Below are 138,635 nucleotides of genomic sequence, written 5' to 3'. Positions count from 1 at the left end.
CGTGGTGATGGGGAAGCGCACGCTGCCATCCGCCAGCCAGCCTCCGTCGCATTGGTCTAGCCCGGAGAACTTCCAGGCTGCATAGAGGTGCCCGACCTTGGCCACCACGGCCCCGCGCCGCCGGCACGCCGCGTGAGCTTCAGACAGCGTCAGCCGCCCCGGCACGAAGAACACTTGGCCTGGGGACCGAAGCGGGTCACCGACTGATCCAGAGAAGGGCCAGCCGGGGCGCAGCGGGATTCAGACTCCCAGGGAGCAGAGTCGGGGGGGCAGGTGTGGTCGGGTGGGTCCGAGCTTGGGTAGGAGGAGTGGGAGTAACGAGACTAGGGGTGCGGGTGAGGTTGCGGGAGACAGGCTGGAGCCTGGGTGGGCGGAGGGGCGAGGCCTTCAAGAGACCACGGAGCTGGCCCGGGATCTCAAGCCACTTGCCTTCTACCTTCCCCGCCCCATCCTTCAGGTCCGGGTCCTGGCCCCGCTCGCCCCGCCCCGCCTCATTCACAGGCTAAATCCTCCTCCTTCGCAGCCGGTCAGGCCCCGCCCCCTCCGGTGCTGAGGCTGGCTCGCCCCGCCCCCTTACCTGACAGCTCAGAGGTAAAGCAGAAGGCGTCGTAGCGGTCGCGCTTCCTGTCGCGGGGCCCGTAGCTGCGGATCCCGGGCCGACCTGGGCCACCGCACGGAGCGCGCGCCGTGAGCACAGGGTAGCGCACGGAACCCTCGAGCAGCCAGCCCGCGTTACACCAGTCCAGACCCTCGGTCCACGCTGGGGGGAGAATGGCGGGGGGTGGGGAGGGGGTGTCGGGCGATTAGAGGCGTCACAGGCGGGAGCAGACCCGGAGTTCGCCTCCCCTGGGGTCCACGTGACAGCCCGGAGGGCGCCTGGGCGGTGCCCGTGTTCGGCCGCTCACCCTGGTACAGCTGGGCGTAGGTGGCCAGCCGTCCGTCTTGCTCCTCGCACGCCTGCTTCGCCTCGTAGTAATTGAACTGGTACCTGCCCCGGCTGGGCTGGTACGGAAATACCACACCTGGGGGGGGGGGTGGCAGACAGCCTGGGGAGGGCCGGCAGAAGGAGAGGGGGAAGGAAGGGCGGTGCAGCCTAGGAAAAAGGGCTAGGGGGACCCCGGGAGCAGACGGGGGAGAGGCTGGGGAGGAGCCCTGGGAGGCCTAAGATGAGACAGCCGAACCACCCCTGGAGAGGAGCGGGGCAGTAACCGAAGGGCCTCACCCTCCAGGCGAAGGGTCAGCGCCACACTCTCGTCCTCGATGCCATTGATGAGCTCACAGCGGTACCGGCCCTCGTCCTCCAGGCGCACGCCCGCGATGACCAGGGAGGCGTCCAGCCGATGCCCCCTTCGCATCCTGGCACGCCCCCCCAGGGGCCCGTAACCCCGGGCGTGCAGTCCGTTGGTGATGAGGATGGGCGTTTCCTGGAGTTCCCCCGGCTCCACTTTGCTCCAGCGCACCTTGTAGCTGGGAGGCGGGGCGCCCAGGACGCAGGGCAGCGTGGTCGTGGCCCCACGACGAGAGTGAATGACCTCGTGGATGGGGGGCAGGAGGTAGTGGGGGCCAGGGTGGGGCGCTGAGCAGAGGGGTCCACAGTGGCAGGAACCCCCGACCCTCAATGCCCCAAGTGCCTACCCATATCCCTGTACCCCAGGCTCCCCCAACCCTCTCCTCCATTGCTCACTCAGCAATGACTCTCAGCCCCAGAGTATCTCCAACAGCTGCCCTTTCTACTTTCCCCACCAGTGTTCCCCAGGTTCTGGGCAGAGCTAAGGTCTTACCTGAGTCCCCCAGGGCTCTGTGGAAGGTGGTGAAGGCCCAAGGGAGAAGGAAGTGGCAGAGAGTGGGGAGACTGATCCTGCCTTGCATGATGGGGAGTCAGCCCAGCACAGTCTGCAGGGCACAAAGGGTGGGCATTCCTTAGGACTAAGGGAATGGGGTGGAGGGAACAGGGTAGATCTCCCATCAGGGATTCCTGAGAGGGGACTGTCCAGCTGGAAGCCATGAGGGCAGAAAAAGGAGCTGAAGTTGTTAGCAAAAGGAAGGTAATGGGGGAGGGGCAGTAACTAACTCCACTCCCTGCCAGGCCTCCTGAGCCCATCCCTCCTCCTCTCTCACATCCCTTCAGTCAGCAGGTCCTAATTTAGCACCTCCTCCACCTATCCATTCTCAGCACAAGTTGTACTTCCCAAGTCTTGCCTTCTGGATTGCCAGCTGTGGTCTCTGTCCTCTCCCAATACCCATTCTTCATCTGAAGCCAGACTAAATATGGTCTTGTCACTCTCCTGCTTAAAACAGTGACTCCCCATTGCCGTGAGGATCAAATCCAGTGTCCGAACCCAACTTCCAAGGCTCTCTGTGATCCAGACTCTCCCAGCACCACCAACATTGCCCCCCTACCCTACTCCTCACTACTTGTGCCCTCTGCACTGTGCTCCAGACATGTTCTGGCTCCAACACAGTCCAAGTTCACCCTCACCTTCTTCTTAAAGGCAATCAGTTTGGGCCTCACCTCCTCTGGGAAACCTTTCCTCTTCCCCCCACTTCATCACGCTGTAGTGCACTGTGATCTACTCCTCTGGTTTCCCTACTGCCTTGGACTGGGGACTTTTTTTCTTAGAAGTATTTCTATTAGCAGCTAAATTAGCAGTGTGGATCTGAAAGTAATACATATGCATATGTAGACTATGTCAGTGAGCTTTCCAGTAATTATAAAGTAAAAAATTATAAGGCTATTAAAAATGATTTCAGACACAATTGTCTATTTCAGTAGTTGATTTCCCCCCCTTCTTTATTCTATTCTTTATTCTTTATCACCTTGGCCATTTTTTTTTTAATTAGACTAAAGACCCCTTAACCTAGTTTTATTCCTTTTTGAGATCTGATTCCTCCACTTCCTAATCGCATGACTTTGAACAAGTTGCTTAACCTCTCTCTGCCTCAATGTCCTCATCAGTAAAATGTGGTGAATAGTAGCACACCTACCTCACTGAGCAGCTCTGAGGATTAGAAGAATATATGTAAAATGCTTAAATAGGTCCTGATATCTAGTAAGGGCTATGTACATGTTAGTTGTTATCTGCAGCTCCCGGCATAGTTTCTGGCACACAGTAGGTGCTAACTAAATATGTGTGTTAATGAATGAGCTCACATTAAGGACTTCTGGGAAGGAGAACAGGGACATGGCAAGAGGAAGGCAAGACTGAGGAGGAGTCGGAAAGCTAAGGAGCTGGACTCCATCTTCTTGCAGGTGAAGGCCAGAGCTGAGCATGCAGCAGAAAAGACAGGGTTTAGGTGCAGAAAGGACTTCCCAATGGTTTAAAAGGAAAGCAACTGGGACTGGGACCTGAGCGAGAGAACACATCTCCTGTACAGGAGAACCTGGTAAGCACAGTGATAGAGGGAAATGAGACCGATTGAGGGACCCATAGTAATGACAGCCAGCAGCAACATGTTTAAAGTTTAACGTGCCTGAAACTGCTCTAGGCACTTTACATGTACACTTTTATATCTACTCCCCTTAGCAGTCCTATGAGGTAGGAACAACTATGGATCCCATTTATATATGCTCAAAGGTGCTCACATGTCAAGATACTTGAGTGAGGTCACACAGCTAGTAAGAGGAGGGGTTTGCTGGGACTTGAATCCAGACTTGATATGAAGTTCAAGCTCTTAGTCACTGATCTGTCTTTCTGTTTCTCAAAGCAGGCGCACACATATCTTCTTCATACCCCTTACAGAGAATGAGAGAGCGGCCAACAGCTCCAGTGCCTCCCCCCACCATTTTTTTTTCCACTTATAAAGTTTTATTTAAGAGAAATATTCATAATTTTTATGGGACACTTTTAGGTATAGAATAAAATTATTTCACTGATAATTATTTTATGAACATTCTGATCAACAGTACCGTGTAAGATATTTTGACACTGACCTGTTAGAAGTGAGCCTCTTCACAGAGATGGAGGGAGCAGTGACTGGCAGCTTTTTGTCCTGCTGGAGGAAGAGGTTCCAGGCGAAGGAGTTGCAGGGCCCCTGGGAGGTCCAAGCATCTAAGAGCCCCAGGACTTGGGCCCCTGATCATCGTGCTCTCTCCTTTCACACCTTTGAGGAAAGGCTTGTGCCCTGAGTTCAAAGAAGTCAAGGTACCAAAAACTCCCCCACTCATCACTCCACTAAGCCAGCCTAAGTGACTAGGGTCCAGCTCTGTGGCCGGGCACTGTGTCTGTGGCACTCACTGTCCTGGGCCCAGGGGAAGATACGGCTTAGGAAGAGGCATGGGAACCCATGAAGAAGGATGGAGTAAAGGAGGCAACCCAGGAATAATTACCTGGAATATTGTGGAGAATGGGGTTCCTCGTTTCTTCTAGATGCTCTTAGACCAGAGAAAGGATGGATTAATGGGTGGGTATAAGGATGTTGGACTGATGGGCATGGAGGGAACTACAAATGAGGCTCAAAGATCCATAAGTGTCAAGTTCCAGCTGCCTCCACTTTTCCATACGGGCCTACTCTGCGCAGCACCACTCCACCTCCCCCAACAAAGCCCTCACCTCTGCCCTCCGGTGCCTGGGTGCGCATTGCCTATGGGAAGAGGCTCTCAAGGTGGGAATCAGACTTCCAGGACCTCCAGTTGCTTCAAAAAACCTGACCCCTTCTGTCCAGATCCCCTGTCTGTCATCTGTCTGTCCTTTCCTTCTCTGTCCCCACCCCATCGGAAGCACAATTTCCCATTGTCTCCTTCTTTTCCCCTATTGTTGAATAACAGGGGCCCTTTCTTTATCCTGTGGGTAATGGCAACGAAATGTCAACAGCTGGGGATGTGGGATGCAGGACCGGCTGGCACACGCCACCGGAAAAAGGGCCTGGGTGGAGGCGGGCTCAGAACAGGAACTGACATCCCCAAGGAGGAGAAAATGGGGAGAGGGAGAGAGAGAAGTTTTGTGAGAAGGTTGAAATGAGGTCCCCCTCAATATTCAAGCTTCACGGCTCTAAAGAGATTTTGCGTAAGGCCGGGGAAACGGCTGAACTCCACGAAGAGCAGAGTGAGCAGTCAGCATCGCACGGGGAGAGATGGAAATTAGAAAGCACAGAGGATTTTTCTGTCTCTGGGAAGGACATGGGAATTTCTGAGGGTGGAAGGATTTTGGAAAGTTCTCCGAGAGAGGGCATCTTATTTGTTCCCTAGTTCCCCATCGCCTCCTTCAGCAGATGGATAATCTTAAAGTTCTCAAGAGAAGGGGGATCCTTAACCTCCCCGAGTGAAGATTCACTTCTCTAAAATCCCTCTTATTAGGAAGTTCTTTTGGAAGTCTAAACTCCTACTGGAGTTTAAGCTCATTTTTTAAACCTTTCTATTGAGATAGAATTTATGGACAACAAAGCGCAGATCCTAAGGGTACAGCTCAATAAATTTTGACATGTGTACACACCCTGTAACTACCCAGCCCCAGATTAAGATATAGAACGTTTCCAACACCCAGAATAAGCACATTTCTTTTTTGTCTGCTGTCAATGCAAAGGGAGCACTCCCTCCGTAAATAGCCATTTGGAAATGTTTCGAGCTTCAAATCGCCTCTTGCCCCTCTTTTCTCTCTGCAACCCAACATCAGTGGCTTCACGTTACTAAATCCTACACTTTCAGGATCCTTAGCTTCCTCATTTACCAGAGGGAAGGGAAAGTGACTTGTCCAAGACCACACAGAATGCAGTTGTTGAGTCAAGCCTAGAACGTTCTGCTTTTCCGGCTAATCCCTCTTGCACTCCTCTCCTCGACCCTCCGAATCAGCCCCGGAGCTGCAGGGTCTTCACTGGGGCCACATTTTTGACAGCATGGAGCCCACTCCAACGGTGCTCTTTAAGGATTGGATTGACTGTCTTTTCCTGTCCACTCCATCCTTTCCTAAACCGTTCCCTCTTCCTCCCAGAGAGAAGGACAAACAAGAACAAATAGCCGCCTGTCTCCTCTGCCAGGCAGGACACCCTGATCCCGCGCATCTGATTGGCTTCCGCCCAATACAAACAAACAGTCTTACGCGGAGGGGGAGGTATAAAGCCTCCATGGCCTGACCGGTCACACCCTGATTCCCAGGCTCAGCCCTCGCTGCTCCTTTCTCCCCAGACCACTTCTGAGTTGCGGTTCGGTAGTCTCTGGTGTGTAAATCCGTAAAAGGCTGAGTTTGGCAGGGAGGAAGGCCTAGAACTATGCGATAGATGCAAAGAGAACCCCTTGAGGATGGAATGAGAAAGGAACAGACCAAGAATAAATACAGCGTGAATAACCAAACTGTTCAGTCTGCTCAGGTCACGTTCATTCTCAGTTCTTCCCGAAGACACTACGAGACAGGAATGAGGTAAGACTGCTCAAGCTTGAGTTGGCATCTTTTCTGGCATCTTCTGAGGAGAGGGCTTTGCTACTCCTGCTGCCTACCAACCAGGGTGAGGTGGAATCATCTAGGAGGAGCATGGAGTCCTGACACCTCTGACTCATCAGCCTCCACCCTCCAGGCACGTTCAGCAGACATTTTCTGGATCTTTGGTGACGGCAAGCGTGGGCCCAGTTTACTACGGGATTGTTGCACGAAGGACTGGAAAGTCGGCAAAATGGTACTTTAGGGCGCATAGCAGGGAAGGGCCAGGTGTGCCGGGGTGGGGTGGGGGTGGGGCTTCCCTCTCCTTCCAGTGAAATTTGCGTTCACACCCAGCTGCCTCGGCCGCCGCAGAGTCTCCAGCAAACGCTGCAGGGCTGTCTCTCGCTCCTCCTCTGCTGGGTCTCACCTTTCTCCTCCTCCCTGGGAGGCCCCAGGCTTCCTCTTTCTTCTAACACAGGCTCAGGCCTTTTGTGGGGCTGCATCCTGGCTGCTCTGCAGGACCATGTGCGGGGTGAGCCTGGGGGAGTCAGCCTTGTGGAAAGACATGTTTTCCGCTCAGGATGCCTCACTGTACCCTGAACAGCCTTTGTCCTGTAGACAGAGTCAAGGGTGGGAAGGAAGGGGAAGATGTGGCCCATGCCCTTGGGTGGGGGGTGGGCTGCCAGTCTGGAGGGGGCATGAGGCCACATGGGCTAATGGGAAGGACACTGGACCATGAATCAGGAATCCCGTTCTAGCCAGATGCTGACTTCCTATGAGACTCTATACCAACCTCCTGGAGCTTCAGTCTCTCTAATTATCGAATGGGCACCACACCTGCCCAATGGGACTGGCTGGTGTGAGGGTGATGGAGCAACCTTCTACCCAGTGAAAAGCACACTGTGAATGAGGTTCATTGTTATAATCGTTAGTTCAAATTGGAAAACTGCTAGAGAAGGGGAGAATGAGATGGGAAAGAGCTGAGACCCGTTAGACACCCCATCCTTGAGCATCCTTGAACTAGCCACACCCTCCAAGAACAGTGGGGGCCCCTCATGGGGCTGGGGTCTCTTTCTTAACAGTGAGGGTGTCCCTCTCTGTATTTCCATTTTACTCTATTTCTATCTCTGTGGAGAACAGGAGGATGTCACCACCATGCCTAAGATGCCAGGTGGAGCCCTGACCCTGCCCCATCTCAAGCTGCCCCGCCCAGCCCAGGAGTCCTGACAGAACTCAGTTCCCTGTTCGTCACTCCCGCCCCTTGATTTGGGGCTCTTGAGAAGTGGGACCCACAGTGCCCACTTCAGTACTGATCAGAACCTAGAAACTAGAAGCAAAGATATCCAGAGGGAAGAGCTGGCTGCCTCTATGGGCAGCCTCTTCCTGGCTCTGAAAGGTCTTGAAAGACAACAGTGGGGATATCTGGTTGTCCTCATCTCAACCTGGCAAATGTTCAGGTTCCTCAACCATCTCTATCCTGAGGGCGTGGTGGCTGAGGGGTGTGGCCAGGGTAGTGCTTTTTCTGAAGTCCCCCTTTTCTGAAGGGCCTCAGGGTGTAGACAACTGTGTGAGCAATGCAATAAATGAACTTGAAGTTCTTGACCTTATGAAGTGCTCAGGCTAGTGAGATAACACCTGTCCTATCGCAGAGGTAGATGAGGGTAAAATAAAATGTTGGAAAGTGCAGAGAACAGTAAAAGACAAAAGTCTAGAAGTTGTTTTCATGGTTACTAAGATTTAACAATTATATTTTACATATTACTAATCATGTCTCTGTTTGTCACAGTCGGTTCATGGCTATATTCAAGTGGGCCATTTAAATTGTACTTTTGGGGTGCAGCTACTATGGAAAACAGTATGGACGTTCCTCAAAAAACTAAAAATAGGGTTGCCATATGATCCAGCAATCCCACTTCTGGACAAATATCTGGAGGAAACTATAATTTGAAAAGATACCTGCACTCCTATGTTCATAACAGCACCATTCGCAATAGCCAAGACATGGAAGCAACCTAAATGTCCATTGACAGATGAATGGATAAAGATGTGGTACATATATGCAATGGAATACTACTCAGCCATAAAAAAGAATGAAATAATGCCATTTGCAGCAACATGGATGGACCTAGAGATTATCATACTAAGTGAAGTCAGTCAGACAGAGAAAGACAAATACCATACGATAGCACTTATATGTGGCATCTAAAACATGACACAAATGAACTTATCTATGAAACAGAAACAGACTCACAGACATAGAAAACAGACTTGTGATTGCCAAGGTGGAGGATGGCTGGGGAGAGAAGGATTGGGAGTGTAGGATTAGCAGATGCAAACTATTATATATAGGATGGATAAACAGCAAGGTCCTACTGTATAGCACAGGGAACTATATTCAATATCCTGTGATAAACCATATAAAAATATGAAAAAGAATGCATATATATGTATAACTGAATCACTTTGCTGTACAGCAGAAACTAACACAGCACGGCAAATCAACAATAAAATCAATTAAAAAAAATAAAATTGTGTTTTTGTTCATCTACCTCTGCAAATACCTTGAGATTCCCGAGTCCTCATTTTATCAGCCCTTCTCACACTCCCAGGCCTCAAGGCTTGCTCTCTCAAATCCCTGCTTCTGTTCTCGTTCAAGGCAGTCTAAGTTGGATCTGACTTTACTTTGTACAGACTCTCACTCCCAGTCTCACATTAGTCAAACTTAAGCCCAGAAGTAAGAAGATTTGCAAGTATTAATTAACCAGTTTCAGGCCAGAATGTGAATAATTTTAAAAAGTGAGCCCTAACTTATAGCTCTACATTCTCTCACATGGGAAACATAAATACTCTCACAGTGTTAACATTCCCATTTTATGGACAAAGAAACTGATGTCTAGAGAAAGATAGTTAATTGTTAGTGAGTAACCCAGGGAGCTCATCTCCAAAGCTAGATGAGTTCTTCCCTTCTGTGGAAGAATAATTCCTCCAAACTTAGAAAAGGTAAAATGAGAATTGCTTTTTTTGTTGGTTGTTGGGTGTTTTGTTTTGGGGGGAGGGGGGTTTTGGTTTGGTTTGGTTTGATGTCGCTCTAGAGCATTGTCTAAAAGCTTGCTTGACACTCAACTGACTCTCCTGGAGAATGTAACTTTGTTGTTATAGTATATTTGATAAATAATCTACAACCAAAAAAAGATGAAACATTTACAGTCTGTATGGTTAGTGGTTAACTTGGAGAAGTTGATAAAATGATAGGGTTTTATTGCCCAACAGAGAATTTAACCACAAAGGTGTTTCGGTTTTATTGTCCTGGAAACTTGACAAATCATATCTAAATTAGCAATCTTTTTTTTTTTTTTTTTTTCAGTACGCGGGCCTCTCACGTTGTGGAGCACAGGCTCCGGACGTGCAGGCCCAGCGGCCATGGCTCATGGGCCCAGCCGCTCCGCGGCATGTGGGATGCCCCCGGGCCGGGGCATGAACCCGTGTCCCCTGCATCGGCAGGCGGACTCTCAACCACTGCGCCACCAGGGAAGCCCTAAATTAGCAATCTCATTTTGGCATTCTTTTTTTTACTGACTATATAAATCTCTGTTTCTCAAATGCTCTTCAAAGCAGCTCTTTTGTCTTCTTCCTAGTTCTGCCATTAATGAGTTAAATAAATCTTTGACGTGAGTTAAAAAATAACTTTGAGAATTGTTTTTCCACTTCTCAACTTCCCTATATTGAAAGCAACATCCTAGTGCTTTCTGCTTCCCTGGAATAGCAGATCCACTTGTAGAACTAACACATGAGTGCCCTGAGAGACTGAAACTCCTTGAGGGGAGGATACTTTGTATCTCCAGCCTGCAGAGGACCAGCAATGGCACTAGAAGGAAGTGGCCATTCTCAGCAAGAGTCCTCTACAGTGCCTTCTTGTAGTTAAGGCTACGAAGGCTGCTGCTCCAATGGGCCACCATTTTTACAGCAACTCAATTTCATTAGCTACATCAGAGACTTTAAATTGCATCCATTGTTCTTCCTCCAGGAAGCCTCCCAAGAAACAATTTAACAGTTTTCTCACCTGGCATATACTAGCATTCAGAAAATGTTTACTGAATAAATAAATAAATTTGACGTTTTCTTTCTTTCTTTAATTTCTGCAAGCTTAACCAAAGGGCAGGGCATAATGGTTAAGTTCCACAGGTTCTGGAATTTGAGTGTCTGGAGATAAATCTCAGGCAAACTACTAACTGGATAACATTAGGCAACCTTCTCTTTACTTCATTGGTTTCCTCTGAAAATGAGGATAATGGCATCAATAATTAGAACTGTGCCTGACTCATAGAATGCACTCAATATATTTTAGCCCTTACTGTTGGTGAGGGGAAGAAGTGTCAAAGGGAACAGAATCAATCAAAACACAGATATTGACTGATTGATCCTAAGGGATCACGTGATTTTTACTGATGTATCTAGAAATATTTCATTTAAAAAAATATCGATTGATAGATTGGCTGTATGAGGTCTTAGTTGTGGCACGCGGGCTCTTTCATTGTGGCACGCGGGCTCTTCATTGCGGTGCACGGGCTTCTCTAGTTGTGGCACGAGGGCTCCACAGCACGTGGGCTCTGTAGTTGGTTCATGTGGGCTCTCTAGTTGCGGCGCCCGACTTAGTTGCCCCGCGGCATGTGGAATCTTAGTTCCCCCACCAGGGGTGGAACCGGCGTCCCCTGCGTTGCAAGACCGATTCTTAACCACTGGACCACCAGGGAAGTCCCTGGAAGTATTTTATTTTTAAAAATATAAAAAACAAGCCAAGTGGAAATGTCTGCTGCCTTGAAAACTGCACTTCTCTAGGCTGACTCTAGAAGTAGCAGCAAGAACTACAGAAGAAAGAGGGCCCCTTTTGCAGTTCCCTCCCTCATCCATTCTCACCACTCCACCACCACAACCAGCATGTACACACACTGGGGTTTCCAAGCCCCTTCACAGAAGGAGACACTGAGGCCAGGGAAAGACAGAGACAAGAACTAGAGGGACAGTGATGCAGAACTCAGAGACAGGTCTTGACCCAAATTGGAGAGAAGCGTGGTACCAAGGAGCAGATGGCAATGATTCTTCAAAGAGAAATAAATGTTTGTTAAGCAGAAACCCACACCAGATTGCATCAAAGAACAGCCGTCTAGGGCTTCCTTGGTGGCGCAGTGGTTGAGAGTCCGCCTGCCGATGCAGGGGACACGGGTTCGTGCCCCAGTCCGGGAAGATCCCACATGCCGCGGAGCGGCTGGGCCCGCGAGCAATGGCCGCTGAGCCTGCGCGTCCGGAGCCTGTGCTCCGCAACGGGAGAGGCCACAACGGTGAGAGGCCCGCGTACCGCAAAAAAAAAAAAAAGTTAAAAAAAAGAGTTGGTCATCTTAGGGCCACATTCACCTCCTCGTGAAGGTCTCCCTGTTGCCAATCATATTTCTCCTCATTTCTTTTTTTTTTTTTTTTTTTTTTTTTTGGTGGTACGCGGGCCTCTCACTGTTGTGGCCTCCCCCGTTGCGGAGCACAGGTTCCGGAAGCGCAGGCTCAGCAGCCATGGCTCACGGGCCCAGCCGCTCCGCGGCATGTGGGATCTTCCCGGACCGGGGCACGAACCCGTGTCCCCTGCATCGGCAGGCGGACTCTCAACCACTGCGCCACCAGGGAAGCCCTCTCCTCATTTCTGCACCAAGTTCCTCAGCACTGAGGAACTCTGATTTGTATTTATTTGCTGTTTTAAAGTTATTTTTCCTGATAAAATATGTTAATTGTAGAAAAAACTAAAATTCAGAGAAAATATATAAAGAAGGGTATGCACTTACTCATAATTCCTTCATCTCAGAATGACTGCCTGTAACGTGTTAGTGTTCTTCTCTTGTTCTTTTACTGTGCTTGTGGTTTTTTGGTGTTTTGGGTTTTTTTGAGATATAATTCACATACCATAAAATTCACCCCTTTAAAGTGTACAATTCAGTGGGTATTAGTATGTTCACAAGTTTAACCAACACCACTGATTCCAGAACATGTCATCAACCCGAAAAGAAACCCTCCACCCACCCATTAGTAGCCACTCTCCATTTTCCTCTTCCCAACTGACCTATGTCAATGGATTTGCCTACTCTGGACATTGCACGTAAATGGAATCATACAGTATGTGGCCTTTTGTGTCTGGTTTCTTTCACTTAACATATTTTCAAAGTTTATCCATGTTGTAGAATGTATCAATACCACATTTCCTCTGATGACCTAATCATATTCCATTGTGGATCTACCATGTTTTGTTTATCCATTCATTAGCTGATGGACACTTGGATTGTTTCCACTTTTTAGCTATTACTATAGATAGTGCTTCTATGAAATTTTGTGTACAAGTTTTTGTATAGACATATATTTTCAATTCTCTTGGGTATATACCTAGGAGTGGGATTGTTGGGTCATACATTCTATACTTAACTTTTTGAGGAATTTTTCAAACTGTTTTCCAAGGCAGCCGCACTATTTTACCTTCCCACCAGCAATGTATGAGGGTTCTCATTTCTCCGCATCCTCACCAACACTTGTTATTGCTCATTTTTTAAATAATAGTTATCCTAGAAGGTGTGAAATGATATTGTATTGTGGTTTTCACTTGCAATTCCCTGATGACTAATGATGTTCGGCATGTTTTCATGTGCTTATTAGCCATTTGTATATCTTCTTTGGAGAAATGTCAATCCAAATCTTTTTTTTTTTTTTTTTTTTTGCGGTATGCGGGCCTCTCACTGTTGTGGCCTCTCCCGTTGCGGAGCACAGGCTCCGGATGCGCAGGCCCAGCGGCCATGGCTCACGGGCCCAGCCGCTCCGCGGCATATGGGATCCTCCCAGACCGGGGCACGAACCCGTATCCCCTGCATCGGCAGGCGGACTCTCAACCACTGCGCCACCAGGGAGGCCCAAATCTTTTACCCATTTTAAAATTGTGTTGTCTTTTTATTATTGAGTTGTAAGTGTTCTTTTTTTTAATTAATTAATTAATTAATTTGTTTTTGGCTGCATTGGGTCTTTGTTGCTGTACAAGGGCTTTCTCTAGTTGCGGTGAACGGGGGCTACTCTTCGTTGCAGTGCGTGGGCTTCTCATTGTGGTGGCTTTTGCTGTGGAGCACGGGCTCTAGGTACACAGGCTTCAGTAGTTGTGGCACGCGGGTTCAGTAGTTGTGGCTCACAGGCTCTAGAGCGCAGGCTCAGCAGTTGTGGCGCATGGGCTTAGTTGCTCCGCGGCATGTGGGATCTTCCCGTACCAGGGATTGAACCCGTGTCCCCTACATTGGCAGGCGGATTCTTAACCACTGCACCACCAGGGAAGTCCCTGTAAGAGTTCTTTATGTATTTTTTGGATATTAGAACCTTATCATAAATATGATTGCAAGTATTTTCTTCCATTCTCTAATTGTCTTTTTACTTCTTTTTTTGTTTGTTTTTTGTTTTGTTTTTGTTTTTTTGCGGTACGCAGGCCTCTCACTGTTGTGGCCTCTCCCGTTGCGGAGCACAGGCTCCGGACGCGCAGGCTCAGCGGCCATGGCCCACGGGCCCAGCCGCTCCGCGGCATGTGGGATCTTCCCGGACCGGGGCACAAACCCGTGTCCCCTGCATCGGCAGGCGGACTCTCAACCACTGCACCACCAGGGAAGCCCCGTCTTTTTACTTCTTGATGGTGTCCTTTGGAGCACAAACGTTTTAATTTTGATGAAGCCCAATTTATGTTTTTTTCCTTTGGTTGCTTGTACATTTGGACTCATAGCTAATAAACTATTGTTTAATCCAAGGTTTTGAAAGTTTACATCTATGTTTTCTTTTAAGAGCTTTAGAGGTTTTGCTCTTACACTTAGGTTTTTGATTCATCTTGAGTTAATTTTTGCATATGATGTGAGGTAGGGGTCCAACTTCATTTTTTTTTTTTTTTTGCATGTAGCTATCCAGTTGTCTTAGCATAATTTGTTGAAAAGACTATTCTCTCCTCATTGAATTGTCTTGGCATTCTTGTTGAAAATTAATTGCCCATAAATGTATGGGTTTATTTCTGGACTCTCATTTCTATTCTATTGATTTTGTATCTAGCCTATGCCAGAACCACAGTCTTGATTACTACAGCTTTGTGGTAAGTTTGGAAATTGAGAAGTGTTAGTCGTTCAACTTTGTTCTTTTTCGAGAAAAAGGACTCCTTGCATTACCATTTGAATTTCCAAATCAGCTTGTCAACTTATGCAAAAAAAGCCAGCTAGGATTTTGATAGAGGTTGTGTTGAATCTGTAGACCAATTTGGAGAATATTGTGATCTTCTTAAGTCTTCCAACCCATGAACAGATGTATCTTTCCACTTACATAGCTCTTTTTTAGTTTTTTTCAATGACATGTTGTGATTTTCAGTGTGCAACTCTTGCTCTTCTTCTGTTATATTGTGTTAAATTCCTACGTGCTTTATTCCTTTTGGTGCCATTGCCTATGAATTTTTAACATAGATGAGCTCTTACTATGCAGGAACCAGTTTGTACCTGCTTTTTTCATTTCAGTCATATCATAGACATTTCCCCCAAGTTATTAAGACTCCTTTTAAAGCTACATATTAGTGCATTTTACGGTTACACTATAATTTATTTAGCAATTCTCCTGTTGTGGGATATTTAAATTCTTTACAATTTTTCCATTTTATAAATATTCCCGTAATAAATATTTCCATTGATCTTGCTATGTCTGCATTTTAGGTTATTTCCTTATAAGTAGTCATGGCCCCTTCCACCACGAGAGAACACAGCAAGAAAGTGCCGGATATGAATCAGGAAGAGGGACCTCACCAGAAGGTGATCGTCCCAGTCCCTTGATCTTGGACTTCCCAGCATGCAGAACTGAGAGCAGCCAAGATGGCAGCATAGAAAGACCCTAAGCTCACTTTATAATAGCCACGTATTCTTGTTCTCTTACAATGGCTTTTATTACTCACAACTCTTGTGAGGAGTGTGAGACCCCATGAAACACGGAACTCCTGGAGGCCCATTTCTTCTTTTGCAGTCCCACATAGCCCCCAGGGACAGGCTTACAGGCTGGGAGAGGCTCCTTCAGGAAGCCCTCAGGGGCCCTGGCTTCTCCTCTTACCCCTGTGGCACTGTGTCCTGACCTTGCCACAGCTCTCATCACTCACTCATATAAATGCCTGGTAACTTGTTACACTCCCACAAGACGGTGAGGTCCAACAGGACAATTATTAGCCCTTGGCCTACAGAAGACCCTTAATAAATGTTTATCAAATGAGTGAGTCAGGCAGAACAGGAGTTCAAGGTCCTAGGCCAGAGGAAGAATCTTGAGTCAAGGAATTATGGCCATTAGGTTTTTGGAGTGGCTGGCAAAGTATGCCACACAGAAATTGTGGGCTGGAAAGGGCCCTTGAGGTTGCCCTATTCAGGAGCTTTCAAACCTCTTTTATGCCCACAGTATAATATATGAGATAGATAGGTAGATAGATAGATAGGGGAGATGGAGTGGGAAAATGGTGGAAACTGAAGACCTATCTGTGGAATTCTCTCTCTCTCTCTCTCTCTCTCTCTCTCTCTCTCTCTTTTTTTTTTCCACTCTGCTCTGGCTTGCTGCATCTTAGTTCCTCGACCAGGGATCGAACCCGACCCCTGGCAGTGAAAGCGCGGAGTCCTAACCGCTGGACCGCCAGGGAATTCCTCCTTTATTTTTCCCTCCCAGGTAGCATATTTTAAAAGTAAAATTAATTTTATGTAAAAAAAGAAATCCTATGGGGATGAGGGAGTATGACATACTGAGCAATTATGACAAAACTTTACTATGAAACGGCACTTTTTCTTTTTGAAGTTCCTTAGGGGTAGGGGTGGGGGTGGGGGTGGGTCAGGCTCTAAGTTACCGTAAATACTGATACAGGGACGCAAACAAGGGTTTTTTTTTTTTTTTTTTTTTTTCAGGTTTTAGTTCTTGGGTGGCTCAGTGAAGCCTAGGAACAGTTTGTGGGGATGAGAGCACGTGCAGCCTCTCTTGTTGATTTGTTTGCAATATGTTCTTTCCCTCCCCTGCTCAATGGACCCTAATACTTAAAAGGCAAGTCCAAACTCCTCAACCTGGCATGGATTCCGGGATCCTCCCTCTCTCTCCAGTCCCACTCGAGGTCCCGATTTTCCCTGGGCTAGACTAGGTGCACCCCGAAGTCAGGGCTCTCTCTTATGCATCTTTGTATCACCAGTACCAAAAGGGGCAGGTCTTGGCACAGAGTGGTGAGTCAGAAAGTGTTTGATGGGCTTCCCTGGTGGCGCAGTGGTTGAGAGTCCGCCTGCCGATGCAGGGGACGCGGGTTCGTGCCCCGGTCCGGGAAGATCCCACATGCCGCGGAGCGGCTGGGCCCGTGAGCCATGGCTGCTGAGCCTGCGCATCCGGAGCCTGTGCTTCGCAACGGGAGAGGCCACAACAGTAAGAGGCCCGCGTACCGCCAAAAAAAAAAAAAAAAAAAAAAGTGTTTGATGGACCTACTGAAATCTCTCATCTCTAGGATTTTATAAATAACTGTCCCTGCAGGCTGAGTATTCATCCCCGCAAATCACCTCAGAGGTGCCACCTCCTTCTCTGCCTCCACGAATCTCTCATGCCACTCTCGATGGTTTCCCCTAAAGTTTTCCTTCCTCATATTTGTGCCTGGAACTAGTCAGTGTCGGACCCAAACCTGTTCTCAGCATCCCAATAGAGCCGGATAGGACTTAAGTCCCACGGATGTTCAGACCTGCAGGGAGGAAGTAAACAGAACACTTTCCGGATCTTCTGTAACGTGCACAACACAGTTCCTCCGGGGACTACCGAGAGTTCGGTTCCGGCGTGCGTCTCTATGGTTTCGACAGCCTAGAACGACCGAAACGGCACTTCCGGGAAGATGGCGGCGCACAGAGCACATCTGGCACATGTTTCTGCGGAGGGGACCTTGCACTAATGGTAAGAGCCTACAGTCCCCCGAACGGTGGCTGTCAGAGCCCGGGCTCAGGAGCAAATGTGAGAGCAGGAGAGTAGTTTTACTCAAGTGAAACTGCGGGAGGAGGGCTGGAGTTTAGACCTCAAGAGGAAGGAGGCCTAGGGAAAGGGTTGCCGGTTCTTTGGAATCGCTGTAAGAAAGGTGGCCCTGGGCCCCTTATCCAGAAAACTCAGGTTGACTGGAAAGAAAACAGTTCCTGAAAGTGTGCTAGAAGCCTTCACAAAGACTGCGGCGCACAGCCTGGGATCTAGTTGCTTCTGTCCAGTTATCCATTCTAGGTCGGTTAAAGCAATTACCATCTATGTCACTCAGTTCAACGAATGACGCTAAACGCATTCTCGATTCTTGGAGTTGCATTAAGTACACCGGGGTTGGGTAATAAAACCAGGGCGTATAGTTTCGAATTACTGCGACAAGGGACAGGCAGTGGTAGTTTTTTACAGCGTAAAGTACAAACGTCAATGAGACTGAGCAATGTAGTGAGTAAGAACACCAGTTCTGGAATGCCTGAGATCCTGGATCCGCTACTTGCCAGCTGTTTGATTTGGACAAGTAACTAAACTTCTCAGCGCCATTTGTCAATTACAAAAAAAAAAAAAAAAAAACCTCCTAATAGGATTGTTGGGAGGATTAAATGAGATAATGTGTGTGCAGCAATTAGCAGCAGGCTGGCATTGAGTAAATGCATGTGTTGGTTCTTGTTGTTATTGAAATCTGGGGGCTAGTAGATTAGAAATAACTTCTGAGAAGAAGCAGAGGTTTGAGGTGGCCTCAGAGGCCTCAGTGTTTGAATTTTACTTCTCTTGCATTATCAAGAAGCAAGATAGGGCCATTTCTTCACTCAGTGCTTTTCTGTTGGGACTCTCAAGGTGTCAATTAGGTTTTCAAGTAATCATCCTTCACAGTAGAAATGTGAACAGAAATGTGATTCATCCTAAATTTACTACTCTTCATACCTAACCAGACAGGTCATCGTTGTTCAGCCTAATATGTAATGTTTAGGAGGGGTGACTTGATGTGTCTGACTTTTTTTTTTTTATTAGCATACTCACTAGACATTCTTAAACACAACTGAAAGTTTTAGCCTTTGGAGTTGTCCCTTGGGGAGGCCAGAGGGTTACTCCAGGAGTGCCATTAATCAGCTTTTAAAATGGTCTGCAATGCCTGTAATAAATTATCTTAGTACAAGTTAACTTTAGTGACTCAAGTCAGCAGTGATAGTCTTAGTTTTGAATGTCTTGTGTAATAAGCCATCTTAACTGTTTCAGAGGCAAATTTGGTATATAAGTTGGACAGTGCCATTGTGGAGTCCAAAATGAGGAACACCTGAACGACTCTAAACAAATGCAACTACAGTTGACAAACAACACAGATTTGAACTGCATGGGTCCACTTACATGTGGATTTTTTCAGTAAATATTACAGTACTACATAATCAGTGGTTAGTTGAATCCTGGGATGCGGAAGGCTAAGTATGGGACTTGAGCATCCATGGGTTTTGCTATCCACGGCAGGTCCTGGAACAAATCCCCCGCTGATACTGATGGATGACTGTAGTTGGGAACGTGATAGAAAGTGGGCCACTCTGGAGTCAGGCAAGCTGAGCTCATATTCCAGCTCCATCTCTTACCAGCTGTGTAACCCCAGGCAAAAAACCCTTTGTGAAATAAGGATACGGTGTATCTCACAGGACTGTCAGGATTAAATGAGACAGTATAGCAATATGTGTAACCCCTCTGTTACGCTTTAAATGGTCAATAAGAGCGCCCTTCCTAAGCTGGAGAGTTTCAAAAGGGGTGCTCCAACAGAACTGAAAGACAGTGGGGAAGAGGCATGTAGCCTTCACATTGAGAGGAAAGTGTAAATGCTGGGGCACAGGTATAGGATATGGGCTCTGTTAAGTACTGTTGTCTTATAACTCAGGTTAACAAGCACCTCCTTGCTTTGTTGTTACGTGGTAATAAATCGTGGGAGATGTTATCAGGTAGTGGTAAAGAGTGGGGACTCTGCAGACAAGCTGCCTGGGTTTGAGTTCTACATGTATCAGCTGTGTGACCTTGAGCAAGTCACCTAACCTCTTTAGGCTTTAGTTTCCTCATTTGTAAAACAGAGATGTAAGACTTTCCTGAATGTAAAGTTCAGGAAATCTTCCCGGGCTGGGAAGAGTACGCGAAATGATCCATGTAAAATCTTAGCACAGCCTGGCGTGTAGGGAGTTCTCCATACATTTGGGTGTTATTATTAATACCAGGTCTCCTTGGCTTTCAGCATGTTGACATTGACCTCTCAGTGGTCAGACAGGGAGCTCCCCAAGGACCAGGCCTCTTTCCTCTGTCTCTGCTCCAGCTTCAAGAAAGAATTCTTACAAGAGCAGTCAGGATGGATTTGATGGATGATTTGGGCACTTTCTTTTTTTCCTCTTGAAGGGAAGATAGTGACCTCTTCTCTTCTCTGGTGAGGGCCTGAGGACAGTGACTCTTTTCTCACCATGAGTGTCACCCCAGAGGTCAAGAGTCGTGGGATGAAGTTTGCTGAGGAGCAGCTGCTAAAGCATGGATGGACTCGAGGTGATTCCCATGGGGCCCCTTTCACATCCCCCCAGCTCCCTCACTACCCTCTGCCCAGGGAAGAGGCATCATCCTGGATTAACCCCTATGTAGTCCATTCAACTGGAGGAGGAAAGTTAGTTTAAAGGGAAATTTGCAGAAGAAAATTGCTGACATTTCCAGAAAAGGGAAGAAGGGAAGAAATATGATGGTGGATAGTGAGAAAGAAGTGTTTCGGAGGACTGGGAGGGGGAGGAAGAGACACGACTTCTGTCCTGAGAGAATTATGAAGGAAAGATAATTTGGTCTCAAAGATGGGAGGACTGCATGGAGAGGTGCTAGAAAGAGTGCAACTGGGAGGGCTTCCAAGATGGACGGAGCATGCCCGAAGTTAGGTATGTGGAATGGCAAGGAGTGGCATGTGCTGGGGGTGTCTTGTGAGGGCTTGGGGCAGGAGTGGAATAAGCCAAATCATTCACTGTGTTTGCAGGCAAAGGCCTGGGCCGGAAGGAGAATGGCATCACCCAGGCCCTCAGGGTAACGCTGAAGCAGGACACTCATGGGGTAAGACTGGGCAGGCTGAGGGAGGTCAGTGTGGATGGGAGAGGGGGGCCTTGAGGTTAGGGGGAGGGAGGGGAATTACAGGTCCTGAGTTCATACTTCTTCCTCTGACAGGTGGGACATGACCCTGCTAAAGAGTTCACAAACTACTGGTGGAATGATCTCTTCAACAAGACTGCAGCCAGCTTGGTAGTGAAAACTGGGCAGGTATAAGCTCTAATAGTAGGCACATGAACCATGAGGGCCTGGGACATGTGGGGGTGAAGGAGACATGGCATGTCACCCACTCACGGATACTCCCCCACAGGATGGCGTACAGATAAGGTGCCTGTCTAAGGAGACCACCCGTCATGATCATGCCAAGCCCAACTTGCTGTATCAGAAGTTTGTGAAGGTATTAGAGGCTGGGGGTGCGAGGGCCCATCCTTTTTTTCCTTCCCTGGTCTCCCCTGGGGCCTGAACAATTGCCTTGTACGCCCTACCTATTCTCAGGACTGTCCTAACAGTGGGATCCTGTGACCAACCTTGCTGTTGCTTACCTAGACTGCCCAGACCCTCAGCAAGAATTGAAATCTTCAGGTTGAACGGATCCCTGCCATCTGCTGAGGGGGCAGCAACAGGGAGTGGGGGGTGGGGCACAGTCAGGGGCTGTCAGAGCAGGGCAGGGAGGGGATGTCTAATTCAGAGGACTTACAAGTCAGAGGAGACCTGCGGGATCATCTGACCCATTGTCTTTATTTTGCAGATGTGGCCCAAAGGGGGGAAAGTGGCTCGCTGAGGAGCCCACAGTTGGCTAGTAATGGCAGACAGGACTAGAACCCAGGTGTTCAGACTCCCCTTTTCTAGCCCGCCAATAGAAGGGAGCTAACATTTAACAATCCTCTATTATGTCCTTAAGGGCTCTATGTATTATCTAGCAAATCCTTCCCATTCATCTCTGTGGCCATCTTCTGCCCCAGTTCAGACCATCATCCTCTCTTGCCTCATTTCTTTCACAGCCTCATAACTAGGCTCCTCGCTCTAGTCTCAGTCCCCACCGCGATTAGTTCATCCTCCACAAAGCATCCAGTGTTCTCTGGAAAACACAGATTTCATTCTGTCACTGGCTTCTCCTTGACCTAGGATGACACAGTCCAGATGTGTCAGACTGGCTCACATGGCCCTTCATGCCTTGTCCCTGCCTTCTTTCTTAGCCTGTTTCTCGCCACCTCTCAGGACCTCTACACTTTAGCCAGATGGACTCTGAATCTTTTCAAGGTACCATGTTTTTTCACTTTCAAGTTTTTGCACATGCTATTCCCTCTGCCTGGGACATTCTGCTTCCTTTGCCCCTTTACCTGCTGACCTTTTTCTTGTCTTCCAGGGCTCAGCTCCTTGTAGAAACTATTCCCCAAACCCTGAAGCCTGAGTCAGGTACCCTTCCTCTAGCACAGACAACACTTTAATCATCATTTTCTATGTTCTGCCATATTCCTTTACCCCTCAACCATGTAGATTCCATCTGGGCTGGAACCATCTCGTCCTTATTCCACTCTATCCCCAACCTCTTAGCCCAAAGTAGGTTCTTAACCTGGTTAAAGTACTGTGCATAGGTATGGGGGGGGCATGAAAAGTAGCATCTTTATTGTCCGTTACTGGCACCATGGGATGACCGCCAGGGGGCACTTGTCCCACTGTGAAGACCTGATGACCCAGAGCACTTCTTCCTCCCTTCCTGTTCTGCCCACTAGCTGGCTGTGAGCCAGGGAGGCCAGGACTGCCCCCACCCCACCCGCCCCCAACCGCAGCCCATCTCCTGCCCAAGTTGATGTATGCAGTTTGGCACATCTCTTGTGTGGGGCTGCAAGGAGCGATGTTGGGGGCTGACAAATTTGTGCCAGTGGCTGTTCAGGGTGGCAGTGGCACCACTGCTCTTCCCTTTCCAGGAGGGAAGAGCAATGGTGGTGGTGCTGAGTGGGCCTTGTCCACCCCCATGATTCCTCCTTCTAGACGGCCACACTGACTTCAAGTGGGGAGAAGCCAGACAAGGACTTGGAAAGCTGCAGTGATGACGACAGCCAGGGGTCCAAGCCTCCAAAGATGTGAGACTTCTTTTTAGTCCCAGGGGCATGTGGGAGATGCCTTCCAATCTCAAAAGAAAGGACCAAGTGTAATGCTTGACTGTGGGCTTCTTCAGGGTGGAAATGTGTTGTACTCATCCTTGTATCCCCTACACCTAGAAAAGTGCCAGGTCCTGAATAGGAACTCAGTGCTGAAGGAATGTTTTAGAGGGGAGGAGAGGTCAAGCCTTTCCACCAGATCTGTTTGTTAATTCCTGATTCCTACCCTTCCCCAACAGTCTGACTGATGAGATGATGCTCCAAGCCTGTGAGGGGCGAACAGCACACAAGTAAGTAGCAGTTAGCTTCTTGGGCTCCCTTCTTTTCTCCCCATCACAAGCCCACCCCTGTGCCACTCTTTTCACCCCAGAGAAAGTGATTCCTATTCTCTGCCTATTTCTGAAGCTGCCTGAAAATAGGCAGCTCCTCCCTTACGAACTTTCCCTGCAGTCTCAGAGATTAGGCCTATTTTCCCCAATACCGTCCCTCTGACTTGGGCCCCATCTATTTCAGGGCTGCCCGTCTTGGGATCACGATGAAGGCTAAGCTTGCTCGGTTAGAGGCCCAGGAGCAGGCCTTCCTGGCTTGTCTCAAAGGCCAGGACCCTGGGGTCCCTCAACTGCAGTCTGAGAGCAAGCCCCCACAAAAAAAGAAAAAGAAAAGGAAGCAGAAAGAGGAGGAAGAGACCACGGCAACTGAAAGGAATGCAGAAGAGTACCCAGAACACACTGACCAGAGTGTCAGGAAAAGCAAGAAGAAGAAAAGGCGGCATCAAGAAGAAAGTGTCACAGATGAGAGAGAGGGAACAGCTGTAAGGAATAAGGAAGAAGAGACCACAGCAACAAGTGGTCTTGGGGAATTGAAAAACAGAGAACAAACTGATCAGTCCCTCAGGAAAAGGAAGAAGAGGAGGCATCATGAGGAAGAAGACTTGAACATGGAGGAGGCTGTTGTAGATGGTGGGACCAGAGAAGCAGAAAGCAGATCATGCAGTGATCAGAAAAGTCGGAGAAGCAAGAAGAAAAGACAGCGGCGTCAGGAGGAGGAGGAGGTCTTGCATGTAAGGGATGAAGGGGAGGAGGAAGATGGCAGGACTAGGACAGCAGAGAGCAAGGCATACACGGGCTCAAGTGGCAGAGGTAAGAAGCAGCAGAAGCAACCAGAGGAGGAAAGACCTGGAGTCCACACTGACCAGAGAGCAAAAAAGAAGAAACAGAAGAAGAGAAACTGAAGCCCAGGTCAAGATGCAGCCCAATCGATTCCTCTTCAGGAGTTGAAGCCTCAGGGACCTGAGTTGGTGCAGGTCTTGTGTACCCTCTCAGTGAGGAGTCCCTCCCAAGGAGGAAACAGCTCTGGAACAGTAGTCCGCTGAGAGGAGAGCAGTAGTGCCGTGTCTGACTTGAGGGAGCAGGCACATTCCCCCTTACAGCATCTAACCCAGAGATGGTGAACTCAAGCACCTGCAGGGCCCGGGCAGCTAAGGGACAAGGATGCTGGGGGCTGTGGGAACAGGAATGCAGACAGCCTCTGAAGGGGCATCTTGGCTAAAAGAAGCTGAAAATGTAGACCTATGGGAAATGTACTGATTTTTTAATTTCGTGAAGGCTAAGAAAGACATGCAAATTTAGCCCATAGGTTGCCAGTTTCTAACTATACCAAATTGAATAAACATCAGCTTGGTCTCCTAGCCTATATGTAAGTCCTGACCATCATCTCCATTCTCAGCCTGAGAAGGTCCTGAATACAAGTTAGCTTCCTTGGAGGCCTCTGAAGAAATTCCTTCTGTTAACTTCCTGTAGTCTTGCTATGCTGTTAAGTGGAAGGAGAAAGTTTAGAGAACCTCACCCAGCTCCCTGTCTGCATCCCTGGTAAGAATTGTGTGTGTGTAAAGGACAGCACACCTCACTTGGGAGCCTTTTTTAGCATCTGAAAGTGAATTGTCATTGCCCCCAAATGTCATAGCAACCCCTCTTGCCTATTGTTCCCCCAGAGAGAGGGCACCACATCTCCAGTGTTGCTCTCTGGCTCCGGCCATCTCTTAACCTTTATTGCCAGAAGAGCTCCCAGGACTCCACAGTTCTGGGAGAGAGGAACTAAATCTACTGGGAAGAACGCCCGCCCGCCTTCCCTCACTGCAGACGATAGACACACTCGGTGTCAGGGTAGGGTGGCAGGTTCAGCTGGTACTTCTTTTCCAGAGCAGGAGGCACGAAACGACCCCCCAGGTAGTGGTAGCGACCAGTAAACTGGCTTGCAGACTTTTTGGGTGCTGTCAGGGAGATGAGCAAGTCTGGCTGGATCCCTCCAGAGTTTCCCTTCTCCACATCCCATCCTGAAAAGAAGGTGGTATTCAGAAACAGCGGAAGAGACCAGATGTCCAGTCCCCGTCCACACCTTGCTCTAGTCTAGTCCTAAAAGAGTGGGAAGCCCCCTGGGTCCCCACCTGAGGAAATCGTGTTCATGTACTCCCGGGCTGTGGTCTCTTGACGGTCACTGTAAAGGGCATTCCTGAACTCTTTGCTCCCCAGCCCTACTTTGGCTGTGGTATGCGCCTCTACACTTGGTCTGAACCTTGAGTCAGGAACCAGGACTCCTAGTACCTACCCCAAGGCAGGGCAGGGCCCCAATCCCCCCAACCTCCTTGGTCCCAGCACCTGAGGGAATGTCGATGCTGGCAATAGGCACAGTGAGTCCATTCAGGACACTCAGGATGCTGCGGAATGGCTCCCGAACATCACCCTTGAAGCTGAAGCCAAAGATGGCATCCACCACCAGCTCGTATAGTTCATCAATCAGCAGGGGCTGTGGTAGAGCAGAAGAAGGAACGGGTGTCAGAGCCGGCAGCTGCACAAAGAACCCTTAACAGGAGAGGGCTGTCCTTTGGACCCACAGGCCATTCACACGGGCACGAATACAGTTGTATCTCATTCAGAGGCGCTCTGAGGCCTAGGGTGAAGTGCAAGTGGGTCACCGGCTGAGGCCAAGCTGAGTCCAGTCACAGTTTCTGTTCTGAGCGCCTGCCAGCCATTGGGGAGGCTACAGTGCAGGACAGCCTGAGACTTGGAGCCAGGAGGGACAGGTTCTGGCCTTGGCTCTGCCGTGATCTGGTTCTGTGACTTTGGACAAATCACTTCCCTTCTCTTGCATCTCAGTCTCTTCATCTGTAAAATGTATTAAGGAATTTTAAAAAGAAGTTCTCAAGTTTCCCACTCCTAAATGCAAGATCTGAAGCATCTGAAGAAAGGGTTTAGGATGAGGCAGTCACTTCAGCTCCCAAGAGATGCAGATGATGTGTTTACTGCAAGCTAGGCGAAGAGGAACTGGCTGCAGAGTTACAGGAGTGGGGCTTCCCTGGTGGCGCAGTGGTTAAGAATCCGCCTGCCAATGTAGGGGACACGGGTTCGAGCCCTGGTCCGGGAAGATCCCACATGCCGTGGAGCAACTAAGCCCGTGCGCCACAACTACTGAGCCTGCGCTCTAGAGTCCACGAGCCACAACTACTGAAGCCCACGCGCCTAGAACCCGTGCTCTGCAACGAGAAGCCCGCTCACCGCAACGCAGAGGAGCCCCCGCTCGCCGCAACTAGAGAAAGCCCGCGCACGGCAACGAAGACCCAATGCAGCAATAAATAAATAAAAAAAAATTTTTTTAAGTGACCAGGGGAAATTAAGGGGAAATGAAGCTGAAGAGAAGGTAGTGTTGGGAACTCATGGAGCACGCCTTATGGAGAAGGCTCTTACACCACTTCCATTCAGATAGCATGCTTTAGGCATCTTCTGTGTCAGGCACTATCCCTGCCCTCTAAGAGTTAATCCTCTAGAGAGGAAGATAAGCAAATGAGCTCAGTCTGGAAAGGTGAGGGAAGAGCACAACACAGCAGTACTGAGGAGGGCAGTGAACTGGAACCACCTACCTCTAGGGGCATTTCATCAAGGAAAGGGATGTCCATTTTCTGGCACTGGGTCACCAGTGCAGTGAAGAGTGGCTTGTTAGGCCTTTTAGGATAATAGATGGTTGGCTGGTAGCCCTATGAGGAAAGGAAAGGGGTGATTCAAGCCCAGGTCCTGGAAACCTCACTCTCCCCGACAGCCCTTCCCCACATACTCACAAAGAGTTTGAGGTGTCGAGCACAGACCAGGCCATCTCCTCCATTATTCCCGGGGCCACAGATGACCAGGACAGTAGGGGGGCTCCTGGACAAGGACGTGGGGGGATATGCCTGAAGGCAGAGTCAAAGGGGATTCAGAAGGGCTTTGGACAGTGACAGCCCAGTCTCGGTCTGGCCGTCCCTCCCACTTCATTGTGCCTGGGCCAGGTGGCTTGCACAGGGACTGCCCCTTAGGTGGAGAGTTGTGCCACTGACCTTGGCAATGGCTGTGGCACAGCTCAGCCCGGCCAGCTCCATAAGTTGGTCCACGCTGAACTGGTACTCGTTAAACAGCTCCTGGTCCACGGCCTGGGCCTCCTCCTGGCTGAGGAAACCCACAGCCTGAGTCCCCGCCCCTCAGGTGTTCCGTCGCGCAGGCGGCGCGGCCCAGGTCCCGCCCCTGGGGGGGGGCTTCCACCCAAGTCCCGCGTGCCCGCCCGGAGAGCACGTGCCCGTCCAACCTCAGGTACTTCACTGCTGAGCTCGCCATGACCTCTGAGTCCCCGCGGCCACCCGAGATCAGCCGCTGCGGCCCCCACCAGGTGGCTCCCGCGCGACAGGCGCCGGCCTGGGCTCTGAGGAGCGATAGGCGCGAGCCCGCAACCAGCAGCCCGAGCCCCAGGAGCGCCCGCAGCCCGGACATTCAGCTCTCAGAGCGCGCGCCCCCGGCCCGCCCCGCCCCACCCCACCCGGCGCATGCGCGGCCCCTCGTCCCGCCCCCGAGAGGCCGGGGCCGCGCGCACCTCTGACGGAATTGGTCCTGGGGCTGGCGGGACCGGTAGTGGGACTCCACAGCTCCTCCGCGCGTTGGTGTGCGCGCCAGCGCCCCGGTTGCCCTCGCGCCCCGGTTGCCCTCCCGCCCCGGCCCCACCTCGTCTGGGCGCCTTGTCTAGATGCCAGCCCTTCGCGGGAGCATTTTCATATTGCCTCACAGATTACCCGAAGTGCTTTGCTTCCAACCGCCCTTTGATAATAATTCTTGTTTTTCGTAGCTCTTTCAGGAAGCTGTATAGCATAGCAGTTAGCCCGGGTTCCTCCCCTACCACTTAGTGGCTGAGTGAACTTGGCTCTCCAGGTTTCAGTCTCCTGTCTATAAAGTGGGGATACGAGTACATACTTCATCGGGTGGTAATCCATGCAAAGCTGTCGACAGCGCCTGGTACATAGGGCTCAATAAATTAATGTTCTTATTCACACTGCTAAGCATTTCATATAACTTAGGACCCCTCTCCCCACCAAATTAGCTTCCCCTATCTCTGTTTACCAGGAGAGCACGCTGTACTTCCCTAATCATACATAATACTTATCCCTCTTTATCGGGTAATAGCTGTGGAAATAGAAAATTATAAACCTTAAATAGGTTGAGTATGCCAAGATTAAAAATGTAGTTGAAACCCTAGACTCCAGGTCACAATAATATTTCAAGAAAAACCTGGAGAGGAAGACTAAACTTGTAACCCAAGAGCTTTTAAGAATGCAAACACACTCCTGCCGGCTTAAGAGAGAAGTATGGGGAATAACAGACCAGTTACATTAAGGCACTAAGATAAAGATAATTATCCAGGTGGAATGAAGGTCTTGGGTTTTTGTGTTTGGTTTTTTTTTTTCCGTTTTCCATTATGGTTTATTACAGGATTGAAGGTCTTGTTTTTATGCTAGTATATTCTTTTTCTGTATCGTAAATTCCATTCCCGGCTAGTTCACTGAGAAAACAAGAACCCCTCCTGCTTTTAACTACTCCTCTGATAGTCTCCTTTTTAATTATAAGAGGTTTAACATCTCCAATGGGTTGTACCCTTGGCCTTCATCTATGTTTGTTTTACATGTTTGTTGTGGAAAATTGAATGTATCAGCCTGTGATTGCGGTGGAAAATTGTTTTTGTTAGACTTTGTGGTTTACTCATAGAGTTTACTCATCTAGATTGAAATGTAGGGTTTACATTACAATTGGATAATCTTATCCAAGACCTCATTAACTTTGTTTTATAACTTCACCGGTATATAAGTAGTTTCACTTTTATATATTAGTCAGGACTCCCTACAGGCCTACTTGAGAAAATTAATTTGGTAATTCTGAAGATTCATTTCTAAAACACAATGCATGCTTCTTTGACATAGATAACATTTTGAGTTTATGTACCCAGTGCTGACATGAATCATCTCATTTCATCCTCACAACTCTGTTATTATCCCCATTTTACAGATGAGAAAACTGAGGCTCAAAGATGTTGAATGACATGTCCAATGCTACAGTGATAGGTGTCAGTGGAGCTAGGATCCAAGCAGCTTGACCTAGAGTATGTAGTCTTTTTTTTTTTTTTTTCGGTACACGGGCCTCTCACTGTTGTGGCCTCTCCTGTTGCGAAGCACAGGCTCCGGACGCACAGGCTCAGCGGCCATGGCTCACGGGCCCAGCCGCTCCGCGGCATGTGGGATCTTCCCGGACTGGGGCACGAACCCGCATCCCCTGCATCGGCAGGCGGACTCTCAACCACTGCACCACCAGGGAAGTCCTGTAGTCTTTTTTTTTTTTTTTTTTTTTTTTTTTTTAAGGGCTGCTGTGTATGCAGTGCTCTTCAGTGTTTTTATTTTTATTTATTTTTTTAATTAATGAACTTATTTATTTTTGGCTGCGTTGGGTCTTCGTTGCTGTGCGTGGGCTTTCTCTAGTTGCAGCGAGCGGGGACTACTCTTAGTTGCGGTGCACGGGCTTCTCACTGCATTGGTGTCTCTCGTTGCAGAGCATGTGCTCTAGGGGCACGGGCTTCAGTAGTTGTGGTGCATGGACTCAGTAGTTGTGGCTCGTGGGCTCTAGAGCACAGGCTCAGTAGTTGTGGCGCACAGGCTTAGTTGTTCCGCGGCAGGCATGTGGGATCTTCCCGGGCCAGGGCTCGAACCCGTGTCTTCTGCATTGGCAGGAGGATTCTTAACCACTGCGCCACCAGGGAAGCCCCTAGAGTATGTAGTCTTAAGCATTATTCTATGCTGAAATGCCTCTCCAAATGCAGAACTATGTAACTAAAGGGTTGTCAATTGCTGACTTCATTCTGATGAGACGTAACTATAAAATTATGACACACACACTCACAATTTATAAAACAGCCAAATGAGGGCTATCCTCAGGAAGGCAGTGCCCAAGTGCCCTAGTCCACCTTGCTGCCTTTCAGATTCTGGAGTTTTCTTTGGGAAATGCCTTCAAAACCAGTTCAAGAAGGGCAGGTGGATTGAGCACCTGCTGAGTTCCAGATGCTTTACATATATTATCTAACTTAATCCTGTCCATCCTATGATGTATTTTTATCCTCATGTTAGAGATGAGAAATTGAGTAGCAGAGAGAAGTCAAGTAATTTTCCTAAGATAATATAGCTATGAAATGGTAGAGCCAATGATGGGTGACATTGGGTTGGCCTGACCCAGTAGCAATACTCTCGTGTGGCAGATGCTGCTACTTGTCCCTCAAAATCCATTCTTCTCTATTTAAAGGCAAAGTTATATTGCTTTTTGTTACAGTCAGTGAATCTGCATCCCAATCAAGACATCCTGAATGCCTGACAAGATAATAAGCTCCATTTAGATAAGGAAGATTAACAGCTATGTCCCCTGCACCTAGTTCTGTGCCTGGAACATAGTAGGTCCTCTACAAACATTTTAATGCATCCTCAAAATTTCATTGTGAAGTAATTCACAGTACAGTACACGCTCTTATCTGACATGACTGGGAGTAGATGATCTTATTTCAAATTAAAACAAAAAATACAGGGAATTCACCAGTGGTCCAGTGGTTAGGACTCCACGCTTTCCCTGCCGAGGGCCAGGGTTCAATCCCTGGTGGGGGAACTAAGATCCCACAAGCCGCATGGCACGGCCAAAAAAAACCCATTCATTTGCCATCTGTCAAGGTGTGACCAGGGTCTTGTCTTTGAGGATAGGGCCAAAGATTGTAGGTCTCCATCTTCTTTGTAAACTTCACCACTTACATACCACCTGCAATTTGAAGTTTGTGTCCTTAAGGTGGAAAAAAATTAATCGTATATTTGAAGCAAACTGAGTGCAAAATTAATCTAGATTTTTGTGATTTTCCCCCAATTTGTAATAGTCTCCCTGCTTACATCTAATTCAACAGCAGTTTTTAAGGTGACTCACCTGAATCACGTCTTCTAAGGATTCAATTTAGTTTTCATAGAAACTGCTTGTTTTCACACTCTTAGTTTATCAATTTAATTAAATTACATATTACAATAACACAACTGGAATAAACACATTTGGTATCAAACACAACCAACTCGGTAAGCAATGGCTTAACTGGGGGAGTAGAACTGACTGCACAGCATTCTAGAAGGTACTCACTGCCTAGGTTTGAATCGCAGCTTCACTTACTAGTTGTGTGACCTGGGTGGCAAACCAGTTAACTTTTGTGCCTTGTTTTCCTCATCTGTGAAAGAGGATTCTTCTGCTGTGAGGATTAAAGAAGACACTTGTGAAGCACTTAGAACAGTGTGTGGCATGTGCTAAGTGATCAGTGTTACATAATACTGTTGTTACAGCTGCTGGCAGCAGTTTTGCTACAGGCCTGAGGGGACTGCATCCAGGATCTGCTATGTTTCTTGGAGGAAGAGGAATGCATCCATTGGTTGGTTAACGCGTATCTTCTGTAGCATTAGGTCACCATTTCCCATGTGAGAAAATGGAGTCAGTGACTCCAAAGCCTCTTAACCAAGATGTCATAGTTTTAAGAACTGGCAAGGGCCTTAGCAATTGTGAGGTTTGAATCCAGAAGGAAAGGGGGGAAATTCACCACCCGTTTTCCATTTTTCTTTTGCTTATTGAGTCCAAAAATCCCAACGAGGAGCACACAGACTGCCTCAGTGCTGAGACGGCAAAGCCCTTGTCCAGCCTGCTCCGGAGCCACTTTCTGACATTGTATTCTATGTCCATACAGTGCTCACTGGGAATGACTGGGAAGGGGCTCAGCCCCAGAAGCCCCTGAAGTGCGTATGTTGAGGAGGTACTGCAGGGGCCATGCTGTGGCCAGCAGGGGAGGGTCACATGACCATGCAGAAGCCAGACTCAGTGGATCTCCTCTGAGGGTTCCTACTGGGGATTTCCCTGGGCTGTTTGGATGACCTGAAGGAAGCAGAGAAGGGCTTGCCAATGGGAGTGACTAGGGAGCGAACAGAAGGCAGCTTGCCCTGGCTCCCGTTTCTGTTACCCTCTCTGACCCTTACCTCTGCTCGTAGGCTCCAGGGAAGGAGGGAGTAGACTTAAGCCGCCTGTCCCCCAGTTCAGCAGGGCTCTCCCTTTCACTGAGGCCTACACTTAGGCTGTGCAGGAGGCAGGGGACACTCTGGGCCTCCAGAGCCGGGTGAGGGTTGTTCAGATTGCTAAAGCGCAAAGACAAAGAGGCTCAAAGCACCATATCCCTAAGCACCAGACCACATCTTCCCCCAACTTTAACAGTGATCATGTTCCATTAAAGTCATCCAAAGCCACACCCTCTCCTACTTCTTTTATCCATTCTCCAGGCCTCTTTCCTTCCCCCAGGGACCCACCTCTTGCTGTGGGGGCCGTTGGTGACCAGAAGGGCAGGGTTCTCCATTCTGAGGGGGCCTTGGCCTCCAAATGAGAGATGGGTCCCGGGTCTTGGACCTGAATGGAGAGGACCAAACACATTCATCACAGGCCTCTCTGCACCAAGAACCATCATGGTGGAAACGAGACATCTTTGGGAGAAGAACAAGGAGGGTGGGTATCAGGGGACGTATTGGTCACTGTACACAGAGGAGACACCTGTACAGGGCAGGTGCTTGGCAAACCTGGGCCAACTAAAGTTGGGGATGATTCACCAGTGTCACTGATGCCTGGAAGAAAACACGCTGAAAAGAAGACATCAGTGAATTCAAGTCACCAAGTAGCAAGGAACTCTGTCCTCAGAGTGCCAAGCCTTTGGGGGAAGAGACTAGTAAACAGTAAGCTAAGGTAAGAAAAGCATCCAGTGCCTGGCATGTAGTAGGTGTGAAAGCCTTGGTGCCCTAAGATACAAAGTTCTAGATGTTAGGAAAGCCTCGGAAGCAGGGAGGAAGAGGCAACTCAGGAAAGAGTTTAGGGAAAATGGACCAGGGCCTTGAGAGACAAGCAGAAAGTGGGGAGGGCTGGTCCTGGGGTTGGGAATATAATGTGTGTGGGGTGCGGCCTCAGTATCAGACCTGAGGCAGGGAAATGACAAAGTGGGGCGTGGGGATAAAGGAAATGAGAGTCTCCCATTTGGGGGAAGGCGATGCACAGCTGGAAACAGCCTACTTAGACTCACGCTCCAGTCTTGGTGCCCAAGGCGTCGTGAGAACATTCGCCGACTCTTCCTCTTTCCCCTCGTGGCCCTCCTCTAACTCATCTTCCCACCTATCGGAAGATCTGTAGGGGCAGGGAACAGGGGGAAGAGTGGCACTCCGGCCAGATCCCCTCCTCCCCAGATCCCACCGGCCACTGCCAGGCTATGACACCTCCCAACACCCTCCAGAGGCCATACCCACACCTGAAGCTCTGTTCCTACCTGCCCTACTCACTCACCTGTGCCGCACTCCTGCTGTGCCTTTTCCCACCCTGGCTGGGGTCCCCACCACGGGGCAGGCCCCACCTGGAGCCTGGGGCCCCCCTGGAGCTGAGGTCTGGGAATGAAGGGGAGTAAAGGGAATCAGTTTGAGAAAAATGGCCATCCCAGCTGTGGTTGTGGTATGCATGTATGTTCTCTCCACACACAATGGCCCCAGAGGGACAGAGAAGTGCTAGAGACAGCTGGGCTGTGCCTTGTGTCTGAGGATGAAATTACAGGGCAAGGCCCTTTGTTGTGTTAAGGTCCCTTCTAGTAACTCTCAAGTTAGAACTCGGGCTCATGGACTATCAGAACTGGCCAGAGCTTAATGACCACCTACCTCATCCTGCCTGGGGCCTCCGGGACAAAGTCACACAAAGTCGGTGGCCAACTTCAGATGGAACCCAGGTCTTCTGACCCCCAATCCAGTCCTCTGCTTATACCAGGCTAATTTAATTTTACTTGCAAATTATAAATATGGTGTCCTAGTCTTTCAAATAAGAGAGAACATAAAACCTAGTAAATAAATATAACAAATAGTAAAGTATAATTTCAATTCCTGGCGTAGGAGGTTGCCTGAGAAATCTCAGAGTGTGAGGGAGGAGGCAGCTGGAGAGACACTGACCTGTTGAGAGAGGCTGGGAGGCAGCGAGAGGAGGAGGAGGAGTCAGAGAAGGAGGGGCACGGCTAGAGACCCACAGAGAAATGCCCCCCAGCGAAGGAGGGAGGGGAGAGAGGAACGTCCTTGGAGCACTGCTCCCATCCTGTGGCCCTTTGGGGAACTGCAACCAAGGACAAACCTTTCCACCTGCTCACAGATTTGGCTCAGTATCTTTGGTTTTTTTTTTTGTTTTTTTTTTTGTGGTATGTGGGCCTCTCACTGTTGTGGCCTCTCCCGTTGCGAAGCACAGGCTCCGGACGCGCAGGCTCAGCAGCCATGGTTCACGGGCCCAGCCGCTCCGCGGCATGTGGGATCTTCCCAGACCGGGGCACGAACCCGTGTCCCCTGCATCGGCAGGCGGACTCTCAACCACTGCACCACCAGGGAAGCCCTGGCTCAGTATCTTTGAAGGCACCCCTTGGCTTTCACCCACTGAGCTAGTTACCACTCAGCCAAGGCCCTGGCACAGCCCTAGTGTTGGAGACGTGCCACAATCCCCCGCCCACCTCCCCACCCCCAGGTGGCCTCTGGAAAGTGATATATGTCCCATGTGCAGGCCCCAGGGCAGATGAACACAGATGAGCAGTCAAGTGCAGCAGCAGCCCTGAGGACATCAGCTCTGCTCACCACCACCCCTTTCTCTGGGTAACCTCTCCCCACCCCCCGCTCCTTGTCTCAGGTGTCAACTCACCAGGGTGTGGGTCGGGAGCAGCCCACCCCGGGCCAAGTGGATCCTTATGGCGTCTGTCAGCTTGGCCACCAGCCGCTCTCGCACAGAATCTGGCTCCTTCTGGGGAGAGAGTGGCTAATGGGGTAATGGAGGAAGCCTGGGCTTTGTGGTCCTCTGGGGATCGGGGAAGAAAGAAACAGGAAAGGGGGAGGGAAGGGGACTTTGTCTCCCCTCTTTTCTAGCCCATCCCCATGCCTTTGCCAGGGTCCTGCCACCGCCTGCCCAGAATTGTGGACAGAGGTGGACTCTTCCTCTCAATAGTGTCCCAAGACCTAGCACACGATGTGCTCAGTGCACGTTGGACGAGTGAATGAATGGTGGGGAGAAGGCAGGAATGTCAGCCAGAGAAAGGATAGCAGGAGAGCAGCTGGAGGGATACTGGGGAAGAGTTAGATTCCGGGACGGAGGGTCTCACCTGACACCGGGCCAGCGCTTCCTTATAGTACTTCAAAGCCTGGTCATGCTGCCCCAGTCTGGCTGCAGCAGCCCCCAGACCCTCACAGGCCTGCCATTGCCCCTTCACGTCCCCTGGGGAAGACAGCCTGAGAGGTCCTCCCACAGCTCCCTACCCCTCCAGAGGTACTCCCCACCCCCAGTCCCCCTATCTGCCTCCCCACCAGCCCCAAGGATCCTCAGCCTTTGTCCCACCCCAAGCCACCTGCAAACCCCCTCACCCTCACCAGTGTCCCGGGCAGCCTGCAGAGCATGTAGATAGTTGTCTCTGGCAGCCTTGTGGTCTCCCAGCTGGCTCAATGCAAATGCCAAGCTTCCAAAGCTCCGGCCCTGCTCCCACCGCTGCCCCACAGAGCCTGGTGACAGAACCCGCCCCATATTAAGAGAGGACTTTGGCTGCCGGGGCATCAGGACCCTCCCCCCAAAGACAAAGGGAGGGTTGCCAGGAGTCTTTGTGCTCAACCCTGGCACACCTCCAGATGCACCACAGAGGCCTGAACGCTTGAAACCCAGCCTCTCCTCAGTCCTGAGCTTTGATCTGAATGCCTCCCCCATGCTAGTTTGAGCCACGTATAAATCCAGGGAGTCGGGCAAGGCACACATTAATAGCTCCAATTTTTTTTTTTTTTTGCGGTACGCGGGCCTCTCACTGCTGTGGCCTCTCCCGTTGCGGAGCACAGGCTCTGGACGCGCAGGCTCAGCGGCCATGGCTCACAGGCCCAGCCGCTCCGTGTGGCATGTGGGATCTTCCCGGACCGGGGCACGAACCCAGCAGGCGGACTCTCAACCACTGCGCCACCAGGGAAGCCCTGATAGCTCCATTTTTATACATGTAGAACCTGAAGCTCAGAAAGCAAAAATGACTCGCTAAATGTCACACAATCATTTAGAGGAAGCACTGGCTCCACTTCAGGCCTCGTCTACCAGCCAGGGCTCTTCCCTCTGCCCATTGATGCCTTCCCACCCCCAGGCCTCAGCCTCTGGGCCCATGACCCTCTGTCCTGTCTGGCTATCCCATCTCCTGCACCCCCTGCACACCCTCACTCCCCTGTTCTGGACTTCCCAGTCCCATAATTAGTTCTAAACGTCCATCTACTCTTCAGCCTCTGGGCCCCAGCTGGAACCCCTTCTTAGTCCCTTGGCCCCAATCCCATTCCCCAGCCCCTGGTACCCACCGTGCGTGTCGGCAGCCTTCTGGTGAAACTCCCGGGCTTCCTGATAGTTGCCGAGGGCATTGTGGGCCATCCCAAGGTTTCTTAGCACCGTGGCCTCCTCTCCTGGCCCCTGGCACAGGGGCAGGGCTTGCCGGAAGGCCTCTGCTGCTAGTGGGAACAGCTGGAGCTGGGAATAGCCCAGGCCTAGATCGTTATAGAGTCGCCCTAGAGGGCATGGCCAAGGTCAGTGGTAGCCAGGTCAGATGCAGCTGAAGCTGTACTGCTGCAGCCTCTGTCCCACTCTCCCAGGGTTCCCCCAGCCCTCAGAAATGCCTCTGCTTCCACCCCACTTCTCAGAGTATCACCAAGTCTTAATCTCCCCAGCTCCCACACCTTCTCTGCCCAAAGGCCTCACCCAGCAGTCCTCGCTCAGTGGTCCTCTCAGCAAGCCTCCGGCTCTCCTCCAGCACCTGCACCACATCACCCACCCCATGCTGCCCGCTCTTCAGCATACAGCCTGCTGCAGCCCCCAGTGCCAGGGCTGCAGCCCCGGGCTGCCCTGCTTGGGCGTAGGCCCGGCTCGCTTCCTGCAGGCAGTGGGCTGCTAGCTCAGGCTGTCCCAGAGCCTGGTAGCAGGCTCCCATTTTTGCCTGGGCTTGCCCCTGGTCACCTAGTGGCTGGTAGTGGCCCAGGGCCTTGTGATACCAGGCCAAAGCCTGAGGCAGGTCGCCCAGGGCATGGTAAGCCAAAGCCACGTTGAAACACTGGTCGCCATGACACCCGCCCTGGGCTGTCTCTTGAGGTTGAGCTCGTAGGAGCAGCTCAAGCCCTCTGGCTGGGTCCCCAGTCTCCACATAGGCAGCCCCCAGGTTGAAGGCACAGGCCCGGAGAACAGGGGTGTCCCTGGTTTGTGGTGACTTGGAAGCCAGGAGGAAGGCCCTCTGGAAGCTGGTCAAGGCCTCGTGATTCTGACCAGCCAATAGGGCCCTGTGGCCAGCCCTGGTGAGGGCTTGGATGCTGGCCTCTTGCCGTGGCCACTTTCTTTTCTTCTTTTTCTTCTTGGAGCTTGAAGGCGAGGGCGAGGGCTCTTGCGGGGTATCCTCAGTGTTGAGGGAAGACATAGTGCTGACGATAGGGAGCAGAGGGTTCAGTATGTCATCCATGGCTTCCTCCAAAGCACTATCCCTCTAGGCAATTCAGCTCTACCTCTGCCCTGGGGTGACCCTCGGGGTGTCAAGGATTTCTCTCTGCCATCTCACTTTGCTTCACCTAACCCATTGAACACCATATTAACTCTCACTCTAATGTCCAGTCTAGTTTTTCATCCTCCAAGACTCACTTCAAGCTTCCTTCAGAAGGCTCCTCCCCTCAACCAACTGGGTCCCTCTTCTGTACTCCCATAGCACCTATGTCCTTTATGGCATTTATCACACTGGGTTTAGGGTTATTGACTTTCTTGTCTATCTCCCCTACTAGATTTGGAGCAACTTGAAGGGTCTGGCACATAGATTCTCAATATATGCTTATTGAATGAGATGAAAAAGCTTTATAGATCATTAGATTATTATTATTATATATATAGATTTTACCACAATAAAAAAGGTTTATTGAATGAATAAATGAATGGATGAACGAACAGAGCACGTACAGGGCCTCTTCTCCACCATCTCCTTCACCCTGTGCCTCCAAAGACATCCACTCATATCTAGGTTCTCCTGCTGTCTAATCTCAAGGTATAGTTCAAGTCAGCTCACCAAACAGTGAGCTCCTGCTGTGTGCTGGGAGCCACACAAGGCACTGGTGGCACAAAGCTGCATAGGCCATGGAATTGGCAAGGAGCCAGCTTCCAGGGGCAGGGCTCCTGTCTCTCCATTTACTGCTTACTCCCTATCTCAAGGGGAACCTCTTTCTCCCCTACCTCCTTGGCTTCTGTCTGCTTGCTAGTTTCCGTCCCCCAGCATCCTGCTCTGGTCTCCAGGGCAACTGTTAAACCCAAATACATTTCTCTCATCAGCATGTGTTTCTCATTAGTATCTCTCCCCCAGAAAGGCAAAGCCTTTTCATGAACTCTCCTCCCAAGAGACAGGAAAAGGAGTGGAAAAGATCCAGTAGCTGAGCTCTCAGCCCCTCCCATTTGCTTCTTCTTCTCCCCCCTTTTTTTTTTCTTTAGGACAAGCAGGCAGAAGTGATACCTTTTCTTTTTAAAGAAACTCCCCCTACTCCTAAGAACAGCCAGGAATCCTGTCTCTCTGAGACCCACATTCCTGAGGCATTCCCGGCTGCCCCCACCAGGCCTTGGGGCCCCAGACACAAAATGCCTTACCTCCTTCGATCTTCTCTGTAGCTAGCTGGCTTTCTGGAATGGTCCCTCAGGCTAGGGTTACCTCCCTTATCTCTTAGCTCAGAGCCCCTGGGGTTCCCAGACAACCAGGTACCGCCCTCCACTCCTAGGGAATTCTTTGATTGACAGCTCAAATGCCCTATCTTAGTGCTGAACCCTGCTGGTGCTTGGGCACAGATACCTGGATTCCATTGCCCTTCCTGCCCCACCTCTCCCCACCCTTGCAGACACACGCATCAATCCTTCACTTCAGGCAAGAATCAAAGCATCAAGGGCTTGTTACTAGTCACAGCTTCAAAGATCATCTATCCCATTCCCTCATTTCACAGAGGAAGGGACCTCAGAAGAGCAGATGTAACTTGCCTGAGGTCACAGAGCACTCATGTAGCTGGGATTAGAGCCCAGGTTTTCTGATTCTGGGCTAACTAGCCTAAGGTCCCCTCCACTAACCGTGATTGTGAGCTTTAATGAGGCTTGGGTTGTCACACGAACACACACACACTCTTATACACTGTGCTTCTGTGTGGTAGTTTCACATTTGGAAACAAGGTGAAACGTTGATGGTCAGGAAGGACCTGGAGATCAGAAGAGCCTCTCTGCCCCCGGACTCCTTTTTCCAGCTCCACTGATCTGCAACCTCCAGGTTGTGCTTAATGAGAGGACAGCAGGCCCCAGGACGACAGGCACCTACTGCCCTAACTCACCAAGGGTGGCCTGCGTCAGAAAGCAAATGTCCTCATTTATCTGGGAGAAAGGCCTCTTTTAAGTAGAGGCCATGGCCAGAAACAAAATTATAAGGAAGTACTTGGGCTCACCTGCATCTGCCAGGCAGCCTCTGCTGAGTGCCTGCTGCATGCAGGCCTGGTGCTGTGTGCCACAGATGGTGCCCATGCCCAAGGCCGGCTCTCCTAGCAGCCTGCAGCTTCTGCCCATGGGCTGGGCCTTCAGGATGCTACCACAGCATAGCCAGAGCCAAATATGCAGCTCAGTCTGTTGTTCACTGAGTAGCCTCTCTTAAGGGGAGAGGAGGATTTGGGGAAGGAGCAGGGACTGAAACCGTTCTCACCAAGGTTCCAATGACCTCTCAATGATCTAGTGATCATTTCTGAATCATTTTTCTTGTTTGATTCCCTGCTGTATCTGATATATCCTTGCAACTCTCTCCTCACGTGGTTCCATGACCCACTGTGTCCTGGCTGTCCTTCTCCTGTGCTGACAACTCCTTCTCCATCTCCTTTGCTTGCCCTCTGTCCACCTCTTAAATGCTAGTGTTCCCCAACACTCTGCCCTTTGCTCGTTTCTTACTTTACATGCTCTTCCTCAAAAACTTCATCCAGTCCTTTGAATATTTTTTTAATTGAGTATCGTTGATTTACAATATTGTGTTAGTTTCAGGTGTACAGCATAGTGATGCAGTGCTTTTGCAGATTATATCCTATTCCAGGTTATTATAAGATATTGGGTATAATTCCCTGTGCTATACAGTAAATCCTCATTGCTTCTCTATTTTATGTAGTTTGTTCATCTCATACCCCTAATTTGTCCCTTTCTGCCTCCCTCTCCCCTTTGGTAACCACAAGTTTGTTTTCTATGTCTGTGAGTCTGTTTCTGTTTTGTATATACATTCAGTTGTATTATTTTTTAGATTCCATGTATAAGTGATACCATATAGTAGTTGCCTTTCTCTGTCTGGTTTCACTAAGCATAATATTCTCTAGGTCCATCCACATTGCTACAAATGGCAATATTTTATTCCTTTTTATGGCTAATATTCCATTATATATATATATATATATATAATATATATGTAGTAGGCCCTCAAGTTAAAGGAACCAAAGAACACTATAGATAGGAAGTGGAGGGGGGGTTAATGGGAATACCAGGGGGAAAATGATAGAGGCAGGGGTAGGCGCAGGGGCTACTTCAAATAAGACGGTTTAGCAGCGAAGGAGCCCTGGAGAAACAGCGACCCAAAATACCACAGGAACGGGAGCTCCTCTCTGGGAGCGCCTCTCCCCGTCTTGGACGGTAGCCTTCGCCCCATCTGGCGGCGCACCTCCCAAGCCTGGAACTACAAATCCCAGAGGCCCCTGCGGCACAGACCGGAAGTATCCTGTCCGCCTGTGGCGACGATGACGGGCGGTGGCCGGGCGGCGGGAGATTCAAACCTGGAAGAAGGAGGAACATGGAGGGGAGAGGAACGGGCCCGTCCCGGGCGACCTGTGAGTGCCAGAAGGGGCCGAGAAGGGTCCGGCAGTGATGCCACTGGTCGGGGACTCGGCGGTCCTGGGAGAGGTTGGGGCTGGGATTGGGCGCAGGGCCAACCAAGCAAGGGGCGGCCGGACTGTGCTCAGTGGGGAGGGAGCACTCAGTCCGGACTCCTGCGGGCGGGAGTAAACCTGTGAGCTGCGAAACGCTTCGACTTCTGTGTCGCGCTTCAAAGCTTACAAAGAGTTTTCTCCCTTATTCCCAAATTCTGGGGCTCCGGGGCTGGGAGAATGTAGGTGGTCTGGATGGTCCCTTAAAAATTCGGTAGTTACTCATGGCTACCATACTTGCCAAGCGCTACCAGGGGACGGGACGCCTAAAAAGGCCTGGGGGGCTTCCTTGACTTTTTGTTGCTTCTTTGAGACAATGCCTCTCAAACTTTACGGTGTCGGAATTACCCGGGGAGCTAATTTAAAATGCAGATTCCTGAATCCTATCCCAGATCTTTAGCAACTATAGGTCTCGACTTGGGCCCGTAATCTGCATTTATAACAAGCACCGCTGTGCTTCTTCCGTCACCCCACGTAATTGTGATGCGGGTAGTCCAAGTACCACACTTTCAAAAACACTGCTTTAGAAAGAGAGACTGGGGTCCTAAAAATGGGACCGCAGAAAGGTTTCCATCTGACCTTCTGAAAGAGAAGCAAAATCTACTCCTTTCCCTTCCTCTCCATTAGGATTCAAAAAGCGAAGTCCACCTCCACCTATCTGTTGAAGGAAAGCTAGTTCCAGATCTGAAAAGGACAGGAAAACTGATTTTTTTTTTTAAGACTCTGTGTATATGTACAAAGTCCCGCCCATGTCTCACAGTCCTCAATTCATAACTCTGAAGTGATGTCACTCACTTACTGGTTTATTTTCCATGCTTAGCAACCAACACTTGTTTCTTATACACCCCCCTCAGAGGAACTGATGGATTCCCTGCGATTGGCCAGTGCTTTCCAATTTGAACATGGAGGGGTGTGTGTGTGTGTGTGTGTGTGTGTGTGTTTTAACTTGCTTAACTGACAATTCAAAGAAGCCCTGCCGCTCCCCCAATCATATTGCAGGATATACAACATAATGAAAAGAGATAAAGAGTGGGAACAACATTAAGAGCTGAGTCAAAGACATTTGCTAAGCCCTGTCTCTCTTTTCAAGCTCTCTGACTTTATTTTCTTGGTGTATGTGTGTAGCTTTCTCTCATTTTGTCGGCTTTTGTATTGTCTTCCCTAAGGAGACTAGAGAGATAGGGGAGAAGAGGGGGGAAAAGAATAAAAGGAGGCTGTGGCTAAGGCAGAATATGAATGCTGTCTCATTTAAGGGATTTCCTGTTCTTGAGTTTGGGAGTCAGAGATTGTCTGCATTTTATTTAGCTTGGAGACCATTTTACTCCTCAGGTGACCTATACCAAAAGAGAGAGTAAATACACCTTTGTGATCTTTTAAAATTCTCTGTCCTTCCACTTAAACCCAAGTGAGTGGCTATTTTTCATGTGGTTCCCTCTGTTAAACTGCCTTTTCTCCCTTTCTGCCTGTTCATTCTTTAAGATTCTACTCACAGGTAGAATCCTTTGCTTCCTCTGCTGCTTCCATAGACGATTTTTATTTATTTATTGGAGTATAATTGCTTTACAATGTTGTGTTAGTTTCTGCTGTACAATGAAATGAATCAGCTATATGTATACCTATATCCCCGCCCTCTTGGACCTCCCCCCTTCCCCCCCCACCACATCCCACCCATCTAGGTCATCACAGAGCACCGAGCTGAGCTTCCTGTGCTTTATACCTTGTCCCCACTAGCTATCTATTTTACACATGGTAGTGTATATATGTCCATCGTACTCTCCCAGTTCGTCCCACCTTCCCCTTCCCGCCCTGTGTCCACATGTTCGTTCTCTATGTCTACGTCCATAGACTATTCATGAGCTATGATCGCACTTCTCACATCAGGTTGAAGATTTTTACTTACATGTTTTTCTCTTCTAATAATAATCTTTGTACTTCTTGAGAGTAGGGGTCCGCTAGTCCAGTGCCTGACATATAGGAGGTATTGAATGAATGAATGATGAGTTCTAGTCGGTCCTGTTAACCTAGCCTCTGGGAGAGTACCTGAGGAGGATGACACAAGTACAGTTCTTGGAGAACTCAGAATCTAATTAGGGATAAAATGAGGAGCTAAGTTCCCAGCCAAGGAAGGATCTGGACATTCCTACTAGGAGGTACTGAGGGAAGCGCCATGAAGTAGGTTTTGGAAGGGGGAGGTCAGGAAGATGGCTAGAGGGGAAAGGGAAGGAATGCCTCCAATACAGGAAGGATCCCCTCTTAAAGGGTGGGGAGGCCTCCCTTTAACAGGGTGCTGACTAGGATAGCTTTACTGGATGGGAGAGAAGATTGGAGCCAGTGTCCTGGGAACAGGGGGACAGACATGTGGGAGATGCCTCCAGTTTCCGAGCAGAGTTGCCTTAGAAAGTCTGTTAAGAAGAAGCTTGCTACAGCCCTCTGTCTAATGCTCCCCTCCTTGGTTCCTCAGATGAACGCCTCACAGCCGAGGAAATGGATGAGCAGAGGCGGCAGAACGTCGCCTATGAGTACCTGTGCCGGCTGGAGGAAGCCAAGCGGTGAGCAGAGCGACCGCCTCTTTCTGGTCTCCCTTTCCCACCCTGCCCACCCTAGGCACCTGCCCCCAAAGCAAATACAAAAAGACAAGAGTCCATTCTATGGGAAAGGGAAAGTTGAAATAGCATCTTTTTTTTTTTCTTTCAGACTATTTTTTAGAGCAGTTTTAGGTTCGCAGCAAAATTAAGAGACAGATACAGGGATTTTCCATATGCTTCCTCCCCACAAACATAGATAGCCTCCCCCATTATCAACAGCCCCCACAAGAGTGGTATGTTTGTTACAACTGGTGAACCTACTTGGACACATAATCCTCCAAAGTCCATAGTTTGCCTTAGAGTTCACTCTTCATGTTGTATACTGTAGTCTATGAGTTTGGACAAATGTATAATGACATATAGCCATCCATCATTATAGTATCATAGAGTAGTTTCACTACCCTAAAAAGTCTCTGTTTCATTTATTCATTCCCTCTGCCCCACCCCCACCCCCAACTCCTGGCAACCACTCATCTTTTTACTGTCTCCATAGTTTTGCCTTTTCCAGAATTTCACATACCTGGAATAATACAATATGTAGGCTTTTCAGATGGACTTCTTTTACTTAGTAATATGCATTTAAATTTCCTCCATGTCTTTTCATTGCTTCCTAGCTCATTTTTTACAAGTGCTAAATAATATTCCATTGTCTAGATGTACCACAGTTTATTAATCCATTCACCTATTGAGGATCATCTTGGTCGCTTCCAAGTTTGGGCAGTTATGAATAGAGCTGCTATAAACATCCTTGTGCAGGTTTTTATGTAGATGTAAGTTTTCAACTCCTTTGGCTAAATACCAAAGAGCACAACTGCTGGATCATATGGTGAGAGTATGCTTAGTTTTGTAAGAAACCACCAAACGGCTTTCCAAAGTGGCTGTACAATTTTGCATTCCCACCAGCAACGAATGAGAATTCCTGTTGCTCCACATCCTCAGCAGCATTTGGTGTTATCAATGTTCCAGATTTGGACAATTCTAATAGGTGTATGTTGGTATCTTACCATTGTTTTAATTCACATTTCCCTGATGACATATGATGTGAAGCATCTTTTCAGGTGCTTATTTGCCATCTGTATATCTTCTTTGTATATCTCTCTTTGGTGAGGTGTCTTTTAAGGTCTTTGTCCCATTTTTTAATCAGACTGTTTGTTTTCTTACTGTTGAGTTTTAAGAGTTCTTTGTATATCTTGGGTAACAATCTTTTATCAGATGTGTCTTTTTTTTAATAATTATTTTATTTTATTTATTTGTTTTTGGCCACGCCATGTGGCTTGCGGGATCTTAGTTCTCTGACCAGGGATTGAACCTGATCCCTGGCAGTGAAAGTGCCGAGCCCTAACCACTGGACTGCCAGGGAATTCCCCCAGATGTGTCTTTTGCAAATATTTTCTTTTGCGGGTATTTTCTCCCAGTCTGTGGCTTGTCTTATTATTTTCTTGACATTGCCTTTTGTAGAGCAGAAGTTTTAATTTTAGTGAAATCTAGCTTATTAATTATTTCTTTCAAGGATTGTGCCTTTGGTGTTGTATCTAAAAAGTTATTGCCATACCCAAGGTCATCTAGGTTTCCCCGTTGCCTTCTAGGAGTTTTACAGTTTTGCGTTTTACTTGGAAGTTGATGCTCCATTTTGAGTTGATTTTTATGAAGGGTGTAAGGTCTAGGTTTAGGTTCATTTTTTGCAGGTGGATGTCTAGTTATTCCAGCACCATTTGTTGAGGAGACTATCTTTGCTCCATTGTATTGCCTTTGCTCCTTTGTCAAAGATCAATTGACTATATTTATGTGGGTCTCTGTTCTGTTCCACTGATCTATTTGCCTATTCTTTCACCAATACCACACTGTCTTGATTACTGTGGCTAAGTCAGGTAGTGTTAGTGTACCAGCTTTGCTCTTCTCCTTCAATATCATGTTGGCTATTCTGGGTATTTTGTCTCTCCATGTAAATTTTAAGAGTCTCATGCTCCACCGACTGAGTTAGCCGGGTGTGCCTCCATGTAAACTTTATTTTTATTTATTTATTTATTTATTTTTTAAATTTATTTTTGGCTGAGTTGGGTCTTCGTTGCTCTGCGCAGGCTCTCTAGTTGCCACGAGCAGGAGCCACTCTTTACCGTGGTGCGCAGGCTTCTCATTGCGGTGGCCTCCCCCGTTGCAGAGCACGAGCTCCAGGTGCGAGGGCTTCAGTAGTTGTGGATCGAGGACTCCAGAGCACAGGCTCAGCAGCTGTGACACACAGGCCTAGCAGCTCCGCGGCATGTGGGATCCTCCCGGACCAGGGCCCAAACCCGTGTCTTCTGCATTGGCAGGCGGATTCCCAACCACTGCGCCACCAGGGAAGCCCCCATGTAAACTTTAGAATCAGTGTGTGGAGATCCACAAAACAACTTGCTGGGGTTTTGATTAGGACTGCATTGAATCTGTAGCTCAGGCTGGGAAGAACTAACATCTTGACAATATTGAGTCTTCCTATCCATGAATATGGACTATCTCTCCATTTATTTAGTTCTTCTTTGATTTCATTCATCAGAGTTTTGTAGCTTTCCTCATGTAGATCTTGTACACATTTTGTTAGATTTATACCTAAGTATTTCATTTTGGGGGGTGTTAATCTAAATGGTATTGTGTTTTTAATTCAAATTCCACTTGTTTGTTGCTGGTGAATTTGAAAGCAGTTAACTTTTATTTTATTTTATTTTATTTATTTACTTATTAAACATCTTTATTGGAGTATAATTGCTTTACAATGGTGTGTTAGTTTCTGCTATATAATATTTTATTTTATTATTTTTATATTTATTATATTTTATTTATTTGGTGGCGCCAGGTCTTAGTTGCAGCTCGCAGGCTTCCTAGCTGCAGCTTGCCAGCTTCTTAGTTGTAGCACATGTGCTCCTTAGTTGTGGCCGGCAGCCTCCTTAGTTGTGGCTCGCGGGCTCCTTAGTTGTGGCATGCATGTGGGATCTAGTTTCCTGACCAGGGATCAAACCCAGGTCCCCTGCATTGGGAGCACGGAGTCTTAACCACTGCGCCACCAGGGAAGTCCCACAGTTGACTTTTATATATTAACCTTGTCTTTTGCAACCTTGCTATAATCACTTATTAACACCACAAGTTTTCTGGTATCATGCTTTCAGATTTTCTACAAAGACGATCATGCCATCTGTGAACAAAGACAACATCATGTCCTTTTATCCCCTTACATACTTTAATACATATCTCTATATATGGACACTTGGTTACATAACCACAATACCATTATAATACCCACCTAAGTTATCCATTAATCCTTGGAAGATCAACACCCAGGCCATCTTCAAATTTTCCTGATTGTCTGAAAAAAATCATCTATTTTTACAGTTGGCTTATTCAGTTAAGGATCTGAAAGAGTTCACACATTACATTTGGTTGTTATGTACTACTAAGTCTTCTTTCATCTAGAACTGACATAAACAGTTCTTTATGTCATTGACTTGTTGAAGAAACCGGGTCATTTGTCCTGTAGAACATCCTACATTCTGGCTTTGTCTATTCACTTCCTGTGTCCCTCAACTTGTTTCTCTGTACCCCATATTTCCTGTGAATGGATGTTGGCTCTAAAGACAGGATAAATGCTTAATTCTTTCCTTTTAATCAATAGCATATTTTTAATGTTCTCCAAAGAAAGTAGGTAGGATGGGGTAGATAGAAAACCAGGGTGTCTGTGTCAGGGAAGGCATGAAGGGAGGTGTGACTGGCTCTCTCTTTGAAAACAGATTTTTCCTATAGGCCCCAACATGTGGAGAAGCCCTTATTCTCTCCCTCATACAATCATCAGCTATAATAATACTTTACATTTATATTCAAAGTGTTTTCACATTCATTAACTCATTTAATCCTGGCAGCTGCCCACTGAAGCCGGAGGTACAGGTGATAACTTCATTTTGCAGATTATACAGCTGAGGCCCAGAGAGGTGAAGTGGGGGAGATGGTGTGGAAAACAGGTCTTCTGATTCGAAGGGCTGTGACCTTTCTGTCCCTTTGTGCTGCTCCCTTCGCTTCAAACCTGGGGCTTCCCTACTCCCCTCATCATCATCAAAGCTGGGTTATGGGCTGTGTAGACATGACTTTTGTATACCTGGGTTCTCAGAACATGCAGAATAAGAGAAGTGAGCAGGTACAATTTGGTTCAACAGTCAAATGCATAACCAGACTGAGTGAGAGGTTATATCATGTAACAGGTAAGAGCCTGTTTAAGCCTCACTGAAGATGGGCAGCTGTATCTGTCAGGGAAGATGTATAGGGTGGGTGGGGGCTGAAGATAGGCCAATCCAGGTGTTTGGAGCAGCTTGGGAGAAGGTGGGAAAAGCCAGGCAATGGGCAGAGAGGGGAGTTGGGAGTAGGGCAGGAACAGGAGGCAGGAGAGAGTGAGAGCCTGGTTAGGGGGAGAGAGGGAGGGAGGGAAGGTCTTGTGGTTGGAATGAAGTGCTGTGGCTTGCCAGAGGGGGTGAGAAGCTGCTCTCATGCCCTCAGCTGGATGGAGGCCTGCCTGAAGGAGGAGCTTCCTTCCCCGGTGGAGCTGGAGGAGAGCCTCCGGAACGGAGTGCTGCTGGCCAAGCTGGGCCACTGTTTTGCACCTTCTGTGGTTCCCTTGAAGAAGATCTATGACGTGGAGCAGCTACGGTACCAGGTGGGGAGCAGAGGTCTCTACTTTCTACCTTCTTCCTCTCAAACTATCTGTTCTCAAAGTTGTGAGAGTGGGGTGACCATATAATTTATTGTCCAAACCTGGGTACTTTTGAGGATAAAATGGGTGCTAGTAATCATTGTACTGGAACAACGGGTTTCAATTGGTGCCTTGCAGCTAGGTGGTGTGTACTATGCTTAGCAGCAAGGGGCATTTGCTAGGTGGGCTTTGAGATGCCTCTGATATGAGAACTTCCAAGCAGACTTTTCTACCGACAGTCTACACTCAGAGGCTTGTGAGCTTTGCCACCTTGAAGTTACTTCCAGGACATGCTGCCCCTTCCCTGTGCTCTAGTCAACCCAACCCGCCTCTCCTTCCCATCCCAGCTCCGGACTCCCCTTTTCCAGGAAGCCTTACTAGCTTGCTAATCCCATCCCTGTGCCATCCTTCCCAAATAACCCACTGGGTCATCCATCCCTGGTGGTTTCTCTCTGTTTTTGTGTCTCTGTCCTGGGGGGATGGGAAATCCATAGGACAGGGTCCTCTGCCCCCACCCCTTGAATCTTCAAGCTGTGGTCTGGGCTCTACCCAGAGGGAACCCTGAGAACTGTGGAAATAGATTCTCTTCTCTTTCCTTCCCTTTTAGGCAACTGGCTTGCATTTCCGTCACACAGACAACATCAACTTTTGGCTGTCTGCCGTAGCCCACATCGGTCTGCCTTCGGTAACATTGGGTCTCAAGATTGGGGTTCATCTTCGCTCTTCACCAGTACTCGCACCTCCACCACACACATGCTTTATCTCCCTGGCACTCTTTAGTGCTCATCTCCATGTGTCTTCTAAATGAACTTAATCTAAGAGTTTAAGTTCCCTGAGGCTGTATGTCTTTGAACCATGTTACTTGGTCTCTGTCTTCACTTCCTTGTGGGTAAGGGAAGTGAAGGGAGGTGAAGGCAACCTGGCCCAGGATGCATTGTTGCCATTGTTCCCATTAGTCAGTGAGGCCCCTATATAACGCAGGAGGTGGGCCTCATGTTGGCCAGCCATCTTTCCACCAGAATTTCATAGCGTGAAGCAAGGACACACCACATCCCAAGGCGGTAGACTTGGAAGCCTAGGCCAGGACCCCAACTGGACACATGCTGCATGTCCTCTCACTCTTTGACTCTCAGTTTGTTTCTCATCTGTAAAATGGGGATAGTAATCCCTCCCCTGTCTTCCTTATAAGGTTGTCAGGAAGATCACATGATCTGTGTGAATTCCTTTTGTGAATTATAAAGACCTAGACAAATTAGGGCATAAGATTCTGTAGTGTTTTTCTTCACTGTAGAAGGCAATTATAAGACAAGGAAATAACAGTTAAGACAGATGCTTTGGTGAGAGGCAGATCAATAGAGGCCATGTGTTCTCAGTGAGGCTAGAACACTTTTAAGTCTCTAGATTTGGTCCTTTCTTATCTATCTAAGGTAACCAAGAGGTATTGAGGTTAAACCTCATTACAGTTGCCAGGTGGCATGAGAAATCATGCCTGGGGTTACTCAGTTCTTAGAGGGGCCCCCACTGATCAGAGACCTTTGGCTTGAAGACAGGGATGGCACGCCCTGACCCTTTGCAGTCCTTGGAAGTGTGTGTTTCATTAGGCCCCTTGTGGAGTCATGGCCAGCTCCTAGCATGCCACCTTTCTGGCAAGAGTCCTAGGTGAGGGGCACAGGCTGGCTGTGTCTGTAGGATGAAAAGGGGGCCTGTTTCTCCTGGAGCATGTGGCCTGCATCCTATAGCCTTGTCTGGTGTTTGGTTAATCTGGGGATGTGTGTCCGTGGCTGGGTCTTGGCTTAGTATGTGTCCCCAATGCCTTTCTTTTACACTGAGTGCGTGGGTGCAGTACTCACTGTAAAGAGTTAGGGAGATTGACCCAGAAGCCCCAGGCAGCAAAGGAGTACACACCCCAGGTCAGAGAGAAAGGCCCATTCCTCAGCCCCTCTCTCCATATCTGGTGCTGCTTCAAAGTCTTCAATGGCAGTAATTGGCTGGTTTCCCCTCTAGACCTTCTTCCCAGAGACCACGGACATTTATGACAAGAAGAACATGCCCCGGGTGGTCTACTGTATCCATGCACTCAGGTGAGAGACCAAGACTTGTCATCCAGGTTCCTCTAGGTGGATGCAACCAACTGTCAACCACAACAAACATTGCAGCAGGGAGGATGGAAGATAGACCATGGGGAACACTTCTCAGAGTGACAGTTTTGATCTACATAGTGTTGTTTAGATTTATGTGCATGCTGGAGGGCACATTTATGTGTAATCTGTGTGGATGAAGGGAAACAGCAGGCAGGGAGGAGTGTTCAGCTTGTGACTGGGGTACAAGGAAGTCAGATTAGGATGCATCTGGAGTGGCACATGTCGTCAGTGTGAATGGCGAAGGCTATTTAGTCCTACCCGCAGCCAGCCATCAGCAACCAGTTGGCTAAATCATAGAAAGTAATTGACCAGTTCCTATGTCCATCATGTCATCTCTTCCTGACTTCATTTCCCACATCCTTTGAGGACTCTGTGCCTTAGCTTAGTGGGTCTCTGCTTGCTATGCCCTTTCCATCCTCCATCTCCATCCAGTGACCTGCCACAGAAATGTGTCCTTCTCTGTGAAGCCTTCGCAACCCCCCCAGAGCTCCTAGAGCATCTTATTTTTCTGCTATAGCATTGCCTTGTGCTGACTTACAATAACATCTCTCCCTGTGAATGGGGGATGACTTGTGGGCAGGTGCTGTATGGTCTTCATCTCCAAGTCTCCGCAGTATCTCCTGCAAACCTATTATAGTCAGCATGTGAAAATGAATAGGCCCCAATGCCTTCCATTCTTTCCTAGTCTCTTCCTCTTCCGGCTGGGATTGGCCCCTCAGATACATGATCTATATGGGAAAGTGAAATTCACAGGTAAGCCCAGCTCCTTCCCCAACCACCACAGTCTGGGCAGGTCTTGGGGGTTCCGGGCCTGATGAAGGGCATCTGCGCTATTATTGCAGCTGAGGAACTCAGCAACATGGCCTCTGAACTAGCTAAATATGGCCTCCAGCTGCCTGCCTTCAGCAAGATCGGGGGCATCCTGGCCAATGAACTCTCGGTGGATGAAGCTGCAGGTAGAGACCAGGCTCCCCTGCTGGGGTAGCTCAGTGAGTATGGGAGGACTCTGAACCTTATAGCCCCTGCATAAATCCTGAATACTTCTCATCATAGGCAGGGCCAACAGCCTACCTGGCTTGCCTGGCTCCTATGGATGGAGAAAGGGGATGATGTCAGAGTGGTCTGCAGCTGGTTACGCTGTAGCTGGACTGGGGTTTGCTCTGGCATCCTGACCTTGTCTTCATGTCCCCTCCTAGTCCATGCAGCTGTTCTTGCCATCAATGAGGCAGTGGAGCGAGGAGTGGTCAAGGACACCCTGGCTGCCTTGCAGAATCCCAGTGCTCTGCTGGGGAATCTTCGAGAGCCTCTGGCAGCCATCTACCAGGAGCTGCTGGCCCAGGCCAAGATGGAGAAGGCTGCCAATGCCAGGAACCACGTAAGGAGCCTTGGATGGCAGGAGCCGAAAAGCTGGGTGGCCTGGAAAATCGCAAGTGAAACCAAGACTCCTATTTGTCCTGTCTCCAGAATCCAAAGTTGCCTAGAGAAACTAACTTGTCAGTTATTTTTGAGGAACAGGAGAAGAACTCAGGAGAATAATGGGAATTCAAAAGAGAAGATAGGGGGAAATGTTCTGGGGCAGGGCTGAGGGACTGGAATGTAGAACTGGATGAGATTAGACTGGAGATTCCAAAGGGTAGCTCAGCTTAACTGTGTCAGTGCCAGGGGGTAAGATCCCACGATTTCCCCAGATTCCTTCCAACCAGACTGACCTTTGGCCTTGGGAAGACCCCCAGAAGAAGAAATAGTTATAGACAGGGAGGGAGGGGTAAGAAAGATTGAATTGGTTTTCCCAGGTTCCCCTCTCAATGTAGTTTTTGCAGAATGATGGAGAAAGCCAGGACATCTATGACTGCTACCTAACTCAGGCTGAAATCCAGGGCAACATCAACCATGTCAATGGTAAGAGAGAAATGCCAAGAGGGGTTTGAAGGGTAAGCCCCCGCCTAGGGAGTTATGGGGTTGGCTTCTCTCAGGCCAGAAGACCCATGACCTCACGTGGGCCAACACTTATTTCAAGGGAATATCAAAGTCAAGGCTGTGTGTGCTCTGTTTTACGTCTGTTAATGTCTGGAGAAGTGGTCGCTGTCAAGGGGGCTTCTGTTTGAATGGACATCCATAGAGTGGACAGAGGCAAAGGGGCAGGCTTTTCAGCTCTTGGTCCTGGGGGCAGTTGGTCTGGGGTCCTTCAAGAAGAGAGTTTGGAGAATGGATGGGGGTAGGAGATCAGGGCAGGGGAGGCTGCTTGAAAGCCCAGGATGGAGTGTGTCTCTGCCTTTTTAGGTCAGGTTATCCTCAGGGTATGGGGTAGTGAGATGGGAAGGCTGTGAAGATCAAGCTGAGGAATTTGGGCTGGACCCTAGGAGCCCAGGGGGCAGGGGTGAGGGTAACCCTGGGCAGGCAGGAAGAGGGCTGAACTGGGGATGTTATGGGGTGGGCTTTCTCACACTATCCGTTATGGAGTCTTGGTCTTTTCAGTCCATGGGGCTCTAGAAGTTGTTGATGACGCCCTGGAAAGACAGAGCCCTGAGGCCTTGCTTGAGGCGCTTCAAGACCCTGTCCTGGCCCTGCAAGGAGTGAGGAGAGACTTTGCAGACTGGTACCTGGAACAGCTGAGCTCAGACAGAGAGCAGAAAGCGCAGGTCAGGCTCTGTCTATGACCTGCTACCTCCTCTATCTGACTATAGGATGGGGGAGGGCCTCACCACTGTCAATTCTTCGTATTCAGTAAGTGCTGACTACATGTTTAAATGGACCTAATGGACCAGGCTGATCAGCTTCTGCCTTCTGAGAATCTCTCATACTGACCGGGGGGGGGGGGGGACCCAGGGGCAGTCCAGTAGGCAGTGATATGCTTCCGCATTGCTGAATTGAGGCCTCAAGTTAGCAATCTTATTTTCAATGCTGTTGACTTTCTCCCTGACACTATATTTGTGTTGCCCGTGTTGTTATTTCAGTTGCTTGCTGGGTAAGAAAGAGCCAGCGGTTAGAGATGAGTGCTGAGGGATGGGTGGGCCAGGCTAGTCTGCCTAAAGGGGAGAGGTGGGGTTGAGGGTGGGTGACTGGGTGGACCTGGAGCTCATGCTGGCAGCTCCTGAAGTATGTTCATGGTCCCAGGAGGACTCTCTTCTACTGCATCTCTTCCCTCTTCCAGGAGCTGGGCCTGGTGGAGCTTCTGGAAAAGGAGGAGGTCCAAGCTGGTGTCGCTGCAGCCAACATAAAGGGTGATCAGGAACAAGCCAGTAAGTCATCTCCAGACTGAGACCTGGTCTGGGTGTATCACTGGCTCTTGGGAGAGCATGTAACTCCTTTGCCAGCTTCTGTGTAGAGCAAGGTAGACTGCTGCCCGATTTTCCAACTCCCCACCTAGTCTGCCCTATTCCTGGCCGCCTGGGGGGATGCTACAGGTAAGTTCATTAAGGCCCTGGAGATAATGACAGTCAGTACTGCACCAGGCTGGACTTCTAGGGCAGGCAGTTTCCTTCTAGGCACCTCCCCTGTATTTTGACCGTTTCAACTTGGTTGAGTTCCTTTGGCTTCTGAAATATAGTGATGGCCCAGACGAGAGAGAAACTCATGATCCAGCTCAGCTTCCCTTAAAACATGATATGCAAATATAATTCTTTATTAAAAGGATGTGGGTTAGCGATTGTCTCCCTCCAAGGGGATCAATCTGGATAGCAGGCGTGAAGAGACATAGAGTGCCGAGGCGCAACGCAGCAGCCTGTGGACACCACACCTGGCACGCGTGCTCGCCTCCGACTGGACTTGCTCAGTCCCCCTTCACCTTTGTCTGGCAGGGCTCTCCGTGGCTATCTCATGGAGCCCCCGGGCCACTCCTGGCTAACTGCCTGCTCATCGCTCAGTTCCTTGCTGTTGCCAGAGTAATCGCTCAAGCACAGATCTGATCTTAGCTTCTTTGTTGAACATCTTCAGACCTTCATGGGTTCTTCCATATTTCTCCTAGACTTTAGTCCCATCTCCTCAGCATGGTAGGTGAGACCTTCCAAATGTCTCCCCCAACCCTTCTCTTCACATCCCACCAGCCCAGTTGAATCAGATGACCTGTTCTTCCTTGACTGCCCGCAGCTTTGCCCACTGCCAGGCCTCTGGTCCTCTGGATTACAGTTCTCCCACGTTTTCACCAGTGGAAAGCAGATGAAAATATCCTGCAGAGCTGCCTCAAATGCCTCCTCCTCTGTGAAATCTTCCTACTCTCTCCCCCTAGACTCCCTCCTCCCCCGCGCTGCCAGTGGATTTGCGGGGAGAGGAAGTACCTCTCACATAGCAGTGACAGCAATGCAGTGTAGGTAATTTTGTATCCTTATTTTTCCCCAGTGGATTTTGTGCTCCTTGATGTCAATGCCCATATCTGCTTGGCATTTTATAAGCCCCAGCATTTGAAAACTAAAACTACATAGGTACACCAGGGCCCCTTTTTAGCTTACTCTCACCCTTTGCAGCCCAAATGGCTCGACCTTGGAGCTAGTTCCCTATTCCTCTGTGCTGTCGTCAAGATTTGGTCCCTGGAGCCCCTTGACTAACCTCATCTTAGTTGTGCTACACAGCCTCCTGTCAATCTTATGCTCACCACCCTAGGAATTCACCTCTGCTATGACAGCCACCTGCTGAGCTACTCAACTTCTAGGCCTGACAAATTGCTTCTTCCGGAGCCTCTTCTTAAAGCGACCCAACCCCTTTCCCTCCTGAACATTTAGAAACACATTTTGAACTTAGCAGAGGTTCAAAGCCATTTCCCCGCAGAGATAACCAGCAGAACCTAGTTAGCCAGGAGAGTGGAAATGGCACTGGATGCCCAGCCTGTGCACCCTCTCCCTCCTCCCCTGCAGTGCTCCAGGCTGTGCAGAGGATCAACAAAGCCATCCGGAGGGGAGTGGCAGCTGAGACCGTGAAGGAGCTGATGTGCCCGGAAGCCCAGCTGCCTCCAGTGTACCCCTTTGCATCAGCTGTATACCAGCAGGAGCTGGCAGTGCTCCAGCGGCAGCAGCAGGGGGTAAGCCCTAGAAATGAGGATCCAGCTCTTGGGTGCCCAAGGAGCTGGAGGGATCAGAGCAGTCAGTCCAGAGCACCCATGAGGGCACCCTTAGATGCTGGCAAGAGATTAGGGGTGGGAGGTGGGCCACCATCCTTGCCATCCTGAGTGTATTATAATAGCAGATACCTTTGGGCAAACGCTGCTTTAAACGCTCATTTGATCCTAAAAGAACCCTATGAGATAAGTAGTATCATTTCCAGTTTAGAGATGAGGAGACGGATACAGAAGTTAAGTGACTTGCCCAAGACAGCTGGGGCTGGCAGTGCTGGGAGGGCATGCAAAGCTGAATACACTTGAAGCCTATGGTTTCAACCACTCTGCTGTCCCGCCTCCCCCTGTCCATACAGCTTCTCTGACGGTGAGGTGATAGGGCCCTCCGGTAGGGACTTCCCAGCCTGTTGGAGGAGTTAGAATACACCTGAGGGTCCAGGCAGAGACACAGGGAGGAGTAGATGATGTAACTGGGAGATGACTTCACACTAGGGAGATGGCAGGGGCAGAGCTCAGGCTAATTCTGGGATGGCTTCTTGGAAGAGAGGAGACTCAATAAAGAATCCTAACCGTAGCAGGCATTTCTAGAGCATCGACTCCATGCACGACACTCAGGAAGCACATGGTCTCAGTGTATGAGACTATAGTACCAGGAAGCATAAAATAAGTCCTAAGAAGTAAAGCATAGCGACCGATGTGGACTTTAGAGCTATAATCCTTGAGTTAAATTTCAGCTCCGCTGCTTCCTAGCTACGTGACCTGGGGCAAACTATTTACCTCCTCTGCCCCTCAACTCATATAACATGGGAACAATAATATATTTATTTCATAGGATTGTTGTAAGGATTAAATGAGTTAACATATGTGCTTAGAAGTGAGCCTGGCTTGAAATCTTTAGCCGCCATCATCATCATCATCATCATTATTATTATTATTTGCAGCATTCTATTGGTAGAGGACAGGAAGGGTGCTCCAGACAGGGAACAGCACAAGCAGATATTTGAGATGAAGGAGAAGACTGGGCAGGGAAGGGGCCCTTGGGTATGTAGTACAGCACTGAGGAGCCCTCTTTATCTTGGTCTCAGTGTGCCCAGGGCCTAGTGCAGTTCTTGGTGTGTGGTAGGGACCAGAAAGGAGCAGGTAGAACTCACTGGTTGAACGTGGGCTGTGGTACCCGGCAGTTAGCTTTAACTTGTATTACTTGACTATGGGTTCACCTGTGAAATAGGGATATTAACAATACTTACCTCTTTGGCTTGTTAGGAAAATTAACTGATAATGTGCGCGAAGTACTTATACATTGAGCACATAGTAAGCACTCTCACGTATTAAGTATGATTAATTATTAGTGAATGGATTAGGCCATAGGTGTTTTGAGACAGAGACTCTGGGATGTGGGAGAGTCTTGGGGGCAGGATGGCAGGCAGACCCCCGAGGCCCTTCACCAGCCCGCTAGGGAATCAGCCCTCCCTCTGTTGTAGGAGCTTGGCCAGGAGGAGCTCTTCGTGGCCGTGGAGATGCTCTCAGCCGTGGTCCTGATCAACCGAGCTCTGGAGGCCGGGGATGCCAGCAGCTTCTGGAGCAGTCTGGTGAACCCCGCCACAGGGCTGGCCGAGGTGGAAGGAGAGAATGCTCAACGGTGAGAAAGGTTAAGGTTTAGCCGCATGTTGAGAGAGGGGTTGGGTGGGTGATGGAGGGAATGTAGTCAAGAGTCCAAGTTCTTGTGCTCAGAGACTAGCCTTCTGCTTGATGCCCTGTTCTCCGGCACAGGCCAACCCTCTGGGTCTATTTGCAGTTCCCTGGCCTGTGTTTCTCCTGGGAGTGGGTGGGTTCACAGTCATTCCCCTTTCCTCCATTTATTTAATCTTTTATCACAAAAGTTTGAGTACCCACTCATGTGCCAGATACTTTTTTTTTCTCCAATTATTTATTTAGTTAGTTAGTTAGTTGCACCGGGTCTTAGTTGTGGCTCGCAGGCTCCTTAGTTGCGGCACATATGCTCCTTAGTTGCGGCCAGCAGGCTCCTTAGTTGTGGCATGCAAACTCTTAGTTGCAGCGTGCATATGGGATCTAGTTCCCTGACCAGGGATTGAACCCAGTCCCCCTGCATTGGGAGCTCGGAGTCTTAACCACTGCTCCACCAGGTAAGTCCTGCCAGGTACTATTCTAGGTGCTGGGAAACAACAGTGAACAAAACACAGTTCCCTGCTCTCTAACTTATGTGCTAGTAGAGGGAGACAGACAAAAAACAAACATGTCAAATTATTAGAAGAGCTATGGTGATTAAAAAAACAGGGCAAAGCAGATAAAGGGTGGGGACATGGTAAGGGCAGTTTGTCTCTGCTACACAGTATGGTTATGGAAGCCTTCTTTGGTAGGGGGGTCATTTGGAGAGAGACCTAAAGGGCATAAGTGATGGCCATGAGCTATCTGGGGCACAGACCCTGAAAAAGAAGTGTCCGTGGTGTGTTCAAAGAACACCAGGAAGCCACGAGGCGGAGTGGAGGGAGGGAGGGAAAATAATGGGAGAAGAAGTTGCAGAGGCTGGACCATGTAGGCCTCTGGCTTTTACTCTGAGTGAGGAAGGAAGCCACGGGGGTGGTTTGAGCGAGGAGGGAGGTGATCTGACCTACTTTTAACAGGATCACTCTGGCTGCTGTGCCGAGAGTCGACTACCGGGTTAGAAGGGAAGAAGCAGGGAAACCTGTTAAATGTCTATTGGAGTAACCTGGGCGAGAGCTGATGGAGGCTTGGCCTAGGGCAGTAGCAGTGGAGGTGGTGAAAAGGAGCCAGATTTGGGGTATATTCTGATAGCTGAACTGACAGGATTTGGTTATGTGGTGGATATGGGGTGTGAAAGAGACTGGAGACAGCTTTGACTCCCAAGATTTTTGGCCTGAGAAGTTGGAGTAAACAATTACCAAGATGGGAAAGACTGTGGGAAACGCAGGTTGAATGGGGGGGATCGGGAGTTTAGATGTTTGCTGCTGGGCTTGCGGTGAATTTGGGTGTTCATGTGGAGATGCCGAGCAGGCAGCTGGCATTTATGAATGGGCTATTGGTGTACTTTTTGGAGTCATTAGAATGTGGTGTTTCAAGCCATGAGATTAGGTGAGATCACTTAGGATGTGAGCACGGAGAGAGAAGAGGCCTGAAGACTGAGTCTTGGGTTGCTCCGACATTTAGAGGTGAGGGAGGAACCAGCAGAGGAGACTTAGAAAGGACAACCTGTAATGCAAGACAAGAGCCAGGAGAATGTGACGTCCTGGAGGTCAAGTGAGGAAAGTAGTCCAGAAGTTTCCCTTGACCACTGGCTGATGGTGCACATACTACCCCCCTCATTCTCGCTCACCTGGCTACCAGGTACTTTGATACTCTGGTGAAGCTGCAACAGGTGCATGGAATGGATGGGGCGTTCCTGAGCTGGAATGATCTTCAGGCCACCGTGAGTCAGGTCAACGCCCAGGTCCAGGAAGAGACCGATCGTGAGTGGAGTCCAGTACTGGGGGAAGATGGCCCAATGCGGACAGCCCCATCCCTTAGCCATAAGCCTGGGCCCTCTGCCCACCTATATCTCTCTTTCCCAGAGGTCCTTGCGATCAGCCTCATCAATGAGGCTCTGGAACAGAACAACCCTGAAAAGACCCTCTCCTCCCTTCTGCTTCCTGCGGCTGGCCTGGACGATGTCAGCCTTCCCGTCGCCCCGCGGTACCATCTCCTCCTCGTGGCGGCCAAAAGGCAGAAGGCCCAGGTGAGGCTTGGGCTGGCTGGGTTGGTCACCAGAGCAGGAAGAATATCCCCTATGGGTAGAGCTATGCCCAGTATGCACCCTGGGGAAGCCAGTCTGATGGACACTGTCCCTTCTGGGGATGCGAGGCAGTGGGGGTTCTGATCTGGCCATGGGGAGGAAGGGCAGAGCTCTGGTTGCCAGCACAGAGCGAATGGTGGGGGCCTTGTGCTTGGGAGGAGCACAGGTCTGGGAGCCAGAAAACCCAGACTGGATTCCCTGCTCTGACACTCAGTGACCATGTGACTTATAGCAATTCCCTAACATCCCTGAGCTCTCCTTATACATCTGTAAAATACTACATGCCCTGGTCCTACCTACCTACTGGAATGAGGGTAAAAACCAAGTGAGTTGAAGAACGTGGCAGGGTTTTAAACCTGTAACATCCAGAGCAGGCGGCAGCGTAGAGAGTGGCTGAGGACAAGGACTCCTGCATCCTTGTCCAGGTTGCATCCAACTCCAGGTTGCATCCTGGCACCTGACCCTGCACGTGTTACTTACCCTCTCTGGGCCTCAGTTCCCTCACCTACAAGCTTGTGATAATAGTGAACTTGTCTCAGAGTTATAGGGTTTGAGTGAGGTAATATGACAGGAGTACTAGCTAAGGTTGATGGAGTTCTAACTCTGTTCCCGGGCATTGTCTTATGTGCTTTGCAAGTTTCAGTTCATAAGAAAGTGCTTTAGAACACTGCCTGGAACACAGGGCTCAATGAAATGTTAGTTTAGAACGTTCACTCTATTAGTGAGGAGAGCTGGGAGGGAATAGAGTCTGGGGTTGGGGCTGTGGCTACAGCAAGGGAGGGAACAAGCCTGACGGCGTGGCAGGCACAGGCTCACTTGACCCGTGGTCACATGCAATCTTCCCACTGCCTTGTGCGGCAGAGGAGCGTGGAGAGGAATGGGAAGGAGAGGGTGGAGGTCAGGGTCAGATGGGCCCAAGAAGCTGTGAGTTGAGGCGTAGGGGAATGGGGAGGAGGGGCAGGTAAGTGGGGCCTCCGGCGTGGGCTCTCCCTGGACATGGCTGAGGCACAAGGGCAGGGAAGTGAGCTGTTGAGAGGATGGCGGATGCTGAGGGTTTAAGAGGGTTCTGGGCGTGCTGTGGCCAAGCCGAGCTGATGCTTGGCCTGAAAGCAGGGTAGGAAAGAACCTTGTGAACCTGGCAGCAGTCCAAGGGAGCCACAAGGCCATGCCCACGCAGGGTAGGCAGAGGGGAGTGGAGACTGCTACCCTGTGGCTCCCAATGTGGGCCTGCAGTTTGGCTCCCCTGGGCAGCTGGGCTTGGGGAGACCAGCTTGGGCTCTCATCTTGTCCCATCTCTCTCAATTTACCAGGTGACAGGGGATCCTGGAGCTGTGCTATGGCTGGAAGAGATCCGCCAGGAAGTGGTTAGAGCCAACCAAGACACAAACACAGCTCAGAGGAGTAAATGGGCGGGAGTGGGGGCAGGAGTGGAGGGGAGGGGGTTGGGGGAAGCGAGGAGATGTGGGCTCGGCGGGAGCCTCCCCAGTCACCTCCTTCTCCATTTCAACCTCTTTGGGGAGGCAGGCCAGAATGAGAACAGGGCTGCTGCTTCGACCGTAGGATGGATTTCCTAGCAGTCAGCTGGGCAGGAAATCCTCAGGAGTCGAGAGCCCGTAGTCCACCCACTGCCTCCTTCTGTGCCTTCCTGTGTACACTTGCCTCCTGCAATGTGAGCATGTGAAACCACATGGGGGTCAAAAACCCATCCCGTTTTCTACTGGTAGCTTGAGTCTGGGTTCCAACAATCGGCTCTGGTTAGAGAATGTTTAGTCTTGAAGTTGGCGAAGAGGGCGTGGCTTTGAGGAAACCTAGGCAAGGTCAGTACAAATAGACACTGATGTTATTTCTGGTGTGGGGTGTTGATGGTGTTAGTTTTCAGTGTCTGGAATCCATCTGTCTGTCTGTGAGTGACTGGAAGGCAGGCGCTTCATCAACTCCCCCCACTTCCTGGACTTTATTCTCCTCCTAAAAGACTGTCTTGAGGCTCTCTGACCATATCCTGCCCTGGAGCTTCTGTACAAGCTGACTTTCCTTTTACCAAGCCCCAGCCCAGCCCTACACGGCCTTCCTCCAGGAAGCCTTCCTTGATTGCTACCTTTTCCTCCAAGCACAGCTGCATGCTGCTTCTTTTCATCTGTGTCCATCCTGGGATGTCCTTGTCCCTTCCATCAGGCAGAGTGCTTTTGTGTCCTTCTCTGGATCCCTTCCCAACAGACAGGACAGGGCCTCTGGGAGGGGCTCAGAAAGATTGACCATTTCCTCCCACTGCCCCTATTAGTGGCTCTTGGTGTGGCCGCCATCAATCAGGCCATCAAGGAGGGCAAGGCAGCCCAGACAGAACGGGTGTTAAGGAACCCCTCCGTGGGCCTCCGAGGGGTGGTTCCTGACTGTGCTTACGGCTACCAGCAAGTCCTGGAAGATGCCATGGCAAAGAAGCGGCGCCCAGGTAGTGGCCTTACCATGCCCCTCCCTTCTTTGCATGCCTCAGCCACCTCTAGCCTCCTCTGAGCCTTCTCTGCTTACTTGGTTTCTGCTTAGGGGATACAGCGCTCTGGGTTCAACATGACATGAAGGATGGTACCGCCTACTACTTCCATCTGCAGACCTTCCAGGGGACCTGGGAGCAACCCCCCGGCTGCCGCCTCAACACCTCCCACCTGACTCGGGAGGAGATCCAGGTTGGCAGGCCCCTGCAAAGGAGGGGGCTCATGGATGGGAAGTTTCCTGCGGGAGAGGCTCCCACCCACCAGGACACCAAAGGCTCTCTCTCCTACTTCCGCAGATGGCTGTCACCAAGATCACCGCTGCCCACGACCGCCAACAGCTCTGGAAGGCCAATGTGGGTTTCATTATCCAGCTCCAGGCCCGCCTCCGCGGCTTCCTGGTTCGGCAGAAGTTTGCTGAACGTTCCCACTTTCTGAGGACCTGGCTCCCAGCAATCATCAAAATCCAGGTAGCAGACTCTGGCCATCTGAGGCTTCAGGGCCTGGACATACCTGAGCTGCAGGGTTTTCTCCCTACTTACTTTTTGCTGAGTGGAGTTGGGATGATCTTTTGGCCTCTGAACAGTAGTGGTTAAGAGCGTGGATTCTGGAGCCCAGACTACTTGGGTTTGAATCCCCGTTCCACCAGGTTAGCTGCATGACCTCAACAAGTTACTTACTCCCTCCCAGTTTCCTTATCTGCAAACTAGGAATCTGGAAATTGTAGCACCCACCTTATAGGGTTCTGAGGTAATATCTAAAGTACATCTAAACAGTACCTGGCAGATAGGCAAGAACATGGTATAAATGCTAGTTACTGTCATCATCATCACTATCCAGAGGGTATGAGAGCTGCTTTTTAGCTTCTCCAGGGGGAGAGTAAAAGATTTAGTGAGGGGCTTCCCTGGTGGCGCAGTGGTTGAGAGTCCGCCTGCCGATACAGGGGACTCGGGTTCGTGCCCCGGTCTGAGAAGATCCCACATGCCGCGGAGCGGCTAGGCCCATGAGCCATGGCCGCTGAGCCTGCGCGTCTGGAGCCTGTGTTCTGCAACGGGAGAGGCCACAACAGTGAGAGGCCCGTGTACCGCAAAAAAAAAAAAAAAAAAAAAAAAAAAGATTTAGTGAGACATCAGGGTATAGACACCAGGAAGACTTCCTGCCTAGAAAAGGAGTAGTGAAGAGGTGGTGGTGGTTAAACAGAAAAGGAGTGGAATCCCTTATGGAAAGAACTCTACCTTTTCTCTCCAGCCAGCCTTTCCATTTTTATTCTCCCAACCTGTGGATGGTCCAGTGTGGCCTCTGAGACCAATCCCCAAGTAACTGGGGCACGAGGCCAACTGGGAAGATAGGCCTCGGGCCCAGGCACTTTACAAGCCAGGAACAGTGGGAGCTGAGCAAACAGAGATCTCCTCAGGCAGATGTGACCTGGAGGGCCTCGTGGCAGTGTTGGCAGTGTAAAAGAGACTTTATTTAAGGAGCACCTCCAAATGCCCAGTGTCTGCGAAGGATACCACTTGGCACTGGGCAAGGGTGAGAGATGGGTGTGAGAGACACAGGTGAGTGATCACATCTCTCCCATCGCAGGAACTGGAATACAGTGGATGTGAGATATTGTGATAGTAGGGACGCAGAGATAACACCAGAGAACCCCAAGGGAGACAGAAGCACAGACTGAGACTGGCCAGTGGCCCTTGATTATGATCTGGGACATGTGGTGGTCATTGAGAGCTCAGGCTTTGGAGTCAGAGGCTGCAGTTTACCTCTTGGTCCTGCTACTTCTGGGCACCTTACTTAAGCCTCTCCAGCACTCAGTTTCCTCATCCATAATGGTGGTACTCGCCTCATGTTGACTGTGAGGGTAAAGTAGGAAAATTACATGTAGCATTTAGTGCAGTACGTACTCTATTGGTGGGGGCCATCACGAGACGTTAAATTTCGGGGCATTGGTCCCAGAATTCAAAACAGAACCTTAATAATCAGCATTTAGGGGTCTAAATCATAGGGATTCCTCCCTCCTGAGCACAGCCTGGCATCTCACAGCAACTCTACAGAGCAGAAGAGCCACACCAGCAGTGGGAGAGGGCACAACGTCCGAAGGCGAGTTTGCTACTGAGCCTGGGTGTGTGCCGGCTCTGGCCTGGGTCCTGGGAGACAGAGAAAGGGAGAGGGGGCCCAGAGCCCCAGGCTACCTGCTCTCCAGCTGGGGGGGGTGGTGGTGGTGAGACTCAGAAACGAAGCAGCTTGGGTGTGCTGAGACTTTAATGTCTCCCAAGAGGTCTGACCCTGGCCAGGACCCCAGTCAGGGTCCTGACTTCTGACCAATCCAGATTTGGAGGCCTTCTCTATAAGGAGCAGCCACGTGGGGGTGGGTAGGTGGTAAGAGCAGAGAGGAGACCCCTCTGCCTTTCCCCACAGCAACTGACAATATGTCAGGCAGCACCTGGAGTAGGAGGGGAAGGAGTGCTGAGGAAAGGCACAGACTTGGGGCTTCCTGGCCTCTAGGCTCCAAGATGGACAGCTGGTATCATGGGGCCAAGCTGTCTCTTTTATATCCTTTCCCAACAGAAGGACAGTGTAAGTCTTAGAGGAAAGCCTGGCCAAGAGAGCTGGCTTTAGAAGGGGCTGGGAGGGACAGTTATCTGAAGGGGGATGCTCTTAACGCACCAAGCCATGGCAATGTCAGCGGTAGAGTGTTCTCCGGGGCCTGAGCTCTCAGGAGCTGTTTAATGTGTTCCCTAAAAGACAGGATTTCAGTGGGTAGGGACAGGGCTGGGGTGAGGGTGGGCATAGACAAAGGTTCAGGGCAGAAGATCGTAAGGCATGTTTAGAAGAAAGTGAAATGTCTGAGGTGGTTAAAATCCTTAAGGAAGTAGGGATCAGTAGACAGATAGGAGTGTGGGGTCAGATGGTTGAGAACTTCTGGAAACTTTGGGGCTGGAAGAAACATGGTCTAAGTGGTACTTTAGGAAAATTAATCTCACACAAGCTTGGGGTGAAAGGGAAGAGGCCCCTAGGAAGGAGACCAAAACAGAAGGGAGCCATGAGATTTGTGTCTTAGGGACAGAAGGGGATGTGATTTATGGAGGAGATGGTCATTTAGACCCTTTGCAGTAGACTAGCAGTGGGGAGGGGCATCAGCCTGACAGCTGAATTACTGGGGGCCTTAGAGGGAAGATTTGCTTAGAGCTGGGGTTCAGAGCTGAATGGTAGAGTTGTAAAGAGAAGGGTGAGTTATGAGAGCATGAATGACCTGCTGCCCATATGGCCACTGGCAGAGGTGGTGGGCACACAGCTCTGTGCCTGCATACACTTTCCACCCGTGCCACCATGTGCCTCTCCAGACCATGGAGTGTGTGACAGAGTGTGGGTAGTCTTTATGTGGGTGGATGAGTATGTTGGGGGGGTTATGGTACATGCTGTGGTGAAGCTGGTGTGTAGATGTATGCTTTATTAATATATTTTACGCTTGTATCTTAACAGTTGTTTCTGTGAGGAGGTGTTGCTTAGCATGAGTGTGTATGTTTGATTGCATGGTGCAAGCATGAGTGTGGGGGGGGGCAGGGAGTGTGGCAGAGGGTATGATTGGCTACATGCAGATGTTTGGTCTTCCCCCTGAAGTTGGAAGTTCTTTGAGAACAGGGCCAGTTTCCTCTTCCTTCCCCCTCTACTTTCCTGCCTCCCCCCACCCCCCGCCCCTTCCCTGGAGATCCCAGGACGAGGCTTTTCCCACAGGCTTCTCAGGCCAATAGGGACCAGCTGGGGTTACCGCTTTTTCCCTTCTGATCTCAGGCTCATTGGCGGGGTTACAGACAGCGGAAGATTTACCTGGAACGGTTGCAGTATTTAAAAGCAAACACGAATGCTGTAATCAAGGTAGCTATCATGATTTGGGTGGGTTCCTGTCTCTCTTGAAGGACTCTCTGAGAACAGTTTTTAGTCCCCTCACCTCCTATGACCTCTAGAGATGGGTGGATTGGCCTGGAGAGCGGGCCCTGACCCTGGAGCTCTGAGGCAGTGTGTCTCTGCCCCCAGATCCAGGCTTGGGCCCGGATGTGGGCAGCTCGGAGGCGATACCGGAGGCGTCTGGGCTACTTCCAGAAGAATGTGAGTGTCATCCCACTCCTCCTGTCCCCATAACCAACCTTTATCCATGAGACCAGAGCACAGGCAACCAGCAACCCTTTTCCCATCTGTGTTCCTGGCAGGTTAACTCCATCGTGAAGATCCAGGCATTTTTCCGAGCCAGGAAAGCCCGGGATGACTACAGGATGTTAGGTAAACTGCCTGGTTTCCCTCCTCTGTCTGTGCAAGTGTCTGTCTTTGCGAGTTTCCTGGCTTTCAACAGTTAACAAGGTAGAAAGTCACACGACCCCACAGCTCACAAACTGGGACCTTAGAAAAGTTGTCTAGCCTTCTTAAGCCTTTTTCTGTCACCAACAGCTGATGTTCCCAACCTTGAGCGTGCCTTAGGGCCCAAGGTGGGTGGAGGAATGGGGAGATGTGCTCCTGCCTTTACAGATACCCCAATTTGATGGGAGGGAGAGGAAGGGAGGTCTAGATATCCCTCCTGGGGCCACACAGCGGGTAAGGGGAAGGTACAAGTTGTCTGTACAGGAATGTGGAACAGAGGTGGTAACAAAAGCCCCCTGCCCTACCCCAGTAAGAGATAGCCTCATCACAGGAAAAGCCCCTCTAACAAGGTTCTGTCTGTACCTCTGTACCAGTCTTAGATCTTCCTGTTGCTACCACACAAGCAGAAAGAAAGGAAGGAAGGAAGGAAGGAAGGAAGGAAGGAAGGAAGGAAGGAAAGGAAAGGAAGGAAGAAAAGGATCTTTCTCCTCTCCCTAGAGTTCCAGCCTTCCCCAACTTTGCCCTCTTCCCTGACCCATGATTCCTCCACTTCCCGCCCTCTGTGGCCCAACACACAGGAAGCCAGGCGAGGGACCTGGGGTCCTCTCTGCAGTGCTAGGAAACGTGAGGAGGGGCACTTGAGGGAGCTCCATCTTCCTGCCCCACGGTTCCCAGTAGTTGAGCAAAGCCTTAAAGAGGTCCTTCTAGGCTGCTCTTGGCTCCTGTTCTTAAAGCCCGGAAACCCAGCCTTGGAGGTCCCCCTCCTTTTGGTGAAGTGGACTAGTGGTCTATCCCAGGTTTACCTCCAGCCCGTGGGTTTCCGAAGAGGTAGGCCCCTTTCCTTCCTGGGCCTGAGGCCACACCTGTGGGCTTCAAGGTTGAGTACACTGTTCAGGAATCATCTCCTTCACCTCCTTAGTCCATCTTCCCACCCTTTCCTGCCGGTAGGGGTACCATCTGCCCCTATCTAGCCATAGACACTCGGTCCATCTGCTTCCGGGCAGCTAGCTGCTTTTCCCTCCTTACCTCTCCCCAGCCTGGCCCTTTCTGTTTTTTCTCTTGCTGTTGCATTAATACCACTGCCCTGACCACCCTTGATCTCTTTAGTTTATAGTTTTTCTGGAAGAACTTGTTTTTCCCAGGTCTGTCTCCCAATTTCATTAGCCCCAGCTCCACTCAGGGCACTGCCACTTACTAGCCATGTGGCCCTAGGCAAGTTACTAAACTTCTTTATTGCCTCCATTTTATCATTTATAAAATGGAGATAATGATCAGGTATGGTTGTAGTGAGGATTAAATGAGTTAAGGTGCTATACCTGGTTGAATCCAAGATGCCATCAGCTGTCTTCCATTGGTTTATCCATTCTTCACTCCTCAAAGATCTGTCTTCCACACAGTAGCCAGATTAGTCCATTAAACCTCGTGATCTTGTCACTCCTTCTTAAAACCTGTCAGCAACACCCCATTGCCCTGGGGATAAAGTCCAGTCTCCTAAGCACAGCTTCCAAAACTCTCTGATCCAACCTCTCCCTGCACCTCTGACCTCACTGACCCCCAGCCCTGTCCCTCAGCACCTGCGCCCTCCGCACTGTGTTACAGACATGATGGACTTCTAGCACTTCCTAAAACAGCCAAGTGCACTCCCTCTCAACTCTTTTTCACAGACATCAGGTTGGGTCTCACCTCCTCCTGGAAGCTTTTCTTCACTCCGCAGGTAGCCTTTGGTGGCCCGCTTTCACTTTCCCAAAGGTCCCCATGCTTGCCCCTCTCAGAGCACTAACCACACTGTAGTGAATTGTGGTTTATTTGTCTGCTTCCCTTACTGGACTGCCTTTAAGGACCAGGCCTGGTTTTGTTTATCCTCCAAATCTGACTCCTTCATTTCTTACTAGCTGTGTAACCTAGGGCAAGTTACTTACCCTTTCTGTGCCAGAGTGATTTCCTCAGTAAGTTACAGTGTGCTGACCTCACAGGGTTGTTTTAAGCATGTTAAAGCACTTAGAACAGTTTCTGTTCCATAGTGAACATTATATGTCTTAGTTGATATTTTGTTGTTATTCCCTGTAGCTTAGCTCATAGGCTTCTCTTTGCTTAAATATCATTCCAAAAGAGATTCAAGGAGAATCCATCTAACTCTGACCTCCCTATATTATAAAACGCATTGAACATTCCTTCTATCTGTGCTCCCCTGACGCAGACACTCCTGACAGAGGAGGGTTGTGTGAGGGTCAGGCAGGGCTGAGTGGGGGCTGATAGGTGGAAGTGAACTTGGAATGAAGGATGAATAAGTTGGCCCAGCAGCAGTGGGGAGTGGATCAGAATAGGGCAGCCTAAACGGATCATCAGAGGATGCTAGGGCTCTGACTTTGGTGTGGGAGGTCACCGAGATAGGCCCAGGTTGGGGGTGAATCCAGGTAGGGGAAGGACAGCTCTTGTGTCATCCCTAGTTATAAGATAAGGAGCTCGGGGACAGGACTGGCTGGGAGGCTGCCCACTGCCCTCCAACTGCAGGCAGAACTAATTAGAAAATGACTGGGGTTGGGGACCTTCTAGCCTCAAGCAGAATGGACACTGAGGGAGGGATTACTGGGGAAGGGGGCTGGAGAGGAAGCCTCTAGTGAAGCCATGTCTAATCCTGGCGCCTCTTCCCTTCCTGCCAGTCCACGCGCCCCATCCCCCTCTCAGCGTGGTACGCAGATTTGCCCACCTCTTGAATCAAAGCCACCAGGACTTCTTGGCTGAGGCAGAGCTGCTGAAGCTCCAGGAAGAGGTGGTCAGGAAGATCCGGTCCAATCAGCAGCTGGAGCAGGACCTCAATCTCATGGACATCAAGATTGGCCTGCTGGTGAAGAATCGGATCACCCTGCAGGTGAGGGGCCCACTGGCCCACCCTTCTCCCAAATCTAGCTGCCTCTGGAGAGGTGATGCTGGCCATTCTCTGGTTGCTAATCAAATATTTTTTAAATGTCTGGATTTTATCACATGGCTCAGGTCCTTGTACAGTGGTCCTCTGCCCTTCTAGTAATTTGTTGGGGCACATGATATAGCAGAAAGAACACTGGACATAAAATTGGAATGGCTGGCTCTGCTGATTCCTAGAGATGGGACTGCGGGCTGGTCATTTAACTTCTAGGTCTGTTTCCTCATTAGTAAAGTGGGAATAATGAGAGTGCCTAGCTCACCAGGCCAAATGTAAAAACAGATATGAAAGCTCCTTAAACTGTAAGTTACCATACAAATATGCAGTGAAGGGGTGGAAGTGATTTAGTGATATCTCCACCTCAAATCTGTACAACAGTCTAATAAGAAATAGTAGCAGAAACGAATAGACATGGTGCCTCAGTCTGGTAACCCACTTCTCTTTGGGGACTCACCCTGTGACAACAGAGGTGCCAGATGGAGTCTCGGGGCAGTAGGAGGCCCTTTCTCACCCTAGAACTGTTTATCTCCCTTGGCTCATTCCTTGAATACCTTGAACAGCAGAAAGCCCTGGCTCTTCAAGGCACTGATTCTAGACCATATGTTCTGTGCTCTGTGCTGGCCTGGGTCGGTTGTATCACCCGCTCCCCCGCCCCTGCAGGAAGTGGTCTCCCACTGCAAGAAGCTGACCAAGAAGAATAAGGAACAGCTGTCAGATATGATGGTTCTGGACAAGCAGAAGGGATTAAAGTCGCTGAGCAAAGAGAAACGGCAGAAACTAGAAGCTTACCAACACCTCTTCTACCTGCTCCAGGTGAGCAGAGGACTTTGGAAGGAGATATCTCCTGAGGGTCTGGGACCTTGAGGCCTTCGTATCTGTGCCTTTACCAGCAAGTAAGGTATTCTTTCCCACAGTCCTAATGCCTTGTACCCAGGGAAAGAGACTACCTCTGTTCATTGGTCTGGAATGTTCCCAGTACCCCCCAGGAAGTGTGACAATGTTCTCTATTCCAAGTTCCAATCAGCAAAGCCTTTCTTTATCTGATCACTAGTCCTCAAGGTGCATTATCAGCTATTCTTATCTCCCCCATTGCGTACAGACTCAACCCATCTACCTGGCCAAGCTGATCTTTCAGATGCCACAGAACAAAACCACCAAGTTCATGGAATCAGTGATTTTCAGTCTATACAACTATGCCTCCAACCGCCGAGAGGCCTATCTCCTGCTCCAGCTGTTCAAGACAGCACTCCAGGAGGAAATCAAGTAGGTTTTCCAGATGCAAAGGAATGGGAAGAGAATGGGTGAAGAGATGCCACTATTGGCTCCTTCACAAGGTGACAATTTACTGAGGTTTGAAGGTAGAAATGGAATCAGAAGACCTCTTTTCTCTGCCTCCTATGGAGACAAGCCACCTCCTGGGACAGCATGCAGGGAGGACATGCGCTGACATGTTAGCACAAAGGCTGAGACAGAGATAACAAGACACTCCTTAACAGGAGGGGTACCAGAGCAGGCTTTAAAGAGCCAAAAGTCTCAAAAGGAAAAGCAGCTATTTTACACAGAGGCAGGAGACCAGCTTCAATTATCTCTTGACCCATAGGTCAAAGGTGGAGCAGCCCCAGGACATGGTGACAGGCAACCCAACGGTGGTGAGGCTGGTGGTGAGATTCTATCGTAACGGGCGGGGGCAAAGTGCCCTGCAGGAGATCCTGGGCAAGGTGATCCAGGATGTGCTGGAGGACAAGATGCTCAGCATCCACACAGACCCTGTCCACCTCTACAAGAGCTGGATCAACCAGACCGAGGCCCAGACAGGGCAGCGCAGGTGAGCAGACGGGCAGAGGGAGAGCTCTCTTTGATCAGCTCAGTCTTGGGCCTCACTGGGGAAGCTTGAGCGTGCTTTGAAGGTGGCATATAAATGAGCATGCTGATTTATGCAAATATGACACCAGCCCTATAGGATGAAATATGGTAGCCTTTAGACCCCCTCTGGTAATTAACATGGAACTGCTGTAAATGACACCAGACCTGGTGTGCTTAACATAGAATGAGCACAGATGAATATGCAAATGTGTTTAATTGCCATGTCAGTGCTTGCAAATGATATGTCAGATTTACTGGGAGTTGGGATATGGACTCCTTATTGATAGGAGTATAGTTGAATATTCAAATTTATAGATGAATAGGCAAATGAGATAGTGGGAGAAATAAGTTGGCCTTATAGATTGGAGGCATTAACTCAGATGCATAGGTACTAAGGAAATGGAGCCGCTGAGGAGAGTAGGCAGTGGTGGTGGCTTCTCTGGGTGGCACGCAGGCATATAGGTTGGGGGTACTGCAAGGCCTGGCCCAGCCTTCCCCACCACCACAACTACCAAAGATATGCAGGGTGGCCCTCGTCTCCTCTGGTTCCCTTTAGGATCTTTCCACAGACTCCAGGTCCTCCATTTCCTCCTACACTCTTCCACCTCCCCCTGGGTGCTCCATCTCTTTCTTCTTCCACCCACATCACTCTAGTCCTCTCCGAGTCCTTTCTCTTATTCTGGCCTAATCCCCTTAAGCATATGCTGGGCTGCCCTCAGTGTGTATGTATGAGATCTTGTTGTTAGGTGAATTTAGGGGGTAGAGCCTTAGGGAGGGGAGGCCATGGGAGGGGCTTCTGGCTGATAACTTGTCTCTCTCTGCCCATAGCCACCTCCCCTATGACATCACCCCAGAGCAGGCCTTGAGCCACCCCGAGGTCCAGAGACGACTGGACATCTCCCTCCGCAACCTCCTTGCCATGACCGATAAGTTCCTTGCAGCCATCATCTCATCTGTGGACCAAATTCCGTATGTGCAACAGCTGCACACCAGCCTAGGCACAGGATCTCACGAGGGCCAGGCCACAATGGGGAGAGCAGAGCTGAAGGATGCAAGCAGGAAGGGAAACTGGTCTCGAGGTGCTCAAGGGCTTCAGGAGATGGGTGGAGAATGCCCAAAGCCCCGGCTAGAGACTTGCGCTGGAATACAGCACGCAGGTCTGTGTGGGCAGTCAGGACATCACTGGGCCAGAGAAGGGAACCTCAAGTGATTATAGGGACATATTATTGTCTGAGTGTAAATGGTGGACAATATAAAACTCTTCAGTCCACAAAGTCAAAAATAAGAAAACTGCAAACCAGTAAACACTTGATAAAAGTCCTTTCCTTTCTTAAAATTTAGTCAATAATTATTTTTTGAAAACAGATGATTGAAAATGGTGAGAAGGTGGGCCTCATCTAGATCATCACTCAGCCAACCAGCCTTTCTGGTGCTCAATAGTGCACGGGGCAAGGTGGGGATGCTGCAGAGGGGAGCCCACAGAGTTCAGTACCCTGCTCTCCAAACCTGGAGGACTGGATTAAGGATTTAAAATTAGGATTCAGAAAAGGTTGTCCTAGGACTAATAACGGAAAGGACACAGCGAGCTGTAAACTTCTGTCCCTGGCACCCTAGGAGGTGGAAATAGCTTTGAAAGGTATTTACTTAAATTTGTAGGTGGCACACCCGTAAGAGGAATGATAATGAAGTCTAGCATGTTTGAATAGCACTACCATTACTTTCACAGAGTAATTTCACTTGATCCTCATAAAAACCCTATGAGATAGAGAGGGCAAGAATGAACATTCCCATTTTCCAGATGAGGGAACAAACTTATAAGCGGAGCAGAACAGCCTAAGCTGACATCTCTGGTTACTGGTGGAATCAGGACTGGATGCTTCTACTCCAGTTCATTGTGCTCCTCGGCCCCTGCTTCTAGCCCAGACCAGGCCCTTCATAGATGCTCTGTGATAACAGCCTCAGAGCCGCCCAGGCTGTCCTGGGATGGGATTCTGGCTGTGGGTGTCAGACACCTAAGGTACAGGCTAAAGGTGCCTCTGTGGGGAATGCGGGATGAATATTGGGATCTGGGGTGTTTCCCAGGGGACACTAAAGGGGACCAAAGAAGAGGCTCTCAGGCCAGGTTGGAGGCTGTGTGAGAGCTTAGTGGCTGACTGGGCCCTGGTCCTCGGTGCTGACATAAGGGCAGGAGTGAGGGACAAGGCCCAGAGATGTTTGGAGGAAGGCAGCAGGGAGCTGGCTGTGGATAGGGGAGGGCCAGTGCTTGAGCTCAGCTCTGGGGTGGCTGAGCCCGGGGAAGGAGAGGCAGACACTCAGGCCCTCACTCTGGGGTGGGTGGGCAGGGCCATAGCACACCTATTGCTTTGCCCCCAGGTATGGGATGCGATATGTGGCCAAGGTCCTGAAGACAACTCTGGCAGAGAAGTTCCCCGACGCCACAGAGAATGAGGTCTATAAGGCAAGTGTTGTCTCCCATCCCCCACCTCTTGCCCTCTCCTTTGCCCCAATGGTGCCTGTGAACCCCCAGACTGACACAAAAGGACAGAAAACCCTATGCTGTAAAAATCTAAGAAGGAAAATATTCTCCACCATGTCAGTCGAGCCTGGCTCACCAGCAGGGCTCAGGTAGCAGATGGAAAGGCACCCAGGACATGAGTTAACAGTGGCCAACCCTGGACTTGTCAGATCTGGGTTCCAGTCCCAGCTATTGCTCAAGTTTGCTGCGTGACCTTGAGCAAGTTCCTGGCCTGCTCTGGGTCTGTTTACTCTTCTGTACAATAACGGGGTTGACGCAGGTGGTCCTTCCAGCCAGGTGAGCTGGGAGACCGGGGCTGGGGCTGTGGAGGCAGACCCCAGGTGCTTCTACGATCCTGTGCCCTCAGGTCGTAGGGAACCTCCTGTACTACCGCTTCCTGAACCCGGCTGTAGTGGCCCCCGACGCCTTCGACATTGTGGCCATGGCAGCAGGCGGCGCCCTGGCTACCCCCCAGCGCCACGCCCTGGGGGCTGTGGCTCAACTCCTGCAGCATGCTGCAGCTGGCAAGGCCTTCTCCAGGGAGAGTCAGCACCTGCGGGTCCTGAATGACTATCTGGAGGAGACACACCTCAAGTTCAGGTCTTGGGTCCTGGCATCCTATTCCTCCCTGTCCCCTCCCCCTTTTCCCATCTTCTTTCACGTACCACTTCCCCTCTCAACTCCATGAGGAGGGGAGGCATAGAGGTGAAGAGTATAGTTAGTGGGTTGGAGGATAGATTGTTGGAAGGACTCCCCAGTGGAGAGAAAAGAGGACTGTTGAAGGAAGTTGGCTTGAGGGGACCACCGGGAGAGAAAGTAGAGCAGCACAGAAGGGCCGGAGCCGAGACTGGAGAGTCACAGTTGGCTTGAGCAGTCACTGGAGAGGGCCGGCGGAAGGCTGATGGGAACAGAAATGTGGCGGGTGCCGGCCCGCCCCACCCTCTCACATGATCTTCCTCTGGAAGTAGGAGGTTCATCTGCCGAGCCTGCCACGTGCCAGAGCCAGAAGAGCGCTTTGCGATGGATGAGTACTCAGACATGGTGGCTGTGGCCAAACCTGTGGTGTACATCACCGTGGGGGAGCTGGTCAACACGCACAGGGTGAGGGGCGGCAACCTGGGGGCACTGGGTAGGTGGGCTGGCCCTGGAAGGCCTGGTTCAAACTCTGCATCTCTTTTTCTCCCTCCGTCCTAAAGCTGTTGCTAGAACACCAGGACTCGATCGCCCCTGATCACCGCGACCCCCTGCACGAGCTCCTGGAGGACCTTGGGGAGCTGCCCACCGTCCCTGACCTCATCGGTGCGTGCCATCCTTGACAGCTGGGGTGGGCGGCGGGGGCCTGCAGGCAGGGGTGGGCAGTCAGGTGAGCAGGGCATGGGAACGTGCCCCCTCAAGTTTTTGTTCAGTCAGGGACGTGTGCCAGGAAGCTGGTTACACGCTCTCCCTCTCTCCCTCTAGTCCTGGGATGGACAGACTTATATGGAGAAAGTGGACAAACAGTAGGGGACCCCGTACCATCATGTAAATGGCCAGTTAAATCATGCGAGAGAGCCGTGGAGGGATAGGGCCTGTCTTGGGTCTTAAAATGTGTCTCTGATGAGGGGGGATTTCAGGAGCTGTGGAATGGAAGGAAGCTGGCTTACAGGGGTGGAAGGGCAGGGTGGAGGTGGTGACAGATGGGAGACAGCCAGGAGCTCCAGGCTTGGGGAAGCACAGCCCCAGTAATGCAAGGGTGAGCTCTGTGGGTAACAGCCCTTCCGCTGGTGCTCAGGGCTGAGGGTACAGGGTGGTGCCGCAGGGCAGTGTGGGAAAGCTTCCTGGAAGAGGGGCTCATGGAGCAGTGTATTTATTTACCGTGGCCCCATCTGTGCTTAAGTGTGCTAGTCTCTCTCCTTCCTCACCTGCCTCAGGGGAGAACGTAGCTGCGGATGGGAACGTGGATCTGAGCAAGCTAGAAGTGTCCCTGACACTGACCAACAAGTTTGAAGGGCTAGAGACAGATGCTGACGACACCAATGCCCGGAGCCTGCTTCTGAGGTGGGAGAGCAGCCTCGGCCCCCTGAGCCTCCCCAGGCCAGTAAGATGGCTACTCTGGAGTGGCCATCCCACCTTCTTCCTGGGCTCTCTTATCCTTCAGAAAGTTCTCCCTGAAGCCGAATTGGCCTTCCCCTTGCTGCAGTCTCAGCTGTTTTCCTTCTGGCAGCCTCAGCTTTTTGCTCTGTCCTGTGGCTGAAGGCAAAGGAATAGGCAATAGGACATTGGCAACACGGTTGTTTGCATATTGTTGTGCTGTTTACCAAATGCTTTCTTATACATCTTTTAACCTAAGGGACAAACGGTGGGGTAGATGATGGTTTCCCTGCCTTCCAGTGGAGGAAAGAAACTTGGGTTAAGTGACTTACGTAAAGTCCCACAGCCAGTCGGTGGAGGAGCTCGTGTTCTAATTCCCTGTCCTTACGAGTGATGGTCAGGAGATGGGCATGGAGCTTTTCAACCGCAGTTCTGCAAAAGTGAGGGAGGACCCCCAGCAGGGCTGGGCTGGTCATCCAGGCAGAAGAGGAGCCAGGTTGCCACTTTGATCCCCCTGCCAGCAAGGCAGCCCCTCTGCTCACCCATTCACCTGGTAAACCAGTGAGCTGGGTGTTCAGCTCTGTCCTGCCATCAAAGCCCTTACAGTGGGGCGAGGCTAGGGGTGAGCACGCATCAGAGAGCCGCCAAGAGGGAGGTGGGTGTCAGGTGCGTGAGAGCTCAGAGGGACACCTAGGTAGGGAAAGGTCTCACAGGAGGAAGTGTGTCCTTCAGCCAAAGGACTCAAAGGAAGACCATTTGTGGGAGGCATTGTAGGCAGAGGACACAGAGGTGTAAGAGAGCACAGTGGTTTGGAACCATGGTAGTTCTGTATCACAGACCCATCAACCCACCTCCTGGGTCTTCCTCCTGGTTATGTTCTCCTCACAACATCTACCTCCATCGCACCCTCTCTTCTTACCACCCAAGCATCCCTGGCAGCCATGATGCGGGGCAAGGTCCACTTACTCTCAGCTCCCTAGTCAGCCCCATGTCCAGACCCTCCCCCTGTCCCTCACCTCTCCCCCCTCGCTCCCCTCCTGCAGCACCAAGCAGATGCTGGCTGACATCATGCAGTTCCACTCTGGGGATTCCCTCAAGGAGATCCTGTCCCTCTCGGCCTCCAGAGAGCAGGTGAGCGGCAGGCTGGCCCACAGGTACTGTCTCGTTCGCCCCCCACCAGCATGACTGATGCCTTTCCCGGGCAGACACCTGTGCTCACCAGTAATGCGAGCTCTGAGGGGCCGAGGCCTCTGCCCTTGACCCCCAGAGACCCTCAGGCTGCAGAGTGCCAAGACTCCATCTCCCTCCCTACTCCCCATTGAAATAAGAGTGAACCCTGCAGGGACCTCAGACCCTGATGTCAGTGCTAGGAGTTGCTGGGGGTGCAGAGAGGCAGTCTGGGCAGGCTCCCTTGAAGAGCGCCGAAGGGCTGGTGCTCAGCATAGGGAGTGGGCTGCTTGAGGGCCTGGAGGCAGGAGAAGGTGCTGAGTGGTGGGTGGCCAGGGGCAAGTTGGGCCAGCTGGAGTACAGACTCAGCCAGGGGCTTCCCAGAGAACAGGTGGGGACAACCAGTAGAGGCCTGTCCCCAAACGCAGGACAGAAGGAGGGAGAGAACCCCAAATACCCTGGAGCCATCACAAAGCTCCGTTGGGAAGTCGCAGCCAGTGTCTACCGGAATCCTTTATGCTGTACTCCTAGTGGGTCCCCCTTGGCCACTCTTCCTCTCAGGTGACCCACGAGGCCCTTCAGCATCTGCGAGGTTGTACACTTTGATGTTCTTCACAAGCCACCTCACCCCACCCCTCCCCCTCTGGACCATGGCTTGGGGGCAGAATGGTAGGGCCTGCTAGTCCCCTCAGCATCTCTGCCCCCCAGGAAGCAGCCCACAAGCGGCTGATGTGCCGACGCCAGGCCTGTGAAGCCCAGACCCCAGTGTCGCTGCGACGACACCGCTCGCTGACAGCTCACTCCCTCCTGCCGCTGGCAGAGAAGCAACAGCGTGTCCTGCGGAACCTGCGCCGACTCGAGGGCCTGGCTTTGGTCAGCGCCAGCGACGGCTACCAGGGGCTGGTAGACGAACTGGCCAAGGTAACGGCCTGGGCCTGAAGGGAGCGGGAGGGCAAGAAAGAGAGAGAGAGAGAGAGGGAGTGAGAGTGTGTGTGTGTGTGTGCACGCGTGTCCATAGCGCTGGCACCTCAAGGGCAGGCCTCTCCCTGGTGAGTGCCTACCCAAAATTGTCACCAGCCAGGGGAAGGCCAAGCGATCTCCAAGGGTCCTTTTTGAAGGAAAGGTCTCAAAATTCATCAGGGAAGGGAGTATTCTTGAAACTCTCTTTCGTTAAAAAACAAGGAGCCATGGAACGGTTACTCCTCAATGGGGGAGAGGCCCTGGAAACATCCTTCAAGGGTTTGGGATAGGGTCCTTGAGGTTGCCCTCCTCCTAGGGAAAACAACCTTGAAATCTTCCTCTTCCTGCTTTTCCTGAAGATCCTTACAGTGAGTTGTTCTTGGGCCTGAGTCAGACCCTGAGGCTCTCCTGCCAGGAAGGGTCAACTCACCCCTCCCCTGGTGCCCCCAACCCCAGGACATCCGCAACCAGCGCAGGCACCGGCAGCGACGGAAGGCAGAGCTGGTGAAGCTCCAGGCCACGTTCCAGGCCCTGAGCACTAAGACCACCTTTTATGAGGAGCAGGGCGACTACTACAGCCAGTACATCCGGGCCTGCCTGGACCACCTGGCCCCCAGCTCCAAGTAGGTGCTCCCTTCCTACACTTTGAAGCTTACCTGTAACCTCTCCTCCTGCCCATGTCGACCTTTGCCCCACTCTTTACCAGCTTTGATAGGGACATCTCACCCCAGAACAGCATGGTCCCTTCCTGACTCTGGTCTTTGAGTTTCACTCGCAAAGTCTTGGGTTCAAGTGCAGCCCCCTCCTTTGTCTTCCACCAGTGAGAAGTCTTCCTCGGGGTCTAATTTCCTTCCTACCAGCCACAGAGAGAACTAGTGTCTTTGGTGTTGAAGGGTTTGTTAGATAAATTCTCTGGGGCCTTTTCTTCATCAGGGGTTCTGGGAAAGGGAAGAAGCAGCCATCTCTCCATTACACTGCTGCCCAGCTCCTGGAGAAAGGTGTCTTGGTGGAAATTGAAGATCTTCCCACCTCTCAGTACGTGTCTTTGGAGGGCAGAATGTCAGACCTTTCCCATATCCTAACCTGGGCATGGGGCTCTGGGCTGGGCACCAGGTGGGAGGGAAGGAGATGCATGGTCCCTGCCTTGAAGGAGCTGCTAGAACAATGGGGAAGACACGACATTTCCAGACAGAGTTAAGGGCAGTGGGTGTGGTCTGGCACAGTTCTAGACACCCCAAGGCAGAAGATGCTGGGAAAGTGTCCTGGTGGAGAGAACAGCTGATCAGGGCTGGGCAGAGAAAAGAGCTGAGGTGTAAGCAGAGGTAAAAGTGGGAGGAGAAAGAGAGTGATAGAGGGGAAGCCTGGCTCTGGGTGACTCACGGCACTGCCTGGGATGAGCAGCAGTGGGTGGAAGAATGCGGCTGTGGCCCTGGGAAGAGGCAGCGGGTCCCTGTTTTGAATCCTGTTCTTGATAGCTTCAGAAATGTGATCTTTGACATCACCCCTGGAGATGAGGCAGGAAAGTTCGAAGTAAATGCCAAGTTCCTGGGTGTGGACATGGAGCGATTTCAGCTTCACTATCAGGTGAGGGGACACTCCCATGAGCCCTCAAGACACCCGATGGGCTTTCGGTGCTAGCCTAAAGGTGGCAGCCTCGCCTGGCTTCCCTGGGCCACGGATGACATCAGCTCTGTTCCCCACCCAATCCATATCGTCTTTTCCTGAAGAGAAGGGTGATGGTCTGTGTAGCCCAAGCCTCTCTGTCCCCGTGCCCTGACCCAGACCCCACTGCCAAGCATCAGGAGAGTGGAGTGGGCTGGTGATGTCAGAGCAGGATTAATATCTGAAGCCCTATCACATGTCAGGGACTTTACACATTACCTCATTTAATCCTCTCCGAAGCTCTCAAGCATTATCCCTATTTTATAGGCTCTGAGACTAAAAGGTTAAGAAGCCGGCCTAAGTCATAAGCCAGTGTTCAGGGAAGCAGTGATTTTAAATCCAAATCTTTTTGCTCTGCTGTTTTGTCTTTTCAATGATTTCAAGCCTTGGCTCTGCTTGAATTGACATTTGGTCAAGTCACTGTACTTGTCTCTTGGCCTTGGTTTCCTCATCTGTGAAGGGGGTTTCAATGCCCACTTCAGTGGCCAGTGCCACTGGATGACTGTGTAAGGCTCCAATATGTTAGTGTTTTATAGACTAGCTGTATGGGCCACCGTGAGAAACCCTCAAACTTGCCTCCCTGCCCCTTCCCTCCCCCCTAGGACCTCCTGCAGCTCCAGTACGAGGGTGTGGCTGTCATGAAACTCTTCAACAAGGCCAAGGTCAACGTCAACCTTCTCATCTTCCTCCTCAACAAGAAATTCTTGCGGAAGTGACAGAGGCAGTGGGTGCTACCCAAGCCTTTCTTACCTCGCTGGATACTTTTCTTAACACTAATGCACTATTCCACTTCCCTGCAGACACCCAGAGGTCAGGACTGGGCAGGGCTCGAGGAGTCTCACCCTTTCCCCAGCTGGGAGGAGTTTGTCTACCTGGCCACAGGCAGGGACTCTAATTGGATCAAGCGAACCCTGTCTCTGAGTTTGGCTGTGTGGCTTTGAAGTCCCAGAACCCCACGGTTTTCCAGCCAGATCATAGGGAATGAACCTAGGGCCCGCCCTTTGACCTGAGTTAGCTCTTCCTCTGGCGTCTGCTGCTGCCCTCCCAGTACCACGAGCACTGCCCCAGCGGCCCGATGTCCCGCTGCCTCCCTTCCCTTCGCAGACCCCAAAGCCAGGGCTGGGCTCCCTGTCCCCACTTCCACTTCATCAGCAGTGTGTGTTCCTGCCCTTCTGAAGCCCAGGCCACTCTGCTGCTGTGACGCCTCGCACCCTCCAGCCCGTCACCCTCACACCGGGTGGACAGCGCTCGTGAAGGCCCACGTGGCACTGTGACAACGGTTGTCCAAGGCGGCCTAGGCAAGATGACCCTCCGTTAACCTCAAATCTCATTCCCTTGTTTACAGTCTCTGTTTTACATGCGGGTCACTAGGGTATTTATTCTCTCCTACCCCTATACTCTGTGCAGCCTTAATCATGGCTTTCTTTCTTTTTGAGCTCAGAGAAAGAGTTCCCATTTCCCTGCTCAAACTAATATTCGTGCCAATCTTTTATACCTTGTATATAAAGTCACCTTGGATCACTTGTGTTTAAGATCTCATTACTTCAGCTTCATATGGTACAAAGAGCAGTCTTCCCCTTTTCTCACCCTCAGGATGCTTGCACCTTAGAGATGACTCTTCCAGGCCGTTTCCATAGATCTGCCGTCTTGTCTCTGCCACTGTCTCTCTCTTGTCCCCACATCTACCCAGCTTCCTGTTCCTGTGGCCCTTCTGATTTCATTTTAATAAAAGCAGCTGTTACCCCCACATCTGTTGTTAAGCCCTTATTTCACTTCCTGCAGAGCAGGCCTCCAGGTTCTGGGACAGATGTTCCCTGGTGAGCTGGGGAGCCCCTCCTGCAGCCTCCCCCAGCCTCCTGCCTGCCTCGGCTGTGGGCCCACTCTGCCTGCCTGAGCTCATCAGTGCTTAATGAGATGTGGCATTTATTCCTCTCTTCCCTCCCCAGGGGACAGAGAGTAGGAAGGAATGCTTAGGTTTCGATTCTGCTTTTATCGGCCGCTCTGAAGACTAAAGCCAAGAGGAGGAGAAACCAGTCCAGCTTCTACTTCATCCGTTTTGCACACATTTGCTGCAAATTCTTTTCCTGAGCCTTGGGTGATGACACCAAAGGTGCTTGAGCCACAGCTCCTTAGTATCGTGGGTTCTACACTATGATCAAAATCCCGTGTCCATGAGGAAAGCCGCCCTCCTTTCCTCCCAGGTTTCAGGAAGCATGGAGGGGAGTCTGGAGGAGGGGACAGTCTATACAGACACCTGTCCTGACATCTGAACTCCCAAGCAGCTCCTACTGGGCGGGCGCACACAAGTTTGCCCGGTGCAGCCCATCTCCCTGCACTCCGTTCCATTCTGTCACTCAGGATCTGTCTTGCTGTCACATTCAATCTCAGTCACATCCTCTCCCCCCCTTAACATGTCACAGTAAAAACTTCAAGTACCGCCTCACTCTGGGTGACAGTGACACGTACCAGTGGATCCAAGTTTCTACACATGATCAGTCATCATTAAAAGTCTCACACTCACCAAATGGCTCCAACACTATCCCACTGTGATGCACCCCCCACAGTCACATGATCTCAGCTGCAGGCACCACATGTAGAAAAGTCACAACAGCTACCGTTATTGCTGGGATATTTACATACACTTACTCCTCACAACAACTCTACAAAGGTAAGCAGTCACCATTTTTGTTTAACAGATGATGAAACTGATTCAGAGGATTAGATAACTACCCAATGCTACACAGCTGGTAAGGGGCAAAAAGTCTTTATACTCAGGCCCATCTGCTCAGATTATATTCCCTTGCATTTTTCTCTTCTCTAAAGCATTTCCACTTCCTTTACCCCACACTCTCATGCCACTTGCTTCTTCCAGGCTCACCGACTCGACTCTAGTGATGGTCCCTGATGAGCTTCAGTTCATTAAGTCTTTTCCTAACTGTTGATGCCCAATCTGAGATACAGACACTTAGCTCCAATGGTTGGGGCTATACACCAGGGCAACCTCCTCAGAGGACAATTTGGCAACATCAGAAATATAAGTGCGGGGTGCCAGGACAATGCGATGGGGGAAAGAGTAGTCTTTTCAACAAATGGTGCTGGGACAACTGGATATCCACATACAAAAGAATGAAGTTGGACCCCTACCTCACACCATAAAAATTAAAACATCATAAACCTAGACATAAGAGCTAAAACTATAAAACTCTTAGAAGAAGCACAGATATAAATTTTCATGACTTTGGATTAAGCAATGGTTTCTTTAGACACTGAAAGCACAAGCCACAAAAGAAAAAGTATTGATAGATAAATTGAACTTCATCAAAATTCAAAACCTGTGCTTCAGAGGACACTTTCAAGAAAATAAAAAGACAACCCACAAAATGGGAGAAGATATTTTCAAACCATATATCTGACAAGGGATTTATATCTACAATGTATAAAGAACTCTTACGGGGCTTCCCTGGGGGCACAGTGGTTAAGAATCCTCCTGCCAGTGCAGGGGATGCGGGTTCGAGCCCTGGTCCGGGAAGATCCCACATGCCGCGGAGCAACTAAGCCCGTGCGCCACAACTACTGAAGCCCGCATGCCTAGAGCCCATGTTCCGCAACGAGAGAAGCCACCACAATGAGAAGCCCGTGCCACAATGAGAAGCCCGTGCACCGCAAGGAAGAGTAGCCCCCGCTCGCCGTAACTAGAGAAGGCAACTAGAGAAAGCCCGTGCTGGGCAACAAAAAACCAACACAGAAAGGGAGGGAGGGAGGGAGGGAGGGAGGGAGGGAGGAAGAAATTAAAAAAAAAAAACGAAACTCTTACAACTCAAAAATAAAAAGCCCAACTAAATGGGCAAAGAATTTGAAAAGCCATTTCTCCAAAGAAGATATACAGATGGCTAATAAGCACATGAAATGATGCTCAACATCATTAGTCATTAACAAAATGCAAGTCAAAATCATGAGATACCACTTCACCCCCACTAGGATGGCTAAAGTAAAATAGGTAATAACAAGTGGTGAGGATGTGGAGAAATTACAAGTCATATATTGCTAGGGAGCTTGTAAAATAGTGGAGCCACTTTGGAAAACAATTTGGCAGTTCCTCAAAATTTTAAACATAGAGTTACCATATAAGCCAGCAATTTCACTCCTAGGTATATACCCAAGAAAATTGAAAGCATATGTGCACACAAAAATCTGTACATAAATGTTCATAGCATCATGATTCATAGTAGCCAAAAAGTGGAAATAATCCAAATGTTCATCAACTGATGAATAAACAAAAGGTGATATATCCATACACTGGAATATTATTCAGCCATCAAAATGAAGTACTGATATATGCTACGACATGGAAGAACCTTGAAAACATTATGCTAAGTGAAAGCCAAATACAAAAGGTCATATATTATATGATTTCATTTATACGAAATGTCCGGAACAGAAAGTAGATTAGTGGTTGCCAGGGCCTGGGGAAAGGGGAGAATGGAAAGTGGCTGCTCATGGATATGGGGTTTCTTTGGGGGATGTTGAAAATATTAATTAAATAGTGGTGATGGCTGCACAACTCTGTGAATATAGTAAAAAACCACCTGACTGTACACCTTAAAAGGGTGAATTTTATGGTATGTGAATTATATTTATTTTTTTAATGTAAACATACATACCCAGGGCCTCCCTGGTGGCGCAGTGGTTGAGAGTCCGCCTGCCGATGCAGGGGATACGGGTTCGTGCCCCGGTCTGGGAGGATCCCATATGCCGCGGAGCGGCTGGGCCCGTGAGCCATGGCCGCTGGGCCTGCGCATCCGGAGCCTGTGCTCCGCAACGGGAGAGGCCACAACAGTGAGAGGCCCGCATATCGCAAAAAGAAAAAAAAAAAAAAAAAAAAAAACATACATACCCAGTAAGGAATTTTTCCTGTGGAGACACCTGGATAAGGGAGCAAAGAGCTCTGGAGTGTTTGTTGCAGTATTATTTGTAATGGTGATGATCTTAGAAGGGCAGCCACACAATGGTACATTATTCAGCCAATAGAAATGATGAGCTAGATCTGAGTGCAATGATGTTAAAAGCTGTCAATGGTACATGTTGTTTGGAAAGATACACAAGAAATGTGGCAGTGGTCACCTTTGGGGAGGAGGAAGTATCTTTCTGTGCTGTTCTTACAGTGAGCTTATACTAGTCTTATGAAAAGAAGAGCCAACGCACGCTACGGCTCTAGAACTGAGGTGTGAACATCGCGGAGGAGTGGCGTGTCCCTTGTTCTACAGCAGTGATGCTGGGATTAGGCACCACAAGCTGTTCCTGGTCCGCTACTGGGACACATGCCAAAATTGAGAGCAAGCATTTAGAAACTCACAGCCAGCAGTTTTACCCCTGAATCTAATAAAAGATTGAGTTTATATTTTATGTCTTTTCATCTCATTTTTCTAATAACTAGTTTTTATTGTATCTCACGAAAATATCAGTCCATAGCAGATGGGAAATTTTAAGATGTCACCCTTCATTACAGACAGTTTGAGAAGAACTGTTCTACAGGGAATACTTTTAGTCATGTGACATAAGAATGCATCAGCAGGGACTTCCCTGGTGGTGCAGTGGTTAAGAATCCGCCTGCCAATGCAGGGGACACGGGTTCGAGCCCTGGTCCGGGAAAAGCCCACATGCTGTGGAGCAACTAAGCCCGTGCGCCATAACTACTGAGCCTGCGCTCTAGAGCCCATGAGCCACAACTACTGAGCCCGCACACCAGAACTACTGATGAAGCCCGCATGCCTAGAGCCTGTGCTCCACAACGAGAGAAGCCACCGCAATGAGAAGACCACACACTGCAACAGAGTAGCTCTCGCTCGCCGCAACTAGAGAAAGCCCGCACACAGTAAGAGAGACCCAACGCAGCCAAAAATAAATAAATAAATTTATTTTTTTTTAAAAAAGAATGCATTAGCACTGGGATTTCTGGGGTTTTTTTAAAAATATTTATTTATTTATTTATTTGGTTGCTCCAGGTCTTAGTTGTGGCAGGCAGGCTCCTCAGTTGCGGCTTGTGGGCTCCTTAGTTGTGGCATGTGAACTCTTAGTTGCAGCATGCATGTGGGATCTAATACCCTGAGCAGGGATCAAACCCAGTCCCCCTGCATTGGGAGCCCAGAGTCTTAACCACTGAGTCACCAGGGAAGTCGCACATTGGTACTGTTGAATTAAACCAGAGGGACTGAATGGAGTAGCTGAGATCACACTATATATGCAATTTTAGAGTCTGCTTTATTCATTTAGCTGTGAAAAACATTCTCTATGTCTTAAAATTTTCTTCAAGGCTTCCCTGGTGGTGCAGTGGTTAAGAATCCGCCTGCCAATGCAGGGGACACGGGTTCGAGCCCTGGGCCGGGAAGATCCCACATGCCGTGGAGCAACTAAGCCCGTGCACCACAACTACTGAGCCTGTGCTCTAGAGCCCACGAGCCACAACTACTGAGCCTGCATGCCACAACTACTTAAGCCCGTGCGCCTAGAGCCCGTGCTCCGCAACAAGAGAGGCCACCGCAATGAGAGGTCTGCACACTGCAACGAAGAGTAGCCCCCGCTCAATGCAACTAGAGAAAGCCCGCATGCAGCAACGAAGACCCAACACAGCCAAAAATAAAATTAATTAATTAATTAATTTTTAAAAAATTTCTTCAAAAACGTTCTTAATGTCTATAACGTAGCCCATATAGTTCATATATTTAACATTCCCATAATACTGGACAGTTTTCCATTTTCATTAATTTATATAATTCTGCAATGGATATCCTTGGGTATAAGATCTTTATTTACATTTCTAATTATCTCCTTAGAATGCTAGGACAGAAATTACTAGATCAAAGAGCATGAAATTTTAAAAAATTAGGTTTTTCCAGATTATAATACATATTCATTGTAGAAAATTTAGAAAATATTTTAAAAGCAAAAAAAGGTTAAAATAATTCATGATACCATCAACAAATGATAGCTACTTGTAAAATTTTGATGTATTTTCTTTTAATCATATTTGTAATTAGAATCACACTATGATTCTTATTTTGTAACCTGCTTTTTCCATTTAACACTGTAAACAATTCACCATATTAAATGGGATATACCATAATTTACTTAGTCCATCCACTATAAAATAACCATCTAGAGGGTTAAGTTTTGATATATAGAAGAATGTTATATTGCAAATCCCTTGTAGGGGGCTCTGTTGGCATTGTTCTCTCTGTGTCTTTTTTTTTTTTTTTTTTTTTTGGCCGCGCCATGCGGCACGCGGGATCTTAGTTCCCTGACCAGGGATCGAACCTGTGTCCCCTGCAGGGGAAACCAGAGTCTTAACCACTGGACTGCCAGGGAAGTCCTGAGTCTTTTCCTTTAGGGTACTGATCCTCTCTTCCTCCAAATGACTGGTGGGATTAATGGTTAGCAGAATCTGCCTCCCCCTGACCAGGACACTGGGCTCAAGGCTATAGAATAGACACAGACTCCCTTCCCTTTTGCAATCGGAATTTGAATTCTGAGGGCAGCACCCAGGAAGGAAAGCCAGTTGAAGCTGAGTCACCAGCTGGCAGCACCCTGGAGAGACAGCCACCAGTGTCTGGCACTGAGATCCCTAGAGGGATCAGCGTGTCATCTTTCCCAGGTCAAGTCATCTCACTCCTTACAACCCTGAGTGCTATCAGCATCTCCCAACAGATCCCTGCTTGCTGAAATTCCTCAGCGCCATGTTTTATTATTTACAAAGATTCCTTCCTGATTCATCTTTCTACCTAAATCTTTGCGCCTGGGTTTATTTCCTTGGACTATACTCCTAGAAGGGAAGTTGCTGTGTCAAAGGGTAGGCACCTTTTAAAGGCACTTTTTGCATGTGACCTAATGTCCTCCAGAAAATCTGTATCAATTAACAAAGAAAGAGGGCACAGAAGGTGAGAGAAAACTGGTACACCCTATGGGGCCAGTACTCCTTGATCCAGAATGAAGCCCAACCTGACTCTTGCAAATCAACACAAATCTGCCCTCGTGAGGCTTGTGAAACCTCTCAGTTGCCTTCCTACCACTCTCAGTGTAGCATAAGAAGTCCCCTTCCTCTGCAAGGAACACACATTTTAAAAATACAGATTGCCAAATGCTATCTGGTACCCTGGACTGAATCTTGGGACAGAAAAAAGGACACCAATGGGAAAACTGGTGAAAATGAATAAAGTCTAGAGTTTAGTTAATAATAATATGTTAATATTGGTTTCTTAGTTTTGACAAATGTACCACAACAATGTAAGATGTTAACCTTAGGGATATACAGGAACTCTCTGTACTGTTTTTGCAACTTTTCTGTAAATTTAAAACTATTCCAAAATTAAAATTTTATTTAAAACTCTATTACACCAATTTATAGTCCCACTAAGAGGGCATAGAAGTGTTAGTCTTACCACGACCTTGCCGACAGCAAGTATTTTTAAAAATTCAGTCCTTCAGCAAATATTTATTAAGTGCCGTCTCTGTGCCAGGCACTATCCTAGGTACTTGGGATCCGTCATTAAACAAAGCAGACATAGATTGATGCCCTCATGGTGTTGACATTGCAAAGAAAGACAGATATTTTGTATGTTAGAAGTAACAAGTGCTTTGAACAACAAGGATTTACTGTATAGCACAAGGAACTATATTCAATAGCTTTTAATAAACTATAATGGAAAAGAATTGAAAAAAGAATATACATATATAACCGAGTCACTTTGCTGTACACCTGAAACTAACACAATATTGTAAATCAACTATACTTCAATTGAAAAAAAAAAAAGAAGTAGGAACTTCTGTGGTGGCGCAGTGGTTAAGAATCCGCCTGCCAATGCAGGGGACACAGATTCGAGCCCTGGTCTGGGAAGATCTCACATGTCACAGAGCAACTAAGCCTGTGCGCCACAACTACTGAGCCCGTGTGCCACAACTGCTGAACCCCGCACACCTAGAGCCCGTGCTCTGCAACAAGAGAAGCCACCGCAATGAGAAGCCCACACACTGCAACTAAAAGTAGCCCCTGCTTGCCACAACTAGAGAAAGCCTGTGCGCAGCAATGAAGACCCAACGCAGCCAAAAATAAAGAAATTTAAAGGAAAAAATAGAAGTAATAAGCACTTTGGATAAAGCAGAATAAGGGACAGCACGGGTGAAGGAGAGGAATAAAGGCTGGGTTACGATTTTCAGTAGGGTGATCAGGAGAGGCTTCATTGAGGAGGAGACATCTCGGCAATGACTTGAAGGAGGTGAAGAGGTAAGTCATGTGGATAACTGAAGAAAAGGTTTGAGAGATAAGGTGGAAGGACAGATCATGTATGGCCTTGTTGGGGTCACACAAGATGTGGCAGAGACCACCACAGGCTCACCCAAAACCCCAATTACTCTGCTACATTCCCCAGCCCCTTGCAGCTAGACAGGTCTATATGAACAGTTTGGACCAATGAAATGTGAGAGGAAGTGTAGTGTGTCACTTCCAGGCTCACAGGCGACAATAATCCCACATGTGATTTTCTGGGCTTTCTTTCCCTCATCGGTATCTGTGGTCCAAAGAGTGCAGCTACAAGATGGTAGAGGCTCCATCAGCCTGGGTCACTACTGAGTGGCTACATGGAGCACAACCTTCCCCTACTATCGTATGTGTGACAAGTGTCATGAGCTGAGTCACCAGCTGGTGGCACCCTGGAGAGACAGCCAGGCACTGTCTGGCACTGAGACTTACTATCTTCAGCTACTGAGATTTGGGGGGTGGTCATCACCGCAGCACAACTTAGCCCATCTGGCCTGATACAGAAGGACTTGGCTTTGACTCTGTGTTAATCGAATCTATTGTTCGTTTGAAAACTACAAGCGTCATTGTTTAGTTTTCATTTTTTGATAATTACTGAAATAGCAGATTATGTTTTCTAAGATGGCCATAACAAACTCTCCCAGCCCCCATGCTCTCTTTATCATGGCATCGGCACTCCTCCCATTGAGAGTTGGCATCTATGTTCCCTTCCCTTGAATCTGGGCAGGCCTAGAACTACACTGAAAGTGAGGCTCTGGGACCTCTAAAGCTAGTCACAAATGATATGGCTTCCGTCCAGTCCTGTTGGAACATTTGTTCTTTTTTTTTTTTTTTTTTTGCAGTAGGCGGGCCTCTCACTGTTGTGGCCTCTCCCGTTGCAGAGCCCAGGCTCTGGACGCACAGGCTCAGTGGCCATGGCTCACGGGACCAGCCACTCCGCGGCATGTGGGATCTTCCCGGACCGGGGCATGAACCCATGTCCCCTGCATCGGCAGGTGGACTCTCAACCACTGAGCCACCAGGGAAGCCCCGGAACATTTGTTCTTGGTAGCCTACTGCCATGCTGTGAGGAAGCCAAGGGGACAGAGGAGTCAAGTGTAGGTTCCAGTTGACGTTCCCAGCTGAGGTCCTAGCTGACAACTAAACATGTGAGGAAGCCTTTGGGAAGACTCCAGCCATTGTCTGTCTGCTACCCCATGAGTGACCCTAAGACAGAACTGCTTGGTTGAGCTCAAGCAAGCCCAGAACCATAATGATAATGATGATGGTGATGAAGGTGATGATTGTGATGATGACGATGGTGGTGATGATGATGATGTTTTAAGCCACTACGTTTTTTGTTTTTTTATAAATTTATTTATTTTATTTATTTATTTTTGGCTGCGTTGGGTCTTTGTTGTGTGGGCTTTCTCTAGTTGCAGCGAGCGGGGGCTACTCTTCATTGCAGTGCGCTGGCTTCTCATTGCAGTGGCTTCTCTTGTTGCGGAGCACGAGCTCTAGGCACGTGGGCTTCAGTAGTTGTGGCATGCAGGCTCACTAGTTGTGGCTCGCAGGCTCTAGAGCACAGGCTCAGTAGTTGTGGCGCACGGGCTTAGTTGCTCTGTGGCATGTGGGATCTTCCCGGACCAGGGCTCATACCCATGTCCCCTGCATTGGCAGGCGGATTCTTAACCACTGCGCCATCAGGAAGTCCCCTAAGCCACTAAGTTGTAGGGTGGTTTATTACATAGCAATAGATAACTGGAAGAGTGAGGCTGAATATTTTCACTATTCTTACCTAATATATTGAAGTCTTTTTACACCAACATGCCACTCCTTACCAAGCCTGGCTTTTCTCTTTCCAGATAAATATGTGGAAAAGGGTGAGACAATGGATAGAACTACCAGAGATGTCCCTCAAAATGGACTCAGAACAAAAATGTTCTGGGAATAGCTGTTCAGTTAACACATGTAGGTATTCAATAAGTATTTGTTAAATGAATGAATGATCCTATCCATGGGGGGTGGGGAAATGGGAGATGTTGGTCAAAGGGTATGGACCGCTAGTTATAAGAGGAATAAATTCTGGGATCTAATGTACAGCATGGTGACTACAGTTAACAATACTGTATTCTATACTTGAAAGTTGCTAAGAGAGTAGATCTTAAATGTTCTTACCACACACACACACACACACACACACACACACACGATAATTATGTGAGGTTTATGGAGGTGTTAACTAACCCTGTTGTGGTAATCATTTTGCAATACATACATGTATCAAATCATCACATTGTACACCTTAAATTTATACGTTATATGTCAATTATATCTTAATAAAGACAGAAAAATAATAATGCTGTCCAAACTAACACAACATTGTAAAACAACTATACCCCAATAAATATATAAAATAAAATAAAATAATAATGCTGTCCACATTTCTGCATCTTGTTTAAATATATTATAATCAACCTAATTAAATGCTTTCATGAAATTCAGATGCATTATACAACATTCCCCAGAAATACCAATCTATTAAATAATTTTATTATAAAAGGCTTACAGCAAAGTTTTACTTTTTTCTTCTCTTCAGTTTCCTTTTCATTAAACAAATAAAATAATGTATATTGTATCTCAATGTAAAAGACCCAAGTAATAGATATGAAGGTAAGCTAAAACATATCTGCAAGCTATTTTCCCCAGAGGAAAGGTTTATTGATAGTTTGGTATGGATCCCTCCAGACCTTCTTTATATATATTATTTGCATTTATGTATATGAACTTTTTGTGGCAGAATGTATTTTCCAAAAATGGCCATGACAACATTTCCCAGCCCACATGCTCTTCCAAACCCTTACGACACGCCCTCAGGTGGAGGCTCTGTCCTCTACCCCACAGCCCGGGCAGACCTCTGGGCCTGTCTCACTAAGGTGTGACGAAAGTGGTGCTAGGTGACACCGAAGGCTTGTCATAGAAGCAATATTGATTCCCCTTGGCTGTCTGTGTTAGGACACATACTTCCAGAGCCGTAAGCCACATTGTAAGAAGTCTGGCTACCCTGAAGCCCCCATGCTGGAGAGACCACAAAGATAGACTACAGAGGGAATAGGTCATAGCTTTTCCGGACCCCTGCTTGAGTGTTCCCCCCCCATGTGCCAGACATGTGAGGAAGCTTTCACCTTAACCCCTATCAGAGTGTGACCCTGAATGAAAAAGCCACTAACCATTAGATAATTGATTAATATACATATACCTATGTATATTATGCTTACTTGCATAAATGACCTACTATTATATAGATTGCTCTGAAACTTGCTTTTTTCACTGAGCAATTTCTGAGACTGATGTGTGTCAGTGGGCTCAGATCCACTCCATGTTTTGTAAGGCTGTGCAGCATTCCATAGCATAGATATTCCATAACAGGGCATAGAAGATTTTCAAACATCTTTTAGCTGTGGCCTGCCTCTTCAAAGGAAAAGTATTCTTGGAAGCCCACTGTTTAAAACAAGTGAAAAAAGTCTGTCCCAGACAGAGCCTCTCCTCACTACATTCCATAGAGGGAGGGACCCTTCCTTGAAAGAACCCCTAGCTTTTGATGACACATTTAAAAATCACTCACCTTGGGACTTCCCTGGCAGTCCAGGGGTTAAGACTCCACCCTTCCACTGCAGGGGGCACTGGTTCGATCCCTGGTGGGGGAATTAAGATCCCACAAGCTGCCCTTGCATGGCCAAAAAAAAAAAATTCACTCACCTCATAGAGGGTCCAACAGTAGGTCACAGCAGTGCTTCTTGTCTGTTTTTTATTCTATTTCTCTTTTTTTAAGGTATAATTGGCAGATAACATTATATTAGGTTCAGGTGTACAACATAATGATGATCCTATATTTGTATATATTGTGAAATGACCAGCACAATCCATCACCACACATAGTTCCAATTTTTTTTTTCCTTGTGATAAGCGTCTCAGTCTTGAATGTACATTCGAATCACCTCTGAATCTTGTTAAATGCAAGTTGTGGGACTTCCCTGGTGGTCCGGTGGTTAAGACCCCATGCTCCCAATGGAGGGGGCATGGGTTCGATCCCTGGTTGGAGAACTAAGACCCCTCATGCCGCACGGCCAGGCCAAAAAAAAAAAAAGGTAAAAAAAAAAAAATGCAAGTTGTGATGAGTAGGTCTGGAGTGGGTCGAGATTCTCAGCAGTTCTGACCATCTCCCAGGTGATGCCTGTGCCCACTTGAGTGGTCAGGGATTAGCAAACCCCAGCTAGCTCCTGATGACCCCTGCTTTCCTCTCTCACCTTCCAAAATGGTGGTGGGGGTTATCTTTCCCTCCTCCTCCTTATTATTAATTAATTTATTTATTTTGGCTGTGAGGCATGTGGGGTCTTAGTTCCCCGACCAGGGATCGAACCTGCGCCCCCTGCAGTGGGAGCGTGGAGTCTTAACCACTGGACCGCCAAGGAAGTCCTTCCCTAAAGATTGGAAGCTCCTATTTTCACCTCCAGTCTTTGGCTCCCCTTCTATTCTCCAGAATTCTTCACAGATCGGGGGCCATGCCACCACAACCATCTGTGCAAATTCCCTCTGTGCCGCTTCACAGGGTGGAGACAGGAAGTTGCTGAACGAATGGGCTGTAGATTTGATTCTCACCTTTCCAGAACTTCAGTTCTCTCATTTCCACTTTAAATATCTGTTTTAAGAGAGAAACGGGTAGAAAACAGGAGTTGGGAATTGTGTTCCCTCTGGCATCTGTCACCATTACTCAGCCTGCTCCAGCAGAGGACCCTTTTTTGGCCCTTTCTCAACACTTTTGCTCCAGACGTGACCTTCCCCCATCCCCTGCCATGAGAGAAAGAGAGAAACCTCTAAGATGGTCCACAAACCTCCACCAGGCTTTGAGCATCCTGGTACTATAGCAACAGATTTGCACCACTCTGGAATCTGGCCTTGGTTACATGTGACCCTCTCCTTCTGTAGGGGATGGAAGGAGAGGGCCTTTGTAGCAAGGCACCATATATACGTTATTTACATTAACTACTGTAATCTCTGCAGTACTTTATGATTATCACCCTCACGTTATCACTGAGGAAATTGAGGCTCAGAAAGGGTCAGTGACTCACCTAAGGTCGTACCGCTAGAAATGACTGAGCTGGGATTGGATCTCAGACCTGCCTGACTCAGCATTTTCCCCAGGCTTTCTCTAAACCTGAGCAATTCTGAGGTCCCTGTGTGACCATACTGGGTCTCTGAGTGCCCTTTTCTCCCTCATTAGCACTTTCAGTCCTGAATTCATGAAGATACAGTCCCAACTACGCCCTGGTGTCTCCCCTCCCTGTGGAGTCCTGGGCCCCTCCAGTGTTCCTGTAACCACGTAGTCAGGGTTCTCTTATTTGGCAACAGTGAAACCATTTTGTCCCTGCCCCGACTGGGCACACACAGGCCTGGGTTGGAATCCCACAGCCACCTGTTGTATGAATACAAACATGTTCCTTAACCCCTCTGAGCTTCAGTTTCATCATCTGTAACATGAGGATGATAACTCTATGTCAGAGGGGCTATTGGAGGATGAGAACAGTGCCTCTAATGCCTTTCAGAGTGCCTGGCATCAAGCAGGAATGAAAACAAAACAAGCTTGTACCTTTTTTATCCTCAATTTTTTAACTTTCTCATGGATCAGGACTAAGGTGGCCTCTCATTGGCCCCTGCATCTTCGCAGCAACACAGCCCTCTAGGGGCAAGTCAGAAGTGTGTGAGATGGAGCAATTTCCTAGCTCTTACTGAGAGCAGGAGGGGGCTGAAGCACACCCCGTTCCCTGTGGAATTTGGGGACCACGCCAGGACAGACCGCAAGCAGTTATTAACCAGTATGTGCAACATGTGTGAGTGGAGAGTGATGGAAGAAACAGAGTTTGGCGAGACACCAGCGGGCAGGCTGGCACTCCGCACGGGGAGCTGAGTACGGACCACCACGGTGCCCACCCCTCGTCACCTCCCCAGCTCCCTGTCACAGGTGCTCAGTAAAACTTGTTAAACGAAGATGTTCTTTGGGGATAGGGGCTGAGCCAATGGGGGAAGCGACAGAAGAATGGTGATGGCCCTGTGTCGACACTGCATGAAGGCCTGAGCTGCTTCCTGATAGACCTGTTAGAGGTGTGGTTGGATGGGTGACAGGGCTCAAAGGAGAAACAATAGAGTCGTTCCTTTTGATGGTTACCTCTGTCAAACTCCAGCCAACTTGAAAATAAATTTAAAGTAATAGGATAAAAATAATGAAATACCGTGGGGAACTTCAGCTTTGAGAACACTGAGACTTCCAGGAAGAGTGAGGGATCCCGCTGCCAGGCTGCCTCTCCTCTGCAGAGCCTCCGTCTGACTGGGAGGCCAGTGCAGGTTCCAGCCAGCCTCTCCTCCCATTCCAACTCCTGCCAAGCTTCTACCCTCTGGCCTGTGCTGTTCTGCAGAAGCTCCTACCTTTTAGTGGATGGGGCAAATCCTTGACCCCTTCTATCACCCGATGAAAAATGCTTGACCTGGTCTTTTGTCCCCTACCTCCTGTCCCCACCCTCAACAGCCCACATCAGATAGTCTGGAGCTTCCCTGGTGGTGCAGTGGTTAAGAATCCACCTACCAATGCAGGGGACACGGGTTTGAGCCCTGGTCCAGGAAGATCCTACATGCCATGGAGCAACTAAGCCCACGGGCCACAACTACTGAGCCTGCGCTCTAGAGCCTGGGAGCCACAACTACTGAAGCCCGCACACCTAGAGCCTGTGCTCTGCAACAGGAGAAGCCCGCGCAACGCAACACAGAGTAGCCTCCGCTCATCACAGCTAGAGAAAGCCCGTGCGCAGCAACGAAGGCTCAACACAGCCAAAAATAAATAAATAAATAAATAAATAAATAATAAAAAGAGATAGTCTGATGAGTACCTCAGAGGCAAGCCCACACACACAATCATAGCATCCTGGAGGAGGACCATACACACACTCATTAACACGTGGAGTGACAAGTATATCTCTCCTCTGTAACCATCATGAGGAGGACGGGAGAGGGAGCCTTGAGCTTTGTCCACCCCGTTCATTTACTGTCTCCCTGCCTCCCCTGCCCCCTACAAACGGTGCCAGGGCTCCCTCCTATGCCGCCACACAGGTACAGCCTCTGGTTGCTTAGCAACGGCGTGCCTCTTCCCCCTACCTCAGCAGCCTCCCCTTGTAGCTCTAGTAGCAGCCACAGCAGGGAGAGCCAGGCTGGACCTGCCAGGAGTTGCTGCTGCTGCTGAAAGGGAATGTGTGGGAACAAGCCCTCAGACAGGCCCAGGTGTGAAACCCAAGGTTTTTCTTTAACACACAGGTCCCACACTGACTCTCGGAAGGTTCTGCCAACCTCCCCTGTCCCTAGCTTCTGCCAGGCTGCTGGTTCCCCCTCCCACATTGGACATTTCACCCCACTGCTGTGCTTTCTCTGCCCTGGGTCTCTGGATATGCCCCACGTGGTCTGTTCCCCTCTTGAGGCTCAAGGCCCCTTGTCCTTTGTCATCCTATAACTCCACATCCACGTGTGTTTGTCTCTCGGGTCTCAGTGGCTGTCTTAGGCTCTCTTTGAGCCCCTCCTGCTCAGACTGAGTAACTAACTGCCTGTCTCCCCTTCACTAACACCAATCCCCTCACTCCCCACCTCCAAAGACTGGTCACTGGGATGACCCCATGTCGCCCCAGCCACCATGACCACACCCCTTGTTACCACCTTTCCAGGAAAGGTCTGTGGTGGGATGGGCTTCACCGAAATGGTCCCCAGGGGAATCCTGCTTTCTGCACTCAGCCTGCCCTGGGCTTCAGTTTCAATGGAAACTGACACTGGACTTCTGGCCAACTAGAAGAAGACCAGAAAAGAAAGAAAGTCCTCCCTGCTGCCTTCCCTCCACCCGATCAGCTACAATGTCAGAGTCCCCAAGAGAAGCTCCTGAAGAGGCTCAGCACCTGCAGTGGGCAGGAACCTGCCCCACCCAGAACAGTGCTGCCCAGCCCCCAGCTGATAGAGTGCCCTCCCAGGGCATGGTGTCCATCTCCCTGTTTCCATCTGACCTGACCTCTTTACCTACACTCCCTGCCACCCCACCTCCCACAGTCCCTTAGGCTTGGGTTTGACAATATTACCTGTGGGTTAAGAACCAGGACTAGGGAGCAGTCAGCAAAGAGATGGCTGAGAGGAAATACTTTGAGTAAAGGGAGACCGGGTGGAGCCCAGGCACGGCAGGGTTGGAGGGATGCTGAAATGAGAGCATGAGGGAGATTTAGGGAGGGAGGCCTGGATTCTCCTCTTCTAGCAGAGGAAGCCAGCAAACAGCAGATGGAACTTTCAGGCAGGAGGCTGGACTGAGTGACCTCACCCAAACCCTGTGGTCTGCTGCTTTTGCAACCTGGCGAGTCTCCCAGCTCTCCTGGGTCCCCATGTAGGAGAGCTTTTTATAGTTCACTCCCCAACTTGGGTTTGAATAATTAAACAAGATGGACAGAAATAGTAGCCGGACAGCTAAGGCGGGTTATTTTGGGGTTTTCTGGAACACAGAGTGCTCCTGGGCGGCACCCTACCCCTGCAGGGGGTGGAGCCAGCATGAAGGCCGATGGGAGATTCCTGTGGGGGAAACCCACCCGCACCCCCCAGGGTTCCTTGGGTTGACAGGTTTGCTCTCAGCCAGAGGAGGGTCTCACCACATCTTCCTGGTCTTCAAGGAAGGAGAGGGCTCCCACTGCCTTCTGCTCATAGCTCCTCCCCTGGCAGGAAGTCCCTTCTGTTGTCTGTCAGCCCTTCTACTTCAGAGATGGTGACAGATATTGAAAATCAGATCGATAAGCAGCTTCAAGACAGGCTGAACCAGGACGAGGTGGCTACTGCTCCTCTGGCCAAGGAGCTGGAATCAGGTGATAGGAGGTCTTGTGTCCCCCTCGCCCTCCACTATAACTGTTGGAAAGCTGTGGAGGGAATGAGGGTTGGAGTGGGGGATGGGAGGCAGAGCTGGGGAGACGAATTGATGGGGGGAGAGACTAGGCTCCAGGGAAGAAAAGGCCAAAGATGGATTAGTGTTGGGGCTGAGAAACTCTGAAGGGGCAAGAAGCTCTCTTCTTCTAGCTCCCTAGTGTCCTGTGTTCCTGGCAGATGCCCAGCCTGGGCTTTCTGGGACAGGGTTCTAGCAGTTGGGGATGGGGAGAGGTGGGGAGGGCCCCTTCAGGTCTCCATTGCAGACCAATCATTTGAGGCTTGTTTGCATAATACTTTTGGTTCAACCGCAGAGATTAGGGCCTCACCCCAACTCTACCTTGAGGCTCTACCACAGAGCTTAAAACCTGGGGCCAGAGGGGGCACTTGTAATGTTTTCTCCCTTTGGTAACAACTTCAGGGGTGGGTTTGGAGGTCAGATTTCAGGAAATACTGAAATACTCATCCATTCATGTTTATTCATTCAACAAACGTTTTTAAAGCACCAACTATAAGCCTTGCATTGTGTTGGTGCTGGGAATAAATTAGTATGGCAAGCTCCTTGCTCTCAAGAGGCTCTAAGTTTAGTGGGGGAGATGGCCATCTTAAAACCTGCTCTCCACCATTATTTTTTTTTTCCTCCACCATTATTGAGTGCTTACTATGCATTAGCTACCATATAGGAACTTCACAAAAATTGTCCCATTTAATCCTCATAACAAATCTGTGGTCTAAGTAGCATTAGCCCCATTTGACAGTTATTAGAACCAAGATGAAGAGATTTGTCCAAAGTCACTCAGCTTGTAAACTATATAAATGGAACTGGAACCTATGTTTATGTGATTCCAAGTTAGTGCTCTTAACCACTGCCCTTGTGGTCGCTAATGCCTGGAAGGAAGATTCATTAAACGCCGTGGGTGTTCAAAAGAGAGTGAGATTGCCTTTAGCTTCGGGTATGTGCTACGCGTGGCTGGGTGGGGCAATCAGGGAAAGCCTCCTAAAAGAGGTGGCTTTGCACTGTACTCCATTCACTCTACAAATACTTAAATTGAGTATCTACTACGCCCTTGTTGTTGGGGCTGAGGATCCCGAAGTGACCGAAGTCCTTGCGCTGTGGACATGCTGGGCAGGGATAGAGGAAAGGCTGAAATTATAATTGCGCGAGTCGTAAATGCCAAGTTTCCTTTACCCTCAGAGTTGTTCTGCTCCTCCTGGGTTTCTCTCCCAGGAGCAAATACCCAAACTTCTGGGGAATCTAGAGGAAAGGCCTGTCCGTCCTACTCTGGGAAGTCCTTCCTAACGTCTATCCTGCATTTCTTTCTGTTCCAACAGAGTTCCCCACCTCCCATTTCATTCCTCTTTTTCAAGGCCAAATCTCACAGCACTAACCCGGCAGCCCGAGAGCGTCTGGCCCTTTAAGGCCACCTTCTTCGCCCCACGTGCCGTCTGGTTGGGCTGGCGACGCTGACGCACGCGTGACGTCAATGGCAGCTGGCGGAGTCTGGGCACGAGGAGCGAAGATGGGGTGGGGGTGGGGGGGCGAAAGCGAGAGGGCGGTTCATTTGCATTTAAAGGGTCCACTCCAGGGTTAGCGATCAAGGCTTTAAAGAAATGTGTATTTGGAAAACTTTCCGTCTTGCGCTATGGGGCAAGAAAAAGGCGTGGTATAGCTAAAGTCGGTGGTGACTCAAGTTTGCAATGTCAATTATGTCCTTCCGCGGAAAGGGGGAAATAGTCCGTCGGTGCCCGGGCTGGAACCACGTGACATGGAGGGGGCGGTGGGGGGTGGGGAGAGGGAAGAAGGGAGGAGCTGGGGAGACGACTGTCAGGCTTCGTTTCAGCTGCCCCCACCCCCACATCCTGCCCACCCTCCTGCAGCTGCCACCACATCCTGCCCAGCCGGGGGCAGGGAACTCGTGGGGGGGGGCACTCACCCAGGACCCAGGTTAGGCACCCCTTCCCTACCTCCTTCAGTTCCAGGGTGGGGCGTCTGCCCTTTGCCCTGGCCCCAGGCACCCTGGCACTGAGCTTGGGGCACAGCTCTGCCAACACAGTCTTGGACACCTCTCTGCCCGACTCCGCCCCGCACCCTGCCCCCGCCCAAAACGGGACTTGTTCGGTCCCAGATTAGAGCCCCATCCCTGGACTAGCACAGTTATCAATAGACAATTAGAAGTGTTCAATAACGTTTTTATAGTCTTAACTCAGATACACAGCTACAAACACATATACAGATTCATGAAACAGACGTTTGCTGAGCACATTCCATGCCAGGCCCTGAAAAGCCCAGAAGACTCAAAGTTGAGTTAAACTGCTGCCCTCAAGGAGCTCAAAATCTAGTGAAGGAGAGTAAATTAGAAACCAAAAATGTCAGTACAATGCAGTGTGTACTGATGAGGTAGATACACAGAGTGGAGAACACTATACAGAAGCAGAGGTACAGGAAGACACAAAGTCCACATGGAGAATATGTACACAGAAGGATCACCAGTATATTACCCATGCTGATGGCCCTTCCCCTCACAAGTGAGGTGGAAGATGGGAGAGACTGGGGGCCTTTGCTGGGATTACTGGAAAACTGGGAGGAAGAATGATCAGCCCAATGGAAAGGATGACATGGATGGAGGCGAGGATGGAGATTGTCCAAATGACTGTGGAGAAGGCAAGAGGGTTAACCAAGCAGCCAGTTAGAGGCTGAAACAGCGGTAATGGCTTCCCATAGTTATGAAACAACAGTCAGGAGAGAAGCAGCCCTTGTGGATGAGGAAGACCTTTCCAAATTAAGTTGGATAGGGATGCTTGGGGAGGTGTGAATAAAGGGAGCTATTGATGTACCTTTGCCATATAAATTGATGAAGATGATACTGTACAGAGGAGTTTACACACACTTTTTAGGACTTTGGTGGGCATCTGTCCGACTCACAGGGGATTTTATAGCAATGTTAGTTGACTTTTCTCTAAGAAAGATTGAGTTGGTAGTCAGAGGGAGAGAAGGAAAAATGAGACCCAGCCATCTGAGCCTGCCTAGGCATTTTCCACCTAGCACATCCTGGGATGGGTAGTCCAGGGGCTAGAAGGAAAAGATGTAGTGAGTCATTTTCAGGAAGTCTTTATTATAATCTAACTTCCAGCAACACTCCCTAGATCCTTTCTTAGTCCTCCATGGAAATCAAGACCTCATGTTTGTTACTTTTCCTTTCCTATAAAGTTCTCTCTATAAATACATGTATATGTAAATTCTATTCTACTTGTAATGTCAGCCTCTCCTACTCTTTCCTACTCTGTTTTCTAGTGGATTATCATTTCAGCATCTCAGGGTCCAGGACACTCCATCTCCCCCACTGAGCTTTTCCCTGCCCTCCTTTCTCCCTCCTGCTGTTCCTGGCCCTTTAACACCCTCCTAGGTGACTCACCTACCTTCCTTCCTCATTCCTTTATTTAGGACCCAACATTCCAAGGCAGGGAGGACCAGCTGGCCAATCACAGCCCTGGCAAACCTACCTAGGGCTTGAGATTGGCTGGAGCTGTGGTTGGCGGGAGGCTCACCACTCAGATCTGTAGGATGTTGGGGAGGGGGTTTCTGGGAATCAGCCCTGGGAAATAATTTGTTCTGGGACTGCTAATGGTTTTGGAAAGAATCTTTCCAATAGAGCTGGGGCCAGAGGGGTCTCTAGCTTGAAAGCCTCAAAACTGGAGGCAGGCTGAGAACCCAGCTTTCTCAGTGTCCTGGGGGCTTGGCTGCCCCCTGCCCACTTTTCTTTCCCGTGATCTGGGACCCAGTGGTCTGAAGGCTGAGTTTCCAGGCCTGTTCCTAAGAAGTCTTTTCCAGCAGCCCTGGATCTCTCCAGTCTCAACATTCTGCTTTCCCGACGTCGGAAACAGCCGGAAAATAAACACCCTGATGACTAAACGGTTTCTCCAGCTAGAGCCTGGGGAAGCACTAAAAATAGAGGCCACAAGTGAGGGGAGGTTCCCCACTTGAGGGAGGGGGGGGCACTTTCCCATCCTGCTATTGCCACAGCCCCAGGCCTGGCACAAGGCTCTGTTCTTCTCAGAGTCCTTGGGGACAGGGCAGATGGGCTCCCCCTGCCTACACTGAGGTCCTTCAGGCAAGCTAGCCCTGCCTGGTAGGGAAGACTGACATCTTCTGGTGCTGGGGCCCCATCTCTCAAATCTAATGGGGAACTAAGAAGCTATGTTTGGGGATAAAGTGGGACACTTTAAATCAGGTTTCCTGAAGGAGGGGCCAAGTGGAAGAGTTGGAAACTGAGGCCAAGGAAATAGGAGCTTGCTGGCTTCCTGTCTTCAAGCATACAAGATAAGCCTCCAACCTATTTGCAAAGCAATTCCACTGAACTTGCCTCCGCTGATGCTTGTATGAGATAATGGGCCTAAAGGGGGTCTTGACAGTCCAGCCCTTGAATTATTACAATGCAGCATGAGGTACTGTTCAAAGCAATCTACTTGTATGAACTAATTTAATCTTCACACCAGTTTATGAGTTAGGTGCTATTATCATCATCTCTATTTTACCCATGAGGATCATGAGGTACAGGGAAGTTAAGTAACGTGCCTGTGTTCCCAGTTAATAAATGGTGGAATAAGGATTTGAACCAAGGTAGCTTGACTACTCCAAAGTTGATGCCTCTTATCACCAAAACATGCTGCCTCTTTCGGGATATATTCGTCTCTTCAGCCCTTAACCTAGAATTGAGTCTTTGTCCAGTAAATCAGACCCAGCCAGATAGAAATCAGGGTGTGTGAAGAACTGAGTGCCCTTCTGTTCTCCAAGGTTCTTTGAGATCTAAGCCAGATTCCATCATTTCCTCAAGCTCAAGGTAGGAAGCAGACGTTGGAGTAACAGGGATGCTGGGAGAGGAAGTCTGATGGGTCAGTTGTCCAGCAGGCATGGCACCCACACTCCTGTTGCAGGGCACGAGAAGATTCACCACACCCTGGAGCAAACAGGAATTAAAAACTTTTAAAAACAGCTACTACTGCTTCTTTAATAAGATGCTTTTGGGCGTTTCCTGTGCTGGGGGAAATTAGGGTCACACCCCTTTAAATTGCCCCCCTCGGCTGTAAGTGTTCTGGGGCCGCAGGCACTGGGGATTAGGTCACCCACGAACTATGAGCTGTCGCTTTAAATTGCTGGGCGTCTGCCGAGCCGGGCTCCGGGAGGGGAGGGGGCCTGTCTCAGGTAGAGGGAGCAAGCGAGCTCTCCAGGTAACTCCCCAGAAATGAACCTGTCCCTTTAAGTGGAGCTTCGGCACACCCTAAGTGAGGGAGATGGAATCTTTTCAACACTTAGCGTCTACCCTTAATTTATCTACTTAGACTCCCACCTCCCAAATCTCCTGGGGCTTGGGGGATGGGGGGAGCTGTCGAGGTAGCGTGTGTGTGTATGCACGCAGTCCGAGGAAGCTCCCGGGAAAGGACCTCCTCGAGCGCACGGTGGCAGCAGTGCTAGGCGGCCGTCCGGCCAGCTCGAAGCGGGGGCACCACGGGCGCGGGCCGATCCCTTTAGGGGCCTCTGGGTCTCGCGTGCCTACTTTGCCTCGGTCCGTCGCTGTCTCCCTCCCGCCCGGCTGGCGGAGGGATCTGCCGCTCCCGGCGCCGCAGCCTAGCTTGGAAGGGCGGTGGGGTGGGGGCCGACCCGGCCCGGCTCGGCCGGCCCGAGGAAAGCGAGGGGCGGGGCCGCGTCCCGGGGACCGCCTTCACCCCGGCCCCGCCCCCACACCCCCACGGGTTCCTCCCATTGGCCCCCCGCCTGTCCATCACCCCTGTTCCCCCCACCCCTCAAGCTAGGCTGAGCTGTGCCTACGTCGGCCTTGACTCTTGGGGGCTGGAGGAGTTACCTTTGGAGCCCGAAAGGAGGAAGGAAGCAAAATATCAACAACAGCCGAGGCGACTCGGACTCTCGGCCCGGGTCCCCTGCCTGCCTGCCCGCCCCCGCGCGCACGACGGGGGCCTAGGCCCCCCGGCGCCGCCCAGGGCCCGCGCGGACGCCGGCCTCATTTATTATTCCCCCCGCCCGGAGCTGCGGCTTCCAGGTGCTGAAGATCCCCCGGACTAGAGGCGAGGGCTACCCACTCCCAGCCGTGACACCCCCTTCCCCCAGTGGGGCCGGTGAGTATAGAAAAATAATGAGCCTGCCACTTTAAGAGGCCCCCTCCCCCACCCCGTCCTGGGGTTGGGGTGGAGGGTGGTCTAGACCATCCCCCTGAGGGTGGGATGGGGTGGCCTTCTGGACTGGGAGGAACTCGCGGAGCGGGCTGTTTTCGTGTGGCGTTGGTGGGAGATTATATGGGGGACTGTTTGGGTGAGGGACTCGACTGTGGGGGACAAGTGGTGTGGGCTGTAATTCCCTTGGGTGTTGGGGTCAGGGTGGGGACCGGGGGCTTGGGGGCGCGCCGGTCTGTTGGTGTCCGGGGGTTAGGGCGATCCCCGAGTGGTCTGGGAAGGGGCGGCATCCTCAGAGGGGGTCTCTGGTGACAGCCGGGAGCGACTGACATTTTAACAGTCGGCCCTCCCTCCCTCTCCCTCCTCGCGCCGCCTGTTCCCTCCTCCTTGGCCCGAAATGGTGCAGAAGGGGGCCTGGGAGGGCGGCGGGAGGGTGGGGGCGGGGGGAGCCGCAGCTGTTTGGGAAGCGGGGGAGGGAGGGGGGATGTTGTTCAGATGACACCAGGGTGGTGGGTTGGGGTGTGTGAGTGTGTGTGTGTCCGGGGCCCGGGTTTGCCCGGCGCCTGTGGAGTTGGGACGCGGAGTCACCACGGAGGTGGGCACGCAGGACCCTTCCTTGGGACCTCCTAGTCCGCTCCCGAGACCCCTGATCTGGTTTGTCAGCAGCCCCAGCTGGAGAACCCCCGGCCAGAAGTTTGCAGCTGTTCAACATCTGGGCAAGAGTTCTCCAGTCCCTCTCTCCACCTATGGCTGGCTGAACTGGGCTGGGAGTGGGGGTCTAGTGAGTGTTGGGGGGCTTTTAGGGAGGGAGGGCCAAGGAAGCTAAGAAGCATCTAGTCTCTCATCCCAGTGCTAGCCCCTTTCCTATCAGGTTTGGTCTTCCAGGGTCTCCCTTCCCCTAGTGATTGAAGCTCATCTCTCAGTGGCCTCCCGAGGTCTCTCCCCAATAGAAGGAGGACTCCTGAGTGTGGGCACCCTTGCAACCACTTACTCGATTATCCCAGGTTTGTCCTTTGAGTGGGGGACTCTCTCTGCCTTCTCTTAAGCAGCCCATTGTTGATGGGTTGGGGGAGGGTACAGTGGGTGGATCCTGTGTCCCCCTTCTCAGTGCCCAGCCCCCTTTTGAGGTCTCCTTGTAGGCCTGGTTTCTTTGGTTTGGGGGAGTGGCCCTCTGCTGCCCCTTCCCCCATCCCCTCAGTGGGTCTCCTAGGCTATTCAGGGGCCAGCCTGGACTATGGGAAGTTTACCGTCTGGGGCGGTGACCTTGGGCTGCTCTGGCCTCGAGATAGCAGGGGAGCCCTGGCCAGCAGAACATTGGGTATTTTGAAGTTAGGAAGCTGTCCACCTCCCGCTCCCCTCCAAACCCCCAACAGAGAAGTCTTAGTAGTCAAGGAGAGCATTGAAAAAGGCACATGTCAGTGTTCACAGATGTCTACCCGCCTGTGGCCGCCGGGTCACACCCGCCCCAGGACTTAGCCTGGCTGTCCCAGCTCCCACGGCCTGCCTGGGAATGAATTTCCTTCCTGTGGTTTCCCAGTGTGTTGGGCAGGAGATGGGGGTGGGGTGGGATCAGTGTGAGGGTGGCTGAAGACCCGTTTATCTGGAGTGATTGGGGGGTCACTAGAGCTTATGTGTAGCTCTTTCTCCACTTTCCCCAGCAGACATTTGGACCCTCGGGTCTCAGTGGTCATATTCTCTTTGTTGTAACTTCCCTGCCACCCCTCCCCCAACGCAGCCTGTGTGTGTTAGTGTATTTGTGTGTGTATATATGTATATGCATGTGCATTTGTAAAGGGCAGGGTCTCTGGTTTCTCTGGGAGAAGGGGGAGCTTTCACTTACATACCTTTAGAGACCAGAGAGGTTGTTTTTTTTAATCTGAGGTCACACAGCAAATCTGTGTCAGAGCTTTAGTCCAAGCACCACTCTTTCAGGCATGGCTTCATAGCAGGGAGAGACCATAGGAAGGAAGACACAGTCCTTCCCCTTGGAGGCCCTGGTCCAAGTGGAGAAGCAGGACCCTTGTGTTGGGGGATGGGCATGAGAGGTTGGGCTAGACCTTCTGACTGCTGTGCCCAGTGCCTGGAATAGAGTAGTGGAGGACATGAGAGGGTGGCGGGGGCTGCCCGTTGTCTACACTGCTCTGTACCTGCTGTCCCTGGACTGGAGGAGCCTGGGCTTCCCAGCTCTGCCCCTTTTGGCTCCTGGTTTTTCTCATAGGCTCGGAGATATGATAGTCTTTCTGGCTGCTGTTACATAATCTCGCCAGAAGATTTTTTTTTTTTTTTTAATCTTTCCTGGGTCTTTCCTGGGAGGTGTGATGAGGGGAGAAGGCAGAGGGTAGACTCCCCAGGTTGGGGCTGGAGGACCAGTAGCAAGGAAGCTGGGAGAGGCCTCCTGGCCTCTGAGGGGGACAGGAAAGAGGACACCTTGGGTTTAGGCCCTCATTGATTGTGACCTAGCCTCTCCCACCCTCCTCCCCGACCCTGCCCTGGGAAGGTCTCTCTGCTGTGGGTATCCCTGGGCCTTGTGCCCCCAGAAAGGCCTGCCCCTCTGCTCATCCTGTCAACCTTCTGGCCAGCTGGGCCCCTTGCCCTCCCCGGTTGGCTTTGGTCCAGAATCTCAGTGCTTACCCTGGCCTGGTATGGGAGGGCCCTGTGTTGGACACTTTGCCACCCACTTGTGTACCTCTGTGGAGGCAAGAGGAGTCAGGAACAAATGGGTGGGTCCAGCATTTCCCTAGTTGTATTTAGAGCCAGGCTCCCTGCTTCTCTGCCCCTCTAGTCCAGAGGGTGGTGGCCTTACTGGAGAAGGGGAGTCAGTGGGGGATGTGTAATAGAGGCCTTGACCTCTTGGGAACAAGTCATAGTTGCTGTTCAGCTGGGTCCTGGAAGTGGGTAAGAGGATCAGACATGGGCCTAGAATCCATCCTCAAGGGTCAGACTGTGGGTCTTGTGGCACCGTGGTGGCGGGTTCTCCCCACCCCTTGCGATCATAGCTGGGACTCTCCAGGCTCTCTGAGGCCAACTGGTTTGAGGCAATTATCTCCCTTTTAGAGGGAAGGAGGAGATGGTGGCAGGGCCAGCATAGCCTCAGCATCACTGTAACCTCTGGTGACTTTTCTGAGCCAGTCATGGGGCCGGAGTCCGGCCAACAGTCTGTCCTTCTGTCCCAGTTTGGCGACTTACTCGTGGGTGAGGGGGAGGTGTTAGGTGCTACTAGTTCTGTTCTGGGAGCTGAACACCTTTCCGTGGTGGATGTCCCGCTGTCTGTCCACAACTGCCGCAGGCAGAATGGAGCTTAGACTTCAGGAAGAACTTATCAGTGGAGGTAGATAGGAGAGAGAGAGAGAGAGCTCTAACTTGACTTGGGAAGGATGGGATCTCAAAATACTTTCTTCGATAGTGGCTCTTGGTGGCTCTGCTGAAAGGCCTTGAACTTTGGCCTAGTGGGGATGGTGCTGTTTGGCTCCTGTAATATTTATTTTCTCTTCTTCCCCCATGCCTGGGACTGAAAGTATCCTGAGGAGAGTTTGTCCTGAGAGCTGTGGGATGGCTAGCCTTTGGGCTCCTTTCCCTTGATGGTGGCATGGTGGGGGTCTCGTGCAGACTGGCATGCCCAGATGCACTTGGCAGGTCCACAGCGTTGAGTGGCACACATGCATGGAGGTGTGCAGCACATACACACGAGTGTGTAGAAACCCAGGGAGCAGCTGCACCCTGTAGGGGGTGGGGGTAGTGAAAGGCAAAGATATTTAAAAGATTGGAGACTGGGGACAGGGTGAGGGGACTGGAGGCAAGAAGGCAGAGGCATGCAAAACTCTGAAGAGAGGAGTGTTGACTCGAGCAAGAGGGATTGAGTTTAGACCTAGAGAGCATGGCGTGTGAGTTGGGGAGCCCTGGCTGACTTCCCTCACTGCCCCTTGCAGCACTCCACCCCCGCCACCATTTATCCCTCTCTGTGCCCCTGGCTCAGCCTGGCTCAGTCTGCCTCGGCCCCTCACTCGAACCGCATGTCCTTGGGTAGGTCTGCTTTCCAGATGTACGGGAGTTTCACCTAGCCTTGTGGTGAGCGGAGCACCTGGGTGTTTTGGTGGGTTGTCGCTGGTCTCTTTTGTCCTCCCCACTCACCCAGATACGCAAGGCCATTCTGAGGTATCATGGTTTCATCTGAGCCCTCAAGCGTTTGGGGGCCAACTCCTGGCCTGGGTGATCCCCAAGACCCTTTGCATCTGATTTTTCCTTTTCTTGAGGCTGTAGCCACAACCTCTCCTTCCTGGGAGCCTAGCCATGCTTCTCTGGCTGGTCCTGCCTGGTGTGGAGACAGGGGGCTGCATTTACTGACTCTGCACAGGACCCTGATAGCCTGGGGTTGGGGGGTGGCAGTTGTGCCTATTGTCTGATCTTTCTCCCCTCTGTTGTAGGCTGGGAAGGGAAGGACTTGTATGGAGCTCTGGCCTGTTGCTGGCCTCACGCAGGTGGGACCATATTTACTCATTTAAACTCACCCTCCCAGGAGGCTCCAGGCTCTAGGCCTGCTCACTGACCTTGGCTCGGTGCCTCTGGCTGGGTGCTCTGGCCACTCCCCTAGGAGGTGGAGAGACCAGGGAAGCATATAGAGAAGGAACTTTTTTTGCCCCCTGGTCATGAGCACTTTTACCCAAGGGCAGTACCCCACTCACCCTATTTTCCAATATACTTTGGAGACCAAAAACTAAAACTTTTGAGATCCCTGGGGATTGGAGGAAGGAAACTTCCATTTGTTGTGTCCCTGTGTGCCAAGCTCTGTGCTGGGCATGGAAACCTGGGAAGACTCATTTATTTTTCTCCACATTGTTTTTTGTAATTGAGGAGACTGAGTCAGAGATTTAAGTGACTTGCTCAAGCTTTCCCAGTTAGGAGGTGTTAAGGGCTTTTGTCTAAGGTTAAGGGAAGGATCCTGCCCTGCAGGAGGGGCAGTGGAAAAGGAGACCCAGGGAGACCTGGGAAGAGGAGGAGGATACATTGAAAGGAAGAACGAATCCAGTAGGATTCCCTGGCATGAGTGCAGAGGATTAGGGTCTGGTGGCAAGATGGGGTGGGGGGTGGGGCGGACATGCTTTGGTTCCCTGAGAAGGTATTGTCTTCTGATTGAGTGCCATGGGAGGAAGCCCCCAAAGCAGGGGTATGTAGGCAGGAACACAAGTGACACTCAGAGACCCCTCCTGGGTACCAGTTAGTACCCCCTAAAGCTGCCATATGAGATGGATGAGGAGAGAGACTAGATCAGGAAAGACTTGAGCCACAAGAGTCCTGGGCTTGTGCAAAGGCAAGAGGCATGGCTGACTTGAGCCTCCCAGGCCCAGATATTAGGGAATCTGCCCTGGAAGGAATGTGCTGTTACTCCTGGGAGAGAGAACCTGCCTGCTCTCTGTCCAAGTTGTGCGGGGAAGCGCTGTGCTCAGCAGTCAGCCCTCCTCTGCCACTTATTCCTGGTGACCTTGGGCATGTCCCTGCACATCTCTGAGTTGGTTGCCATTTCTATGAAACAGAGATGCCTCCCCTGGAAAAGGAAGGAGGTTCCATGGGAAAACGTGTGGTACTCAACACGAAGTGGGTGCTTGGGAAGTGGCTGCATCCTTTCTTCCAGACATCAGCTCCAACCTGGCCCTGGACTTGCCTGCTAAGGCAGCGGTCCAGAAGGTGGGGAGGAGGCACACAGTGTCCTGGGTAGGGACTTGATGTGAGGGGGACTTAGGAGGCCCTGAGAGGACCCTGGGACGGGCTTGGGAAGCTGAGCCCAGCTCTGCCCTCCCCAGCCAGTTGCCTCCTTATCTCAGAACCTGCCCACTCCACATTTCACCCCAGAGTCTTACCAGATCCCTCTGGCTGCGTGCTTACTTATCTCTCATGATCTCCCTGCCCCCACCCCTGCCAGCAAGTACTTGGGATTGAGGGTTGGGAGAACAAGGAATAAGAGAGAGCTCATCCTCAAATCTCAAGGGAAGACAAACTGGGCGGGAGTGGGTGTGGGTGGGGAGAGGAGGGTTGGTCTCTTTGTGGAGTCTTCCCACTCCAGTTGGATCGAGTAACACGGAGGCTAGGGGATGGAGCAGGTGACCTCAAACCTTTAAAGCATGCGTGTGTTAATGGTTGGGGGTAGACCAGGAGGAAGGGCTGATCTTGAAAGGGTTGCCTCAGGCCTCCCCAGGCACATCTCTCTTTGACCTCTGAGCCCCTTTTCTCCATCCCCCACAGCTGCCTGCCTCTCTGCTGACTCCCCTATGCATTACCCCATGGCAGGCCTGTGGGGCCCAGGCTGACTGGGTGGGGACAGGTGTCCTGGCCCAGCTGTTCCCTCTTGTCTCCCCCACCTGTCAGCCCAGAGGGTGGGGAGCTGACAGGGAGCAGAGATGAGGAACCCCTTGGCCTCCTCACCTGCTCCCTGGGGTGGGGCCCTGGTTATCAAATGTAGCAGAGGGATTGAGAGTAGACAATAGGCAGGACTTCCCACTCTGAGGAAAGATAAATCCTGACCATAGGAATGGCAGAGAATGCTGAGTACATAGGGATCCTAGCTGTCAGAAATCAGAGGGGTCTTTGCACAATATCTTCATGAAAGGGTGAGAAACTGGGTATTGGTGAGGGGCATGGATCAAGTCTGGGGGCAAGTGTTTGCCTAGGTGTGTGTAGGTACTTCCCCCCGCTGCCTGCTAGTGTGGCGGGGTCGGGGCGGCTCCATCTGGCTGGGCATCTTAGCCTCACCTGGCACCTTTCCTGAAAGCAGCAAGCTAATCCTATAAGAGCTGCCTGGCTGGCCGCCTCAGCAGGCCCACGTAGCCGCACTGCCGGCCCTCCCTTGCCAGGGGCTTAGAGGACTGTCCTTCGAGTCAGAAGGAGATCCAGCTGCCACCCTGAGCGGCCCCTTTAAATCCCCGGTGGCTTCCTGAGGTCACGATGTCTCTAGGAGGATTTGCTTTCCGTGATTGGATTGGCCTCTTTGTGGGGGACACTGCTGTCTGCAATTGTAGGTGAACACTTCACATTCTCATCCTCCACCTTCCCTTCCAACGGAATTGGTGCTGTCCAGTCTGTGGGTCCAGGCCTCAGGCCTCCTCCCTTCTCTCCTTGCTCTCACGTTCCAGCAGTCAGGACCTGGACCCCCTTCATCTGCTTCAGCTAGAGCAGCCTTGCCCCTGTTCTGTGGATGGGAAAAAAAGGATCTTGCTGCTTTAAACAAGGGGACAGACCACTGCCCTGGAACACAGTGCCCTTCTGAGACTGTCTACTGCCTGTTTTTCTCCACTTTTTCCTCTTCAGCTTGTTCTTCCTTCGGCCAGGGGCCCATGCTCCATAGTTTTCCCAAGCCCTCATTTCCATGGGCAGTCCCTCTTCTGATCTAACCACCAGCCCGCCTGCTGCAATGGCAGGCAGCCCAGACCCAGCACTGGTGGCATTATGCTCACCCCAACGGCTCTCAAACTGACCCGCCCCCTAGGCCCCAGCTGCCACTTTCACTTCTGTCTCCTGAGACCCCAGAGGGAAGTTGGGTGGGGAGGTGGAAGGTGACCCACTAACCGTCCCAACCGCCCCACCTCTCCTCAGCTGAGGCTTCGGATGGCCAGGGGCCCCTGTCCACCACTCTCCTCTAGACGAGTGGAATGGGCTTAGGTTGCAGGGGAAGGGTTGGCTGCAGTGGGAGGAATGGTGGTTAGATAGCAGGAAGGACTTCCTGGGATAGGAGACCACTGCCTGCTTGGCTTCATTGTTTCAGAGGGTACAGCTGGAAGCATAGGTATTATAACTGGACAAACAGAGGTCAGTTTGACCTCTTCAAGGTAGGCAGGGGGTTGGTTGTCTGCTAGCTCCCATTAGTTGGACTACAGTGCTGGGGCCGCCATGCCCTCCCAAGTGTTACCAGCTGCCCATGCTTAGTCAGGTGACTTCTAACAAAGCAAATTTTAGCCCCAGAGACTACTTTGAGTTCAAAGACTCAGCCTGGGAAGTCCTCTCTGTAGTCTTGCATCTATCTCGCCTGCTGTACTAGGCTATTTCCTCTCGTTTTGCACTTTGGGGAGTGGAATTTAGAAGTGGGGATAGAGGTGGAAGTAAGGACAGTCCACTCATGTCCTACTGCTGCCCCAGCCTTGGCACTAAAGAGGGGAATAGGGTTTTTCTCCTGAGGAACCCCCAGGCAGTTTTGGAGCCATCACACTTTACCCCATGAATCTTATCAAATTCCTCTAGCTGCAGTGCTTGGTTGTTCCTCATAATTACACCTCCTCCCCTCAAATCCCTTCCTGGACAGGGGACCTGGACAAGAGTGGAGGACCCAGTTGGATTAAGAGCTCTAGACAGTACCACTAGATCAATTCAGAAATGTTTTCTGCAGAAGAAGGATGAGACTGGAGACCTGAAGTGCCAAGAACTCCACTTGGGGTCCCTAACTGCCTAGGGATGCTGGGTGGGGGTGTCCCAGGTCCTAGAATGGGAAGTAGAACTTGATGGAATAAGGTCAGAGACACTCTGCAAATCCCCATGCAAATGAGCAGTAGTGAGTCATTACTGATTGGCCTGCTGGGTGGAGCATGAAGCAAGGCTCAGGCTCAGGTTCCAGAGCTGGCCCCACTAATGACCATGACAGTGACCTTGGGCCAGTCACTACTCTAACCAGAAGCAGGATCCCAAGCCCTGGGTCTGATAGGCATTCCAGGTGTGTGAGGGGATTGGCTTGGCAGAATCTCTGCTGCCAGGGCCTGTGCGCCCTGCCTGGCACCTGCCCTGGCCGACCATGAGCCTCTGTCAACCCTTGGCCATCTGTTGTGGAGGTTATCATTCCGAAAGCACCTCTGTCTTCATCAGGCCTGTTCCTCCACTCTTCTGGCCTCCACATTGCCCTCCCCTCCTAGGCTGGAGGACAGGGGACCTAACTGGACCATCTCTTCTGTTATCTCTCCATGGAATCACACAGTCTTGACCTCCCTTCCTTTTGAGCCTCTATAAAGAGCATTCTGTTCCTATGGGAACAGAATGTCTAGGCTGGAAGGGCACTTGGGTACCTAGTCCACTCCACCTACCCATTGTACTGGCCAGTAGGGTGAACTCTGGCGGGGGCAGTGCCTTTTTCAAGTTCACACAGTGAGTTAGGGCCAGGGCAGGGACTAGAACCCAGGCATCCAGAATCCCTACCCATAGTCCCCGTATTTCCCTGGGCTGTTCATTACCCTACCTCACCTATCCCTTTTCTACTAGGACTCAATCTCCTGTTACCCCCAGATTCTTCCTGAGGTCAGCGGGGTGGCTCTGGGAACTTGTGGGCGCACGGTGGTTCCTAGGAGCCAGCCTAGAGGCCACCAGGGCAAGGCCAGAGCTGGGGTGGGAAGTGCTGGAGGTGGGGGGGGGGGCTGCCTCTGTAGGGGGCCATACAGCCTCAGTGCTGCTACAGGAAGGATGAGAGCTAGACTACAGGAAGGACAAGCCGGGGTGGAGAAGCAGTGGAGGCGGCTCGGGAGACAGACCCTCACTGGAGAGGCATCTCCTGGGCAGAGAACAGGCTGGCCCCATCCCAGGAGATTTGCCAAGGAGAAGAGGGCGGGAAGCCTAGGGTGGGGCGCGGGAGAGTTGTCCAGCGGAAACTGGAGGGGGGGCTCCTAGCCCTGCTCCCCACACTGGGTGCTCCTCTTGGCAAGTCGATTCCTGTCCCTTAAGCCCCTTAAGCGAAGGCTTCAGTGCCGGCCTCCGCTTGTGTTCTTAGGGTGCCTGGGACCTGAGACCACCCCTGCCCCAGGTCCAGCTTTCTTGGACTGGCCCTCTCTCCCTCCCCCCAGCCCAACAGTCCGCCCCCAGGTCCCTTGTCGGTGAGTTAAAATTAGCTCAGTGCCCAGACTAAAAATAGCCCCTGCCCAACCCTGAGGCTGTTGGGCTGGGGGAAGGGAGTCCCCGAGGGAGGGGAGGATGGTGGGAACCAGGGGTTTGGGGAGTGAGCCTGCCAAACAGAACTTTGAAGGGAGGAGGAGGACAGGGATGGGGACCCGCCTGTGCCTTTGAGAGCAGACCCTGGAAGAACTTCGGGGCAAATGAAAAGAGGCTGCTTTGTGGGGGGGGGGAGCAGAGAGGGGGCAGAGAGAGTGGAGAACAGGGAGGAGCCAGGGAGCAGTGGGTGGGGAGCAGGCGGGGGTGTGAGAATTGGACTGTGGGCGGTGGGGGAGAGGGGCAGCGTGAGACCCCAGCACTGCCTTTGCCCAGACTTCGAGGGGAGGGTGATGCCCCCCACTTCGGGGCTAGTACAGTGTTTGTGAAGGAAGGGCTCTCTGTGTAGATTCCAGAGGCTGGGAACCCCAGGGCTCTCTTACCTGGGCCCCATCTCTTGGTGGTCACTGAGTTTACCTTCCCACCCATCTTCCAGAGCTCCTCAGCGTGTGTCTGCGTAGAGGGCTGCGGTTCAGAGAGAGTGGCTTGGAAGGTTTGTGGGCCCCAGGGTGAGGCAGGAATGGAGGCAGTACCCAGGGCGTTGAGAGGGCCGCTGGGCCTTGTGCCCACCTCTGCCCACTCTCAGGGCCTGCTTACCCTGGAGCCTGGACCTAGCCAGAGCCTCAAGAGCCAAGATGCTCTATCCCCCGCCAGGTCTGGGCTCAGTCCTGGCCCCTGAGGGCCTCCTTGCCTCTCCCTGCCCTGCCCTAGGTGGGCCCTGCCCTTCCCTTGTCTGTCTCTTGGCAGGACTGCAGGATTTCAGAGGACAGGGTTGGAGTCCTGTCGAGTTTCGCCCACGTGCTCGGCCTAGCATCAGCGTCGTGCAAGCAGTTGTTGGACCTGCCTCTTGTTCTCTACCTGCTTCTCTCTCAATCTCTGTCTCTGTCTAGTCTCCTACCTCTCCCTCTCTCCTCTGGCCCTCTCCTTGTCCGCCTCTGCCCCTCACTCTGCCTTCCTCTTGGACTCTCTACCTCTTTTTCTCTGTCTCTTTTCCTGTGTCTGTGTGTCTGTCCCCCTCTGCCACCCCCCTCTGTGTCTGCCTCACCCACGCCTCCTCCCTCGTTAGTGAGCAGGCTGCTTGAGGCCGCCTGACTGTGGGGGTGACAGGTGGATTGGATTGTCACCCCCTCCCCCAGCGCCTGCTGCTTATTTCATGCCCTGCAGCCCAGCTACAGGGAAGGGGCGGGAGGAGGGATGACAGCTGTCTCCAGCACCTCCTGCCTTCCCCTCCAGTCCACAGCCTACAGCCCTGAGCAGCCTGGGAGGAAGGGATGAAGGGCCTGCTTAATGAGAGTTTCTCACTCTGTGGAAGAGCAGGGTTTGAAGCCCGATGCTCTGTGACGGGGGCTGCTCACTCAGCCTCTCTGGGCAGCTGCTCCATTTTGACTTGCGCTGGTATGGCAGCTCTGAAAGCAGATGCTCTGCAGTTCCTCTGAACCTCTGGGCCACTGGGACAGAGGATGGATATGGGTGGAAGGGTGCAGGGGAGAAGGGGAGGTAGGTAGTCCCCTGACAACGGCGGGAGAGAGGAGGTGGAGGCTAAGCCACTGGAACGCGCTTCTCCGGCAACTCCCCCAGGAAGGGCAGCGCTGCTGCAACTGCAGCTTCAGGAGGCTGCCCTGACCGCTCCCCCCAACTCCTCCCGCTGGCCCCAGGCCACCCGCACACAGGAACTGAGATAGCATCATTCTGAAACCTGAGAATGGTTTGAATATTGCTCAGGTACCAAGTGGTGTTACACTGGGGGAGGCAGGAGCGTGGTACTTCTCCCATGCCCCCTCCAAACCAAGATCCCCTTTAGGGTACATTTTATATGTTATTTGCACCTTATTTGCATGTCAGTACAACCCACATGTTCCTATTGGGTCTGTAGCCCAGCTGAGGAAACCGGTTGTCCGTGGGGTCCTTCTGGAACCCCCCGCCGTTTCTGGTCCCCTCACTCAGCCTCTGCTCCTTGTCAAGAGTGTTGTCAGATGAGCCTCCTGCCCTGTGTCCTGTCTCATTTGCAAAGACTTCTCTGCAGCCACCCTTCTCCACAGACTTTGGGTTTGCGCCTGCCTCCCTGGGGCTCAGCCCAGCTGCCATCCTCCTCCCTCTTTGCTCCTTCTGTCTCTGTTGGGGGAGGCCTTCTCTCTGTCTGCTCCCACTTACTCCCCAGGAGGTCCACCCTGCCCAATCCTGTCCTGCCAGCACTACTCTGAGTAGGTGAATCAGAATCAGAAGCAGCTGGAGTCTTCGAGGGGGTACTTTTGGTGACAGAGATGCTGCCAGCCCAAGGAGTCACAGCTGTGGCCTGAGGTCAGGATTGGGTGGGCCCTGGGGCCATCAGAGCAGGAGGGCCATCCTGGATAACCCCGTCTCTGTGGCAGCCCTAAGCCCTTCCAAGCCTTTGGCCTCCAGGAGAAGCAGCCAAAAGCCAGGTCATCTGGGAGGGCCTCCTACAGGAGGAGCAGGCTGGAAAGGGGAAGAGGAATGGGGCAGGCCCAGGCGAAGAAGAAAAGGCTCACATCTGGATAACAGATGCCCAGGCCTCTGGCTCCTGGCAGTTGGTTAGGTAATTAGGAAGAGAGCTAATTAAGGAGGTCCAGGTGTTCATTAAAATCTCCCTAATTGGATAGGAGGGAAGCTTGGACAAGATAGGCCTCCATACCTTGGATAGGGTCAGTTTAGGGTTCATGTGCCCACCCAGGTCCCAGCCACCCCCTTTTCCAAAGTAAGGGCTGAGTTCTTGCCCTTACCGTTCTTGCCCCCAAGCTTTCCAAGATTGCAACACTGTTGAATGGATAGCAGAAGGGGAAAGAGATGAGTACAGACTGAGCCTGCTTTGGAGGAAGGCTCCTGGTTAGATAGGAGGAAGGACTGCCCAAGGTAGGGGCATCTCCTCCTCTGGCAGTGTTGGCACAGAGGTAGGAGTGGCAATGGGGAAGGCGCCATGGGAACATGGAATCATAAAAAGTGCTTTGGGCTACTGGGTATAGATGAGGCCTTGTCTTTTTAACCCTGACTTTGCTCTGTCAGAGGATGTTCAATGGGTCTCTGTGGCTTCCCTGTCTTCTCAGCCCTGATCCCTCTAGCATCCCAGCTCCCCCAGCATGAGGCGGGGGTGGGGGTGGTGGTGTAGGAGATCAGCCAGGGAGCTGGTTGCCAGGTGACAGTTGCCTAAGCAACCCAGTTCTCTCCATCTCCATGTACTCAGGGCTGCTCCTTAGAAGACTTTAGAGTCTCACCCTCTGTACCAACCAAGCTGAGGGTAGGGAGGGTTGAGGACTGGAGTAGCAGGGGTAGTTGGAGGGTAGGTGGCGTCCAAACAGGCAAGCTGCCGGCGCAGCTGGGAGAGGAAGAGTTCTTCTCCACAGAGGATAGAGTGGGAGGAGCTGGTCCTGCAACAGAAGTTAGACCAGAAGAAGGACTTCTCACAGGGTCACAGCGATGAAACAATCCTTTCTTTCAACAGACATTTGTTTCCCAAGCTCATCCTTACAGGGGATAGAGTGGTGAAGTATACAGATGTGGTTCCTGCCCTCATGAAGCTTCAGTCTCGTAGGGGAGCCAGGCATTAAATAGAAGCACAGAACTGTAATTATTTACAATCATGATAAGTGCTAGAAAGAAAAGAACAAAATACTCTTGAGAGTCAATAATCTTGGGAGAACCAAAGGAATGAAGTTAGATTGTAGGAATGACTTTTCTGAGGATCGTGAGAGCAAAGAGGGGGATCTCTCCCAACTTCAGGGAAGAGATAGCATTGGCCATAAACTGGTAGAGGTTACCTCTCAGCAAAAATTTGCTGATGAACAAAAGGTGGCGAGGAGGAGATAGTAAAATGGGAGAGGGATGAAAGGTGGATACTGTGAGCCAGAGGAGGGTGATGGTGACTGCACTTGCCAGTCTAGATTGGAGTTTTCAAGGCCAGACCAGAGAATCCCATTTAAAAAGCCTTCTTCTTGGGCTTCCCTGGTGGCGCAGTGGTTGAGAGTCTGCCTGCCGATGCAGGGGATGCGGGTTTGTGCCCCGGTCCGGGAAGATCCCACATGCCGCAGAGCGGCTGGGCCCGTGAGCCATGGCCGCTGAGCCTGCGTGTCCAGAGCCTGTGCTCCGCAACGGGAGAGGCCACAACAGTGAGAGGCCCGCGTACCGCAAAAAAAAAAAAAAACAAAAAAAAGCCTTCTTCTTGAAAAATTAAAAAAAGAAAAGCCCTCTTCTCAGCCCTCCCTTGCCCTCAGTGTGCCCTCCCCCCTTCTCTGCCAAACCCGTACCACTGCAACTCTGGAAAATACAGCCTTTGGATTGCACTGGGAGGCGGGGCAGCTGAACTCCTCGGGCTGGAGCCTTTGCAGTGGCGTGTTTGGCAGAGATCGGGGTCACAGGCGAGGGATGGGGTGGCTGGAGCTGGTTCTGGGTCCAGATATCTGCTTAGCCAACTCAGGGTTGGCTGGGCTGGTGATGGTGATGTCCTAGGGCATGTGTGAGGGTGGACAGTAGGAGGCCCAAGGCCCATGGAGCACCTTGAGGATAAGGATGAGGGGAAGAGGGTTTGAAGATTTCTCCCTGGGGAGAGAGAGGGAGGTGTGGAGGGTCCTTCTAGGAGTGGGGAGGGGGCTACATTGTTTTCTGAAGCTACCTGGACAGAGCAGAAGCTCTCTTTCCAGCTGGGCTAGGGAATGCCTGAGGGAAAGTCCTGGTAATAGGAAAGGGTGGGGAGGGATATTCCTGGCTCCTCCCAAGTCCATAGATTCCCTGCCTTCCCTCTCTCCTTCCCTCTATGGCCAAGATGCCAAGGCTGAACTTTGGCATCTACTATGGAACCTTGGGGCCCACGGTTGAGTGGATATGTAAAGGCTAGAGAAACTCAGCAGCCACTGGAAATGGGGGCTGGGGAGAGGGTTCCTAATTACAGGTGTCTCTGTCGTCAAACACCCACCCTCTGCCCAGGTTGGTTGTGGGGAGGTGAGAGCCCACCTTCCTGGACTCTGTAGTGGGCCCTCTGGCAGGGACTCTGTGGAAGGGGAACCCTGGAGAGGAGGGCTGGGCTTCTGTGGTCTGGGCTCCTCCCAGGACCCTATCAGAGTGGCTTTAGAGAGCGTGGGTCCCATGCCTACTGCCCCTTTCCACCATCTCCCACTATTCCATCTCTGGAATCACAGAGCGAGAAGGGCCCTGGGGTCATCTTGTGCCTCCATCCTGGGCCCTTCTGGTCCCCGGGGGCTCACCCAGCCTGTTTAGGTGCTACCCACACCTGAGAGCATGCACCTTTTCTGGCTCAGGCTGGGCTGCCATCCCTGTGCCTCCTTCCATCCTGTGGTACCTCACGCTGTACAGTGCAGGGCCTCCGTTTCCCTTCCTGGCTCTTTAATTGGAGCTCTTCAACCAGTGGGCCATGATGGGTTTATAGGTGTACTGAGATAAGGATCCTTCCACCTGGTGACTGTGTCCCCCTAGCTGCCAGCAGCCTCTTTCCTGTCTGGCACTGGTTCTATATTTTCTCTACATGCTCTGAGTTGAGCAAGGTTGGGAGGCAGTGCTCTTAGACTGAGCTTGGGTTCTAGGCATGCCCCACTCCTCTAGAGCAGGAGTTGGCAAACTGTGACCCATGGGCCAAATCTGGCCGTGCCTGTTCTTATAAATCTAGTGTTATTGGGGGCACAGCCACACTCGTTCTTTTAAATGTGTTGTCTACAGCTGCTTTCATGCTGCAGTGGCAGAGTTGAGTAGTTACAACAGAGACGGTATGGCCTGCAAAACCTGAAATACTTACTATTTGGCTTCTTTTTTAAAAATATTTATTTACCTATTATTATTATTTTTTGCTGCAACGGGTCTTAGTTGCGGCACGTGGGATCTTTTGTTGTGGCGTGTGGGCTCCAGAGCACGTGGGCTCTTCGTTGTGGCACGTGGGCTCTCTAGTTGAGGTGCGTGAGCTCAGTAGTTGTGGCGCGAGGGCTTAGTTGCCCCGCGGCATGTGGGATCTTAGTTCCCCAACAAGGGATCAAACCAACGTCCCCTGCATTGGAAGGCGGATTCTTTACCACTGGACCGCCAGGGAGGTCCCTATTTGGCTTTTTAAAGAAAAAATTTACTGACCTCTGGTGTAGAGGGGTGGTTGGTTGGTTGGTTGGTTTATTTAAAGCAGCAGAATCCTTTCTTCAAAGCAGAGATTTAGGTCAAGGCCCACTGAGTAAAACAGGTTGGTGTAGAGGAGCCCTGGTTAGAGGGAGATAGGGGTTCTGCAGCCCAAGCCCTACTTTGGGACTCCAGGCTCCAGGGTTCCATGAGTCTGGTATGAGGACCACTGCTCTAGACCTGCTCTGGTATATTCTTGAGCCAGGGGTGCAGACACACTCCCATTCTGGCAGCAGGTACACCGGGCTAGCTGTTCACAGCCTCGGCGGGTGTTCACTCGGCACGTTCTCTGCACCAGGCTCCGTATGGGAGCCACCATCCTAGGCCAGCGGGGCAGCTGGCGAGCCCAGGTGTCTCTGCTCCTGGTGGGCTCTGGGGAGAAGTAAGGGGGTGGGATGTTCTCTAAGACCCAGACCCTTAGGAGCCAGGGAGCTCCCTGATTGTGTTCTGTCTGACCTAGAACCTGAGGGCAGCAGTGATGGTGTGGAAGGAGCCTGGAGCAGAGTCCTGGGCCCTGAGTGAATTCCAGCTTGTGCCTGGCTGTGGCATGCCATCACCTCAGGTTGCCACCATTTCCTTAGTTTGTGGATGGGACTCAGATGCTGCCAGCCTCTCACAGGGGTGCTGTGAGGCTGGCCCATGTGCCAAAGGAGCAGGGTTACCAGGGCTGACAGTCCTCTTGTGACCCTCCCCACCCAGGAGGCTGTGCAGAAGGTGTCCTGCAGACCATGAACTGAGTGCTGGTCCGAGACTGTTCATGAGCACAGTGTAAGGTGTGCCGAGACCCGCCACCCAGCAATCCCCTCCCCTCCCCGGCACTGAAGATCCCCGGAAAAGATGGGGAGGAAAAAGATTCAGATCCAGCGAATCACCGATGAGCGGAACCGACAGGTGAGGGGATCCGGGAGCTTCACGGAGTGGATGAGGGCAGGGAGCTGGCCTCTGCCTCCACTCCACTTCCAACCACTCCAAGAAGGCTTCCTGGAAGAAGGGGGCTCTGGAGTGTTATGGAAGGGCAAGGGCTGAGTTGGGAGAAGAGGAATCCCCACCTCCCTGCAGCTCTTAGGACCCTGTATCCTAGAACCCCAAGACTCATCTGCTGCTGCAACCAGGCAGACCCGAGCCCCTGCCATATGCAATATGCAAACCTCAGGCCGCACCCAGGCACTTCCCCTTTCCAAAGATGAATCCTTCCCCTCCTCCTACCCCAAGGGAAGAGCCTGGAAGCTCTTCTGTTCTCCCTCCCTAACCTGTTTATAGCCCACAGCACAGAGGTGTGGAGTTCTGTCCATCTGGATTTCTCTGCTTTCAGTGAATTGGCCCTGGGCTGTGTCTTGGCCATGTGTTGGCAGAGGGATGCTGGCCTGTTCCTTGCCCAGACCAGGGGCTCCTGAGAGCAGGGTTACCCTGAGGCAGGGGCTGGCTATGTCCAGCTTCCTGTAGGTGGGACTCCTGGGCAGACCTTGACTGAGCCAGACCTGGCCGCCCACACGCCCACCTACAGGTGACATTCACCAAGAGGAAGTTCGGGCTGATGAAGAAGGCGTACGAGCTGAGCGTGCTCTGTGACTGCGAGATCGCGCTCATCATCTTCAACCACTCCAACAAGCTGTTCCAGTATGCCAGCACGGACATGGACAAGGTGCTGCTCAAGTACACGGAGTACAATGAGCCGCATGAGAGCCGCACCAACGCCGACATCATCGAGGTGGGCCCACGCACGCGGACCCCACCCCCGCCTGCAACTGCACACCACGCGCCCATTGCAGCATGCACACTTGGACCTCTCCGTGCACACACACATGTACACCTGCCCCTTGAAGCCCCCTCACCTGTGCGCACACACATATAAACCCACATCCTCTTCTACAAACCCCGGGCCCGAGAAGGAAGGAGGGCAGTGAGGTAGATGTCAGATGGGGCTGCCCACCCAGCCCAGTCCCACCCCAGCCCTCTCTGAGCCTCTCTCTTCATGTCTGTCAGGCACAACATGACACCTCTGCTCTGTCTGCTCTCAACTTCTCTCTTTCTCTCTCCTTCCTTCTCCGTCTTTTGATACGCTCCTGCATCTGACTCTTCCTTTCTCTGTCTCCCTCTTTGTTTCCATCTCTGCTGCTCTGTCTCTGTCCCTTTGTGGGTCCCTGTGGCTTTATTTTCTGTTTCAAAGAGAGCTGACATTGTAAACCATGAAAGGACGTGGGCTTTGGAATCCAGCTCTGGCCTTTACTGGCTGTGTGGCCTTGGGCAGGTGGTTTCGCTTCCCAGAGCCTTGGTGCCCACCTCCACGAAATGGGGCCAGTGCCTGCTTTGAAGGATGTTGTGTGAATTGAATGAGACAGCCCAGTTCCTGCTTCTCACACTGGGGGTACGGGACCTGTGCCGATGAAGAAGGGTGCCTGGGAAGCCACAGGCCTGCCTTCCTGGAGTGAGACTTCCACTCCACAGATGTGGAAGAAATTCCTTTATTTTTATATTAGGGAAAACAGATTTACTCTAGACTAGAATGTAAAATTCACATTCATTTTCAAGACAAAACAAGCATCTGTGAAGATGTTTTGAGCATGGAGAGGTCAGCTTCGGGGTCTCCACGCCACCAGGTGTGCGTCCCCTACTTTGTGTGGGTGCATGGGAGAAAGTGTGGCCTTTACTCGAGGACAGCATACAAGGTGGTACATGGTAGAAACTCAGTAAATGCAAAGAAATGTTTTGTCTTTCTCCCTCTTATTCTTCTACCTCTCTGTCTCCATTTCGATTTCTCTTTCCCCTTCTTCTTTTAAGCAGAGCCCAGGAATTGAGCCGGGCAAAGTCAGCCCTGACTGCCTTGCGCTGGAGAGCGCTCTGTGCCTTCTGGCTGGGGCTCACCTAAGGGTAGACAGGCACAGGCTGGCTCAGGGCACCAGCCCCTCAGCTCATCCCCCAGAAACCCCCCACCCCACCTGTCACCTTGGAAGCACGTGTCCCTGTGCCGGCTGCATTCCCTGGGTTAGGCCCACCTTCCACGTGACTCTGTATTCTGATGCCTCCCCCACCAACCACACAGTCACACAGTGCCCTAGTAAGAGAGTTTTAGGGAAGGGCTGGAAGGAACGCCAGGGAGGCGGTGGGGGGGGGGGTCGGGACTGGGAGGACCCTCACCCCTGCTGACGGTAGTGGTGCGGTTACAGACCCTGAGGAAGAAGGGCTTCAACGGCTGCGACAGCCCGGAGCCCGACGGGGAGGACTCGCTGGAACAGAGCCCCCTGCTGGAGGACAAGTACCGGCGCGCCAGCGAGGAGCTCGACGGGCTCTTCCGGCGCTATGGGGTGAGCCCCACTCACTCTCTCTCTGTTGGCCCCCCCTTCCGGCCCCTTCCCCCCCAGGCGCTGCACAAGAAGCACAGGGAGTGTGAGAGCCCTGAGGTGGACGAGGTGTTTGCCCTGACCCCCCAGACGGAGGAGAAATATAAAAAGATAGACGAGGAGTTTGATAAAATGATGCAGAGTTATAGACTGGCCGTGAGTAGTCGCATGGAGGAGAGCCTCCCTGTGGTGCATGGTGTGGCTTCGCGCCCCGCCCCGGCCCTCGGCTGCCTCTGATGGATGTTCTGCTCTGAGCCATGCTGGGGCTGTTGGTGACCACTGAGGAACCTCTGACGTTGGTCATGATAAACCCATGACCCTTGCTGAGACTCATCTTGGATGGAGCATAAGCCAGGAGAGGCCTGGAGTGTCCCCCTCAACAGCAAGAAGTGTGTAGATGACCTGAGACCCTTAGATGACAGGAAAGTAGAGAATGTGCTCTTTGTCCAGATTTGTTTTGGGGAGAGGCCCCTTTGGGCCTGCTCTGACACCCCCAGCCCAAGCTACTCAATAGCACTGTCAAGGGGAGGCAGAGACTCCTGCTGAAGGGGAAGGCAGTGAGGTGGGTGAACGCCCTCTGCAGCAGGCAGACGGATGAGAGACGACAAGTGAGGTGACGCCCCGACCCACGCGCTCATCCTTAACAGCTGTGTGTGTGAGTTTGGGTCTGTACTCAGGGCCTCTAACCTGCTCTCTGTGTGTCCTGCCTGGCTGAGGACTAACCCACCTCCGCTAGGGGGGTTCCAGGTGTCCCTGGGTCTCTCTGCAGTGAGAAGAGCCTTCTTCTCATTCTCTGGGCCAGAGCTGGATCCCAAAGCACTCCAGCCAGCATACTTCCTTGGTGGGAGTGGCAGGCATGACTCCAGGGGGTTCCAGAGCAGAGAGATGGAGCTACTGGCCCAAGGACGCACAGCCCAGAGGCTAGAGGAACCCTGGCCTGCCCTCCCAGGCAAAGTGAGTCCAGGGTAAGGGATCACCCTGGCCTGACCCTGTCTCTCCATCTTCTGTCTAGTCAGCTGTCCCGGCCCCCAACTTTGCCATGCCCGTCACGGTGCCCGTGTCCAATCAGAGCTCACTGCAGTTCAGCAATCCCAGCGGCTCCCTGGTCACCCCTTCCCTGGTGACGTCATCCCTCACGGACCCACGGCTCCTGTCCCCCCAGCAGCCAGCACTACAGAGGAACAGTGTGTCTCCCGGCCTGCCCCAGCGGCCAGCCAGCGCAGGTAAGTGATCTGGTAGGTGACGTGGCAATGAGGTGTGGTGAGACTTTGGGATTCCATTTTCCACAGTGACTGTTTCCCTTCACCCGCCATAGCACTCTCCCATGTATGTGATTCCAGAGGGAAGGGACTGTGACTCCCAGTGAGTCCAGTTCCCAGGACTCACTCTGGAAGAGGGTGTCCCGTCGGCTTATGGTTCTCTTTTTCCCCCAGGGGCCATGCTGGGGGGAGACCTCAACAGTGCTAACGGAGCCTGCCCCAGCCCTGTCGGTGAGTAAAGCTGCCCTTCTGCCTGGGGGAGGGCCAGGGTCTGCCTGCTCGGTGGCCTCAGGTGTTCCAGGGACTGAGAGTGACCTAGATTAGGGGAGAGGAAGATCCCAGGGCCTGAGCTGGATGTAGTGTCTGAGGATTTTTAAGCCCCTGGATTTTTTTTTGTCTGTAGCAGTGATTGGTGTGGATGATTGGCAGAGATGTAGGCTCAGGGAATTCTGGGCAAACTCTGAGAACTGACCAACATTTCTAGTTGGAAGAGAGGTTCCAGATTTTTCCAGTTCAGTAGCGGGGGGCGTCTGGTTGGGATCTGGAAGATACGAATATCTGACATTGGCGACAGATAAGAGGCGCAGACTCACACGCACTTACACACGTACGGACATTTTCTCACTCTTATGGAAATATCCAGACATTAGATGTGCACTTGTAAGCACACGTCTATGAACCACAGAAGAAAGGCTGCTCGCTCCATGCCACCCCGCCCCCCCAGCAGCTGACAGCCCCTCCTGCCCTGTGCCGTTGTCCGGCTGGTGACTATGACTTCGAATGTCACCATTGACGTCACCCCAACATTCCTGCCATTCCCAGAGTGATCCGGGAATTGGGATGGAGGCAGCCACATACTTCCAGGGAAGCAGTGTGCTCTCAGGGCAGAGGGCAAGGTGATACTTCTGACGTTGGTCACCCCCACATCTCTGGGTTTTAGAGTTCCCCAGCTTGGCCCCAGGAACCACGTACTACCTCCTTGGCAGCAGTTGTGTAAGGGGGCAGGAAATGGGGGGAATGGGTGAATACCCCTCCCTCTCCAAGGAAAGTTCCAGTGAAGTGCCTGCAGACCTTAAGGGAACGGTGATACTTCTAGGCCCTCAAGCGCAACACGTAGAAAGTGGTTGCGTGGCCCTGGAGAGGTCATCGCACCTCTCCCAACCAGCGGTTGGCAGGTGTTTCCTCGTCTGTAAACAGGGCTAATGATACATGTCCTGTCCGTCTTGCAGGGTTAGTGTGAGGGTTAAATACGATGATACGCGTGTGAAGGCCCTGTGTTGGTTATGGAGTGTGGAACAAATGTAAAAGATGGTTATTCTGCTTGTTGTTACCAGTCTAATTTTGGTGGCAGCTATGTCATCAGTCCCCCAGTTCCAGTAACACCAGCACTGCAAGTGAATGGCTCGTCTTTTTCCCAGAGCTACAGTCATCTTGTCACGGGCTTATCCAAATCCCAGCATCCCGAGCTCAAGGCGAGGGGAGCGGTCTGAGTGGTTGATTTGCCCTCGTGACCGGGATCCACACTGAGTCTCAACTTCCAGGCTGCCACCCTTCTCCAACCTGCGTCATTATGGGCCCAGTTGGGGGCAGATGCTGGACTTCCTGTCGTTGGAGACCAGCTCCTACTACCCAGTCCCATCACATGTAGCTTAGAGGCAGGGGGATGAACCCAATGATTGAGGAGTAAGGAGTGTTCTCTCCTTACTCCCAAGACCAGGGTGGTTTTAGGGGAAAATGAGAGAACTCAGTAGCCACTCAAAGTCTGAACATGGCTTTGAGAAGTTCTGGGTGACAGGAGTATTGGTTTGGGAGCAGTTAACAGGGCTAAGTGGTGGGTCCATGTTTTTCCTTTTACCCTCATCTCTTCACCTTTCCAGGGAACGGCTACGTCAGTGCCCGGGCTTCCCCTGGCCTCCTCCCTGTGGCCAATGGCAACAGCCTAAACAAGGTCATCCCTGCCAAGTCTCCGCCCCCACCCACCCACAGCGCCCAGCTTGGAGCCCCCAGCCGCAAGCCTGACCTGAGGGTCATCACTTCCCAGGGAGGAAAGGGGTTAATGCATCATTTGGTGAGTGGGGTGTCTGGACCGAGGGCCAGGGGCTGGGGAATGGGAGAGTGGGGAGCAGTAGGGTGGGAGGACAGAGCTGACCTCTAGCAGGAGAGAGAATCAACAGTTAGGACCTCCCTAGAGAGATCGTGGAATCGTGGCTTTTTATGAGCTCTTCCTTCCCGAAGGGCCTTACAAGAGGTTGGAACACGGAAGTACCAGTCTCAAGGGCGGTAAAAAGGGACAGGAGGTGGGAGAGAAGGTTCCCTGATGATGATAGGAGGATGATCAGAGGCATTTGCCTTTACAGCAGAGGGATGAGGATTAGGCTGTGAGGATATCCTAACTGGTGGGCATTGGGATATAGCATCTTCTGGAAGTCAGTCAGGACAGTGAAGAGCTCTGCCCTTCTAGGCTGGAGAGCCATCCTGCTCCGATGCAAAGAGGTAGACGGCATGGCTGTGGGGGCAGGGGCGTGAGGGGAGGGCAGGGGCCAGAGACTGAACCATCCCCTTGGTTTTATTTCTGCTCCCAGACTGAGGACCATTTAGATCTGGTAAGTGAGGCTATGAGATGTTTGCTGTGGCTTTAAATTCTGGGTTAGCCCATTGCTCTGCGGTCCCCCAGCATGGAGTATGTGTGTGCCTTTGTCCTTTCGCCTGTGTGTGTAGTGTGTGGTGTTTGTTTATCTGGTTATTTGCCAAGAGCTATGCTCAGTGCCAGGTGGGATGGAGAGATGAACGGGGTGGGGGCGAGGGGTTCGATGCATGTGTAGGTACCTGAGTGTCCGTGGATGTTTTCATGGGATGTTGCGTTCATGCAGACACATCTTTGTGTGTGTGTGTGTGTGCATGTGCGTGTGTGCGCACGCGTGCACGTGCGCCAGTGGAGTGGGCCTGCCTCAGGCCTCAGAGGTCCCATCTCAGTGTATCCCTGGGTGCCTGGATTAGGCCCTTGGACTGAGGGTTGGACTGCGCTTGCCCTCTGACTCTACTCATGCCCACCCAGGACAGGGACCTCCTTAGGAGGCATGCCAGCCGGACAGGAAAGTCGGTTTTCTAGGGAAAGCTGAGGCCCAAGGCAAGGCCAGAGTTGTCCTTGGTCAGGGGCTTCCCTGCTTCCCTCTCTCCTGGTGCTCCCTCCTGCACGCAGCCTGTCTTACAGACACTCAGAGGCATACGCAGCGCTCTTCCTCTGTCACACATATACACGCTTACATCCTCACCCTCAGCCAGGAGTGGGGCGGGGGCTCCTCCCTCCCGAACTCCCTGACGGGAGGCCAGAGAGGCTGGAAAAGGCAGGCAGGCTTTGGCGGCCAACACGGCGGCAGTTACGGCCCCAGCGTGGAGTTGGAATAAACAAGTGACTCAGCGGCAGATGGAGCTGACAGCCCCACACACGTGTGTGCGTACACGCAGGCACACGCCACGCCAGGCCCTGCATTCCCCTCACAGATGCCAGCACACTTCTACCAGGGCGTGTGCTGCAGTGTGACGGATGGAGGGTAGACTCTACGGGGACTAACCAGGAGAAGGATGGAGACAGGGCCCATGGCTGGTGTTGGGGCCCCAGGGCCAGCATATGTACTTTCCTTTTCGCATGTGTGTAGGCATCAGTGAATCTGTATGTGCATGTCTCCATGGATCTCAGTGTCTCTGTGAATGCACCAGTGTGTGTTTGTGTGTCTGCGGGGCCTCCATGCTGAGGCATCCCTCCTGGGCCTTGAGATTCAGGGACCCCAGCTTATCCTTGGAATGGGGGGCCTGGGTAAAGCAGCCCTCCCATTTTCCGCCTCTTGACAGACTCTTTTCTCCTGCAGAACAATGCCCAGCGCCTTGGGGTCTCCCAGTCTACCCACTCGCTCACCACCCCAGTGGTTTCCGTGGCAACACCGAGTTTACTCAGCCAGGGCCTCCCCTTCTCTTCCATGCCCACCGCCTACAACACAGGTGAGTGTTCATGTGACATGTAGCTGTGTGCACTTGGCCTTGGGGCACAGGAGGGACCAGAGAAGGAACACGAGGTATTCTCTGGGGGATGCCCCAATCTGAGGAGGGCCATTGATTTGGGGTAGCCCCTACCTAATTAAGGTTGCCAGATTTAGCAAATAGTAACATCGGATGCCATTCACATGGTGATGGTGTTACTGGAACTGTCTCAAAGACATACTTGTGCAAAAATTATTCATTGTTTTGTCTGAAAATCAAATTTAAGTGGGTATGAGTATCCCTTATTTTTAAATAGGACCTAATGGAGAGGGAAAGCCCTGTCCTTGGGGAGCTCCCATCTGAGGTGGGTTGAGCAGCTGGGTGACTCGGGCTGACCAGGGTCGGGGGGTGGGGAGGGGAGCATGCCGAGGTCAGCAAGGCTTCCTGGAGGAGAAGAATGAAGGAATGAGAGAGACAGACAGACAGAGAGAGACAGGGAGGCTGAGGAGACCCGAGAGGAAGCATGGTCAGGAAGATTTATCCAGCTTCCTGGGAAAGCCAAGTAGGGACTCCAGGGCGGGGCGAAGGAGGAAGAAGGGGGTCTCTCACCGTGATGTTGGCTTGGTGGAATGATGAGGGGGAAAGGGAGGAGGAGGTCTGATGAAAGTTGGGGAGGGGATCTGAAGGTGAAGAGTCACTTGGAGACATGGGAGAGACCTCTGGGTAGAAAAATTCAGAAAGGACACCCGGTGCTTGGGCCGTCCTGGGTCCCCAGGGCTGTCCTGGCCTCTGTCACCCACTCACACCCTCCCAGGAACAGTCTGTGACATTTTCAGCCATCCTTGCCTGCATTCCAAGCTGCTGTGTCAGGAAGGACTTCCCAGTGCGGAAATGCCTTGTCACCTTGTTTCAGAGCATCGATGTGGCTGGGAACCTGGTCTGTTTCTCCCACTGAAGAGGCTTCTGATGTTCCCCAGCTTTTCTCACCTGTGAATGGCTTGCATCAGGGCTGTTCTGTGGTGAGATCAGACTAGACCAAAAGACCCCTAAACTACCCACTCCCCAAGCCCACATTCCAGAGTTGAACCATGCTAGGTAGGTCCCAGACACCAGTACAAATACCCACAAAATCCCACCTCTTCCCTGTGTGTAAAAATCCAGAACCCAACCCTGTGTGTGGGAAAGCCCTTTGGGGCAGGTAAGAGAGCTGGAGGAACCGCCTCGTGTTGAGAGGCCAGACCGTGGCATGTGGGTCGGTGTCCAGATTTTATCACCTAGGTGTCTTGTGAAGTCCCTTGTCCCTTGTGTGTGCTCCCATGTGTGTACCCACTCCCAAGTTATCATGTCCTTGGGCAGCTTCAGAGAGGACTGCTTCAGATGGCCGCACCTTCAGGGGCCAGTAGGAGTTCTCATCTGTGAGTTGTGGGTGGACAGGAGGTCTCTGAGGTCCTTCTAGCCCTACCAGCGGGGGCGGTTGGTAGAGGGCAGCACAGGCCACTTTTCAGGAGCTGCTGTTTATTTGGGGATCCCATGGTGGTGGTTTCCTGCCGTCTTCTCAGGTCCTCCGCCAGTCTCTGTGAAGCAGGAGGCAGGTTAGTGGGTGTCAGTGAGCCTGCGACAGGCGCTCAGCAAGACCAGACTTTAGACTCTATTTGACAGTCTGGTGTGAAAGCAGATTCTGACCCTGGGCCTGCCGTTGGAGCCCTGCTGGGAAGTGTTTGGGCTTTCTCACATCCTCTCAGAAACCAAGGGCTCCAGTTCCTCTTGCTGCAGGAGTAGTTAAGCAGACCTCGGTTTAAACGGCAGGTGTTTTCAGGTGACCCTACGTATATAAACAAATCCCCAATGAACGCATTGCTGTTTAGTTGTTCACTATTTACCGTGCTTGGCCCCAGTCCAAGTTCCGGCTGGGGGTGATCTGCCTATGGTAATATCATGGATAAGGGACACACCTGGCCCCTTATTGACACTGGCTGCAGAGGTCTGGCTTGGTCACTCTAGGAGAAGACCGAGGGGCCTGCTGGGGAGCCAGATCTCCAGGTAGACAGGGCTGGAGTGTGGTGGGAAAGTGCAAGACTGGGGTTTGAGTCCCTGCCATGCACTGGCTGGGGGACATTGGGCAACACTGCACTGTTCAGGGTTGGTTTCCTTGTTTGTAAAGTGAATGCTGTAAATAGTTGGTCCTAGGGGCCCCTGTCTGCCCTTGGTCTGCTTTTTAAATGTAAGCATCTCAAAACTCCTGGCTAATTAACATTGTTATGAGACCAGAGGCAAGCGTGGACCATCTATAGAGTGAGATTTAAAGGTAATAAAAGAAGCCTGGGGTCGTGTCTTAGCTCTGCCATTGGCTTTCTCTGTGACCTGGGGAAAGTTCCTCAAACTTGAGGCTGCAAGTCGCCTCATTTGTAAATTAATAATAACAGCAGGTAAATCTTTTGATTATTTATCATATGCCAGACACTGTTCTACATACTTCGCGTGTATTAACGTGCTCAGTCCTCATAGCAGCTGAGTGATGCAGGCAGGATTATTGCCTCCAGTTTATGGACAGACTAAGTAACTCGCCGAAGGTCGCATGGACTGTAAGTGGAGGTGGCCAGGAAGTTTGACCCCATCGCTCATGCCCTTCACCTTACCGTTCTGTTACACAGATAATCCTGTCTTCCCTGAGTAAAGACAGAGGGCTGGAGCAGATGGCCCCTCAAGTAGGAGCAAGTGGTGTAGCATTGGGAAGACTGGCGGGTGTGCCCTCCTCATCACACCACGGTGCAGTCGGCCTGTGTTCCTCAGGGAAGGCATTTTCTAAAGTGTCCCAAACAGGCTGCAGCATGAAACATAACAGAGCTGTGTAAATTGTGAAACATTTCATGGTTCTGTTTGTTCTGTGACAGTGTAAACATCGCAGTTTCTTCATTAAGACAGAAATTTTGAAAACAACGAGTGCCACCTCATGGGGAAATCCACCAGAACCTTGGCCAGTTGCACCGCAGGCCTGTTTCGCTCACAGCCCCTCTGCTCTGTAGGCCCTTCTGGGCGGCAGATGTGCGTCCTCTGGGTTTGTGGGCACAGCAGCCCGAACGCTTGCTGCTACCTATTCCTACCTGTTTTATGTGTTGACAGTCTTCAGGAGACTCAGGGACTTTGAGGAAGGTGGAATGGTAGTTACAGTCATTTGCTTCAGATGCGCCATTCACCTAGCATTTCCCACCATTCCCTTCTAATCTCAGAAACGCTCTTGAAGACTTGGCAGTTGAAGAGATGACAATTAGACATATATGAGACCTTCCCTACCTACCTTTTTTCCCCTTCCTTTTTATTTTTTTAAAATTTATTTATTTATATTTTTAATTTTGCCTGCTTTGGGTCTTCGCTGCCGTGCGCGGGCTTTCTCTAGTTGCAGTGAGCGGGGGCTACTCTTCGTTGCGGTGTGCGGGCTTCTCATTGCAGTGGCTTCTCTTGTTGCGGAGCATGGGCTCTAGGCGCGCGGGCTTCAGTAGTTGTGGCGCGCGGGCTCAGTAGTTGTGGCGCACGGGCTTAGCTGCTCCGCGGCATGTGGGATCTTCCCGGACCAGGGCTGGAACCCGTGTCCCCTGCCTTGGCAGGCGGATTCTTAACCACTGCGCCACCAGGGAAGTCCCTCGCCTTCCTTTTTAAAATTGACATTCTAAAAGTGATACCTACACATGGTTTAAAAAAAAAAAAATTTAAACACTATTTTTAGAAACCACCTCTCTTTGCATCCTGTTAAAAAACAGCACCTCGTGGTTATTAAGATTTGCGTTGCTTTGAGTGCCATCTTCACTGAATTTGTACGGGCTTATTTGATTATTCACATTTGTTGTTAACAACTCCCCCCACCCTGATAGTCCTGGAGGCGGCTCCCCCATGGGAGCCTCGGTCCTCTCTCCCACTGCAAGAAGCTCACCCGCACTTTCTTCCCCATCCCATGCAGATTACCAGTTGACCAGTGCAGAGCTCTCCTCCTTACCGGCCTTCAGTTCGCCTGGGGGGCTGTCGCTAGGCAGTGTCACCGCCTGGCAGCAGCCGCCGCAGCCACCGCAGCCCCAGCCGCAGCCGCAGCCCCAGCCGCAGCCGCAGCCCCAGCCTCCCCAGCAGCCCCAGCCGCCACCTCAGCAGCAGCCCCACCTGGTCCCCGTGTCCCTCAGCAACCTAATGTGAGTCCCAGGGGATGCCCCGCCAGTGTTGGGGAAGGGGGAGCTGAGGGGTGGGAAGAGGAGGGGCCTCTTGAGAGCTGAGATCCCTCTGAGGTTGTCTGTCATCAGTGGACAGCACGTAAGCCACTAAGTGGCAGCCCTGGCGTCCCCTGTCAAGGCCTGGGAGAGCCATCCTGAGCCTTTTCCCCAGCCAGCCCGGGCTTGGGGTGGGGGGTGGGGCCCTCCCGGCTCTGCAGAAGACGACATGGGATGGAAAGACAACTCATGTGACTTTTCCTTCTTTTCCCTTCACTTGGCCCTCTCTCTCTTCTGCTGCCTCTGTCTCCATCCACTTGCCTCACCCCACCCCCAACCCCCATCCTCTCACTTTCTGTCCTCTCTCACTCCCTGTCGTGTGACCTCCCATCACTTTTTCTGTCCCTCACCTCCTCTATTTCTGTCCCGTGTCCTCCATGCCCACTGCCTGTCTCCAGCCCCGGCAGCCCCTTGCCCCATGTGGGTGCTGCCCTCACAGTCACCACCCACCCCCACATCAGCATCAAGTCGGAACCAGTGTCCCCAAGCCGTGAGCGCAGCCCTGCGCCTCCCCCTCCAGCTGTGTTTCCGGCTACCCGCCCTGAGCCTGGCGACAGTCTCAGCAGCCCGGCTGGGGCCTCCTATGAGACGGGGGACCGGGATGATGGACGGGGAGACTTCGGGCCCACACTGGGCCTGCTGCGCCCAGCCCCAGAGCCTGAGGCTGAGGGCTCAGCTGTGAAGAGGATGCGGCTCGATACTTGGGTACTGTAGCATCACCCCTCCAGTCTGCCGTCTGCTACACCCAGGGACTGGCCCATATGCCCCCAGCCTGTCTCATCTCCTACCTAAGAGGTGGCCAGCTAGCCCTTCCATCAGCCCTTATGGGGCAGCACCGACACCCTTTCACCCCTGCCAAAGGCCCATCTCCCCTCCCTCCAGCATCAGTCCTTCTGCTCGATGACTTCCTCCCCTCAGAGCTGGCCCTGCCACTAGAATCCTGGCCCTACTGGGAGAGGGACGTGGGGGGCACATACCCCGTAGCCTGGGCCATGCCCTCACACCCCCTTCTCCATCTCCTCTCTTCACAGACATTAAAGTGACGGTTCCCACTCCCCTCCTCTCAGCCTCCCTGATGAAGAGTTGACAATCTCACCGCCCACCCCTCCCTGTCCTGGGCTCCTCCCGCTCGACCCCCACTTCCTTTCTTGTGCTCCGTGTCCTGTTGACGGTTACATTTGTGTATAATTATTATATTATTATTATTATTATTATATTTTTTTTAATTTGGATTCTCGCTTTGGAGAGGGGGATGCTCCCATCCCCTCTTTCTGCACCCCCCACCAGTTTCACTGGCTGGGGGGCTCTTTTTTGCGGGAAGGGGGGGACACTTTGCACGTTGTACACATATGCTGCAGGAGGGGGTGGGGGGCCCGATAGGCCTTGGGAAAGGACAGGTGCCGAGCCCTGCATGCGGGGCCCTCCCACCCCATCCCCCAGACAGAGGGAAATAACCAAAAACTACCAAACAACAAAAACCCCTTACAATAGACTGAAACCCCAAAGTCAGCCTCATGGGTGGTTTTGTGTTTCAGGGGGAAAGTGAGGCAGAGGTTCTGAAGAAGGTCTCTGCTTCTCGGCTGTTCCTGTGGCCACAGGCACACGGGGCAGAATACCCAAGCCTGGGCCCCAGAGGCCCCTGCACACACACCACACACTCTCAACTGGTTCCTGTGTGATCTGCACCTCCAAGGTGTGCGGGTGCTGGCCGAGGTTTGGGGCTGGGAAGGCTGCCTGGGAATCGAGGCTGGAGGGGAGGGGCTTGAGGTGGGGCCCCTATGAAGCACAGTTGGAGAGAAAGACAGAAAGCCATGAGGAGAGGGCTGAGGAGGGGCAGAAGGGCTGGGGCAGGGGGTGAATTGGGGGCCCCCTCCCTTCCCCAGCACTTTCTCTAAGATACACAGTGCAATAGCTCCCCGTCCCTCAGTTGACACCAGCCCTGTAAAGCTGGCCACAAAGTGCAGGGAGAACTGGGGAGAGTGAAGTGGCTCAGCAGGAGGCGGCCCCAGGCACCCCGGGGTGCCTGAGGACTGGAAACCCTTTCATCCAGGGACTAGCGTGAGTGAGGGGACTTGCTCTTCCTTGCACGTACACATCCCCAGAGGAGTGGACATTGGGGTGGTGTGTGAGGGTGGGAGAGGGGATGGAGGAGGTCCGCAAAAGGCCTGCCTCCCTTCTTTCCTCCTCGGTCTCTCTCCCCAGCCCTCCTCCCAGCTCCTTCCGCTCCTGACCCCACCTCCCTGCTCTTGGCGCCCTCATTGTCTCGCTACCTCCTGTCCCACCACCCCCAGGCCGCATCCCACCTTCTGTCTTGGCTACTGTAATTGTAAATAGCAACCTTTGGAAAACGTTAGCAGTGTAACAGTCCAGGAAACTGTTTTTTTTTGTTGTTGTTGTATTGATATGAAATGAGATTCTATTTTTGTCAAAGTATATTGTAATAATAATGACTCAAACGGCCCGTACTGTACAGATGAGATTCTTCTGCTGTTGTTCTTGCTCCCCTCCCCTCCCCCCAAGTCCGCCCTCTCTACTGCCTCCCCAGTGGGGGCAGCCAAAGTGTGGGGTCCTGAGACCCCAGGCTGGATCACAGATCAAACTGGAGGGGGCAGGCCCCCGGCCCGCAATCCGCCACTACCCCCTGCCCTAAGGGGCCTGTCCTGGGGTGACCTGGGCAGGCAGACTGGGGCCTGCCCCACTCCTTCACATAAGAAGCCCAGCCCCTCTGCCCAAGGGGTGCAGTGCTCCCTTGGGGTTTCATCCTGGTGGGAAAGTAGAGTTAGACAAGGCCCGGTTTTGTGGTGGGCGACACTGCCTGCCTCTATGATCCAGCCGCTTGCAGTATTCCGACACTTGATGCAGGGAAGGAAACCAGAGCAGAGGGGTGCGTGTGACCACACAGGTACCCGAGTGTGTTTATGAGGGCATCTGGTATTTATGTGTCTGAGTGTACCTTTGTATTTATGTGTGTGTGTGTGTATGGTTGCATGGGTATACCTTTGTGTGTCTCTGAGCCCGTCTGGGCATGTGTGTGTGAATCTGTGTGAACTGAGCTCTGAGGGTGTGTGTGCGCGCCTGAGTGTGTGTTTACAGAGGGACAGATGGCTCTTCTTGCAGCCACACAGCCCTGGCTTCCAGCTCTATGACCCTCCTTCCTGAGCCCCACTCTCTTCTTCCCTGCTGCATCCTCTGTTCTCACCCTCAGCTCTAAATAATATGTTTATACTTCACTTGGGGATCTGGCACTTGGCCCTCTTTGCTTCTCCCTATAGCCCTACCTCTCCCGCAGCTCCATGCACAATTGTTTACCCAGTCCCCAGGCCTTTATACCCAGCTCCCTTTCTTGGAGTACCCTCTTCCCCCCACACCCCCTCCTGCTTTCAGGATGATACTCAAGTTCCTCTTCCTCTCTGCAGCTTTTTACTCACCTGGGCTGTGATCCTTCCTTACAGCTTACCCCGCAACTGCTGATTGGGCACACAGCATGCCCAGTCTTCCTGCACGTTCCTAGAGGGAGTGTCAAGAATCAGTGAGACTTGATCAGGACCTTGAAAGAAGCCAGGGTGTAGTCTTGTGCATGCATGCATGCATTCCCAGAGCCTTGCCCAGTGCCTGGCACATAGCCAGCGCTCAACAAATGCTGATTGGGTGAAAGGTGAATGATAGGTGCTCAATAAACGTTGAATGACTGGCCTTCCCTTCTCAGGCTATTCCCGCCATCAGTCTGCCCACCTTTCTAGGCTGGGCTTGGCCACCATTAAACATGGGGTCGGGATGAGGGCCCCTGCAGTTCACGGTGCAATATTCACCAGTTTTGCCCTCTGCCTTGTAATGGCAAACCTGGCTTTTGATTACCATGTGTGGATGTGTGTGTGTCCTTTTCTCTCTATCCCTGGGAGCAGGGGGTGACCTGTGAATGAATATGTGACATTTCTGCAATTCAGTATCCTGAGGTTTCTCTTGGGGTTAGGTAGGGGCCCCTGGCCGGCCTGATGAATGGGTCTCTGGGAACCCAGACCTCAAGTGGGGACTTCATTTCTTCTTCCTCTCACAAGCCAAATTTGCCTCCACCCACTCCTTCCTCCGAAGAACTGGGCATTTGCCAAAGTAATCACTGGAGTCATCCAATGCCCCTCCCCTCCCCAGGTTTCCCACAGCTTTCAGGGATAGTGGGCAAGAGGACCTCCCACACATACACGCCCCCCCCAGTGGAACACACCATTTCCCCTCCCCCCAGCAGTGCACTCAGTGCAGCGAGACTGACCCCTGACCCTTATCCAGCCCTTCCCACCTTGGACAGGAAGGAAGTAATGCACCTTCTCTTGCTGATTATTTATTTGTTTGGAGAGACAGAAATGATGTAAAAGTGTATCTAGAAATATCTATATCTATATATTTTTAACTGACTCTTTGGAATCCCCTGGGGTGGGGTGGGGGGTGACATTAGGCTTTCACGGAGGGGAGGAGACATGGAGCCTGGGAACGCTTCATCTCCCCTCTTGCCGCCTCTCCATCCCCTAAGCAGTTGGTAGAAGGAATGGGATTTGTAGCGGGGGAGGGGGGCTGGAGTGTCATACGGAGAATCTGGATTCTCTCTGTCTTCCCCATTTCAAGTCCCAGAGGGAAGGGGGGAGGGAGAGGGAGGGGAGACAGGCCCAGAGGTGCCCCACCTCAAACCCGACAATCACCCACACTCCTAGGGCTCATCCTGGGTCCTGGGGAGGGCGAGTCCAAGTGTGTGACTGTTGATTTGTTTTCAGTATTTCTTTTTGTGCTGTATGGTGATGCTTTCTTAGTATTCTACACAATAAGAAAAGACAAAGTCCTCGAGATTCTTATGAGTTTTGTTTGAAAACTCTTTCACTATATTTGTTGTAAAGAGGTTTACTATTAAAAGAAAAAGAATACACGTTTCTGATACTCCGGCCTGGGTTCTGGTTTCTTTGGTGCGGTCGGCTGAGTCGGGGAAGGAAGGATCGTGTGGCCCTGCCAGGGTGGGAGTCCAGAGCTCCGCCTCAGCAGGAAAGAAGGGCGGTTAGCCTGCCGGGCGGACACTCACGATGTCTGAGGTGGGGTTTTCAGGTGAGAATTTCTTCCAGGTGCTCTGGTCAGAAGCTGAAGCAGCCTCAGGACTCAGGAGGGTTGTCTGGTTAGAAGCCAGAGGAGGGATCCTGGGACACAAGAAAAACAAATACCACTCAAGGCCAGGTCAGGAACAGATGGAGTGTGCGTGGAGGAGGAGTGTGATAGAGGACCTTCAGCTACGGAAAACTTTTCCACGGCAGAAAGTTGCCCAGGCACTCTGTTAGGCACAGATGGATTCCACCTTCACGGCCCCCACAGAGTTCCCTCCCAAAGGGGCAGCTGCCCTACCTCTCCCTTCTGAAGTGCCCTTTAACAGTGCCAGGAGACTCTCCCTGCCCTCCTCACATACCCCAAAGGACTTCCCCACCCGGTGCCTTTCTGCAGAGGCTGGCAGGGGCTGGTGGCTCTTGCTCCCGAAGCCGTGTGCCCTGCACAGCTGTGCTGTAGGGCAGATGCAGGGGCTCTGGAGGGAAGTGCACAGGGAGGGCCTGGCTCACTACTAACAGGGTTTGGCCACTCTTCTGTACTAGGCCCATGCTAGGTGCTGCAGAGGCAAAGATGGAGTATGAAGGGCCCACATACGATGGTGGCGACAGGCCTGCAAATGCCTAAAATCCACAAACCGTGGTTTTAATGCTTTGGTTGCTGCATATGCAGGCACATCACAGAATGTCTTCATTCCTTGGATTCCTCATCGGAAAACTGCGGTCATCTGTGCCAGTCCTGCCTCCCTCTCAGGGTCATTACAGATTTTGCTTCACTTCTCCCTCAGCTGGAGCAGAGGTGAAAGATGCTGAGCAGGAAAGGGTTAAGAAGGTACTATCGCCCGGATGAGGTTCCCCTGCTGGCTGCCTGTGACTAGAATAACCCTGACTAACACAAATCCTGAGCAAAACCTCTCTCCTTTGCACATCTCACACACTCAGACTGTTTGGCCTCACCCCTCCTTCTCTATAGGCATCGGCCCCTGATGTCCTGAGTAGGCAT

At 51.2% G+C, this 138,635-nt stretch overlaps 6 protein-coding genes and 1 long non-coding RNA gene across 12 annotated transcripts in view; 3 read left to right on the top strand and 4 right to left on the bottom strand.

Annotated features, from left to right (window-relative positions):
* HAPLN2 (hyaluronan and proteoglycan link protein 2) overlaps nt 1-2,046 on the bottom strand; it is a gene marked incomplete at its 3' end in the record, with an annotated part of 2,148 nt that extends 102 nt beyond the window's left edge. Inside the window, exons 1-5 of the mRNA XM_082616612.1 lie at nt 1,782-2,046; nt 1,223-1,576; nt 906-1,022; nt 578-760; nt 1-179 (exon numbers count right to left, since the gene is read on the bottom strand). The exon at nt 1-179 is cut by the window's left edge and continues 102 nt beyond it. Of these exons, the coding sequence (XP_082472738.1) occupies nt 1-179; nt 578-760; nt 906-1,022; nt 1,223-1,576; nt 1,782-1,869 (921 nt within the window). The 5' untranslated portion in view covers nt 1,870-2,046. The remainder of the gene's footprint in view (nt 180-577; nt 761-905; nt 1,023-1,222; nt 1,577-1,781) is intronic.
* Nucleotides 2,047-17,200: 15,154 nt separating this feature from the next.
* GPATCH4 (G-patch domain containing 4) lies at nt 17,201-24,337 on the top strand. The gene is made up of 8 exons (XM_082613197.1): nt 17,201-17,318; nt 19,782-19,922; nt 20,392-20,465; nt 20,577-20,669; nt 20,770-20,856; nt 22,452-22,543; nt 22,801-22,851; nt 23,075-24,337. The coding sequence occupies exons 2-8, from the start codon at nt 19,844-19,846 to the stop codon at nt 23,790-23,792; spliced, it is 1,194 nt and encodes a 397-aa protein (XP_082469323.1). The 5' UTR covers nt 17,201-17,318; nt 19,782-19,843; the 3' UTR covers nt 23,793-24,337.
* Nucleotides 24,338-24,573: 236 nt separating this feature from the next.
* Nucleotides 24,574-27,384, bottom strand: NAXE (NAD(P)HX epimerase). Of its 2 annotated transcripts, XM_082613198.1 has the most exons (6): nt 27,170-27,384; nt 26,925-27,033; nt 26,670-26,780; nt 26,475-26,588; nt 25,216-25,363; nt 24,574-24,893 (listed from the first exon to the last, which is right to left on the bottom strand). In XM_082613198.1, the coding sequence occupies exons 1-6, from the start codon at nt 27,349-27,351 to the stop codon at nt 24,691-24,693; spliced, it is 867 nt and encodes a 288-aa protein (XP_082469324.1). In that variant the 5' UTR covers nt 27,352-27,384; the 3' UTR covers nt 24,574-24,690. The 2 variants fall into 2 exon arrangements, with proteins under 2 accessions (XP_082469324.1, XP_082469325.1); XM_082613199.1 differs by lacking the exons at nt 24,574-24,893; nt 25,216-25,363 and adding an exon at nt 25,379-25,722.
* Nucleotides 27,385-31,751: 4,367 nt separating this feature from the next.
* TTC24 (tetratricopeptide repeat domain 24) lies at nt 31,752-37,414 on the bottom strand (the record flags this gene model as incomplete). Its single annotated transcript, XM_082615086.1, has 10 exons — nt 31,752-31,833; nt 31,935-32,090; nt 32,259-32,355; nt 33,017-33,117; nt 33,274-33,371; nt 34,648-34,746; nt 35,102-35,214; nt 35,367-35,495; nt 36,315-36,518; nt 36,709-37,414. The coding sequence occupies 10 exons, from the start codon at nt 37,412-37,414 to the stop codon at nt 31,752-31,754; spliced, it is 1,785 nt and encodes a 594-aa protein (XP_082471212.1).
* A 3,351-nt stretch (nt 37,415-40,765) lies between these two features.
* On the top strand, nt 40,766-80,966 carry IQGAP3 (IQ motif containing GTPase activating protein 3). Of its 3 annotated transcripts, none has more exons than XM_082615978.1 (38): nt 40,766-40,856; nt 43,414-43,501; nt 48,050-48,206; nt 48,850-48,927; nt 50,247-50,323; nt 51,069-51,136; nt 51,226-51,339; nt 51,580-51,758; nt 52,204-52,282; nt 52,859-53,022; nt 53,535-53,622; nt 55,231-55,394; nt 56,909-57,066; nt 58,791-58,912; nt 59,015-59,178; nt 60,546-60,636; nt 61,514-61,681; nt 61,774-61,913; nt 62,018-62,188; nt 65,508-65,591; nt 65,751-65,822; nt 65,924-65,993; nt 68,729-68,937; nt 69,649-69,801; nt 70,088-70,251; nt 70,589-70,813; nt 71,680-71,820; nt 73,225-73,309; nt 73,734-73,966; nt 74,335-74,467; nt 74,563-74,665; nt 75,277-75,403; nt 76,480-76,567; nt 77,312-77,524; nt 78,020-78,186; nt 78,497-78,598; nt 79,039-79,147; nt 79,828-80,966. In XM_082615978.1, the coding sequence occupies exons 1-38, from the start codon at nt 40,820-40,822 to the stop codon at nt 79,939-79,941; spliced, it is 4,899 nt and encodes a 1,632-aa protein (XP_082472104.1). In that variant the 5' UTR covers nt 40,766-40,819; the 3' UTR covers nt 79,942-80,966. The 3 variants fall into 3 exon arrangements, with proteins under 3 accessions (XP_082472104.1, XP_082472103.1, XP_082472105.1); XM_082615977.1 differs by having other exon boundaries at nt 52,195-52,282; XM_082615979.1 differs by lacking the exon at nt 71,680-71,820 and having other exon boundaries at nt 52,195-52,282.
* Nucleotides 80,967-91,898: 10,932 nt separating this feature from the next.
* On the bottom strand, nt 91,899-97,419 carry LOC309800927. Its single transcript, XR_014293512.1, has 3 exons — nt 97,229-97,419; nt 96,674-96,786; nt 91,899-93,210 (listed from the first exon to the last, which is right to left on the bottom strand). It is a non-coding gene; the product is annotated as an uncharacterized lncRNA (long non-coding RNA).
* Nucleotides 97,420-103,328: 5,909 nt separating this feature from the next.
* Nucleotides 103,329-135,024, top strand: MEF2D (myocyte enhancer factor 2D). Of its 3 annotated transcripts, none has more exons than XM_082615976.1 (12): nt 103,329-103,622; nt 120,441-120,632; nt 121,246-121,449; nt 122,906-123,043; nt 123,101-123,235; nt 124,092-124,302; nt 124,513-124,569; nt 126,216-126,406; nt 128,205-128,334; nt 132,266-132,488; nt 132,962-133,268; nt 133,595-135,024. In XM_082615976.1, the coding sequence occupies exons 2-12, from the start codon at nt 120,579-120,581 to the stop codon at nt 133,604-133,606; spliced, it is 1,662 nt and encodes a 553-aa protein (XP_082472102.1). In that variant the 5' UTR covers nt 103,329-103,622; nt 120,441-120,578; the 3' UTR covers nt 133,607-135,024. The 3 variants fall into 3 exon arrangements, with proteins under 3 accessions (XP_082472102.1, XP_082472101.1, XP_082472100.1); XM_082615975.1 differs by lacking the exon at nt 123,101-123,235 and adding an exon at nt 120,202-120,303 and having other exon boundaries at nt 103,333-103,622; XM_082615974.1 differs by lacking the exon at nt 123,101-123,235 and having other exon boundaries at nt 103,333-103,622.
* The last annotated feature ends 3,611 nt before the right edge of the window (nt 135,025-138,635 follow it).

This window comes from Mesoplodon mirus (genome assembly GCF_964341445.2).
Source record: "Mesoplodon mirus genome assembly, chromosome: 3".
Lineage (NCBI taxonomy): Eukaryota > Metazoa > Chordata > Mammalia > Artiodactyla > Ziphiidae > Mesoplodon > Mesoplodon mirus.
Note: the sequence above shows the minus strand (reverse complement) of the source record. Positions and strands in the feature narration are given on the sequence as shown.

Coding starts and splice junctions, on each gene's coding strand:
- GPATCH4 (XM_082613197.1), top strand. CDS start 19,844: ATGAGTGTCACCCCAGAGGTCAAGAGTCGTGGGATGAAGTTTGCTGAG. Junction 20,466..20,576: donor TGAAGCAGGACACTCATGGG/GTAAGACTGGGC, acceptor TTCCTCTGACAG/GTGGGACATGACCCTGCTAA. Junction 22,544..22,800: donor GGGTCCAAGCCTCCAAAGAT/GTGAGACTTCTT, acceptor CTTCCCCAACAG/TCTGACTGATGAGATGATGC.
- MEF2D (XM_082615976.1), top strand. CDS start 120,579: ATGGGGAGGAAAAAGATTCAGATCCAGCGAATCACCGATGAGCGGAAC. Junction 120,633..121,245: donor CCGATGAGCGGAACCGACAG/GTGAGGGGATCC, acceptor GCCCACCTACAG/GTGACATTCACCAAGAGGAA. Junction 132,489..132,961: donor GTGTCCCTCAGCAACCTAAT/GTGAGTCCCAGG, acceptor GCCTGTCTCCAG/CCCCGGCAGCCCCTTGCCCC.
- IQGAP3 (XM_082615977.1), top strand. CDS start 40,820: ATGGAGGGGAGAGGAACGGGCCCGTCCCGGGCGACCT. Junction 48,928..50,246: donor CCCACATCGGTCTGCCTTCG/GTAACATTGGGT, acceptor TTTCCCCTCTAG/ACCTTCTTCCCAGAGACCAC. Junction 77,525..78,019: donor TGGTAGACGAACTGGCCAAG/GTAACGGCCTGG, acceptor CCCCAACCCCAG/GACATCCGCAACCAGCGCAG.
- NAXE (XM_082613198.1), bottom strand. CDS start 27,351: ATGTCCGGGCTGCGGGCGCTCCTGGGGCTCGGGCTGCTGGTTGCGGGC. Junction 25,364..26,474: donor TTGATGAAATGCCCCTAGAG/GTAGGTGGTTCC, acceptor GCTCTACCACAG/CCCCTGCTGATTGATGAACT. Junction 24,894..25,215: donor CAGCATCGACATTCCCTCAG/GTGCTGGGACCA, acceptor CCTTCTTTTCAG/GATGGGATGTGGAGAAGGGA.